The following is a 122,831-nucleotide window of genomic DNA, read 5'->3' as shown; positions in this document are numbered from 1 at the left end:
GAAAATCTGTCATTTCATTTTACTCTCCCTCATGTTGTTGGGGTTAATTTGAATATTCATACAAATATTTTTTTTTGTGACCTTGTCTGTTTAGCACCTAATGATGCCAAAAATAAAACACCATAAAAGATCATATGGTCATGTAAACTACATTTGTGGTGCATGATAGTCCTGTGATTCCATGAAGAAACTTTAACATCCATGGAAACGTCCATTGCAATTGGAAAAGTGTCTTTAGATTTTTAAAATGCTCTACTTGAATAAGCATGCACAGATTTTTGCCATGGATGAGTCAACGCTGGTTCCCGATAGTAAGAGCCAGCCTGCAAATAGGGATGGGTCCATCAGAGGTGACACATATTGCAGAAAATCACGCAGTATATGATGGACATAAAAACAGTTCCAATTTTAAAGGTTGTGTAGTGTATTTCTGCCTTAAAGGAATAGTCCACCGAAAAATGAAGATTTACTGAGAATTTACTCAGCCTCAGGCAATCCAAGATGTAGATGTGATTTGTTAATTCATCTGAACAGATTTGGATAAATTTAGCATTATGTCATTTGCTCAATGGATCCTCAGCAGTGAATGGGTGCCATCAAATGAGAGTCTAAATAGCTGATCACAACATCACAAGTAATCCACAGGACTCCAGTTCTTCAGTTAGCATCTTGTGAAGTGAAAAGCTGCATGTTTTTAAGAGACAAATCCACGATTAAGGTGTTTTATCTTTAAACTGTTGCTTCTGGCCAAAATTCAAGTCCAAAATCCATAATAATGCTTCCGCCAGTGAAAATGACCATCCCCTGTTGTCATCGCACATCAAAGTGCACAACCATATTTGTTTAGAACCGTTTAGGACTTTTTTAGATTGTAAATGGTGCTTGATATGTGCATATTTCTCTTCTGATTCAGACGGAGTGACCTTTCACTGAAGAAAGTAATATAATGGATTATAGACTTGTTTGAAGTTAAAAACATCTTAATGGATTTGTTTCTTATAAACATACAGCTTTTTGCTTCACAAGACATTAACTGATGGACTGGAGTTGTGTGGATTACTTGTAGATTATTATGATGTTTTTATCAGCTGTTTGAACTCATTCTGACGGCACCCATTCACTGCAAAGGATCCATTGAGCAAATGACGTAATTTATCTAAATCTGTTCCGATGAGGAAACAAACTCATTTTACATCTTGGATGGCCTGAGGGGGAGTAGATTTTCACCAAATTTTTACTTTTGGGTGAACTATTCCTTTAAGAAAAAAAAAATGGTTCTCTGGGGAATCCAAATGGTTCTTCTAAGAGAGTGACATGAAGATTCTGTCTATGCCTTTTTTCAAGGTATTTTGTTTTTGTTTTTTTTGTTGTTGTGGAAAACACCCACATATGTTTGGAATAACATGAGATAACATTTATTTTTGAGCGACCTTTTACTTCAGTCTAATGAGGTTTGATGTTTTTAAGCTTAATGACTAGTAAGGGGAAGATTCAGTGTGAAATGACCTGTGAAATAAGATGTCGCTGTTTTCAGGAAACACGAACGATCGTATCATCACTGACTTTTAGGGTGCTGACAGCTAAATTCATTGCTGATTAGATGAAAGACAAGAGGGTTGAAGCCCCCTAAATAGGCTCGTTAATTGCCTATGTGATGTATTATCAAACAAAGGCTCTTGTGCAAATTCAGGTGTCCTTATTAGAGCAGAAATTCCCAGATTAGAAGTAATCACCAAAGGCGCACATATAAGGCTGTGCCAGCCATCATGATGTTTGATCTGTTTTAATCAAATTCAAATCCAAATGGCTGGAATTAGGAATTCAGATTCTGCAATAATTAGAGCGTACTTTGAAAGACGAGGACAGGCCCGTGATTGTGCAGCACCAATATTGTCTATTCCCTATTAAGACTAGCTGATGGACAGAATAAAAACGTCTGACATCAGGGGCTGAGGAAGGATTCGAAAAGCAGAGAGGGGACACATCAAAGCACGGATCTTTGAAAAGTAATGATTATCTCCCAAAAAGCACTGAAAATGAACATTCTCAGTTTCCAAAAGTGAGGGGGACATGTCTCCTCTAGTTATAATGATCACCAGGCTCCTGCCAAAGCCTGCAATCTGGAGGAAACAGGAAACACTCTGCAGCATTCAGAAGATTTCCCTCCTTAGATGTAGAAGGGGAGCTGCATGAGTGATTTGCATATCTTTTTTTTTCCATTTTTGCTTCTCATTTGGTATGAATAGGAGAGATCTGACTTTTTTTAAACGGGATTGTGAAATTCAGCCAAACAGCTGGTCCTGGGGAGACGCTGGTGATACTCAGCATGAACCTTCTAGGAAGGAAGACAACTTTTGAAATTATATTCTGCGTGACCCAGCAGGATTTTCACGTGCTGGTTTGAGTTTTCCCTGCACCGTGTCCTGATCAAATTCACTCCGGCTCTCCCTTCATGCTGCTGTCTGCTCTCTTTGGATCCTGCATATTAAAGGAAAAAAAATGGATTAATAACCTATAGGGATTGTGACGATAAGGATTTAATGAAAGAAACACAAATCTTTCAAAATCTAATTTAAAACATGGATGCTTAGAAATGCAGTCGCAATCTTTATTTTGATTGGTTTCATATGTTTTTGAAAAATCTGAGTAAATGCCATTTTCAAGAAGTTTTGCTGTAATGACTGTGAAATTACAAGTGGTGCACCAACTAATAGCTAAGCAAAAAATAACATTTTACAAAGTTAAAAGTATTTGTATATCATAAACTAACTTTGCCAAAAGATCTGTTAGGAGGGTCTATTTCTTGTCACAGAACAACAAAGTGGATCTATCTATCTATCTATCTATCTATCTATCCATCCATCCATCCATCCATCCATCCATCCATCCATCCATCCATCCATCCATCCATCCATCCATCTATCTGTGCTTCACACAAAATATCAAAATGATTTTTCATTAAGAAATACATGGAAGAGATGTATTGTCTGAATTGCAGTTTTCAATATGTTTTTAAATAAATTATTAGATTCACACAAAAATGTCATGTCATTTCATTAATTCTTAATTCTTGCTTTTCAAATATTAACTTTATTCATGAAATAAAGGAATAAATAAAAACTAAAAGATTTAATAAAGTTTCTCACCTCTAAAATGCTAAACATTTCTTTTAACCCTCAAAATCTTATTCATTTCAGTTATATTTAATGCAAGCTGAGGATATATTCTTCAGGGTTTAAAGATGCAATAAACTGGTAAATGATGAATGGATGGACAGAAAATATTTTGCTAAACACACTGTAAAGTACTAAACTTATGGCCAGTGCATGAACCAGAGTTAGTATAAAGGCTAATGGACAAGACAAATGTATGACGCTGCATATGCGTCTCAAATAAGTGTTTGAGAACTTGTGTGTACCTTTCATAAATACATTCATGAAGCCTTAGATGGAAGCATGGAATTTGTGTGTGCCTTACATAAATATATAATTACATGTCAAAGTGTGTGTGTTCATCATGTATGTGCACGGGAAGCAGAGGGTTCATCATAAATATGTGAATATACATCTAAAATGAGTGTGCATGGCATGATGAATTGTGTACACAGTGGGTGTCAAAATGAATAAATATCACTTAACTGTTCATGACCTCTTCGTCTCTATTTGTAAGTATGTGTGTGTTTGTTAATGAGATGTTAGATCAGACTTCAAGGAGTCAAAAAAGAATCTCACAAGATGTTTTATTGTAGCCCGTTAAGTAAATGTGTGTGAACATTTGGCAGCTAGCATGAGACCGAAAATGACATGAGCTGGCGCTCATTACAGAGAGAGAACAGACCAAAAAAATATTGATCAAATTAAATCAGCCATTATTCCCATTAAATTCTGTTAGCTTGTTGGAGACATGGCTCGGTGCGTAGTAAATGGCTTCTAATGCGCGGATGATGTATCGCTGAATCTAACTTAAGTCACGCCTTGACCCTCCCTGCAATCAAATTTATCAAATTTACAGCAAAAATGTATTAAACTATGCATTTTTGCAGTTGTTCTGGCTTGTATCATAATAGCATAGCTCGGAGTCTAGTTGCTGTCACAACAGAGGCAAATGTTCATTTAATTTCTATACACTAACTAGTGGCACAGATGCTGTTTTCTCAGAGTGCTAGGAATCCCAGCATGCACTGGGGCATGAATAAATAATACAGTTGCATTGTTTGACCGTTTGCCAGTTTTATTTGCATAGTTGCTGTGTTCTCTGTTGATGTCAGGCTGAGTTTGTTCCTCAATTAAAATGATCAGCTGATCGTTTTCCTTTTCGTGTTTCATCTATAAGTCTGTGTGTGGCATTTCAAGGTTTTCATGAGAGTTGTTTTGTTTCACGAATGCTCATGTGTCATGTCAATCATTTAAAACAGCAAGTGCTTTCCTCTCCGTGTGCATTCATTCATAGGGGCATTTTATGTTAAGTGAATGTTTAATGAAAATAGCCAGATTACATGTAGATTAGGTAAAAAATAATCTACATTTTACGAATAGAAAATAAATCATTTTATGAATAGAAAGTGAAAATAATCAGGTAGATTATTATATATATATATATATATATATATATATATATATATATATATATATATATATAAATAATGAAAATGATTTCATTTAATATTTGTTTTATTTCAGTTATCATTTCTTTTTCATGGTTTTATTTCTAGTTAACTATTATAACCCTGGTTCTCACACAGGTGCCTCAGCAACAGAAAATAGAAATAATAATAAAAATATATATTGCATTTTATTTCAAGTAACAAGAGTGTTAGAGTGTTTTTATGGTTTTTATTTTTTGTGAAGTTTTTTGTTTTTTTTTATAAGCTTTTGACATGTTTAATGTTTCCTTTTAGCTTTAATATATTTTATGTCATGGCCATGGCGACATAACTAATTTAAGTTTTTCATCTAAAATCTATATACTATTTCAGCTGTACTGCAAATACCGAAAACAATTTTTAGTTGTAGTTAACAATAACAACACTGGACTCTGGACACAACACATTTCGACAAATGCATGATATCTGCTACAGAATTTTAAACCAACAACATAATAATCATTAACAACAATCATTACATCAGAAATCCACTTGGCTCAATAATCAGGGTGCCACGTGCTGCAGTCTGAACGAGCATCACACTTCTGCCTATCATAGATCAGTTCAACTGACTCAACGCTCGAAAGTCGACTTCTACAGTGGTGCGTTGTTTGGGATTGGCAGCATTCATTCTTCTGGTTAGCGACAGAAGAAGCCTGCTGGTCTCTACACCCTCTTCCAACTGCCGTCAAGTTGCATACTACTCCCACGCTTTCTCGGGCTCTTTGTTTTTTCCATCCAAATGTCTCCAAAACCCCAAAGTAATCCCAAACCCCTTAATATATGTTTAATGAGTTAGCAAGACTGAACAACCTCTAACTATAGTACAGTAATTGCCCACTGCCAATTAAAGAAGGACAGGCTCCCCTCGGGTCTGATTCCTCACTAGGTTTCCGCTCGTTGCACTTCTCTATGGGAATCATTCCTCCCACAGGTCGCTTAAAGGTACCCTGCGGCATTCTCTGAGGGTTTCAGACCCAGCATTCTGTGAAGTTGCTCTCTGACAAGATCCATTTGAAGATGCATCGCAGTAGGAAGAAATTTAATAATGCATGCAGTTGAATTGTTGGAAACCATCAGTGTAAGCTGCTGTATAGGACTAGACATCCGGCTGAGAAGGTGAAAGATCTATGATGGAGATGGAAAGCTGCTCATCTCGCATAACAGCGCTAACTAAAGGCGGCGTCCAACCGGCTGTCTCGAAACAACTCCATTTATGCTAGGGGATGTCAGACATCCAAAATGTTTTCGCTGAAATCTCGCCCTGTTCTGTCGGAGGTAACTAAACGACTGCCTCTGACATTTCTGTCCATTTCCAAAATGTGAACGGGAGCACGGCATGAGCATAAACAACTGTAATTTATGGAGTGACTTTATGCTGTGAATGTGTGTGATTATGTGTTTGTCCCTTCGGGGCTGTTAAATGTTTGTGCGCAGCTTCAGTGAGAAGACGATTTACATTTAATAAACAGACTGCTCTGGCTCGACTTTTAAAAATTTTTATTAGTCATTTAAAGTAGGAAAAATCCCAGAAAATCACTCTGTGAATAACAAATGGTGGTTGTGATTTATGACTTTGTGTTTATTGAAGAAATGGCTTAAATGAGATCACAGCATGACACAGTAACATTGACTCAGCATAGCAACCGTGGCTCAACCAATGATGTGAATTTGAAATCTGTTTTCTGACCAATGGCAGTGTTGGGGAATAACAGTTAAAACCCAAGGATCCGGTATGATGAACAAAGACCAGGAGTCAGAGATTCTATTAATTAAAGAAAAATTTACTGAAGAAATAGTTTCATCAGCAGAAGTCAGCTTTAACACTCACGATGGAGTTCGTAGGCCGCTCTGCTTTACAATTCAAAAACACCAGCAATTATACCCTAACAGAGGATGCTAATTGTGTCAATGCATAAATCATCAAAATTCTGATTGGTTCTAAAACCTAGATAAACTTAGACAATTTCCACATATGGACGCAAGCTTGAAGCATATCTTCTGATGACTATTTTAGTGACAAATCAGAGGTCCGACGCAATACGTCTCTCCAAAGACATATATCTGATACGCTGGACATCGGCTGCACTGTCTGAGCTTGTCCCTGTACAGACAGATACTAACACACATACGCAGAGAAACACTTATCTTACTTCAAGGTTGCCTCAGCCCTAAACCTTATTGGGCATGGTTACACACACAATGAGAGCAGCTTCTTAGAGAGTAGAAAGGCAGACTAAAGCCATATTCAACTTATTCTCTAACATGCGTAAATGTACCTGATTAATAATTATTCAAGAAATATTATAATTTATATTATTATGAAGGCCATTGTAGATCTGCCATCCACTCCTTCAGCAGACAGGGGGAGTTTTCAGGAAACCTTTTGGAAAACAATCATTATGTTTGCTGTTCTTCTTTGTGATGTGAACTGAGATCCATACTGTTGTTATGCTAAATAAATAGTCATCTTATTAAATTCTTTATATAATCATAACATGATTTGTATATAAACCTATACTACGAGTTGGGGTCAGTAAGATGTTAGTCTCAGCCACAGACGTCACGCCCACGGACCACAGGCACACTTAGCTGGAAACACTTCAGGAGTTTTGAAGTCATTGAATTGGTTAAATTATACATGATTTGACGTGTGTGTCACGTTCGTTAACGGTCCGCCTGGAAACAAAGATGCCATGATGCCAAACCCCCTCACGGAAGAAGAAAGCTGTCATGTTTACAACTGTGATGACGAGCGCTTATCAGGATCAACTAAATGCTGGATTTTTAAACATATGTGAAAAATGTAAAGTTTGCAGCGTAGAATCTTTAAAACACGTTCAAGAATTTTACACACCAGTCTGTTATTGTGGTGACATTTCCACGCCCATTAACATGACACGGCGCAAAATTAAACGTGATTGGTTGCTTTACCTGTCAGTCATATGGCTTCTTGGGCGGGCCTTGGCCATTAAAAGCGGCCAAAGTTCCCAGACCTTCTGCCATCAGTCTGAAGGTCTGGCTACGCGATTTTTGAAAGAAGTCTGTTATGCTCACCAAGGCTGCATTTATTTGATTAAAAATATAGTAAAAACACTAATATTGTGAAATAGTATGGAAATTTAGCATAATTTTGCAATTTAAATGTTGTTTTCTCCTTTAATATATTACAAAAAAAATATTCTAGCTGCCATTACTCCAGTCTTCAGTGTTCTTACTAAAAAAAAAAAAAAAAAAACAAAATCAGGTTATTTCCCAGTGGTGATGTCAAAACGTAAGCATCCTTGTATTCCACTCAAAGTACTCTACTTATTATTTGGGTTGTGATGTGAAATAAAGCATTAAAAACCCCAGAGTATTCCAAAATGTCAGCGGGAAACTTGTGCTAATATTCTGCTCTCATGTTTGCAGTTCCTATGACTGTACAACTGCTGCGTAAGCTGTACAAGATGAGAACACATGTTTATAATTTCTTTGGTCAAGAAAGAGTCGAAGTAGGATATATTTCCTCCTCTCCTACAACGAAACACTTGCTCTTGCTGGATCTGCTTAAATATGTAATAAGGATGTTTTCCTGTTACATATCACACATGCGTACTTCAGTAAACCAAAAAATGCAAGCTAAGGTGTTTACATGTGGTGTGAATAATGGGCATCAGGGTCATAAACAACTTAAGCATTACCTGAATGATGTAGCTAGATTTTTGCCTATTACATCGATTTTGCCCGGTATGCAAACACCTTAACCTATGTTCTTTCTGCATATTGAAGAGCGCGGGTCTATGGCTATGATAAGTGTCCTTATTGAGGATTTAAGTGTTTTACTGTGGTGAAACCAGATGTGCTGCTTAATATTTTTTTGTGGAAACCAAGATTCATTTTGTTCAGGATTCTTTTATTCATAGTGTGCAGTGCAATTACAAACATCATTTATAAATGGAAATCAATCAAAGTTGTTCAAAGTTATACAGCTCTAGCAAAAAAGATTTTTCTCAGTCTTGAAGAACGAGAGTAAATTGTCCTGTATCTCCTACCAGAGGGAAGGAGATCAAAGAGGTACTGTGCAGGGTGAGTGGGATCTCTATTTTTATCTATAATTTTAGAGGTTCTGCTCCAACATCGGAACAAATTAATGTATACCAATGATATTTTTGCAATTTTGATAACTTGTTGCAGAGCACTCTGTTCCGCTCTTGTACAACTGTACCAGGATATGATGCAATATGTCAGTACACTCTCTTCTGCTCATCGATAAAACGTCACAAGAACTTTCTAAATAAATACATAAATAAAATCTTACTGACCCCAAAGTTTTATAGGGATATGTATTGACTACATTTTATGAGTTTGCAAAACTTAGCCTTGCCAACATTGCCCGTTATACATGTTAATTATTAAGTTACTTTAATTATAAAGTGGTAAGCCACTTTAGCATTTAATCCTTAAAATTGACTAGTATCTATTTTCATGCTACTAGAGCTTTTTTAGTGGGTTTTTTTTTTTGCTACTAGTATCTCTTCCATTAGGTACTACTATTTCTTTTATGTAGTAGTAACTATTTAAAGATACCAGTACTTACTCATTAGACCAGTGGCCTAAACTCTGTTCCTGGAGGGCCACAGCTCTGCACAGTTTAGCTCCAACCCTAATCAAACACACCTGATACAGCTAATCAAGGTCTTCAGGATTACTAGAAACTTCCAAGTAGGTGTGAGTTGGAGCTAAACTCTGCAGAGCTATGGCCCTCCACGAATTGAGTTTGAGACCAAGAACTAGTACCTACAGAATAAAATCTAGTATCTTTTAAAAAGGAACTATTACCTAAAGAATAAACTAGTAGCTAAAAACAAATAGTATGAAAATAGATATTAGTATGTTTTAAGTATTAAATGTTAAATGGCTTGCCATAAATTACTGCACTATAGTACCAAATGCAGTTCTTAGAAGACAAAACCTCCATGAAACTGCTTCGGAAAGCAATTTCTTGAAATTACAGACCTGTGCCTGTTCAAATACACATAAACACACACACTCACTGTAAGGTCAACACCTGCCAAACCAGCAAAAAAAAATGTGCTGCAAAACTACCGGAGTTTGGCAGCTTAAGTTACTAGCGTGTGTGTTCTCATTTTGGGTCTGTCGTCAGGTTGCCCTACTTAAGTATGTGTGTGTGTGTATGCGTGTTTATGGGCTAACATTACAGGCCGACTGGAAACTTTGGTCCATCTGTTACTAAAATGTGTTCTCTCCACAATTAGGTCTAATGGAGACTCCCTGGTAGAGAAGTTCTAAGTGCCGACCTCATCCCCAGCCTATTAAAGTCTGCTATAACACACACACACACACCAACAGAGGTAATTAACTGTGACCAGTGCTTCGCACTCTTCAAATTACTGATAGACCTTTATTCCATCCTGTGCCTGAGGAATGGATCCACTCACAGTAGGTAAGTCTACTAAGCGAACTAAAAGTAAAAATTATTCGAGGGTTAGATATCCACCCCCCTGGAGAGCAATTAGTGAGACTTAAAGGGTATTTTAAGAAGAAATCACAGGGTGGGTATTTGAGAAGGATATAATCTGGATCCAAAGTGAATTACTTGACTGGATATTCCCAATTTACAGTGACATTTGAGTTAGAAAGTTAAAAAGTTACTTTTTCGCTTCCCACACAAAGGAGCCTTAGTGCTTTAGCAGGGATGCGTGTTCAACTTTGGCCTGTTTTTCATGGGAATATCATCCAATCTGTATTGTGTTGATTGTATGATTTTAATGGGTTTAATTACGGTGGCCGAGAGAGCTCAACGTGCTGCAACTTCAGAAAACACATGCAAATAGAAAAAGCACCAGCAAATAAAAAAAAACATCTTCATCAATTTGACAGCAGGTGCTGCAAATGTTCACAACACAACCAAATAAAGAATTTGATTTGCAGTGCGTTTCTTTATTTGGTAGTGTTGTGAGCATTTGCAGCGCGTGTGATGTCAAATTGACGAAGTAATTTTCTTAATTTGCAGGTGTTTTTTTTCTATTTGCAGCCATTGAGCTCTCTTGACTTTTTTTTTTTTTTTTATTTTCTTTAAAAATTTGAGAATTTATTTTTATTTATTATATTTTTTTAAAGAACAAAATGTGGTGTGGTGCCTTCGCTGACCTTCAAACTTGTATTTGACCCCAAAACATTTTGAATGTAACAGTGATGGCACAAAACCTGTTTTAAAAGAGAAATTTATTATTAATTGTTTTATGATCTTAAAAAACCTTTTTAAAATAGTATTAATATTTGATTTATAATAAAGCACACCAAAACTGATACCAGTATTTACTCACATACAAAATGTTTCTATTTTAAATAAACAGTTGTAAAACACTTCTTTCAATCTTAATAACCCTAAACGTTTGAAAAGTAGTGTATATTCAAATTAAGGATAAGGATATTGGAATTGTAAGAATTTCAGACTTTGAAAGGGTTGAAATAATGCAGTAACAATAAATAACTATGGGCAGTTTTCTGTAATCACTTTTTTAGGATTGAAAGGATAATTCATCAAAAAACTAAATTGTCATCATTTATATTTAAACCTTTATGACTGACTTTCTTCTGTGGAACAAAAAAATGCTATTTTGAGGTTTGGCACAACATGAAGGTGAGTAAAAATGACAGTTTTAATATAAGGTTGGACTGTCTCCTGTAATGACTGAAAAATCTAATAACTAAAATCTCCATATCTGAATTTCAGGTGGTGTATGATGACGCCCCAGTGTCTATGTTTCAGTTCTGGCCCTGGTATTTCAGGCTCAAGTTGCAAAAATATGATTTCTTGCAAATTCAGCAGTAACCTTTTCAAATGAAACTGAACTTCAGGCACAAATGGTACAGTTTCCTGAGAACGACCCATTTTGCAGTCTTGTGACTGATAGGTACGATGCGTGAAGCTGTCAGGATGTCATGTATCGTTTTCTACAAAACCTGGAGGCTTGGAAACAATCAAACAAACGTTGTCAGCCATCAAACAGCAGCTTTTGTCCCAATGACCCAATATTTTTTTAATTGAGATGTTCTTTGTGTGTGTTGTTTCTGAAGTTTGCTCCATGGGGAGTCAGGATGTCAGGATGACATCATCGCTGCAGCCCACACTCTGACAAGTCAACACTCAAGAGATACATATTAAATGTTAAGATATCACATTAAAAAATAAATATATAACACTCGTCATGAATTAAATATGTAGGGGGCCACCTGCGTAATGTTCCAGACTTTCCATTGTCTTGTCATCCCCATCCACATTCTTCTCTCTCTCTCTCTCTCACACACACACACACACACATTTGTGAGGGGAAACTAAGTCTTTCCCTCTACTGACAGCAACATGATATGTTGCTTCTTTATCCACAAAAGGCAAAAAAGAGAAGCTTGAACAAGCAAGTGTATAAATTCTTTCAATTTGAACAACTCTACAAATAATAATAGCTCATTAATTTCCTTCCTTATCCAATACACTCTAAAACTAATGTGCTTGTGTAATTATTATTTTTTTTTTTGGTAAAACCATTTTAACACTTAAAGGAATAGTAAATGCAAAAATAAAAAATGTACTCACCCTCAGGCCATCCAAGATGTAGGAGAAAATTTAGCATTAAAGCACTTGCTCACCATTGGATCCTCTGCAGTGAATGGGTGCCGTCAAAATGAGAGTCTAAACAGCTGATATAAACGTCACAATAATCTATAAGTAATCCACATGACTCCAGTCCATAAATTAACATTGTGTGAAGTGAAAAACATTTTTGACATTTTTAATTTCAAACCGAGTCCTCTATCCATAATAATTGCTTTCTCTAATGAAAAAAGTGTGTCTTGTCTGAGAGAAATATGCACAGATCAAATAGTCCAAACAGTTCTAAACAAATGTCATTTTGATTTGATGTAAGAGGACCATGGGATTAGGACTTCAAACTTGACCTTTCAACATGAGCAAATGTTATTATAGATTATTTTGCATTTTGGTCAGAAGCGATGGTTTACCTTAGTACCATTACAACAGACTGAAAAACACACAAAATACCACTTCATTTCAACATTTACTCTCTTTATACAGTCTATATGAAAGCATGCTGGGAAAATCAGATGTCCCTTTTGTGCACGATTGTTAACTGTGTCCAGCTTACTCAGTTTCTTAAGATGTTGTTAAACAATATTGATATGGAATGAGTAATGATTGTAGTTCTTGTAATATTTCTCAATTCTCAAATCTTTTGATTGAAATTTAATTGTCAATTTAGTATACTTTTTTTTTTTTTTATATATATATGTAAGTTTTAAACAAAATTGTATCCATTTATTTTGGTATATCCAACACAATCATTAATTTATGTCATAGTCAGATATTTTATTATGATAGTTATTTATTTTTGTGATATTTACAAAGCCACTGAATTATTTTTTAAAGTGTATGGACTTCATGGCCAAAACTCTGTGAACAGCAGAACATCTCACAGCTTCTATTCTTCTGGGAAGACTTTCCACAAGATGTTGGAACATGGCTGCAAGGATTTGCTCCCATTCAGACATGAGAATCAGTGAGGTCAGATACTGATGTTGGGTGATGGGGTCTGGGACACAGCCAAATTTATCCCAAAAGAATTCAGTTGTGGACTTTGTGCGAGCTCTTCCACACCAGACTCTGTAAAACGCTTTGTGCACCATCATGTTGGAATATAAAAAGGGCCCCATTCCATTGAAAAGGAGATTCCTTGGCTGCACACTTGATTTTATGCATCTATTAATAACATGTGCAGCTGAAATATCTAAACCTGTTAATTAAACCACGGTGTTCACATACTTTTGGCCATGCAGCGTGTTCATTAGATACACTTCAGGCTTACCGTTCGAATATGCATCCATTTGTGTCAATTCCATTCCACAGAGTATTAGTATTTTATTGTATCGAAATGAAATTTCATCTCGTTCTGCTTGACAGCATGTCTAATGGCGCTATATTTAATCCAAACATTTTGACTTCTGGCTCCAACTGGGAGCTCACCTAAAATAACTAATTTGCATGAGCATTTGCATAAACAGTTCCCATTTGGTGTTTTTGAACGCATAATTAGTCATAACTTTGCTTCATATGTGCAGTCTCTTTCCCAAGTGACTTAATGAATGACTGTATTCTCATAGACTGACACTCTCTGGGCACATAAGAATATTCATAAGCCTACACACACTCACACTCTCTCTCTCATACACACAGAGAAGCACGCATTCACACATTATTGGGTTCACAAGCAATATATTGGGTTTAATATTGTTTACTTGATTAGTTTTAAAAAGCTTCCAAAGTTAATGTGAAATAACTTGCACTGCACATGAAGCCTGCATGCATAACGCATTATGATGGGATTCTTAATGCGCTATAATTTACTCATTATACCTTACATTGATTTGTATGTTAAATACATTATAATAATCTTTGGAATCATTGAGATATGTTATGATAAATGCCTATAGATGGTTATACACCTTAAATGTATTAAATGTTTAACAAACAACTTTATTGCAATTATTCACCTTCAAACCATTAAAAGCTGTATTATAAGGTCTTAAGACATTAAGATATATTACAATGTGTACACATAATGAAAATATTTTAAACTAATACAAAAAGCCTATATAACTGACATGCTTTTTAATATAGTCATGGCTGAAGGGAACATGTTATGCACTGATAAATACAGTAGCTAAGTGAACAGATGTTTTGCATTATAGTATTTGTATTTTTTTAGCACAACTGGAATATATCGACCAATCCATATCCAGCATATATATGTTTCAAAGTGCATTGTTCATTTTAAGAATATGGCTGATACAGATGAACCTATAATAGCTGTTATGTTATTTCTATACTAGAATTATGTTACTTTAAATAAATAAAAAATATAAAAATAAAATCATACACTACAAATTAATTAATCAAATAACAATATTATAATGTATTGTATGATATCCATTTTCCATGGTACATTATAATGTTGTGATTCCTAAATTCCTTTGTAGTATATAAAACTGCTTATTTTAGTGTTATATTTTTATTTCGACAAAATAGTATAGAATTTTAATATAAATATTGATTACTCGTTTTAAGATTTGCTTAAAAGTTATATAATTTTTATTTAATAAAATGTATTTACTTATTATTTGGTATGTATAATTAGAGGATTAGCACTTTTTAAAGTGTTCAATTAAATGTAACTATAGGGGAAATGCACATTAAAATATCCAATTTCTCTAATATCAGCTGATAACTAAAATGGTATTGATGAAATGGGCATACCTAATTAATAATAAATCAATTATATTATTATTATTATTTCAAATAAATTTGTGTAAAATGTAGATCGGGAATTAATTTTATCCATCAGGCATTTGATATATTGTGCATCCCTAAAATAATATTTTTTATTTTACATAGGAATTGTGCAAAACAAATGTTACGAAGATTCTCTGGAAATTTGATTACAGATTAAAAAGGCAATATAACAATTTGGAATAACATACACAAAGCGCTCACAATAAGCCCCAAAACGCAGGGTCCATTTTAATTTAATGTCCCCTTCAAACGTGCATAGGCTCCAATATCCTGTACTTTGATTCTCCACATAATGTGTGACATGTGGCGTTTTGGTCACACCACATATGGAGGCCTGGAAGGAAAGTCTCACACATCTATCTGAAACGCACACACACATACACACGCAGAAGATCATAAAAGGTTGCGACTCTGAGAGTGGAATTTGAAAGAAGAAACCCTTACATGGTGGACCACGTGTGCAACGCTCCCCTGCTCACCGAACGTCATCCTCTTCCTCCTTCTCTCTCTCTCTTCCTCCCTCCCTCTCTTGCCTCCAACTATCTTCCTCTGTATTTTTAGTATTGGAGAGTAGGCGTCGCGCCCTTATGAATTTTCATGGGTTCTTCTATGTGTAGGCAAAGCGCGCTCTTCTGGCAAAAGCTCAGAAATACTCGCTCACAAACGCATGCACACAAACATACTCTCATTCTTTCGAAACTGCAACCTAGAAGAAAACTCATCAGCATCATCTTCGTTCCTCGCGTTTGGCACAAACACACACGTATCCACCCACACGAGCGAGATACAGTGCACACCTAACACTACATGAACATTCAATGTCTCACAGTAGATTAAGCCAATGAGAAATGACTTACATCTAAAAATGGATAGATCTGGGTCTCTCGCTTTCCTCGCGAGCCCCCACACAGACCTTCCGAGGAAAAAATCCCTCGACTTTTCCACGAGCTCTATGTTAGTGACGTATACAATGTTAATCGGGTTTTACAGCAGGCGCTCTTCTGAGATTTATTTGGAGTCGCTGACCTCTCCGTTTAAGCTCACACGTATGTGCTCAGTTGTGCGGCGAAACGCACACGCGTCGCGTGATTACACGCAGACTGAACTTCTGCAGTACTTACTGACAGCAATCCAGTGCATGAAAGTCATGTGTGAGTGTAAATGCTAATGAGAGAGCATATTATAGCCCTGCTTTTGCTGGAGGGAACGGCGCATATGTCCACATTAGGGCCTTAATTATGCTAATTCTTAAAATTTGATTCATTTAAATGGCGTTCTTTTATTTTTTTGACATGTGCTTGTATGTGTGTGAGTCATTATCTCCAGCTCCTCTCTCTTTCTCTGATAGGCATCAATGTAAACATGTCAGAGCCTGTGTGCCGTTTTACTGCAGGCTGTATAGTTGTGCATATGGATCATGTCACGATGAATTAGATTAGGACGATTTGACTGCAGATTAAAGCCTGTGTATTTGAGGTTGTTTGTTTGAAGCAGAATAAATGATGGAAACTCATTTGATAGACTCTCATCTGCCCTTCGCACTGACTCCTCTCAGCCTCACCACAATACATCTGGACCTTTTAGTGCCCAGTGATGAGTAAAAGTAATGCTTTCATCTGTGTGCATCACTAAACACACTATGACACATGCATACACACAGAGAGACAGACTCCAGATTTCCGGAGTGGGAATGTATGGAGGCGTTTGGTCCTTGATATGCATTAAAACATAACAGATATTATAAATATAACTGTCAAAAGTAATTAATAAATAAAGAATAAAGCAGAAAGAGAGAGAAAGAATGAAAACATGGAAATTACAGAACAGCAAGAGAGCAACAGAAAGAATAAAATAAAGTAAAAAAAAGGTTTATTTTAAAAATAACTTTAGAAAAGGGATTTTAAGTATCCAGAAAAATTGCTATGTTCTTATCGTAAACTAAATTTATTTATAAATGTTGGATAAATCTAATGTTAGATTAAATATAAAAAAAATATTAGATGAAAAACTTTAGCTTAAACAAGCCTTGGCAGCTACCTGAAATGAGTTTAAAATGAAAAACTAAAATGAATTATTTAAATGTATTAATTAAAATGAATAAGTTTAAGCTAACAGAAATAATTAAAATAAAAACGAATGAAAAAATTACAAAAAACTAAGCTAAAATGAAAACTGAAGGAAAAAATAAAAGCTAATTTGAAATATCAATAAATAATATAGATACTACATAACACTGCATTGCTTTGAATAATAGAAAAAAAAGATCCAGCTGTCACTATCACATACTAAAATAACTAATAGTACGAATAGAATTGCTAAAGTGAATTAAATGAAACAAATGAGATCAAATAAATGTTTTTTTCTTAAATGAAATGAAATGAATATAAGTCATGCTCAGGCATATTAATGGACATGCACTTTTTGCCCATTTCATTAGCACTGTAACATGCTTTGTATCATAATATGGGCTGGAACCATATAATGCTGTGGTATGGCCTAAAGTGTGTTAAATGTCAACCCAAGTCTTTATAAAATCATCTAAATTATAGCATTGAAAATCAAACAGTTCTGTAGTGCACTTACATTCTCCCATTGAGGTTCTCTCATGAAGTGCATTCACTGCCATTAAAGTGCTCTCAAGAAATAGTAGATCACATTTGGTGGAAATCTGTAAAGCATGCAAAGCGGTCTTTTAAGCCTCCATGAAAAAACAGCGATGGAGAAATAAAACTTATCGCTATATAGAAATTATTGCTATCCTTTATTTAAGACCACAGGGTCTCAGTGGATACAGAAATCCATCAAAAAACATGCATGCACATTATGAAATACCACTATGGAGAAAAATATTAAGAAACATCTGAAAATTTATTATATGTCTTTATATGATACATTTCAGCAAGTAAATCCTTGTTAAACCAAGTATAATTGCCTTTTTCTGAATTTTACTAGACATTGAGAAAAATATTTTATAATTGGATTTTATTACATTATGCATTATATTAAATATTGATTTAAAACAAATTTAAAGATTTTTAAAATCAGTTCAGTTCTGTATGATATTGCAGAATAAATCATTGTGGTTTAAAAAAAAATCCCAGAAAATTTAAAGCTAAAGTGTGTAATTTCTGCGCCACTTAATGATTATTATAAAAATTATTGTTGTCAAATAGGTTTTCCGAACACTCCTACCATCTATTGGTTGGACAAACAGTCTTTGGTTGGGCTAGTGTTGTGGTGTTGGGCTGGTTGTAATGCCCAAACAAACAGAGCAAAGATTTGACAGCAGTTTTAACGTCTAATGAAATTACACACTTCACCTTTAACCAGGACAATTGGACTGTTTAGTGATATTAATCCGAATTAATAATCAGATACATTGCCTACTAAAACACACCTACCATAGTAGTCACACACATACATCTGTGACAACAGTGAACATAAACAGCATTTGTCTATTCCCAGTGTACACACACACAAGTCTATTCACAGTACATCAGCCTACTTGTACTATATAGTCCTTGCACAAATACTCTGTTACTGTGTGTGCTAAGGCAAGGACTGATATTTATATACAGTAGCTACCAGCCACAAGTTTGGACTAATTAAACATTTTTAATGTTTTTGTAATAAGTCTCTCATGCCCACCAAGGCTGCATTTATTAGAATACATTTGAATGATTTCTGAAAGATCATGTGACACTGAGGACTGAAGAAGAAATGACTGCTGAAAATTCAGCTTTGCCCTCTTAGGGCTAAAGTACATTTTAAAGTAGAAAGCGTTCTTTAAAATTTTAATATTTCACAATATTACTGTGTTTAATTAAATAAATGCAGCTTTGATGTTCTTACAAATCATTATAAAACCTAATTTGTGTGGGTGTATACAGATAAATGATATCTGTGGACTATTCACTCTCTCAAAAGTGATGATAAAGTAAATATTAAAGCAGTTCATCCAAAAATGACAATTTGGACATCATTGTTCCAAACTTGTATGATTTTCTTTCTTCTGTTGCACACACACACACACACACACACCAAACAGTTGCTGGTAGCCATTGACTTCTATAATTTATAGAGGAGGAGGAGGAAATAAAAACTATGGATTTCAACTGTTTAGTTACTAACATTCTTCTAAATTTCATCTTTTGTGTTCAACACAAGAAAGAAATAGATACAGGTTTGGAACAACATGAAGATGAGTTAATGATTACAAAATTTCCATTTTTGAGTGAACTATCCTTTAAGGACATGAATACTAGTTGTGCTGAAATCAGAGCATTTCTTCCTTCTCTGAGCCAATTGCAGTGCTACGAGATGCCACATTTGTCAGTCTTTTGGCAACTATAAATTACAGGAAAAAAGAATAAAATCCAATGCAAAGTTGTTTTGAAAGATCTGCCAGAAGCCCATCATGTAGCTGTTATCAAGACGATTATGTTTCATTTAAAAGGAATGGGCTATTTCATATGTTTCTCTGTAGCAACATGACCAGGCTTATGACAGAGACAAACACTGTTGATACAGAAAAAATACTGCAGGTTATCTGCATTAAATGACTTACTGATACTACCTATACATTAGCCTTCGTAATATACAGAATCATTGTCAGAGGTTCCCTACATTTGTGCTATGGACATTCATTATATACCTCAGATTATTTGACTCTCTGGAGAGCTGAAAATAATTTTTCAAAATGGTCAGGCCTTTAATCGACTATTAACCATTTTACAATAGTGAAACATTGTGGTGTAGCTGTTTGCATGGATATGCACCACACAAGATTTCATGTGTTTGGTAGAGGATTGTTCAGTTGTTAAGTGGTAATGTAATCAGCAATTTTCCACTGATTATAAGTTAGCCGATTAACTTAACAAAAAGCAGCTGTTTTCTACAATTAGGTCAGAGATAAACAAATAAGCTTTACACAACAGGAGTAATTTCATATGTAGCTTAATTTTATAAAGCAAAACTTTGGCCAAAATGTGTGAAAAACTACCTGATTAAAGTTTCACTACCAGAGGACTGCAAACCTGTCACTTTGATTTTTGATTTACTCGCATAGTGTTTCATTCTTTTAGATGAAATCTAACTGTTACTGGTCATATTAAAATAACCTAAATAGTCCAAGTGATACTAAATTCCAAGGGAAACTTTGAAAAATAGAAGCAGTTACATCTCACCATTTCCTTTTGAATTTCCTAAACATTATCTTCTGCAGAACATAAATGGCTTGCTGTCTGCTAAACAACCTGATGGAAAAAATAAACAGCTTTTAATTTTACTTTTCCATGGAAATGAATACATTACAAAACAATACAAAATAATAATTACATTTGGCTATCGTGTCTGTTTTCAGCCTATAAGTGTCTAATTTCACATTTTTAACACGTGAACTCGTCAATTTTATGACAAATTCAGATCCTAAATGGGTACCAATTGTAGGAATACAGCACAATGTTAGCGAGAAATGAGCCTCAACCTTAGCAAAATTTAACATTATTACACCATTTTGAATTCAAGCATGGGATCAAGCAAGTGTAAATTGGTCTAAATTTGCATAATGGAAGGGATGTAAATGATGTAAAACAGATCAATGTGCAAATAAATTTATTCAAAATCTACCTGTAAATACAAATGCATACCGGTTGTGTAAACCACTACAATCTAATCACAACCCATCTACTCTGGACATTAAAATATCCTACCGTGTCTTGGGTCTGGTTGTTGTTTACATTCAAGTGAGATGTTGATGCACACAGCAATGGCCTTTTCCATGGAGGCTCATATGAAATACGAAATATGAATATGCTAGTATTTCATAGACATTAATGAGATTAAAAACAAACAGCTAATTTGAATAATTCTTGAGTGTAAACACAAAAACGCCTGTCCGGATACAGAATGGAAATGGTTAGAGGCAGACGTGTAGCATCTGACAGACTGACCTTATGAAAAATGCTTCTCTTTTCTAAAGCCACAATATATTCTTTATTATTTTCAAACCATGTTCGTGTGGTGAGTCTGAAACCCAGTATGTGCCCTGAAAGGTTAATCTCACTTCGTGTTTACTGAAAACACAGCAAAGAAAAGTGATCCAGTTACCGTTTGGTCATACGACAGTTTTATGTTTGTATTCAAATGAGAATCAAAATCACATCTGAGATGAATCCATATTTTCACATTCACTGTAAACATATACTCCCATTCACATCAAAATCAAAAAGAACAATTCTAAAAGTTTGACCATAGAGAAGATTAACATGCTGTTATCTTTTTCTTTTAAATATATATACGCAATTAAATCACATTAATAAATGAATTCCACATGTATAACAATTCATAAAATGAAAGGAACTAATAATAAAACATATTAAAACTAGGAAATTTCATACATAATATTAATTATAATATTGCAACCTGATATTGTGCATATCGCTGGAATGACTATTATAATTCAAAACAACCAAAAATATTTGTGAAGTACGAGTGTGTGGTTGGATTCTACAGGAAGTGATGTGTTTGTGTGTTCGAGGCAAACAGGATCTCGGTGGTTCTGTATTGACATCATTAGTTGGTGTGGGCTTTTACATTTTCTACGCCTTCTCTGAGTCCCTTACGACCACAAAAAAAGATGGTATACCTCTTTTTCTGTCACTTCCCTGCATTTCTTTTCCTGCAGTCTTCCTCTATAACACAATAAATACACTTGGCACACCTTTTTCTGATATTTGGCAGTGTAGAAAACTGTAAGAATTGACTATCACTTTTTTCAATATTCTAGACAACTATAGAAATATGCTCAAGATGATAAAATTTAGATGAATGAACATTGACACTTACTACACTGTTGTGCTGTGAGCAGAGGAGTGTCTTCCTGCGTTTGCGCTCTGCATGCAGGCAAGGTATGGACGGATTCAAGGGTGGGGAGGGTCAAAGACTTTTCCACTTGGGTGTCCTCAGAGACACGAACAAGTCACAGGCCTTGTGTGCATCGAGTTTTCCTTCTCTGATATGTTATAATGTATTTGATTTCAGAGATTACACCCGAGACTAATCATACAGGTAGTGCATTTTGTCACAGTTCAGGCTGGAATGGAAATCTAATCTTTGAACTCTGAGCAGGCTTTGTGGACCGTGCTTCAGCGCAGCTTTTACATCGAAATGCATTCGTACATCCATTTATAAGCCGTTCAAACAGTGTAACAGATGTTCTGCCACCTTTCCAAAAACTCAATCAGGTTTGGATCTGCTAAGCGATTAGCTAAGCGTTATTATTAATTTCAGAGCATGTGATTGTGTGCAAGTGCACGCCTCTCATTTATGCTATTACACTGTATGTGGTACTCGGTTTTTTGGTCAAGATTGATTCTAGTTCATACCTAATGCTGTCCTTTCAGTAGTTTGAGATCATTTGTGCCTCTTGCATGTGCATGTGTATTTTTGTGTGTGTAAAAGTGCTGAATGTGGGTATTCACTCAGGTTTTTATTTACTCAATTTTTTGGTTGCACATGTTGCGTGAAAAAGGAAACTCTTTGGAGCTGCCCCTGTACTTCCAAGCAGCTTTTGCTGCTCTTCCTTCGCTCGAAGGCGAGAGAGCATCCTGCCCACCATTTCTGATGTTTTCTGGAAGACACAGAGCTGCCGCTCGACTAAAGGGGAGGACCTGATGTAAAGTTGAACTCTGACTTCTGTTCAGACAGATAAGTCCAGGAAGGGAAACAAAATATATTCCAGACTTGCTTGCCTTATAGTCAAAAAGCTTTACAATCCCGCCAAGAGTTCCACGGTTAAGCCATATCCTGGTGGAAATATCCATGCATGTCTTTTCATAGTCTTCCAGACCACATTGCTCTCTCTCCATCAGACATCAGACTCGATGCTCGGCATCCTCTTGTAGACACGCCGAGCTCCCCCAGCGCTCAATGCCCTGGGAGCGGTGTATGTGCCGACAGGGGGAGGGGCTACATAAGGCATGACATGCTCGGAGTAATAGAGGTCAGGGGTCGGCATCCCCACGCCGAGCACATTGCTATCGGCCTGGCCTAATGTGAGTGGCACGAGCTGCTTATAAATGTCTGTTGAGCTGCGGCCGTGAGCTAGACGCTGGTCATCGCGGAGCGTCTGGAGAAACGGGTTTTCCGTTGGGCGTGCCGGATACATCGACTTGCTGCGACGACCGATCCCGAGTCCACTGACGCCCACCCCTGCGAGCGTGTGGTTTAGGTGGACGGACTGATTTTTCGGGGGCTTGTCTGGGATCAGAGTCGCCGAGGGAACGTTGGCATATGGCGTGTTGTCCTGCAGACTGACCCGCCGTGAGGAACTCTTCTGGGGCAGGTTCTCATACGAGTGCTGGCGGATGATTACGCCCTCGTTCTGGTAGTGACTAATAAGGCCGTCGCCCTCTTGGTCACTCTGGGGAAGATAGGCTGTGAAGGAAGCATCAGGCTGAGGGAGAAAAGGAGAGAAGGCCCTGTCAACACTTCCGCCGCCAGTGCCCCGTCCATCTGGATGGAGGAACTGATCCTCGCTGATGTTGTACAGGTTTGCGGAGTGCAGACAGACATCGCAGCGATACTGGGGGGACCGTACAGTGTAAAGCCCAGAGTAACTGGACACTTTTGACAGGCAGCTACGGCAGTGTGTCTGTCGTGGATCCTGAGTAGAACCAGGCCCGCCGGTGATGGTCCCTGCACCGCCAGGCTTTCCGTACGTGTTGTATTTCTTATCCTTCGCGACGGCGGTTTTCATCACATCTGGTTCGTGGGCCTGGGAGAGCAGACTGCTGTTGAGCTGCAAGATTGGCTGCTGCTCGGAGGAAGAGGATGGCCGGTGCTTGCTATCACGGTGATTGCTGAAGATATCTGGGTAGTGCAGGCCATGCTCGTGATCAATGGAGTCAATGGTATAAATCTGACTCCCCTGGCTGCTCTGAGAGTAGATCTGAGCGCTGTGGTTACTTTGCTGGCTGGGCTGGCTTCGCAGAGTTGAAAGCTCCATGTCGCTCAGATCCCGCGGTAGACGGTTCCGTTTCCGAAGTGTTTCTTTTAACTTGTGCTGCTTTTGCAAGTCCACCCGACCGGAGCAATCTGACATATCCGAGCGGGTGGGTACGTCTTCAGGCAGGTAGCGCTGGCCCTTCATAGGTAAGGTCTCGGTGGGCTGTGGGGAAGATGGTGGGGAATTACCCCCAGGTCCTTGGTTCTGCCGCAGAGTCTCCACAGACTTCTTCCACAGAGCACGTGGCTTGGAGGCTGGAGGTCGAGCAGTCTCACCTCCGCCTCCTGAGCCACCGTTTCCAGCAACACCTGGCTGAGCATCAGTCAAGCTCAGGGCACGTTGCCCTGGCAACAGAGTATTGTTAAGTGGCTCTTTGTGACGGTTGCTGAGAATGGTGCTGGTATTGCTGGGAGCGTTTTTCTGGGCGAGGTTGTTGCCTTTTGCACTGTCCATTATCTCCAGCAACCCTGTGGTAGGACGGAGAATTTTACTCATGGGCTGTTTGGGCGAGGTAACTCCGAGGGTCGTGATCTCTTTAGCTGATTTCAGAAGGTGTAACATGTTGGCCTGAGGACTAAAGCCCAACTCTGGGGCTTTCTTCATCTCAATATGGACACCGTGAATACAACTCCAAATCCCCTATAAGTGAAACAGAGACGCAAAGGTTAACGAAAGAAGTCCATAAGTGGAGGCTAACACCAAAAAGTATATATCAGCCCAATATTTCTCAATATAGTCCCGGTGTATTTTTTCTGGGGTCTGAAACTCTATAAGCCGATGAATTAAAGTAATATATCAAGCTGTGACAAACAACAGCACCCTGTAACTTTATTCTAGAGACGGTGGCTTGTGCTATTATATTCTGTTATATAAGCTCTTTCTTATTTCGCAGCAAAAAATGTGTTTGTCAGCACATAAGCAGCAATCCCTACACTGATGAAGCTTTAAGACGACTGTGGTAAACAGCCACCATGACAAGTTAATATGTCAAGATTGAGCAGATAATGGTTGCCTTCAGCAACGGAACCTCTCTAGTTAATTTACCATAGTCTTTCTGTGACATACCCTGCTGATAGTGAAGAGAATTCCTGGCCGACCAGAACAGAGACCAGTGAAACAGTAACGTAGCCTCCAGTAGAAGAGGTGCTCCCAGACAAAAGTAATTAGCGACAGAGCCATGGCAGCCGCGAGCATATAGAACACACCAGCCATATTATCCACATCCAGCTGACTGCTCATCACTTCATTCTTCTCATTATGACAGATACCAGTCAGCCACTGGGCCTCCATCTCCTCCATCTCACCTAATACACAACACAACATCACACAGTTAATGCTTATGAACAGACTCACAGAAAAAAACAGGCTCACATTCTGGCTCTGTTCCAAACACTAGCGAGCTGTTTACCTGGGCTGCATTTTTAAGCATTTCAGGCAAGCTCCTGATGCAAAGGCTGTTAAACAGGCAGCAAAATAATGTTGCCTTGTGAAATAAAATTAAAACAGAATTAAAAATATATATATTTTTAGTGACAACCAAAAATTATTTATTTTATTATTTTTATTCAACCAAAATAGCAGAGCAGTTTAATCTAAAATAACTACACGGAGAAAATAAAGGCAGCGGCTATTTGCACTAAGTGTAAATAGCAATTAGATTCTATTTACACTAAGAGCAAATAGCATATTTTCTTAGCGAGAGATACTTTTTACCCTAAGTGCAAATAGTGATGGATTCTATTTACACTGTTAAAATAGCAAGATTATCTGCTATTTATACTACTTATTGCAAATAGTGGCAATTATCTGCACCTCAGTATTGTAGTACATTATAAAACAGTACGCAATAATAACGTATTGAGTGTAAATTATAGTTTTAATTCAAATTAGGCTATTAAATGGATGCCACCTTATTGGGACAATAAAGCCCTCCCTACACCTACCCTAACCCTACCCGATACTTTATTTTCAACTTTTTGATTATTTCCTTCATTTTTATTGAAAATAAATGCCTTTCTGATGCGATATGAGATTTGAAAAGGGAGAAAAAAAAAAGTTTGGCAAAAGGTATTGAACAAGCGTCTTTTTGCAGTGTTGACCATCCCAATCAGACATGGTGGGCGGAATTAGTGTAAATAGCCTTAATAGGCGAACAACAGCAACAACATTTATACTTTGAATTTTTTTTTGATTAACTGTGAAATGTAGAAACACTGAAATCATCTTTTCTTGTAAAAAATAATCTTTATTTGCAACTTTATTTTATTTATTTTCATTTTCCCATAATTTCACTCTCTGGAATACCTCATTGTGATTGGTTGCTTGCAGCATTCTACAGTCATTTGTTTTTTTAAATAATGACAGCCAAATTGCATATATGTCCTCTGTCCCTGGCTTTCAGTCTCCTAAACTTTCTTCTGCCATTCAAACGTTTAGTCTCTTATGTTTACCATGGTTGCATTTACTTTACCAAAAATACAGGAAAAAATTTAGTATTGTAAAATATAATTACAATTTAAAATAACGGTTTCCTATTTGAATGTATTTTAAAATTAGAATCAGTATTTCATGTTCAAGGTCAACTCTATTCTAATAAACTGAATGCACTTCATGATATTTATGCTGCACATCTGGGTGCGCATTTTATCTCCTATGTAGTGTGTTTCAAATCAATCATTTATGAAGTTACATTTCATTTAGGATGCTGCATACTGAGCAAGAAATCTCACTATGGTTAGAAACAGAGCTAGTGTTTAATATAGAGGTCATGAAATAAGTAAAAAAAAAAAAATAGGAAAGAAATGCAGGAAAACACTTACCATCTCCAATGATCCCAAGGATAGCAAGGTCAACCAGCCGTTTCCAGTAAGATCCTTTCTGCAGGGCAATGCCATATCCTGTTGTGGCAAAGATGTAGCCACTGCCAATAGTTACTAGCTTACAGCCATCATCACGCCCCGCCATATAGTTGAGCACAGCAGCGTCATATATGAAAGCATCCAGTTTACTGTACAAACCAAAAAAGCAGTCTTAGTGGCTTATATATAGAGAAATATCAACATTATGTATACCAGAAGTATTCTCGTTGACCATGCACTGCAAATAATGTGCATATCCCAGCCGTACCCCGTCTTGAGGCTGACCAGTGCATCCTGAACTCCAGTCTGATGGTATTTCACCATGTACTGGTGCATGTCTGGGTAGTTTTTCCTGATGTTTCGTTCTGTGCTCCCATTAGGCACGGTCCCGAAGCGAAACGGTGGTGAATAGGAATAGGGACTCTGAAACTAGAAAAGATAGAAAAAAAAAATACATCAATTACATGAAGAACAGTGAGGGCAGCTTTAAGAGATACATGAAGAAAATCGATACAAGCTCAAATACAGAAACAAATCCGGGGAGATAAACCTAGTAACTGGTGTAGTTCAGATACTCCATCTTGTAAATTTATAATGACATACGGATGCTTTCTCAAAACCTAGTGAGCTGCCAACTAGACAGCACACTGTAAAATATGTTTTGTCAGGTAGCCTGAGAAATGTGCTTCATGTGGTAACATCTAAATTAACTGGTTTTATTCAAGTAAAATTTGTCAGAAATTATTTATTACGACTTGAATGAACCAAATACATTAGATTACACTAGAAAAAAAAAAGGTAGAAATAGCTTCATATAGCACCAACTGCATATTTTTTTTTACTTTTTACAGTGTGTGTCATCCATAGATAAGGTATTCTCACAATGGATTTGTGCTGAGCTCAGCAACAAATAACCGCTAAGATGGCTGTCAGAGCTGGAGTAAGATGATGTCTATAAATGTAAGTACATATTTGCATTAAGAACTTCAGTGTCAACAAGACAACTGCTGTCAGGGGTGTATGCATATATTTTATCAGGGGGCACCAGTGCCCTATGCAAGATAAGACATGATTACAGTAAAAAAAAAAAAAAAACATTAACTACTTCAAGGTTCTCTACATAGATTACCATTCAAAAGTTTCTGAGGTCAGTAATATATATATATATATATATATATATATACGCACACACACACACACACACACAATACATCTTTATTGTCAACCATGGTTGAAATTAGTCTTTGACCAATGTATATGTACAGTTTAAGACATGAATACTTATATTCAGCAAAAAACTTTTAAACATTGAAGATGTAATGACGGTGTAATGCTGCTAAAATTTAGATTTGCCATCACAGAAATGTATCACATTTTAAAATATATTATAATAGAAAACAACAATATTTCACATTATTACTGTTTTTGATCAAATAAATTCAGCCTTGGTAAGCATAAGAGTCTTCTTTCAAAATCATAAAATCTTAAATCACCTAAAATTTTAAATGGTACATTAATTATCAGACAGTGTAATCTTGTCACATATTTGTTCCATCCTAACATACAGTTACAGGTACAGGTATACATACAGGTTCGTGAGGCAGGAGACAGCTCACTATATTTCATGATACACAAAAAATTACCTTTCTGTCACTAAGGCCAGTTACTTGGTCCACAAACTCCTCTTGGATCATAAAGGCAGCCAAGTTGGCAGTGTAGCTGGCCAGGAAGATCACAGCGAAAAAGGCCCATATGGACACAATAAATTTACTGGTAGTACCCCTGGGGTTCTGTACTGGGACAGAGTTGTTGAACACCAGACCCCACAGCAGCCAGACAGCCTTACCAATAGTGAAGGAGGGTCCATGAGGGTCTATAGAAAAGCAAGACAAGAAAAAGCAAAAGTTAGTGAGTAAGAGTTAGGAGTAAGTGGGAAGTCATAAGAGCTTTGTGGATCTACAGGTTACTCAAGGTGCTTATTGTTTAAATTTTTAATGCTGGGATTTTAAAATTTCAACTACGTATTCTAGCTGTTTCAAAGCAGATGCTGGTTGACTGTTTGGTTGAGGTTCTGTATCATACCTTTGCCCTGTGCCAGGTTTCTATTGAAACCAAGTGGACTGATGAATTCAAAGAGGAAAACAGCGATTGCTGTGACGATGAGTAACATGACGAACATCATAACCCACACTGAAGCACTGAAGGGTTCTGAGGGAGGGCAGAATAGAGAAAATGCATGGGAGAAGACAGAGATAAAAAAAAAAAAACACTGGTTCCAGAGGGATTTCAAAGATATTATTTCATCTATTACCTAGAAACGCAGAGGGTGACACCGTTCCATTGCTACGTGACACCATCACACTGATGCCTGTCTCAACAAATGGGACAGAGAAGTCTATGGCCTCTGACCGCTCTTCATTTATGGTCAATGAGCCCACAGCCATTATAGCCTTTTTATAGACTACCTATACACCAGGGAAGAAAAAGATACCTCAAGAAACAGAAAATACACTGATTGAAACAGAAATACAAAGAAGAAGATAGATAATGTATATATAATGCAAGACAAGTATGGATGTATAGATGGACTGGTAGACAGACAGACAGACAGACAGACAGGGAGGCAGAGGCTGAACAATAGACAGATATATAGATAGAACAGACAGACACACAGAACGAAAGACTGATAGACTAACAGACAAACAGAAAGCCAGACAGAATAATAGATAAACAGCCATACAGACAAACAGAACAACAGATTGATAGAATGATAAAAAGAATGACAGAAAGGCAGATAGATACTAGAATGACAGAACAATAGAAAGACAAGAGAATGACTAATAGACAGACAGAAAAGATTGACAGAACAACTGATATACAGACATGACAAATTGTAAGTTGATGGGTAGATAGTAGGGATGGGAAGATTCCCCGATTCGCTCGGTGCATCGGCAAAAAAAGTTAACGATGCGATACATCGGTTTAAAAAGTATGCATCGGATACAAGTTGGCATTTGTATTGTGATGCATCGTTTCTATCATATTTGCATTGGTAAAAAACGATTTATTTATATATAATTACTAGTGGATGCGCTACACTTTTATTGTTTAGAAAGTGACCAATAATCTGTGATCAATATTTTATATGTAGATTAATTTCTCCTCTCTAAACTGTGTCTCAAGTGTGTTCTCTCATCACCACCGTGTGTGAATATGACGAATCACAACAACACTATGGAGACCTGAGGAAAAGCAGGGATTAAAGTCCAAACCTGACTTGAAATAACCTAACAAATCAATCAAGGCTAAAGCGGTTATAAAAAAACAATGTAAGTTCACACAATCTAACTAATTTGTGCACGCTTATTCATAAGCAGCCCTTAATATCGATCATGGATCAGATCGATCCACCATGGCAAACAGCGAATATATTTGTGCTGTTTAATGCATTTGAGACATTTTGTTTTCCTCAGTGCATAACTGACATGTCACGAGTATATTTTTCATCTGTAAATGTTTGAAAGTCATGCAAATATTAAATATGTCCATTTTGCTGTCAGGAGTGGGCGAGGCACGCGAGTGGACCACTGCTGCCCGCATACGGGCTAATCAGACGGAGCGCAATAATTCTGACTCAAATATGCATTTTATGATAGCAGTAAATGCAAAGGAACTATTGTACTGGGTAAATAAGATGTAAGCTAATACAATCCTAATTACTAAGCTCAGATTTACATTTACATTTTACATTTATTCATTTAGCTGACGCTTTTATCCAAAGCGACTTACAATTGCTATATATGTCAGAGGTCGCACGCCTCTGGAGCAACTAGGGGTTAAGTGTCTTGCTCAGGGACACATTGGTGTCTCACAGTGGATTCGAACCCGGGTCTCTCACACCAAAGGCATGTGTCTTATCCACTGCGCCATCACCACCCCCAGATGAGTTAATGTGTGTTTCTTATAGCAGTTAAAATGTAGTTTTAATTTTGATTTTAACTTTTAGTTTAGTGATTGTTAATGCTTTAAAGAGCAATGTTAGATTGTAACTTTAGACCAGGTTAGCTTTGCAGCATAAGTAGCCACAGTGACTGAGGTTAATCTTTGTTAAATTTGCTTTATGGAACCAAATTATTTCACAGTGAGTCAGGCTGAAATAATATGGCCTATTTGGTAAACTTGTTTTATGAAACAGGCCTCGAGGAAGGTAGAAGGCAGAAGGTAGAAGACACATAAGTTAATTTATGATTTGCTGTCTGTCTGAACCAAAGAAATTAAAGTGATCATATTTTCTCCATTGCATCGTATTGCATTGAATCGCATCGTTGAATCGAATCGAAATCGAATCGCACTGCATCGTAACAGGGGTGAATCGTAGCGCATCGCTAGCTGCTTCATATGTGTCTTCAGTGTATTGTATCGTTGGCTATGCATCAGTTGTGGAGATGCACATCCCTAGTAGATAGACAGACAAAGCGATAGATAGATGATAGATAGATAGATAGATAGATAGATAGATAGATAGATAGATAGATAGATAGATAGATAGATAGATAGATAGATAGATAGATAGATAGATAGATAGATAGATAGATAGATAGATAGATAGATAAATACAACAATAGACAGACTGATAGATAAAACAAATCGATAGACAGAACTACGGTGGCCTAGAAAGCTCAACACCTGCAAATTGAGAAAACAACTTTGTCAATTTTACTACACATGCGCTGCAAATGCTCACAACACAATCAAATAAAGAAAAGCATTGCAAATACTCACAACACAACCAAACAAAGAAATTTGGGGCAAATACAATTATTTATTTGGTTGTGTTGTGAGCATTTGCAGTGCGTTTCTTTATTTGTTTGTGTTGTGAGCATTTGCAGTCATTGCAGTATAAACAATCATTTATATTCTATAATATTTTTCCTATATTTTTCCTAATTACAATTTTATTGTTTTATATGTACCAACACATTTTTCCATTTATATCACAGAATAAGGCTTAAAGAACCGTAACAACTGATATGTCATTTAGCACTACATTTCTATAATCTATTTATTACCTGGAGATGACTTGGAAAAACACATAAACAATATATACTGCATCAATAGCGAAACTGCATCATATTTCTGTGTTTTGTTGGCAATCAGCGCTCAAGTTCTCGTGACTCTTTAGCTCCGCCCATGGCACGCCTCCAGGAGCTCTGCTGCTTTTGGAGAGAATCGTAAAGCTGTATCTTTCTTTGGTTACACTTTATTTGGTAACACTTTATTTTAAGGTATCCATAATACAGAGTAGTTACCTAGTTAAGTACTCAGTAGTAGTCGTTGTACTTACATTAAATAAAATGTAATTACCATGTAACCAAATTATGGAACAGCCTGTACTTACAATTTGTAATTATGTACATGTAATAGGCAGCTACTGTTAGACATATGTATCAGACAGATTCTGTTACACAGATACTTGTATAACCAAAAGATTAAATACATGTAATACCTTTCTAATTACATTAAAATGAAAGAATATTACACAGGCATAAGCTACTTAAAATAAAGTGTATCAAGATTGTAATTAAGTGTACTAGTAGCTGTGTAACAGACTCTGTCTGTTACATATGTGTAACAGTAGCTGCCTATTACATCTACATAATTACAAACTGTAATTACAGGCCGTTCCATAATTTAGTTACATGGTAAGTACATTTTATTTCATGTAAGTACAACAGCTACTACTAAGTACTTAATTAGATAATTACTCTGTATTAGGACACCTTAATATAAAGTGTTACCCTTTCTTTTATAAATATGATAAAACTAGAGTGTTTGGAGATATGAAGGACGCAATACTACTCTATAGGTACTCAAGATTAACATGAGATTTTGAAAAACTGTGTGTATTATGTCCCCTTTAAGTTTAGCTACAGCGTTAGCTTGATGCTTTTGTCTATATTAGGGATTTCCTGGCATGTCATAAGTCACCGTTACTTCTTTGAGTTTGTTTTGGACATTCAGTTCAAGAGTGCCCTCCAGCTTCGAGTATGAATGAAACATACACTGCATGAGTGTTTCACATCACCTTAATTTTAAATCTAGATTTATTCACACTACGCCTTGAAAACTGTTATGTGAACATATTTTCCCCAAAAAAGTGTGGGGGACGAAAGCCTGATAGATTAATATAGACACACAGACAGAAAAACAGACTGAACAATAGACTGACAGCCAGACAGCCAGGGAGAACTGACATCTATGTGACTGCAATTAAAACTGATGATTCACTCATTAGGTTATTGAAAGTGACTAACCTCTCCCACCATGCCGTTCCAGATATTATTGATCTTCTTGCCATGTTTGCCATTTGTGACCAGGTAAAGATCATAGGTGAACTTTACATTTCTGGCAATCTTCTTCAGGATGTCTATACAAAAGCCCTTGCAGCACTGCTTGATATAGGAGCCATCCGTGGTATTACTGCAGCATATACAGGCACAGCAATATAGAAAACAGCTGATACTGAGAAAGACTGAAGATAACTCAGTCTAATATGTTCTAAATTTAACACACACAAAAGTTCATAACCACATTAGAGAATGCACAATTATTTCTGTATAACACAGGAAAAGACAGCTTTCATGCTAAAGGTTAAGATAGGGTGTATAAAGCCTACAGAACCTGCTAGTTTGTTCAAAACGGGTATAAGCGGCTATAGTTTTAAAAAAAAGTTAAATAAACAAAACAAAACTCACTCTTTAATGTGTTTCCTGCAAGGTACAGAGTTGCGCATGCATGTGCCAGTAAGAATGTCCACATCATCCACTATAACAAAGGGTCTTTCCTCTAGAGTCACAATGCTCAAGTGGTTCTCATCAGCGTCCACGTCCCCAAATGAGTTATAACGTGGCCAAACTGGAAACTTCAACTTCAGCGTTTGGTTTTCCCATCGTCCCATCTGTAGACATACACAAACAAACATTGGCTCACAAATAAACAAGGTTTGAAGGTTCTTCTGAAGTGGCCTCTATTATTATTTTAAGTTTGGGGACAAAAATGTGATTTTCCGCTCTTCAAAGCAAAGCTAAGAAATGTTATTAGCGAAACAGTGTATATTTTATCCAGCACACAAATAAGTCTCATTCAAAGACTGGGACCCAGGTCTATATTTCCTTCAGTCTTCCTTATTCCCTTATTCTCGTTCGCCCTCTTTTAGAATGTTTATAAACGTCTAGATTTTAGGGGTGTATGTATATATATATATATATATATATATATATATAATATATATTATATACTGTATTAAATATATATTTTATATTCATTTTAATATTTTATTTAATAATAAGATTTCAAAACTTTTGAAATTTTTGCAGGAAATTCTCAATTGGTGGTTTGTAGCCTAGAAATTGTTTGCAGACCTGTTTTGATGAGGTTTTACTGGCAACAAGGGGAAAAAAAGCAAAATGCAAATTATATAACACTAACCTAATCTACAAATGTGCCACCATGACACGACAGAAAAATAAATGTGTTCATCTAGTTTTAAAACGGAGGAGAAAAGGCTTCCCATATCTTTTGTTGTTTACGTTAAAGGCTGTCCAATCAAACTTTATGCTATTCTGGTGCAAATGCATCTGTCACTTATAATAATATGACTAATTCCAATATTATATTTGGCCTGGTATTTGTTCCATGTGTTAGGCTGATAAATCACACTTGCGCTGCTGTTTATGCCTTAGCAAAATTCTCAGTTTTCCCATTCAGCCTATGTCATGTTAATCATTTCGCACCTTGCTTGGTCTGTGTAATTCATGCTAATATTAATCAAATGTTAATGTTACTTTTGTACAATGAACAATTTTACCCACAACTCCATGTCCAAGATAATATTGGGGTCCTAATACAAAACCAGTTAGGAATCACAGATTTAAAGATAGTCCTGTGGGGTAAAAACTAATTTTAAGAAGTACAAAAGTGCCTTACAACTGCATGTGTAATAATTACAAAAGAAAAAGCTGTTTAAAGTAGTTTCAGATAGCACGGCACACTGCAAGATACTGCTGTTGCTGCTTGAAATGCCATGTCGACTACTGCCATGTCAAATTTACCCCATGTATATGCACAGCACTCTATGCAATAGTTATGCATTCCGTCAGGTGTGTGTGCTTTTCTGTTGCTGCTTGAAATGTCAAGTTTACCCCATGTATGTGCACCGCACTCTTCGTGCAGTGGTTATGTGTTCCGTCAAGTGCGTGTGCTTGTCTATAAGCTCCGATAACACGATCAGCTCTCACTCTGTTCTAGCCCCGCTGCAGTGAGAAATGATTAGTGTCACACTTTTCACACAATCACTGCAGGGTTTTAATGTGAGTGTGTGTGTCTTCACACACACTGCAGGGCACTGTCAAAACACACAGCATCCAACATACCTCACAGAAAAAACGACTCATTAAAAGAACGCATGAGTGAGCAAACGATTACGAAAACGAGTGTGAAGCTCTGAGATAGAATAGGAGAACATGTAAAGCTAATTATAGAAAGGGAGCAAAGACAGAGAATAGATTACTGTACAAAAAAACAAGCAAATGATTATTGCTAATAGCCAAAATAGAGAGAGAAATGAAAAAGGGCATTAACCAGCACAATCGAATTGGATGGAGACACGTGCACTCTTCTCCAATTTAAAGCTCGCAATAAATCCGTTGTGAAACCGATGCCTTAATAAGGGCTATTTTGACTCTTTATGACTAAGTAAACAATAGTTTAAGTCATGCGCATTAAAAAAAACCCAGGCTGGGAAAAGGGAAGTACAAATTAAATGTTCTTCTTCTCTAATAGCAAAGTCCAGTGCAGTCACGCAGTCACAGAAAGGCTCTGAGCTAGTGAACAGAATATTGATTGCTTATGGTTCCAGAATCCCTTACAGGCAGAGCTAATAGAAGAAAATGAAGATTCGGGAAGGATATAAAGATAAAAGGCTCTTACCTTCTCCCATTCCCTTTGTGTGTCAAGAACAATGACTACCAGCTTGGGATTGACTTGGTAGCCATCGTCCATGAACGAATGATCTCTACCCCCTAGATTGACTCCCATCATATATCTGCAACAAACACACAGACACAAAGATATCAGCAAAGTTACAACATGCTTTAAGGTTTACTTATTTGTCTGTCTGTCTGTCTGTCTGTCTGTCTATCTATCCATCTATCATATTGTGTTCGGACCAAAGTTTTCATTGACTAAATGTTCTTTCAAACTGTTTGGGGGTTGAATGCAAGTCATTTAATGAGATATAAGTGAAAAGCTCCAAGGTAAACAATATAAATAACGTCTGATTGAATGCCATTAGTAGTCTTATCTATTTTCGCAAGACATTAAATTGCCTTTGTAATCTTAAATGGGGTAAACAAATCAGTCCATCCTAGTTCTGTGTTTTTGTAGCCAAAACCCAAATTCAATGAGCCAGCAAACACAAATGCAAAGTCTTGCAAATGCATTTAGACACTCAACTAATTCATTTTAAATGGACAAATTATGCATAGTTTTTTTTCATCTTTCAATGCATTAAAACTTTAAATTATTTTGATGTTGAATGTTAGAAGTATTCTGAACAACAGCAAAAACAGTTTAAAGAATTGTATCCCCACAATTTAATATTTGGTAGATCCACCATTTGCTGCAAAGACAAACACTTCTTAGGGTGTGTATGTAAGAGCTTCACACACTCTTCACACACACAAATTCCCCTTTTTATGTTATTAAATCTGATGCTTTTTTGTTATCAATGACTGGCTTTTTTGTTTGTTTGTTTCAGAAACAGGCTCTCTTGTTTTTTTTCAGCGTATTCTTCATCTTTTCTGTAGCCATACACCAATTTACACCAAATTGTTATTCACTTATAAATCTTCTCCTCTGCATGGACAGTTTTCATGGTGGTTACTGTTAGGAGCTTGACAGACTCCATCCCCTTTCAAAGTCTTAATACTTAAAAAAAAAAAAAAAAAATCTTTGGTGTTCGTTGTAAGAAAGAAGGTAATAGTTTTCTCACAACATAAAGGTGAGTAAATAATGCCAGAATTTTCAATGTTTGGGTGAACTTTTCCTTTAAATATTTTTTTTCTTGAAATGTTCCCAGATGCAATGGGCAACGTTATCTAAAAACGCCTTACTCTAGTTAGGGATGTGCATCAGCAATCGAGTAATCGATTACTCGGCCGTGACAGCGATGATCGATCATGAAAACGGAAAAAAATGATTGGTTATAGCAGCACTTTGTGCGGCACCCTGAGCTCTGACTGTTTAGCTTGCAACAGCATGGGGTTCAAAGTATAGACGTGAGAAGAGAGAGAAGCCTGGCTTCGAAGTCAAGTAGTGATGTCTGGGTTAGCTACATACATTTCTGATTAATCTAATAGGATTGCGTTGGGATGTTAACATGTATTTACATGCAGCTGAATGCACTGCGTATTACCAGTATTTAGTTTCATGCTCAAATGCAATGCCTGATATTGAGAGTTATTTGAAACAGTCTTATTGCTTTTAGATGTTTCTTTTTAAAAAATACCGATCCTATAATAATGCAACAGTGATGTTTTTACTTCCTATGGCTTCGAAAGCATGCAGGCAAATTTAGGAATCACTTAATAATGTAGATGAAAATATACATCTACATGTGTGTGCCCCCCGCACACGCCCCCGATTACTCGATAAATCGTTGTTTTAAACCTATCGATGATCGAATTAAGAAATTGCCAAAAATATCCATCCCAAATTGTAGTTACATCTGACAAAGTGGTTTCTTTTGCTACATCAGCCTCTCATAATGCTTGACTGCTCATTCAATCTTTTACTTTCTTCTCAACTGTTGAACTCTGTAACTCTTTCAAAGTGATCTCTGGCCTCTCTTACAAATCTGCTTGTTTGTGCGGAGACTTTTGAGGGATGACCTTTTCTCGATGGCGTCTGGGGGGTTTGTGGTAGTTTCCACTTCCTCATAATTGAACCAACACCGCTGGGACATCCGAAGATTTGGACATTGTTTTGTAACCTTTTCCTAAAGCATTTGTCTAACATTATCACTGACATATTTAGAATGCTCTTTAGTCTTCATTTTCACAGCTGTCCTTTAGATTAACAACCTGAATAATTATCCTGTAACCGTGACATTTTTGTTTATCTAGGAAAGGTTATAATGACTCACAGGTATAATCCAGTTGTACCTGTTCAGATCCTCCACCAGCATATTTTGTTTTATTTGTTTTTTGAAAGTTGTCAACCGATTAAAAATGTTGTAAAGTTTGTGCTGTTTAAGTAATCAAATGAACTGAATTAATTGTATACTTGCTGAGAAAAGCCCCCAAATGAAACCAGGGTTTTTGTTGCAAACTAACAAAAAAATACTACAATAGTATCTAAATAACACTAAGTCATTTTTTAAATAATTCACTACTAAATCACCATTCAATAATACTAAATTTGCTCTAAACTCACAAACATTGAACGTAAACAATGATTTGTAATGAAGTAAAAAGTTGGTTTGGTTAAAGAATTCCTTCTCTCAAAAAGAAAAGGTCTGTTATTTACTCACCGTCATGTTGTTCCAAACCCATATAATGTTCTTTCTTCCGTGGAAAACAAAAGAAATATTAAAACCTCGACATCTGCCTTAAATCTCCTGGAAAAACAATCAGCATATTTTCAATTAAATGTTGATCCAGTTCACAAAAACAGTCTGACTCAACAGTTCACAGGAGGGGAAGATTACTATTATACACAACGCTATCATATGGCTTCAGAAGACTCGGAATAGAGTACACAAGTTGTATTGACTTCTACTATCATACTTCTACAGTGCTTTTACGTCCTTTGAAGCTTGAAAGCTTCAGTGTCCATTCACTGTAATGGCACGGAAATGAGCGACCAGTCCCGTTATTCAAAATGTCTCCATCTAAATCACATGGAAGATGGCGACACGAGTTTGGCTCGACATGAGGGGTGAGTAAATAAAGCCAGAATTTACATTTTTGGGTGAACTAATCCTTAAAGGGCCTGAATACTTTTGCCAGGCTGTGTTCAATCACACAGACTCCTCTGAATAACAGAAGCTCAATACTGTATCTCTGCCTTCTCCGTGAAATGCACAATGAAGATTAGCTCAGCTGTGCACTACTCAGATGGCACAAACACACACAAACTCTCTTCGGAATTTAATTAAGAAACAGGAACATAACTAGGAAATGGGGTTTAGCTTCAGGCAGAAATTAAAAGAACAGGGTCAGAGCTACACCTGCTACTCAAACACAGCTTCTGTTGAGTGTGTTTGTTTGTAAGTGTGTCTTATTCATATATTAGAGACTTCCACAGTGTAAAAATGAAAGTTTTTGTCATAGCTGTCACAGAGTTTTCTCTTAAACAAACACATTATTCTGTGCATCTAATCTCACAGATTGAGAAATAGAGAGACAGGGGAGAGTATAATATACTAGACACTGCGCAGGGTGACCTTTATTTTCCATAGTCTTCTGGAAATTATCGAAAGCTTACAACTAATTATGTCAGTTAGAGTTTGCGGTTTATAAAATGTCTATTCAAATGGCTTTCTGTACACAGAGCCTCTTTATGCATGATCTCAATTAACAGTGAAATGTTAGTCGGAGATTAGATGTAGTTAAATGCATATTAGGTGATGATAATTCCACATGGTGCCATGAATGCTATTAATCGTTCTCTGGTAAGGTCTTTGTTAGTGCAGGTCTTACAGCGCTGTCACGATAGTGAAATTCTGGCTCATTGTGACAAATTATTGCAATAGACCATTTTGTTCAGATGAAGTATAAGTCATTTCATATTTACATAGAAATTGGAATCCTTGAAAAATAAGTAAGGCTTTGTACTACAAATATTGCACCTAATAATAAAAAAAAAATTATATACAAATAAAATAAAATGGAAAAAGTAAAATGGAAATAAAAAATACAATAAAAAAAATAAACATAAAATTGCCAACCTGCAAATTATAGTAATATTTATTTTTATTATGCAATAGTAATAAATCCTGTCCTAATTTCATTCACAAATAATTTTAAGGCAGGCCAATTAACCCCATGAGTCTTTATTTCACATGAAGGAAGACCTTTACATTTCTGTATATATTTCATGATTGTGTAATAATCATGACAGGCCAATCACAAACTAGGAATATAAACCACCTATATGGTACTATGTATACCCTAGCAACCACATGTGTTAAAACTCTTTCAGAACACCCCAGCATGTCCAGTCTATAAATAAATGCAGTTGAACATCAGTAGACACAAGATGGAACAGCATTTACATAAGAGTTAAGAAATGTCATAAATTATTAAAATACAATTTGTTTTATTAAAAGTTAAACTAAGAATTTGTCAGATCATAAACACAAAAAAATGCAGAATTATTAACTGAATATCAGAGACCTTTAAATGGCATTTCGCTAAGATAGACTATGTAAGTAAACACAGGTTTGTCAGTAATAATACCCGGGCTGACATATCCAATGCAACCAATAAGAACTGGCCAAGCAGTTATGTTGTTTTGTGCACTGAAAGACAATAAATAGGAGGTCAACAACGAGGGAAAGCTACAACATAATGCTTCAGAATCGATTTTCAGAGATCCTGCCTTGCCTACAAGCAAGGCAAGTAAACAAGGCCAGAATCAAAGGACAGTAAGCGCAGAGGAAAATGTCTGATGAAAACAGATTCATGTTCCCATAATACAGGGCTCGCACCGCTAAGGTGTTTAATGTTTAAAAAGTATATCAAGTGTTGAAAATACCCCCAGATGAAGTCGACTTTAAATCTGTACAGTGAGAAATACAGTACATGTGACTCCATTAAACTGAGAGAGGGGGAAAAAACTAAACTAAACAGCAGTGCTCCAGACGAGCAGATGATAATCGATGCCATTAACAGTTAATGTGTCAGACTGTGAATAATTTGGAGTAAAGGAGTTGCCACAACTCTAACAAAACAAAAGGCAGACACTTTTGCCTTAGGCTGTGAAATCACTCAAGTGCTTAAAACATGAGACTTGTCAGCCTCGTGGCAGCGTCTTCTGTGTAAAGGTGATAATGTTGCAGGAGGTGCTTATGAAAGGAGCTGCTGTGTTTGCGCTTGAGCAGATACAGCAGGTCTGTGTTGGGCTCACAACAACAGTCAGACAAACACAAAGACAGGTACAACTTACAGAACTCTCCAGCTAACTAAAGTTAACCTTAACAACTAGGGATGCAGAAAATAACAGGGGCTGCCGTTTTGATTAATGATGTTCAAAACTATATAAAAATACACATATGAGCCCGTATCTGATTGATCTAAAGAACAACAAATGGCAACAACAAAAAGAGTTGTGTTGCAACGACTTCTGTCCGTATACTTATATGGACTTTGCAAGCCTTGTGAAATATAAAAAAAAAAAAGTAAACTAAATTGCTATAGTTAAATCTAATTCATCACATTCAAAAATGCATAACTCTGACAAAAACGGGGATCTTCAGATCATGTAATGATAATGGGAAGAGGTCGACCAATATTAAATTCGGAAAATATGGCCAATAACAACAATTTTATGAACAAAAAATTTGCACTTAATGTTACATAATTCCACAGTTTATTAGAAAATTAACAATATATATAAAATAACTTGTTTTAAAAATAACTAAAATTATTATTTAGCTTCATCACTACTGACATAATAATTTTGTACATGTAGTATAAAAATGCATTAATAAATTATTTTTTTCCTTCCAATGTTGACATTTTGGTATCATGACAACCCTAGTCCACAGTAGAGATGCTTCATGTTTGATTCACTAGAGAGAATTATTCTTTGTTTTGTTTTTTTTGTAATTGATTCAGTGAAAGATTCAATAATTCACATACCAAAAACTGCCACTTGCTTCATTGCTAGATGAATCCGTGTTTTGAAACAAATTGCTTGAATGAATGATTCAATGATTCATTTGTAAAGACAGTCACTTGTTTCATTCCAGAATGAATCAATGTTTTTGGGAAAAATAAATAAATAGACAGTCTGTCTGGAAAGTGCAAACATAGATAAGCGTGTGAGTGATACAAAGTAAAAAGTTGAAACGCTGCTTTACCAATCAAACTGAAACAAACATATAATATATGATCAGATATTCAGAACAACACCACTTACTTGCTTATGTTATATTGATTAAATATACTGTAATTCCAGACTAATCTGTATTGACCAAAGCATCTATATCAGCATATTTATTATAACAATATATGACAGTCTGTAATATAGGGACTAATTGCTGGAGTTATTATTCGAGGACAGCTGTATGTATACATATGCATGTGTGCGGGAGGGGAGTAACAGACTTAATTAAGACAAGACATACAGTACATTTATCAGAAACAGGGTTTAGCCTCTGGGCAGACAGAAGGACAAAAGCCAGAACTACACCTGCTACTCAGATGCAGTATTTTTGGTTTGTGTCTATATGTGTATGTATGACAGCCGTAAGATACTCTCCAACTTTCACTGACATCTTACCAAACATCACACCAACGTTTCTGATTACAACAACATAATCCTCTTTTATGATCATTCTGTGTTACATAAATTCCACTGCTCACACTGTACTATATTTGTGTACTTTGCTATTACAAGAATCACAACACATTTATCCATCTTTCTTGGAGGCATTTCGAAGGTTAATTCTAGCTCTGTGGATGGTGGCGTCATACAAAATGTTCCCACATTGAAGAGTCTGCAGTGTCCCAGATACAGACAGCCTTAGCAACGAGGGAGAGATCAAAAGGAACACCTACTCGGAGCAGACGGATACCAACGCTGCAAACAGCTACTGATGGTAACCCATGGCAACTCCTGATAACTGTGCATTCTGAAAAAACAGCCACAGCAAGTGCCTTCGCAATCTAAACTAACAGTAGATTTTGCTTCCGACTACTGTGTGCGATACGGACGTCTTCCTGGCCGATGTAGACATCACAAGCTTGCCCTCGCAGCTCAGAACGGAACTGAAAACCAATCCAATCATTGAGATATAAAAGGAATTGGGCAGGAGGAATTAAATGGGATCCAAAATAGCAATCTTTGTGCTTCTTTAAATATCCAGCATCTCTCAAATGGAGCAAGAAATGTGTTGCCTGAAAAAACTACTTGTTTGCCACTGCTTAGTAAGCGAAAAAAAAAAATGTAGAGACCTAAAAGCCAAGGAAAATAATTTAAGCAACAGTAGATTAAGGGTATCTGCAGAGTTTAAAAAAAATAAATTCAAGACATTTGCACAAATAAAATCAATACAGTTTGTCCAAATAGAACAAATCAACACAATTTCAATAAAATAAATCAATTTAATTATTTTACTTACTTAATATTTACTTAATTAAACATTCAGAAAAGTCACTGCAAGTTTAAAATACTCAAAACATATTCAGTATATACTGATGCACTGAAATTTATGTATCAATATATCAATACACACACTGCATGAATTAGAGGTCAAACAATATGGAAGTTTTCTGATAAAGATAATAATGAAAGGTAATAAACAGATTGTGCTGACACTAGTAAAATCTATATCCACCAAATGTGTTAAATAATGTATTTTCTTTCCTTTTAATTACAAACAAGCCTGAAATAAACTAGGACTCTTGTTTTAAAATGTTTATTTACTACTGCCAGCCGCTCATTCAAAAAGATGAGAAAAATAAAATATGCACTCTCATATTGTCACAATTTATTAAAAGCAGATCATAAGCAATCAGTTGGCATGACTTTTGTTATACCATTTAAGATTCATTTCAGACATTTTAGGGACCCACAGGATGTATTAAAGGGGCCTGTTATGCTCTTTTACAAAGTCTTGATTTTTTTTTGGTGGTGTACTAGAACATGCTCTCATGCTTGGTGAAAATCAAATAATTTTTCACATAATTTACATTATTACAATACCTCTCCCCCCAGCCTGGCACAATCGGCTCGATTAGTTCCGGGTTTGATGAAGGCCCGCCTTCCAAAAAACAAAATGTGTTGTGACTGGTTAGCTGTCCCAGTTCGTTGTGATTGGCGAACAGTTTAGACCTGGGCTGTCCAAACTCGGTCTGGTTTAGACGGTATTTCAGTACTGCCCCGCCCCTTGCCAAAGCAGGATGGCGTCAACATTGCTATATCAATTCAGAACCTGAGAATATTGAACAAGAGGATTGCACAGAACCTTTGCACGCACGGATATTACAAGACCTGTTAAAGTGGTAACGTTATTTTAGTTTTTTTTGGCTAAATCACATTTTAGATAGGATGTCAACAACAGCTTAAAATAACTACATTTACTATGTACAGATAAGTGAAACGGTAATATGTATTATGTTTATTGTTCTTTAATTCTAACATTATAACATGAATTGCAGTGAAACTGTTATACTGTTATTTATACCATAGTCCCACAGATTTACACTATTTGTGGCGGCATATATATATGCAAATTCATTCTCTGCCAGGAACGCTGGTCACAAAGCAGCGCTCCGTTCACAAACGCTGCTTTATCAGACATTACATGCAAGATGAAATGAAAATGACATCCATAATTTTCTGAACACATTCAGTTTCGTTCAGAAATACAGTGATATAAAAACACCCACACCAGGTTTCGATTTTGAAACATGCAGTGCTCAACCAAGCGTTCTCTCCACCCGCCAACCATTCGAATTTCCATAGACGGGATTTATTTGAATGATATTCTAATTGGCCGCTTTGTGATATCTCAAACACCAGAAAGCAACTTTGTAGTCCAAACGAGCCGTTGTTGGTCGTTCTTGAAAAGGGATTTTTTAAAAACGAAATATCTCCCTTTGGAGTGGACTTTGAGATTTGTAACTTTGTAGTTCCTCTTCAGGAACTCGAGCTGCGTCAGGAGACGCTTTGGGGAACGCCTACAGCGTAACCGGCTCTGAATACCAATGAAATCTGTCCAATGGATGGGAGGGACGTCACGGGCGAGGTGACGTAATGACCAGCTGGTATGAAAGCATGTGCGGTGAAACCGGCGTCAGCTTTCTGTCATTCAGCAAGCGCTCTGTGTTTCTGTCAGTCTTATTTACTGTTGTCTGTCTTTAGCTATGGCTAAGAAGAGCCAGTTTAAGGCTTGGAATATGGGAGAAGCGCAATACGAGCGGTGTGTTCCTCCCTGCAGATGTTTTTTTGTGTATGCGGGGGATACACACAGCTTGTGTGTGTTGGCGTTCCCCGCGGCACTGCCCACTTCCGCTGAGGCAGAGCGGAGGCGGCCCTCGTGGGGTTCGCGCCGGGATCTGATGGAGGGATCGGAGACGAGCGAGTCTCTATCTCCATCCTCACCTGTCAGATCCCATGACCGCTCCTCGAGTTCGGAAGCCTGCCTCGTGGTTACTTCTCCTCGGGCAGCGGCGTCGGCGTTTCTCGTGTCTTCCTCCGAGGAGGTTGACATGGGAAGCGTCGAGCATGTTGCACCCACTCTGTCACCCCAATATGAGGAGCTTGTGGAGTGGCTTGTCGAACCGCAGAGAGGGTTTTCTGTGTTTTCTGCGGTTTCAGACTCGCCTCCACATCCGAGCCTGCCTTTTTTTCCCCGACCTCCACACTGAGGTGTCGAGGTCGTAGGGAAAACAATTCGGCCCGCCTCTTCGTCCCCTCTTTTGATTACTACGGTAATGTGATGGAGACGAGTGAGCGCGGTCACAGAGCGATGCCGCGTGTGGAAAAGACGCTTGCGAGCTATCTGTCCCCTGACGCTGCGTCGTCTCTGAAGGCAAGGGGTATGCGGTAGCAGGTCGGGTTGGCTTTTTCTGCACGCCATGGTGGTATTGCGGGCATGCCAGGCTGACCTGCTCAAGGAGCTGCTGGGCGAGAGCAGCCCCTGCCGCGTGCTGGCTCCTCGTATAGGCAAGCTCGCCCCCGCTGGAGCTGGTCGGCGTGGTAAGAAGGGTACGCGGTCAAGGACCTCCCAGCCAAGCAGGCGAAGAGGTCTTCGGCCAAGAATCCCTGATGTGAGTGGGATCAGGGCTTATGAGGGTAGCCCCACTGGGGTAGAGCACGATTCACCGCAGCGTACGGTGCTCGTCTTCCCCCAGTGCCCTCAGGAGATCGTTCTGCCAACCCTGCCACCTACGGTGCTTCAGGGTGCAGCGGTCTCCAGCGAGCGCACGTCTCAGTCTCTTCCGCCCGGTACCGTAGCGGAGCTGAGATGCTCGCCACCCCTTCGGGGGTTTCTAGAGCAGCTGGTTCGGTCGTTCCCTGCCGGTTCGCCGCTTCAGGGCACCGAACTAGCCGCTCTGACTATACCAGAGGCCAGTCTCGAGGGACTGGTTCCCTTAGTAGACTATTTCGCAGCGTGGAAGCTACTGCCAAATGTGTCTAGATGGGTCCTGCGCACTGTAGAGAGAGGCTACAGAATCCAGTTCGATTCTCGTCCGCCTCAATTCAACGGGGTGAATTCCACATTAGTGGGCCCCGAGCAGGCTCTGGTAATGGAACAGGAGGTACATACTCTCTTAAGGAAGGAGGCCATCGAGGTGGTTCCTCCTCGCGAGAGAGTCCGGGTTCTACAGCCGGTACTTCATAGTTCCAAAGAAGGATGGAGGGTTGCGTCCCATTTTAGATCTGCAGCATCTCTGAACCGCTCAGTCAGCAGACTGAAGTTCAAGATGCTCACGCTCACAGGTCGCGTCTCAAATCAGGTCCGAGGACTGGTTTGTCGCGATCGATTTAAAAGACGCATACTCTCACGTCTCCATCCTTCCCTCTCACAGGAAGTTCCTGAGGTTTGCTTTTGGGGTTGCAGCTTACCAGTACTGGGTACTTCCCTTCGGGCCAGTCACTCACTGTCAAGCAGTTTCAGAGACTGCTGGGTCTGATGGTGGCTGCGTCCAATGTTTTACCTATTGGCCTGCTGTACATGAGACCCCTACAGTGGTGGCGCAAGACCAAGGGGTTCTCCCCGAGGGGGCTACGAGGCTGAGCTGGGCTGTCGAGGCAGGGGCTGTTATCCGGGGAATGGATGCTTCACACCGAGGTAGTGAAGCCGATCTGGAGAGTGTTTGGACAGGCTCAGGTGGACCTCTTCGCCACTCAGACAGCGCAATGTCCCCTTTGGTACTCTCTACGTTATCTAGCTCCGAGGGGCTGAATGCCATGGTACAGACGTGGCCGAGGCTTCGTCTGTACACCTTTCCCCGATTGCTCTGCCCCCCGGAGTTCTGGAGAGAGTGCGCCGGGACGGACTCCGGTTGCTATTAGTAGCCCCATTCAGGCCGGGCCGAGTATGGTTCTCAGACCTGATTTCCCTCCTCAACGGCTTTCCATGGGAGATTCCAGTCAGGAGGGATCTCCTCTCACAGGCAGGAGGCACCCTTGTGCCCCCCCGCCCGGAGTTGTGGAAGCTGTGGGTGTGGCCCCTGAGGGGGCACAGCTCATAGCTTCCGGTCTCTCAACCGAGGTTGTTGAGACCATTCTCCAATCCAGAGCTCCCTCTACGAGGAGACGTACGCCCTGAAGTGGAGACTCTTCAATTCATGGTGCGGAGATCGCCAGCTCGACCCAGTTAACTGCCCAGTTGGTACAGTGCCGGAGTTCCTGCAGCGGAGTTTGGCGTTCCCCAAAGCGTCTCCTGACGCAGCGTCTCGTTCCTTCGAGGAACTGGGGTTACATATGTAACCTAAGACGATCTTTTTATGCCCAAACATACACACTACTGCACACTGACTAAAATTCAAAAAGTGAAAAAGCATAATAGGACCCCTATAAGTAAATATTGAATCATTTTATACTTTTATGTAATATAAATTACACAGTTTTACAATATCTGCTGTAGATTAGAGCAGTGGTTCTCAACATTTTTGAACATAAGACCCCCCATATTCCCCAAAGTAGGCTGAAATATTTCCAAAATTTCTGTTGTAATTATGACAAAGCTGCTTGTTTTTATGAACAGAAACTGATATATTGCAGTAATGAACCATGACTGATTTTGTGATTCCAGAAGTTGCAAGAACTCTGTTTTTCAATAAAAAACAAATATATTTTAGTTATTTATATAATGTTTTTTAACAATTTATTTTAGATAATTTAGATTAAAAATAGATTATTTTAATATATTAGCATTTTTTCCATTTGAATAATTCTCATGCTTTTATTGACCTTTATGTTTTGCTGGCTCTTAAGTTCAGCACACACTACAAGGACTTGCTTGTCACACTTTTATGCTCTAAGCCCCAAATCGTCATGGATACTACATATACTACATGCATAGTGTGCACACTAGTGACATATTCGCAAACTTGCTTGAAATCTAGCTGAACTGTCAAAAAAATATGTGCATTTGTACGTCTCTGAGCGGCAATGTCAAACCGCCAATGAGATTTCCAGGGGAAAAAGCGCAAAAGGAGGGTGAGGCAGTGGGAAGCCAGAAACAACATAAAAAAACATCAAAGTGGCAGCTAGCTACTGCCCACGTCTGCTCATCCACTGTCTCGTCCACATTGTTTGGCTCCTTTTCCCCCATTCTTTGCAAATCGCAAGACCTTCGTCCACATTGTTTGCTGACATCTTGTCAAGACTTACTATGGGTTAGCATGTGCATGAATTTGTGCCTTGCGAAGGGTGCTGAGTTTGTGTCTCGTAGTTTGTGTGGAGGTCTGTAATGCCTGGAGAAAGCTGTCTGTTAGCATTCATTTCAATGCCAGTTGCTCGGTCTTCTTGGAAGTATGCAATTTGAATGCTGCCATCTTCGCTCGCAGCCACACAGTTTTGGACACAATTGTTTACAAGTCAATCAGGGGCTAACTGGACCATGCTAACCAGCCAAACCTTGACCCCTTGGTGTGTTGCCTGTCCTGATTTGTCTTGAAAAACAACCAAGATGATGGCTTTAGCCTCTCTTTTGGCCTCAAAAGCTCTAAAAAGCATCCAGATAACAGTCTGACTGGTGCATAAGTTGAAAAATTGTTCTCTGGAAGTTTGTCTTTATAACTCAAATTTATCTCAACATGACGGCTACAATGAAAGGGTCACTTACATACAATAAAACAGCTTTTTTTAGTCCACTCATATAGTGAAGATCATTTTGACACATTTGTCAAAAGTACTACTCATTTCTTTAAGAACTATTTTCATTTCTAAGTGCACCTATTGCAGAGTAGATTAATGTACTCTGGAAACCCATGTTAGCCACTTAGCTGAATTGAGTTACAAGAAAGAGTACTGCTAGCCAGTGAGTTTGAGGCTTGTAAAAGGAACTGCTTGCCCAAAGAAGTAGGTGGCCAAGCTGTAGTACAGAAAGGCGAGCCAAAAGACACAGCATGAAGCATCTACATAAGTATGTTGAGATTACAGAATTTGAAAAAGATTGTGCTTTATCAAGTTAACGTTGAAGTAATCTCTATTTTTCAAAGTATAACTACCATTGCACAGTACATATGAAAGTATTTATCTCGGGTTAGTCCTGCATTTGTGTATGTTTGTCCATTTCATTATGCAAACAGATTTTCATGCATGCAACCATAAGCAATCTGTGCTTACCTGCGCAGAGCACTTGGCGGCACCTCTGGCTTCTCTGATTGGCCAGAGCAGCTAGCCGTTCCATCAGGTATCCGACCCTCCTCTCTGAACATGGTAGCGGCTGCAGAACTGATAATTCCCACAGCGTCCTGCACACGTGTCTCCAGAGGATAATCCCATTCGTCGTACGCCACAGATATCATCCCCGTCGGAAAGGCTTCCGGAGTTTGTTCGAGATTTCCTGTCGTCAGACTAGGAACAATCCACACAAAGCCAGCCCCGGTGAGCCCTAGTGAACGGGCTTCCTCCATAACTAACGCTGCTTCGTCTTTGGAGCAGTAGAGGAGGATGACGGGCGACTGGATGCGTTTAAGCTGCACATGGGCTCGGTCCTCGGGTTCCCCGACGCCGTCCAGCGTCACTACGCTCTGAAGGTCCCAACGAATGAAGCTGTGGTCCACCGTGACACGGACGGTGGCTATGAACTCCTGGAAACCTGGGAACTTGGTGGTGACCACAGAGAAGATGTGCCAGTCGTACTCCTCCATTATAGCAAGCATCAACAGCGCCTCCTGTTGGAGGGAGGCCCCAAACTGGAAAAACGAAGAACTGGCATCCTATAAAAAGAGAGATAGAGAGAGAGAGAGCAAGAGGGAGGGACAGCCAGAAAGAACAGGTGGTGGAAGAGAAAAGGAGTAAGGGAAACATGAGTAGGAGTGAAGACAGAAAAGGAAAATTAGATAAAGAAATGCTGGGAAATACAAACAGTGCGTTGTCACATCCGACTCTGATAGTTGGTTAATTGTACTTCCACCTGCATTCTTGCCAATGGACAGTCTTCAGTTCTGATAAATCAACTAAACTATCTTAGCTGAACTGGCACAATAAAACCTCAACATTTTAAACCATTTCCTTAGCTTGACATGGTACCTTTCTGCTAGTGTTAGCTTCCATTTTAAATGTACAACAGTATCTGAGGAAATAAATAGCAAGGTGATTCTCAGACAGAGCTTTACGGTCCGTGAAGAAAAACCATGAGTTGTACACAATTAAGGTGACTCTGAGAGGATTTCATGCAGCCAACTCAAGTCCAAAGAGACGTTTTAAAAAGTAATGTTACTTCTAAAGTTTCACTGATGCTGTTGCAGCACATTATTTTCCTTTGTATTTCAAACGTAAATGTAGTTGCAGACACAGCAATGTTTCCATCTTTGCTATTATGTACAATGCATCCAAATCCAAAATCACATCTGCAGTCTATCTTGTTGTATACAATTGGTCATTATGCATTCAAGCTCATTTGGCTGGGGCTAGAAGTATGCCTTTATCCAAACAATTTAAGATGTGTTTTAAAATGTCCTTTGAAAGTATACGGAATAAAAAGTGTATTAAAGGAATATAAACATCATTGTTCTCTCCATGCAATATTATTGTTCCCTGTGTCCAATTGTTACTCATAAATGTATGTTTTTTTTGTGACGCATGCCCCTGTTTCTCTAATGTTGTTGAATGTGCTATGTAGTCTTATTTATATTGCAATTTTTGTATTTCTTTAATAAAAAAAATTTTTTTTTGAACTGCTGTTCACACATGACCTCAGTAGCCTCAAAAAGCATCTGGACACTTACTGTAAGCCATATTTAACATATATGAATAACATTTCAAAAAAGCACACTCACACTTTGAAGCAAAATCCTAAAAACCTTAATAATAAAACAATATATGGGGTCAGTAAGATGTTTTGTTGTTGAAAGTAATCCATTCTGCAAGGATGATCAAACTAATCAAATGTGACAGTAAAAACATTTATAATAGTACAAAACAGCTCTATTGCAAATAAATGCAATTGTTTTACTATTCAAAAACGAATTCCACAGAAATATTAAGTAGCACAACCGTTTTCAACATTGATAACAGTTTGCAATTAAAGGAATAAATTGCATTTTAAAATATATTAAAATAGAAAACAGTTGTTTAAATTATAATATTTCATAACATTACAGTTTTTACTGTATATTTCATCAAGAAATCCAGCCTTGGTGAACATAAGAGATGGTAGTGTACTTTGATATTTTGTGTCTAATGCAATGATATTCATAGATTTTTAAGTGTGTTACTTTAGGTACTCTTGCTTTAAACCATAAAATAACTGCTTTTATCCAGCCGTAGAACATGAAATCATTTTGTTTCGTCACCCCTGAGAAATGTTTGAAAACGGTGGAAAGGCTGTTTCTCACTGCCACTGATAAAGCAGAAATTTCTTTACCCTACTACTGAAGCCTTCAGCTTTGCGAACGTGGAAGTGTGAAAAAGGTCTATAGAGGGAACAGGAAAGAGCAAAAGAGAGAAGGGCAGGCATCAGGAGCAGACAGTGAGCCATTGAATACAGGAGAAGGGAGAAATTGCTGCACACTGTCACACTGGAGTCACTGACTGAGTTAAGAATAATGACTGCATCCTTGTGCGGTGACAGCTTGATATCTCAGAATACACAAACACATAAACGATCGACAATGGAGCTTATGAATATCACGGTTCACGCGCTGTGCAAACACACAGACGCTGATCTGTCCACCACAGTGCTGTGACAGATTTAAAATACTGAGCTTAAGCAAACTGCGATGCACAAATAAACAGGTAAGGAGGAGGTATTCGCCAAGGATTAGCACCATACTTTGAGCAGAATAAAATAAAGAGGCCAAAGGCAATTGAATTTACATGAGGTAAATGTATGCTCCTCTAACTGTACTTCACTGTAACCGAACCTACAAAGAAAATTGAATCTTCAACTCGTAAGTGAGACACAAAGCAATACATCTCCACTGATCCAAAACGGAGCGAGCACCAAACTTCACATAAACCAGTTATTTCACGTTCTAAAAATATATCACAAACAATTCAGGAGACATTAAAACTGTGTCCCAGATACACTGAGGAGTTAATAAATCAATGCAAATGTAGTGGCTGCACTTAATGTTTTGGATGGTCCCTTTTGCACTGTGAATGCAGCACTTCAGCGTTTAAGAGGCTCTAGGATGAAACTGGATTAGAGATATGCACACAGCTCGGGCGCGCTCACACATACACACGAAGGCCCACACAAATCTCAGGTGTAAATGGATATAAGCCAAGGTGCATGTACTGTACGTATATAGCCATGTACATGTGCACACACATACAGTGCATCTAATAAAAAATACCCGCTCTTAGACCAGGTTTCGAAGATTAATCACACACATAATAATTTTTTTGGTACTTGAGGTGCTCAGAGGTTTTCCAGTTTGGTAGGAGGTTGATAAGCATGTGAAGAGGGTTAGGATTTAGCTGCAGAGCTGGAGGTTTGCAGGTAGATGCACACACAAACAAACACACAAAAGATGTGTGTGCCGGGAAATTGCTTTAATCAGAGAGGGTATGAGGGTCGGAGCGCAGAAATATCCTTCCGTTAAAGCACTTCTTCAATCTTGTCACCCATTTGTCACACATCCTGACCTTGGAGCTGCCATTTTCTTGATATTGCTGCATATGAATGTTGCTTAATGAAAAAAGTGTTTTGATTGCCAGTATGAAGATGTGCAGTATAATCATTGCAATGCTGTCTAATTTGTTTTGTTTTACTTTTTTTCCCCCAGCTTTGGAATGTCATGCAAATTTAAAAATAGAAGGAAAACTCACATCAATAATTTAACATCTGCATGGATCTTTTGAAGTGATCTCAAATGATATGGACAGACTCCAGAGATTATCCTTATTATCCACACATGCTTAGTGATGCTTACCATCCACACATACTGATTAGCCCTAAAAAAAAAAAAAAAAGTTAAAATGCTCATTCATATTTGTATTTCCAAAATACAGTTTATCAAAGATTATTTGATTTGTTTATGATGGTTGTTAGCATTATGATTCAGATACAACGCTTGGGAGTTTGCTGTCCTACGGTCATATTTTTTTTTTTAAATACAGACGCTTAAACACATTAGAGAGTAGAGTAATGAGCTACTCTGGCACTACAGACATTTGGAATAAATCTTTCTGAATGTATTCTATATGTCCCAAAGCAATCCCATTTTTTTGGTGGAAAATGCCTGCTGCTCTCACTTCATCAAAGTGGGTGAAGTAAAGAAAAAGCTCCCTGTTTTGCTATTACTCAGCAGAGACTGGCCAGGGTTTGAACAACAGTGTGACTGACACTTCGGGGAAAAAACAAAAACAGCTAGATTAAAAAAAAAGGACCTCAGGACAGGAAAAGAGACTAGCATTCACCCCTTGTACTTCTGGACGAGGAGAACATTGGAGGTTATAAGCAGTCTTGCAATTTCAGGGTTGACTTGCTTCTCAATATTTTAGTAAACCTGTATCAGTAGCATGTTGGTAATCAGCCAATATTAGAAATGTTTCAGATTATTAGTATTGGTTGTTATTGGATATTTAACTGTACATGTTGATTATTTTTACATTTAAAATGAGTGTTTTATGATGACAAAGGCCAAGCAAATTTTTGAAAGAAATGATAATTTATTAAGCCTGTGAATGAAATGCAAATCTCAATTTTCATTCTTTACGTTATAATGTTGTGATGCTCAAATGAACTTGTAGTGAATGATTGATTTTATTTATTTTTCAGAAAAACAAGTATGGAACGTAAATATGATGTATCAGCATTACAATATTTATAGACATATCAATAGTTGCCAGAATTTTAATGTTAATATATATAAATATCTTCCTCCATTTTGGGGCACTTGCACTACCATTCTACAAAAGTTTGGATTTAGTATTGTATTGTTGTTGTTGGTTTTTTTTTTTTTTTTTTTTTTTTTTTATAAATTAATACTTCTGATTAATTAAATGCATATTTGCTGAATAACGGTCAATTAAAGACATTTAATAATGACATTTAAACATGTTACAAAAGATTTCTACTTTAAATAAATGTTGTCCTTTATGTTTCTATTCACAAAAGAATCCTTGAAAAAATAGGGCATGTTTCCACTTGTTTCTGGCTGCTGAAAATTCAGTTTTGCCATTACATCATATTCTAAAATATTTTACAATAGAACATAGCTATTACAGCTGTAGTCAGGAATGACCTACTCATTTCAGCTGGCATGACTTTGGAGAGGATAAAAGTTCAAGTTCAAGTTTATTTGTATAGGGCTTTTTACGATACAAATCGTTGCAAAGCAGCTCTACAGGAAATTAAGTTTCCACAATATATTTATATATTGTAGAACCTTAATATATTTAATTTATGGCAAAATTTGGTAATTCTGTATGTTGTCTGAGCATCTTCTGAGGTCCTCTGAGGGGTTATCTTTTCTCAGATGTTCGGTCATCTCAGATAATTTAAGGGTTGGATCCAGACTGAAGCTTCTGTAATTCCTAGTTACCATGGGATGTTAATCCCGTGACAGAAACAGAGAAACAAATAGAGACATAATTAGCATAGCTGCTGTTCCATCTAAGCAAAAATTATTTGTTCAACCCAAGCTAAAGAATAATAATAATGTACATTTGATCAGATATAACTGCAGTACAAGATTATAAGATGCATTATGTGAATGCTTGGCTAAAGAGATGTGTCTTTAATCTAGATTTAAACAGAGAGAGTGTGTCTGAACCCCGAACGTTATCAGGAAGGCTATTCCAGAGTTTGGGAGCCAAAGTCATGACAGTCATGTTTATTAATTTAGACAGTACTTAGCCAATTATCTCTAAGTTAGAGCCAACAACAGAACTTGCCTTTTTTTGGTTGAGCATGTTCAACCCTTTAGCATCCCCTGCTCTGATGATCACTGAAGAGCACAGTCATGAAGGATAGGAGCGATTTGGACAGTACTTCCTCCTTGGCATGAAAGTGATACCTCAGGCATTCTGCTAGATGACCTGTCTCTGCCATCGCCACTGGGTGTTGTTCCACCATTGACCTCTTAGATCAGATCAAGAAAGGACACTCAGAAAGGATCACCTTTTGTATGCTGACAGCCAACACCATCCATCCAGTTCCTGTGAGCCCCAGGCTTCAACTTACCTCCATAAAGATATATTAGAGCCAAGGGATCCATCAGTCAGAAACTGACCCTTGCAAAGTCCAGGTACACAGAGGTACATGAAGCTTTTGCAATCAAGTGTACTGTTCTGTTGATAACATCTGTGATAGTAATAGAAAACCAGACCTGAACATGATTTCTTGTACATGGTGCCGACTGACAACCCTTGACCTTGCCACTTGTGCTACAGCCACCGACCTGGAAGCTTGCCAACAAATATTTCCTCTTCACCTCTACCACTTCAAGAAACCCACTGAGAACAATAGTGCCATGATTTTGAATCATGTACACTTACCCAAGTATCCGAATTAGTTGCATTGCCATTTTGTCTGTTCAGATGGGGCGGGGCTTATGACGAGTTCACACTGAACGATTTTAGCCCCGTTTTACACTTGCCAACAGGTTTCACAAAATCGCAGACAAATGCCCAAAATCGGAGGAAAATCGGTGCTTGTTCACGTGAGTGACAATCACGCAGTGTGAATTACCAAAGGCGCGATCTGAGATTTAAAATCGATTGCTTTGTGAAATGAGTTCTGACTGAAAAACAGTGGCAATGATCTACAGCCAATGATAGAGCAAGATACAGGGAAGTGGGAAGTTTGGGGAGGAGTTACAGACCACAATATCAGCATGATCTTGTGTTATTTCCATATCACTTCTCGCGTGCGTTGGGTGTGAAAACATCGGTGATCTGACGACTTGAATCGTGCAGTGTGAACTCGGCATTACATACACACAACCAGTCAACAGTTTGGACACACCTTCTTTAGAGGTTTTTCTTTCTAAATTTTTTATTATTTTTAACATCGTAAATTAATACTGAAGATATCCAACATGAATGAAATTATGTAGTAAACAAAAAAAGTGTTAAACAACCCAGAATATGTTTTATATTTTAGTCCAGGCATCCTCAAATCTGGCCCACTCCTGCAGAGTTTAGCGCTAACCCTAATCAAACACACCTGAGCATGCTAATCAGAGTCTTCAAGATCATTAGAAAATCACAGGTAGGTGAGTTTGAACAGGGTTGGAGCAAAACTCTGCAGCAGATTCGACCTCCAGGGAAAGATTTGAGGAATTCTATTTTAGACTGTCCAAAGTAGCTGCATTTAGCTTTAACGGCATATTCGTGGCATTCTCTCAACAGATTCACGAGGTAGTCACCTGGAATAGTTTCCAATTCATGGCATGCCTTTTCAAGAGTTATTCTGTGACATTTCTTGCCTTCTGAAAGGGATAGTTTACCCAAAAAATTATTTCATTAATTACCCTCATGTCATTCCAAACCAGTAAGACCTTTCAGAATCAGAATGAGCTTTATTGCCAGGTATGTTTACACATACGAGGAATTTGTTTTCATGACAGAAGCTACCGCAGTGCAACAGAATGACAGTGACAGAACAAAAAACAGATAATAAAAATAATAATTAAAAAAGAAAAGGGGAAAAGGGAAAGGGAAGTGGTGAGTGGCCAAGTATGGTGACCCATACTCGGAATTTGTGCTCTGCATTTAACACATCCAAGTGTACACAGAGCAGTGACCATCGCTGCAGCACCCAGGGAGCAGTTGGGGTGCCTTGCTCAAGGGTCTCACCTCAGTCGTGGTATTTAAGGTAGAGAGAGTATTGGTTATTCACTCCCCCACCTACAATGCCTGCCGGACCTGAGACTCGAACCCACAACCTTCGGGTTACAAGTACAACTCTCTATCCATTAGGCCACGACTGCCTAAAGGCCACAACTGCAAAGAAAAGAACAAGTAAATAAGGAATAACAATATACAAATTGACAATTGTATGTACAGGTATATAACAGTAGACAGTTTTGTATGTACAGGTATATTGTGTGCAATTGAAATGTAGTCTAAGTATGTGTTTTAGATAAATAAGTGTATAAATAGTGTGTCTACCATAATTATTGTCAAGTGTTCATGAGATGGATTGCCTGAGGGAAGAAACTGTTTCTGTGTGTGGTCGTTCTGGCTCTCAGAGCTCTGTAGCGTCGACCAGAGTCGACTAGTAACAGTTCAAAGAGGGAGCGTGCTGGATGCGAGGGTCCAGAGTGATTTTACCAGCCCTTTTGCTCACTCTGGATGAGTACAGTTCTTGGAGAGTGGGGAGGGTTGTACCAATGATTCGCTCAGCAGTCCGGACTACCCTCCGTAGTCTTCTGAGGTCAGATTTGGTAGCTGAGCTGAACCAGACAGTTATTGAAGTGCAGAGAATGGATTCAATGATGGCAGAGTAGAACTGTTTCAGCAGCTCCTGTGGCAGGTTGAACTTCCTCAGCTGGCGAAGTGGGGGGAGAGCAGGGGGGTTTCTCCTGAAGTCCACGATCATCTCCACTGTTTTGAGCGTGTTGAGCTCCAGGTTGTTAAGACTGCACCAGACAGCCAACTCCTTAACCTCCTGTCTGTAAGCAGACTCGTCACCACCCTGGATGAGGCCGATCAGTGTGGTGTTGTCTGCAAACTTCAGGAGCTTGACAGAGGGATCTTTAGATGTGCAGTCATTGGTGTAGAGCAGGGTTCCTCAATAGGCGGCCCGTGAGAGAAAAATCTTTGGGCCGCGCTAATGTCAAATAATGTGGCATGAAAATTCAAACGCAGCATCAGAAAGCAACATTAACTTACATTGTGTCTACACCGGATGCGAGCGGCGTGGCGCAACGCAACAGAATACAATAGAACTTATTATTATAATCAGTGATGCTGTCTACACTGGATGCGCGCAGTGCGACAGATCCCCAACTGCTGACTCGTTCTATTTATGACGTACTGACACAAAGTTCAAATGATATGCAATGCTTTGTCGCGTCCAGTGTAGATACGATGTAACAGCAAAAACATGGCGAGTGTGAAGAAAAGAAAAGTGGACACAGAAAATAGATGATTCAAATGTGAATGGACTGAACAGTTTTGAGTGAGCGAATGACTGGTATCTTCTTTGTTATGGAATACACGTGCTGGTTCATATTGAGTTCACAGTTTTAATGTACAAGTTTGCTTTAATTTATTTTCAAGATCTGAGGTAAAATATCTATTGTTGCTTTCACTATGGCTATAAAGATCACTCAAAATTCAAACTCACATTAGACACTTTTAACACTGAATAAAGCACATAATCATTACCTGAGATAATCACTGTCATATTTTGCATGTTGTTCCTGCTGCGACATTGCAGAAAATTTCTAAAATAGAATTCCGTGTCGCTTATTGTCGCGTGTTGCGGATGGTTAGGACAAAAACTACATGCAAAAGATACTTTTAGTCGCGTCAGGTTGGGACACACGGTGTTACAGTTTGATCCCCCCACAAAAATCTAAGTATAAAAATATTAATACTGACAGATCTAATAATTGAATCTGCAATTAGGGAAAGAGAAGAGATCCAGTCTGGAGATGAAGCAGGAACAGTTGATTTGCATGGCAGACAGATTTCAACAGGCAAAATTCTTCTGTATCTAAATGCAGAAATGCTCATAATTGTTTGAATAAAATGGACTACTGGGGGAAAAATGAATATTTATGACCATCTTGTGACTATTTTAACAAAAGCAACAATAATATAATAATTGTAATAATATATATATATATATATATATATATATATATATATATATATAGTCAGGTCAGTGGCCCTTGGCTTGGTATTGTTGGCAGAATTCGGCCCTCGGTGAAAACTAATCGAGGAACCCTGGTATAGAGGGAGAGAACGCAGCCCCGAGGAGCTCGAGTGCTGATGGTGCGGGTGTTGAATGTGTATTTTCCCAGCCTCACTAGCTGCTGCCTGTCTGTCAGGAAGCTTTCATTCATCTTCCAAACACAGATTATGATATTTTTGATTAAATCCAAGAGCTTTCTGACCCTGCATATACAGCAACACAACTACGACGTTCAAGGCCCAGAAAGGTAGAAAGGACATCAATAAAATTGTCCATGTGACTTAACAAGCATGGCTACCACAGCATTTTGTAGTGACATGCCATCCCATTTGGTTTGCACTTAGTGGGGCCATCATTTGTTTTCCAACAGGACAATGATCCCAAATGCACCTCTAGGTTATGTGAGAGCTATATGTCCAAGAAGGAGAGTGATGGAGTGCTGCATCAGATGACCTGGCCTCCACAATCACCCGAAGGGAAAGCAGCCAAGTACTCAACATCTCTGGGAACTCCTTCAGCATCATGAGAAAAACATGAGATAATGCCAAGAGTCTGCAAAGCTGTCATCAACGCAAAAGGTGGCTTCTTTGAAGAATAGAAAATATATAAAACATATTCTGGGTTAACACATTTTTATTGATTAAGTAAATCCATATTTGTTCTGTCATAATTTCAATGTATTCAACATTAGTATACAATATTGAAAACAATAAATAAAGAAAAATAAAGAAAAAAACATTGAATAAGGTGTATCCAAACTTTTGTCTGGTAATGCAGGCTATATAATTATGTTACACTATGATCAAGGAAAAAAATTAAAATGCCCATCTACGCTGAAATCATGTGTACACTCACTTTGGCAGTACAGAGGAAAAACAAGTCCTATACAGCACATGCAATTTGGTGATCTTGTTTAAAAGTCTTGCTGCATTCGATACAAAAAAATATCACAATGTATCTAATAGTTAGATTACACTACACAAAAACAAAAGATTTCAAAAGAATTTTTCAATGTGCATTGTATCATGACCCAACTACACTATAATAATATTGTGTCTTGGGATTCTTTCTGATTCTAGCCTCTAAGACTCGCTGAAGGCAGCGATGGAAAATTTTAGTATCATAAAATTACTCTTGCACTTATGAGAGGCTATAACAAATGATGAAACCTCAGGAGTAGGAGATAATGAGCCAGTTATGATAGCAAAACAGAGATAAATTAGATGACGGCAGACCTGGACAGACTGACAGAAAGGAAAAATGTGCAGCAAGCAAGATCCTGACAGTACCCAAACCACACAATTTCATCTGTGAATAATGTCCCAAGGATCAATGGTATATGGGTACTACTAGTTCTCTCCAATTTGTCATTGTTGGTGATTAAACTGTTGGCTCTTATCCACTCGAATGCCTTAAAAATCATTGGATGGGACTCTATTTGGCAGCTTGACTATAACTCTGCTATGAGCGTTCAGGCACAAACAAAATCTTTTTTTTAAAGCAATTGTTTAATCTGAATCCAACTGTGTGTTTTTGATATCAGAATGACAGCAAACAAGGAGGTATCAAAGGTGGCAACAGTACAAGCCTGGCAGAGCATCACAAAGGAACATATCCAATGTCTCTACAGTATGAGCTGTTAGCTTCAGGTAATGAATAACTGCTAAACTATAGTAAGACTACTACTTTCCCCAGGGTTGTGCAAAATTCAACTTTGAAGAATTAGCTCCCTTTCAATTGAAAAAAAATTTAATTGGTTTTGTCACAGGAATTTACTGAATCGTAATTCAAAGAAATTAAACACAGGTAATGCATTCTGTTCTGTCTGTCTCTTTTTGTCTATCCAGCTATCCACCCATCCATATATTGTTTTATCCATCCATGCATCAGGGTTTCCCATTCATTGTTTTATTTGTGGCGGTCCGCCACAATATCCACATTGACCGCCACAAATATCCACCGCCCCCTGCCATCAGCTCCTGCGTCTCTCACACACACACACACGAGCGTGACTTTTAGCACTATATTTAGCAGCTTTCAGACCCTTTTAATGAATTTTTTCCCATTTTTCTACATACTGACAAACTTAGTGACTTTTTAAAAATAAACCTTAGCTATCGCTCAGTTAGAAGATGTCGACAGTACTGCCCCGTGAGCGCGAAGTCTGACTCTCCCGGCACAATATTTCACCTCTCTCTGCGTCTGTTCTGTGCAAAGAGTGGCAGAGAAGCAGTGCATTCATATAGCCGTACCACAGCCGACTCGTCAATAAATGGGTATAAAACAGCATTTCCAAGCACCTGTAGTTTACTGTTTGGACTTTTAAATTAACTTAATTCATCTGTTAATATGCTCAGTTTGTTACTCAGACGCAGGCAGGCAGATCTGAAGTTCCTAAACTTGTCTGAACGCAAGCTTGACGCAATGACGTCATACATATGTAAATTAAGATGTGACGTCACCTGCCGCCAAAGTCTGACAAAATTCTGTGGGAAACACTGATGCATCCATCTATCTTTCCATCGATTGTTCCATCCATCTGTTGTTCCATTCGTCCTTCTATTGTTCCATCCATTTATCCATCTATTGCTTAATCCATTTATCCATATATTGTTCCATCCATCTATCTATTGTTCTTTCCATCCATCCATCCAACCTCTTTTTGGGCACACTATAGGCATATATCCAAAAGGCATCTAAATGTCTTCATAACTGAAAGAAACACAGGTAAATCCTACATTCTGGGAAATGCAGTGTCCAAGCGCCCTATCTGTCTGTCATTTTGTCTATCCAGCAATCCATCAATCCATAGATCAATCCATTCATCCATCCTTCTATTGTTCCATCCAACAATCCTCTTCTTCAGAATCAGAATCAGAATTAGCTTTATTGCCAGGTATGTTTGCACATACGAGGAATTTGCTTTAGTGACAGTAGCTCCACAGTGCGACAGAATGACAGCGACAGGAGAGGACACAGATAATAATAATAATAATGAAAAAATACAAAAAAATAAATAAATAATAATAATAATAATAATAATAATGGACAAATATACAAAATGGACAATATGCAAAATAGCTGAAACACAATATACAAAATAGACAAATCGGTATGTAATGGTATGTTAGGTGCAAATTTGAAATGTAATAAGTATGTGTGTTAAATAAAAAATAAAAATAAAAAGTATGATAGTGTTGTTTATTTCATGTTTATTGTTAAGAGTTAAAATGTTCATGAGATGGATTGCCAGAGGGAATCTGGTCTCTGGTCGTTCTGGTGCTCAGAGCTCTGTAGCGTCGACCAGAGTCGACTAGTAACAGTTCAAAGAGGGAGTGTGCTGGATGCGAGGGTCCAGAGTGATTTTACCAGCCCTTTTGCTCACTCTGGATGAGTACAGTTCTTGGAGACTGGGGAGGGTTGTACCAATGATTCGCTCAGCAGTCCGGACTACCCTCCGTAGTCTTCTGAGGTCAGATTTGGTAGCTGAGCTGAACCAGACAGCTATTGAAGTGCAGAGGACGGATTCAATGATGGCAGAGTAGAACTGATTCAGCAGCTCCTGTGGAAAGTTGAACTTCCTCAGCTGGCGAAGGAAGTACAGCCTCTGCTGGGCCTTTTTAACAATAGACTCAATGTGAATGTCCCACTTCAGGTCCTGAGAGATGGGGCTGCCCAGGAATCTGAATGACTCCACTGCAGTCACGGTGCTGTTCAAGATGGTGAGTGGGGGGAGTGCAGGGGGGTTTCTCCTGAAGTCCACGATCATCTCCACAGTTTTGAGCGTGTTGCGCTCCAGGTTGTTAAGACTGCACCAGACAGCCAGCTCCTTAACCTCCTGTCTGTAAGCAGACTCGTCACCGTCCTGGATGAGGCCGATCAGTGTGGTGTCGTCTGCAAACTTCAGGAGCTTGACAGAGGGGTCTTTAGATGTGCAGTCATTGGTGTACAGAGAGAAGAGCAGTGGGGAGAGAACACAGCCCTGAGGAGCTCCAGTGCTGATCGTACGGGTGTTGGATGTGAATTTTCCCAGTCTCACTAGTTGCTGCCTGTCTGTCAGGAAGCTGGTGATCCACTGACAGACAGAGGTGGGGATGGAGAGCTGAGTTAGTTTGGGCAGGAGGAGTGTTTGGAATGATAGTGTTAAAGGCCGAGCTGAAGTCCACAAACAGGATCCTCACATAAGTCCCTGGTCTGTCCAGGTGTTGCAGTATGTAATGCAGTCCCATGTTGACTGCATCATCCACAGACCTGTTTGCTCAGTAGGCAAACTGCAGGGGGTCCAGTAAGGGTCCAGTGATGTTCTTCAGATAAGCCAAAACCAGTTTTTCAAATGACTTCATGACCACAGATGTTAGAGCCACAGGTCTGTAGTCGTTTAGTCCTGTAATCTTGTGTTTCTTTGGGACGGGGATGATGGTGGAGCGTTTGAAGCATGAAGGGATTCACACAGCTCCAGTGATCTTTTGAAGATCTGTGTGAAGATCTGTGTGAAGATGGGGGCCAGCTGGTCAGTACAGGATTTCAGACAGGCTGGTGTCACACCGTCTGGGCCTGGTGTCTTCCTTCTCTTGTTATTTTTGAAGACCTGACGCACGTCATCTTCTCTTATCTGCAGTGCAGGTGTGGGGGAGAGGGGGGTTGCAGGAGGTGTGAATTGTGTTTTTTCAAACCTGCAGTAGAACTCATTCAGATCGTCTGCCAGTTGTTGATTCTCCACAGTGCTGGGGGAAGGTGTCTTGTAATTGGTGATGTCTTTCAGACCTTTCACACTGAAGCCGTGTCACTGGAAGAGAATTGGATCCTTAGCTTATTGGAATAATTCCTCTTTGCCACTCTGATCTCCTTTTCCAGTGTGTATTTGGCCTGTTTATACAAGACTCTGTCCCCATTCCTGTAAGCATCTTCTTTGGCCTGACGGAGCTGTCTGAGTTTTGCAGTGAACCATGGTTTGTCGTTGTTATAAGTTAGATGAGTCTTGGTAGGAATGCGCATATCCTCACAGAAACTGATATAAGATTACAGTCTTTGTGAGATCGTTCAGATCGTTTGCAGCAGCTTCAAAAACATTCCAATCAGTAAGGTCGAGACAGGCTTGTAAAACCCGCTCTGTCTCATTAGTCCATCTCTTTACAGTCCTTAATACAGGTTTAGCTGACTTCAGTTTCTTGACTTCAGTTTCTTGAGCCAACTATAGGCCTATCTCCAAAAGGCATCGAAATGTCTTTACTCATGCCATAAGAGCATTATACCAGTTAACGTTCCTTTAACTATAGGTGTCACAAGCTTCTTTTATTCCTCCTTTTTAATTTATTAATCTGTACTTGTCAGAGTGTTCTCTGAAAGTTGTCTTAATAAAGAGCTTCGCTGTCTCTCCTGTCACTTTTGAGAGAACTTTATTTCCCTGTCCTCAAATCAATTCTCTTTTTTCATTTAGGTATCAGAATGCCCTTTCATTTCTAACATCTTTCCATCCGAACATGCCACCAAGGTCTTGCATCCCTTCCACCGCTCTTCCAAAACATCCTTTCATCAGAACACTGTACTTGTTTATTCTAACCATCCACCAAACCATACTCTCAGCCATCAAAACGTAACGTTTCTCACTTCACACACCTCCACCCTGACATCTCTCCATTCCTAAAGCCCTTTATCACAACAACCACTCATCCATCATATACTACTATGATGGACGCACACACACACACACAGACGAGAGATATAGGCAGGGTTTATATTTGGCCACATGTGTCACTTATCATTTATGTGTTCTCTCGTTCGGAAAAAGTAGAATATGTTATATAATTTAGTATTCAGTATGCATACAGAAATACATGTATGTGTGTGCGCCTGTACATTAGTATTCGGTGCTGAGTCTCTCTTTTTGAGCGGAAACACATTATTGTTTCTGCTTGCAATGAAAAATGAAACAATGCCTTTTTAATGTCTCTATTATTCTCCCCGTAGGCCATTCAAACCCCCAAATACTCAAAATCCCAGAATTCATTAGAACTTAATTATTGTGGAAAACGCAAAGTCCAATAAACTCGTAAGAGCAGAAGCATCATGCAACTTAAGGAAGACTGAGTTCATACCGTATGGTGCAATTCAACCAAAGTAAGCATTTCTTCCAATCCCTTGCCTTATTAGATCAGGACTAATGAGAGCTCAAAAAAAAAAAAAAAAATCATATTCAAATCTCATATTAACCACTATGACAGGGTCCCCACAGAATGTTCATGTTTTTGCACATTTTATGATCTGATTGTGATGGAAAAATCTGCGGAATGGATTTAAAGTTAAAAATGAAACCGCATTCACAACCCATTTTACTTCAGTAATGTGACATATTTGTATAATAAAATACATATTTCAGTAATAAAATATTACAGGATAAACAAAAAGTTGGACATCACTCAGTTTCATCCATCGGAATTGAATGGACTGAGAAAATTGGGTGTTACAAACCAAAATGTGACAAATTCACGAGGAAAGCAAGTTAATACATTTGGCTGAAATATTTAAAAGAATGTTTTATTTGGAATAACACACCAAGGATGCACAATAAGATAAGGAACACATATTAAGGATGTAAACAGGGTCAGTTTTTTGTTTTTATGTTGACTTAAAGCGCACATGATCTAGTCTACCTCCTTAGACTCAACACACTAACCATTGGTAGAGTGCCTATATTGTGTTGCTGCTGACTTGCATGACGTTAAGCTGCTCTAAATTAGGTTTCATTGCCCATAATTGCTTGTCACTTTTAAAAGTGAACAATTTATTTTCATTTTACTGCTACAAATCATTATTGGTGTGAACAGACCTTTATTGATAGCTGAAGGTATTACCAAATTGCCCAAAACATTTAATGAAAAAACATGCAAGCAGCAGATGCATGTGCAGAGCTTCTTATGTGGAAATTGTGGAAATTATTTGGAAATCTGTCCAGCTTTCTGCTAGTTTTATGCAAGCCCACCTATTACCACTGCTGTTATGCCCTTAACCCTCGTCCATGCCAGGAACACCATTTATGGCTGGCTGCACCCGTGTTGTTACTCTTTCTCCTGTTTCTGTCAGTAGAGCATTGGCATGCCAAGCAGCCTTTCCAGTATTCCCAGGTAGGCCAACTACATTAAATTCATGCAGCAGACCCAGAACGTCATACAAAATAAAGCAAAAAGGCAACTCTGGATAACAAAAACTAAACCTCATGGGCACAGAAATCTTCCTGGTTAACTCCAGGCATAAAATAACACAAAATAAATGGAAAAAATCTCAGTGACAAAAAATAAATTAAACTAAAAGTTTTGTTTAGGGTTGCTTGACAAATGATCTAAAATAAAATGATAAAAAATGTCAAATATGAAGTCATTTTTGTAAACATTCAGTTTTTTTCATGGTCAAAGGATATTCTGACCTGTGTGTCTGTGTAATTGAACCTCGATATAGAGTATATAGGGGTTTGTGAATAGCAACAGAGCAACACAGGGAGTTAAAAAATCAATGAAGTGTGCACAAAACTCTTCGTAATGATGGAATAAAAAAGAAAAACAGCCTCGCATCAAATCTACATTGCAAAGAAGTGATGCGACATAACATAAATCGCTTCAATTAACATCCACAATGATTTCTATATTGCAAGCACAGGTTTGTTGATTATAATGGGAGCAATTTAGTTTTGTTGCACCTTCCAGTATAGATAAACTCTACTGATTTATCGTGCTTTTTAAAAGTACCTCTTAATCTCACATTCAAATGTTTTGCTTAATTTAAAGGTAAATAACTGAATATTCAGCTGATTCCCTTAGGAGTAGGGGGATTGTTTGATTGATATTACTTGGAATGCGTAATAAAAACGTGATTTCTGAATTTAAAAAAAAATTCACCCAAATTTGCAAATGAACTCTTCATGTGCTCTGGATGCATGTATAATAAAATACACAAAACCCATTGATTGCAAATTATATAATCACATAATTCAACATAATTAGAGGACAGAATTAAGGTGAGAATGACACCCAATGCTACAGGAGTGGCCATTCTAAGCAGTTTCATGAATTGGACTCTCTTTATTGATTTAATTATATCTTTAATCGGATGGGATGCCAGCTAAAACCACCAACCTTACACAGAAAGTTGTGAAAAAGGTCCAAATTCATAATGAAGGTGAATGAGGTAGTGTAAAACTTTACTTTTCAGCTTTAGTTACACTATACGCTTACGATAAAGGTCAAAATAAATTAGGAGAAGCACTGTGAAAAAATTATTATACCGCAATCACATATATTTCTATCCCAACAGGATTAGATTTCTCAGAGGACCAGAGTTAGCTGAAAAACACTAGATAATTTGCCAAGGTTATGTGAGAAAAACACAAATGCGCTTGCTTCGGATGGAATTAAAACCATGTCTATGAAAAACAGTCCTAACAGGGCTTAAGATGAGCCTATGAAATGAAAAATACACTGAAGCAAACTAAAATCTAATTAATTGGGCAAACCTGAAAATAGTACTGTAGTACAAAACTATAATAACCTTAACACACAGGCATGACGATAAGCACATTTCCTGTTTTTGTATGCAGAAAGTATATAAAAATCAAGTCACATTAGTTAGATCAAAGTTCCATGTTTATTTAACCTTACTCAGAGTAATGTTCTGTCAACATTCTGTCTAGAGACGCACATGACAACAAACTCCTATCCAGTTCAGACAAATACAGACACGTTTACAAGAAAAGACTTCACTCCGATCTAATCAAAATCATTCACACCCCCACACACATTTAGTTGTGAGACACTTACCAAACCCTTCATCACATCGTAATCACACACAAACTAAACACATGACAGGGCAATTAATTAATTAGACCGCCAAACAATGATTAAAATCGTGCTATGTTAAAAGAGGTGAAATCAACGTCTTCCTTTCTGTCTTCCTAAAAAAGCATCTGCCAAATTAAGTGTGTCTGCGCACGGTAATGACATGTTACTAGCGTCTGAAATCTAAAACACATTCACTGAATCTTTTTAAGTGCTGTTGGTGAGATTGCTGAGGGCAAAATAGTTTGTGCCAACAGCTTGCTTCAGCAATGTAAGCAAAATGTATATTAAGCTTGATTAAAAAAGCCCATTAGGAACCACTTCCACAAAACATCCAAGTCCAATATCTGAGGCACTTATAAGGGAGCATTTCTTTTTCAAGGAACACTTCCTGTAATTTAGCTATCTGACGTCTATGCAAATGATTATTGAACTGTTACGAATAATTTGCATATTCCAACGCCAAGCTATTAAGCCACGAGGCAAAAGACATCAAGCTACAGTAAGGTAAATAAACTACAGTGCAGCAAGAGTTCACTATCTGTATTTGCGCCAAAAAAATCCAAGTAGTTTTCCAAATGCAAACTATTAGGGATGTGCTGACATTAAAATTATAGCCAACAAGTTAAGCTGAAAATTATATTCATTCTACAGTCAAAAAATGATAAACGGACAATATTAAAATTATAATATTTTGTAAAAAAAAAATAATAATAAAAAAATAATAATAATACTAAAAATGTAATTTTAAATGCCTCATATGAATTTAGGAATCACAACATTATGATTTAAGGCCATTGCACACTGAGTCCGAATTTTTCGTCTGAAATTTTCACACGTTGAAAAATAAATACGACCTCACGTTTTGTCAATCACGTTTGCACACTGCCTCCGAAATTTTCGTCTGTCAAAAAAAAATTCGGATCGGGTTCGATTTTTTGCGTTTTTCGCATCCGTATAAAGCATTTTGAGATGCTTTGAGAAGGTGTTTTGACCATTCAGAGCCACCGTACAAGCGAAAGCCAAAATCCAAAATAGTGTCAGACAAATTAATACACTTCGTCTTGCAGCACAGCGCACTTTATGACAAACAAATTGCGGAATACAGAATATAAAGAACTGCTGTAGCCTATTTTTTATGCCTGGCGCGCACCTTTCCGATGCCGCAGTTCGGTGTGTGTGTGTGTGTGTGTGTCCATACCTCAGACAGTCTCTGTTCAGGATAAATTGGTTCACGGAAATTGGTGTTCTTCTTTTTTATTATGTGGATTCAGTATCTCTAGCAAAGTATCAAACTGAGGCACTGACATCCTGAAATAAACTTTGAATCTCTCGGGATAATCCCGCAGCTCTTTGATAAGGAGGTGGAACTCTTCTTCCTCTCTGCGCAATCTAAGGATTGGATGGACCCAATATTTTCTTTTTCTTTTTTTAAAAAGAAAGAGGACAACAAAATCATCCTCACTACTTAAAGACATTTTGTATAGTTTTGCGAATTTTTTCGCAACGGATTAATTAAAACGCATCGGACTCAGTGTGCAAGGTCTCTGTGCGTGACGAATTTTTAAGATTGCGAATGCGAAAAAACGCATGCGAAAATTTCGGACTCAGTGTGCAGAGACCTTTAGAGCAGTGGTTTTCAACCTGTGGGCAGCAACGGTATAGCGGGGGGGGGGGGGGGGGGGGGGGTTTACCAGTTATTAACAGAAATAATAATATTGTTAATATATGTAAAAATGTCTAATCATAATTAAACATCACAATTTGGTATTTAATTAACTAATGAGAAATAAATAATAAACCGTTACTATGCGTTCACTATTCAAGCTCGCTGATTGGTTTAATAACAATCCGCCAATTTATCCAACATATTTTTGCTGGACACATCATATGCTACAACAGATTTAAACATGGATAATTGATTGTCAATGGCATCGCTGAAAAGCACAGATACTGACGTTTCTTTATCTAAGTAAGCTGGATTCTGAAAAGACAATAATGTGACTAGCGCTAGGTTTCACATGTGTGGGAGCAGATGCTTGTCTTGTCAAATTAAGTTTTAAAACCGAACAAACTATGACGGCACTCTGAGACAAAACATAGCGAATATGCGTACAATCCTAAGTTTTTTTTAGAACAAACTTAAAGAGTACCTAAGCAGGGGAAAAAACGCTTGAAACTGCATTCTCTGGCAACGACAACAGTAACACCGGGTACTGTGTAGTACACCTAACTACACGCGATGCCGCAACACACGATAAAAGGTATCTTTTCCATGTTAATCTGAGTTTTTGTCCTAACCAGATGTGATGGCGACATGCAAAGTTCTCATTATAGAAACAGTTTTTATTTTGGCGACGTTGCAGCTGGAGCAACAACATACAAACTACAACAGTGATAATCTCAGGTAGTGATTATGTGCTTTATTCAATGTTAAAAGTGTCTAATGCAAGTTTGAATATCATTTTGCGTGACATTTATAACCAAACCTCAATTGGTGAAAATTTGCTTTTACCTGCCCGACACTACATTTTTTTGTAGGGGGCTGTAGAAACAAATGCGTTTGTTTGGTTGTGTGAGCCGTGAGTTAAAAAAAAACAAAAAGGTTGGAAATCACTGATTTAGAGTACGAAAATATTTATATTATATTATATTTATATATATTTATTTTGAAACTTCATCTAAAACTCACTTAAATCTAAATGTAAAAATAGGGGAAATAAGTGTACACAATTAAATATTTAATAACAATACCAATACATTTAAACAAATCTTTGTAACTGGGCTACTTAATAGTAAATAAATAAATAGACATAAAATATTAATTTGAGCTGATTATTTGAGAAGAATGAGACCATATTATTGAAAGGAGAGAGATGAAAGGAGCACAATGTAGGAAACTGGTTGTCTGGGATAACAGTCAGATATACAGTTAGACCTCAGTATGCCACACTTGACCAATCAGAATAGACTATTCCAAACAGCCATGTACTAACTTCCTAACACCACAAACCTTACAGAAACATCTCATTTAAACATCAGAGCAACAGCAACGTGAATAGAACAGGGATAAAAAATTCATGAATGTGAACACTTACAATAATTACCACAGCTGGCTAAAAAGAAATTTAAAGGCACAATAGTTTCTTGCTTTGACATTATGTGTGATCTGTAGATTTAACAAATAACAAGAAACTATTTTGAAACACTTAATCGATAACATATGTGGAATTCTACTGATTACAAAAGAAAAGAATTTTAGATTCCATACGGTTGCATTGAAATTTTCATGGAATGTGTAACTATCAATACATTCTTTTATGTTCCACTGAAGTAAGAATACAGGTTTGTTACCAAATGAAACTGAGTGCAATTTAAAAATTTAAGTTAAATGTAGCCTATTACATACATTTAATGGGGCAGGCGATGTGCCTTCTGTTCTACGGAAATCGCTAGACTTTTTCCGCCAAATCGGCCAGAGCTGATTCCGAGCAGGATTACATTTCCCAGTATCTGCTAAAGCTGTACTCCCTGAAGTTTTAAATGAAAGCCATTATCACAAGCCTCTATGTTTACTTTGTTAAAAAATCTGTCAGTGTCATATTGAAAGAAGTGAAGGAAATTAAGACTGACTCTGCTGTAACAAGTTAATCTTGCTAGAATATTGTCAAGTTGTCATCTCTTGAGCTACAGCCAGCAAGCATCATCCAAGCAATACAAGAAGATTCACTCAACAGCGCATTGGGATAATTGATGATAGAGATTATTACAAGTAATGCTTCAGACTAAGTGGGATAAAAGGGCGGTAACAAAGATTGAGCAAGGGTGCAGATGATTACAGCAATGGAGAAGCAGCTGGCTCAGTTCAAGCCTGGATAAACACATTGGAGAAGCAGGTGCATGAAATAGATCACAGTGATAGTTTGGAAAAATAAAAAGGAGACAATGAGGATGGCGCCAAGGCTGAAAAACATTCCGTCATAGTCTAGTTCCCAAGATTGGATTGAGAAATTTTCATGACTGAGAATCAGATTGTGGATGGGACTCTACATTAAAATACCTGTGCTACTATTTAGCAGTGCCACTAATTAAATCTACAGTGCAAAATATACAATGTGACCAGTGTACTTCAACTTTAAATGACTTTTAACTGGTTGTTTTCAGTGAATCAAATACACTTATGAATCATCTAGAGTGGTAACAGAATCTGATTCACCTACTGAACTGCAAATTATGTCTGAATTTTGAATCTGAAATCTGATTTATACTGCCTGTCTCAACAAAATGCAAAGAAATTAGTTTTACTCCAGTCAAATAAATTTTTTAATATGACTGAAATAACCTGACTATTAGGTAAGGTAATTTTTTAGGGTTAGATCAGGTAGAAGTAAATTAAAGCAACAACTGCACATTTACACTTTTTATAGTTTAGAATAAAACCTCTGAAAACACAACCAATAAAATAAAGACCAAAAAAGCTTGTGGCCTTCCTGGGTCCAAGAGGTTCTGGAGCATATGGTGAGAACTGAAAAATTTAAAGATAATGCGAGTAATCAGAAGCAGACGCGAGCCCTAGTGGACACAGTTTATAAATGAATCCAACCGCTCACATTAAAAAATACATTTACACTGCATTTAAAGGGACAGATACCCAAATAATGACAAATCTGACTATTCAGCCTCAAGATTTTCTTCTCTCCCAAACAAGGCTTCTACCAGGTTGTGTTAATTCTGTAGTTAAATTTAAATAAATAAATTGAAAGAAAAACAGATGGGTGAATTAATAAACCAAAACTAAATAAAAATAGAAAACATCATTAAATTATCAAAATCAATTACACGGTTGATCTATTTATGAGGTGCTAAATAATTTTCTTACATAAAATCTCTCAATCAAAACACGTTTCATTTATCATATGGCTATATATAGTGTACAGTCATATGGACTAGTGTAATTCTTCCAGAGTTTGACAGCAGCAGTCACCACCATGTGTGGAAAACACAAGTATGGATGTTCTGCTAAATCTAAATCTCTTTTGTGTTCCTCTGAGAAATAAAATCATACATGCTGAGCAACATTAGGGGGAGTGGATGACAGTAGATTTTTGGATTGGATATTCTCACACTTTATTTCAACTGTATGTAAGCATATATCCACATGTGAACCAAAAGCAGCGCACACTGAAGCCAGCTAATTTGGCATAGTTGAAACTCCTGCATAATTCTGCAGATTAAGCATCTCCCTCTTGTAATCGTCCTGCCAAATCAGTTAAAAACTCACTATACAGGGCCACAGCAAACAATTCTGGGCCTTACATGGTGGAGAGTGAAAATGTTTGCTTGGCAGTCCAACCAATATTTAATTTTTTTTTAATATTTATTAATATTTCATACTAGTAGTTTTAGAATACACTGAATAAAATGCCTGTGAAACATTTTCTTTCAGAAATTGTTGTAAATTACACAAATAATTACAAAGAAACTGTAACTAACACTGAATTAAATATCAAATTGACGGGGGAAGTCGTGGCCTAATGGTTAGAGAGTCGGACTCGTAATCGAAAGGTTGCAGGTTCGAGTCCCCGGCCGGCAGGAATTGTAGGTGGGGGGAGTGAATGTCCAGCGCTCTCTCCACCCTCAATACCACGACTGAGGTGCCCTTGAGCAAGGCACCGAACCCCCAATTGCTCCCCGGGCGCTGCAGCATGGCTGCCCACTGCTCCGGGTGTGTGTTCACGGTGTGTGTGTGTGTGTGTGTGCGTGCATTTGTTCACTACTCACTGCTGTGTGTGTGCACTTGGATGGGTTAAACGCAGAGCACCAATTTCGAGTATGGGTCACCATACTTGACAATACGTCACGACTTTACTTTACTTTAAATTCTGAATGTAGAAAGACTGAAATAATAGTTTCCAATCATCTTTATTAACAACTTAATTTTTTTTTTTTTACAAAATAGATTTTGATTACGCATTGTGCTTTTCTTTTATGGGGAGAAGCAAACGTTAGCAGAGATAACTACAGCACAGTCTCAAAGAAGGGAGTCTGCACTAAGCCTCTTTTTCTCTCTGTCTCTTTCTCTCCTTTTTATTTGACCTCACTGGCGGCACTGTCTCTCTCTCTTTCTCTGGCTCCTGTCATTACTTTGTGCCTTGCTTTCACCAAGGAGTCGTCTAGAGTCCTGCAGGCCAAAATCTATGAAAGGCGCTCAGCTTATGCAGCCTATTTCATTCCTTCTACAGGGCAAAACCGTATGATTTTTTTTCAGCTGCCCTAACATTTCTACTAGGACCACCATAAAAACACGGCATATTTAGCATGTATTATTATATTTTACAAACAATATTTTTAGACTTATAAAATGTGAAGTTTTATTTACAAAAAAATATAGCAAGGCTTAAAACAAATGTGCATGATCTTCAGACGTGGGATGTAGTGACACAGCAGCGACAGTTGTGACAGTTGTGTCAACTGGCCTAAAACACTCTCACACTGCCTCCGGGCCAGCGGACCATCATTATTGTTGAGCTCTGCTCTGTGAATCTCTCTTCCTCTTACACAGAAACACACGGTCAGAGCCATAATTCAGAAATACTGGGTTTTCCGATTGACAGAAAATGCAGTGTCATCACTAACCTACTGGACATTTTTGTAGTGTGTATTTTTCCCTGAAGTCCACTAATAATGTTAATCAAGGTTTCTTGAATCAAAAAGTCTAAAACAATATAAATTATTCTAATATGCTGATTAGGTGCTTAAAAACATTTATTATTAATAATATTAATGTTGAAAACAGGACACTTTGATGGACAGAAACTTCAAATAAAAAGCATTTATTTGAAATAGAAAACTTTGGTAACATTATAAATGTCTTTATTCTTACTTTTGATAAATTTTATGTATTCTTGCTGAATAAAACTATTAATTTGTATTAAAAAAATCTTTAAACCGTAGTGTTTTTTAATGACTCTGAACTACTGGCAAGGTTTTAGAAAGGTTAATAAAAGTAGTTGATGAACTTTGCACTGTTATTAAACTGAACTGAATCAACACTGAACTGACAGCTGAATAATGACACTATTTTCTTGTTTTAACTGCTTTACTGCAGAATTTGGATTTGTCTCATATTTGACGTTTGCATTACTGATTCCATTATTTAGCTCTTTAATACTGTGAAGCTAGTTTTTAAAGGTGATTAAACTAGACTAGGCTAAAACAATACCTAAATAACAATTTGGTTAGTGGTCAATATTTTTCGCCCCACTTGCACACTCTTCATGACTTTTTTTTTTTTTAACATTGCTGCACTTTTGACAATAGAAAATGGACTTAAATTTGGTCTAAATGTGCACTAGGGATGCCACAATTCTCAATATAATATTGAACCGTTCGGTACGACATCCACGGTTTTACGTTTAAATAATTTATGTGCGTTTTATTTCTCTCCGAATTGACTGTTTGTGTGTGCCTGTAAGTCTACGAGCTGAGATGAGGAAACTCCTTCCCGCGAGTAAATATTCAATCATTACGCTCTAAAGTTAGGGGGCGCTTAACCATCACTCCACACTTTAACATGGCGAGCGGCGGTGAAGTGAGGCAACAGTACGAGGAAGCGCCGGCGTCTTTCAAATCTGCGGTGTGGAGACATTTCGGTTTTGCCGTTGAGTATAATGCCGAGGAAGAAAAAACGGTGAACAAAAAAATGACTGTGTGCAAGCATTGTTTTACACGTATAGCCTACTCAAACGGAAATACTTCCAACATGACTGCACATCTGCGGCGCCATCACCCAGCAATATCACTGTCTGAAGGCAGGATAGCAGAGAAGGTAATAAAGTCCTCCAAAAAACAACAATCCCTCGCTGAATCCTTCCAGCAAACATACCCAACTGGTTCCGAGAGACACATAAAAATAACAAAGGCAGTGGGGGTGTTCATTGCTAAAGATTTGCTTTGAAGGATACTGTACTGGAGGACTGTTAAGTTTAATTAAGATGGTTTATTTATGTTTACTGAAGTACAAATGTTTATTTGAAATGGTCAATTTATGTTTATTAACTTCACATGTGTTTATTTTCAAAATGTATGTGTTCCCCAGTTTGTACATGGGCTACCAGCAGCTCTAAGATTTCAGTGTTAATTTTTTTTTATTATACAATACACTAGGAACTAGTGTACTTTTCTTGGCTTTTAAGTAAAATAAAGGAGTATTGCAATAAATCGTTTTTATTTTTTTTCTCCTTAACCTCTTACTGCCTAAGCATAGAATAACAAAAAAAAAAACACTTATGTGTCAAGCCATCAGAACCGAACCTAACCGAACCGAAAACCGTGTTAAAAAACCGAGGTATGTATTGAACCGTAGGCTAACTGTATTGTTGCATCCCTAATGTGCACTGACAATAATTTGACCAAAAACAGGTTTAAGTAAACAGGGTTAATTCTGAATTCATGTTCACTAAGTGTGCTGATACAGATAATAATCTGATCCCCATTCAAATTTACAGCGAGTTTACACAATATACATCCCATACTTTTACAGTGGACGAATGGCATGTACACTCCCCGGCCACTTTATTAGGTACACCTGTTCTATTGCTTGGTAACACAAATCGCTAATCAGCCAATCACATGGCAGCAACTCAATGCATTTAGGCATCTAGATGTGGTGAAGATGACTTGAAGTACAAACCGAGCATCAGAATGGGGAAGAAAGGGGATTTAAGTTACTTTGAGCGTGGAATGGTTGTTGGTGCCAGACGGGCTGGTCGGAGTTTTTCAAAAACTGCTGATCTACTGGGATTTTCACGCACAGCCATCTCTAGGGTTTACAGAGAATGGTCCGAAAAAGAAAATATCCAGTGAGCAGCAGTTGTGTGGACAAAAATGCCTTGTTGATGTCAGAGGTCAGAGGAGAATGGCAGACTGGTTAGAGATGATAGAAAGGCAACAGTAACTCAAATAACCACTCGTTACAACCAAGGTATGCAGAATACCATCTCTGAACGCACAACACGTCTACACTGTAGTCATAAAGGGATGGACATGGTCAGCAACAATACTCAGGTAGGCTGTGGCTTGTAGGCTCAGGGGCCCAAAGTGTGCCAAGAAAATATCCCCCACATCATTACACCACCACCACCAGCCTGAACCGTTGAGACAAGGCAGGAAGGATCCATGCTTTCATGTTCTTTACGCCATATTCTGACCCTACCATCTGAATGTCACAGCAGGAAGCGAGACTCATCAGACCAGGCAACGTTTTTCCAATCTTCTATTGTCCAATTGGGGTGAGCCTGTGTGAATTGTAGCCTCCATTTGCTGTTCTTCGCTGACAGGAGCAGCACCCGGTGTAGTCTTCTGCTGCTGTAGCCCATCTGCTTCAGGGTTCGATGTGTTGTGCGTTTAGATGGTATTCTGCATACCTTTGTTGTAACGAGTGGTTATGATTTACTGTTGCCTTTCTATCATCTCTAACCAGTCTACCCATTCTCCTCTGACATCAAGGCATTTTCGTCCACACAACTGCCGCTCACTGGATATTTTCTCTTTTTCGGACCATTCTCTGTAAACCCTAGAGATGGTTGTGTGTGAAAATCCCAGTAGATCAGCAGTTTTTGAAAAACTCAGACCAGCCGTCTGGCACCAACAACCATTCCACGTTCAAAGTCACTTAAATCCCCTTTCTTCCCCATTCTGATGCTCGGTTTGAACTTCAGCAAGTCGTCTTCACCACATCTAGATGCCTAAATGCATTGAGTTGCTGCCATGTGATTGGCTGATTAGCAATTTGTTTTTACCAAGCAATTAAACAGGTGTACCTAATAAAGTGGCCAGTGAGTGTACATCCTAATAATTACATCTCATAATATTTTCATCCTCCCTTTAATGCAAGTCCATCAGGGGAGTGGAACTCAGTAATGATCAATCAGTCTGTGAAAGACGCATATATAATCTGCGGGTTTCTCCGTTCTTGTGAAGTACAAAATCTATGGTTTGTGTGTGTGAACATGAGAGCGTTATTCTTAGAGCATCAAGACTCCGCTGATGGAGAGAAATAGCTGCTGCAGGGTATTCATGAATAAAACACCAAAGTTACTCAAGAGCATATATAGTCACACACACATGCACACATACTAATTTAATGGGAGCTACATGACCTGGTTTACACACTTCTCACACACACGCACCCACACGGAGGGTACAAAACTAACAAGAAAAACCTACTATGAGCTGAAAACAGCTTAGTCAGTACATACAAGTGGCATTTTTTGTCGTAGCAATTTTGCACGTCGAATTCAATCATGAAATATGCTCTTGAATGGCTTCTCTGGCCATTCACTTTGAATTTACTCTAGCTCTCTAGTAGTGCAACATCATGATGTCTGGATGTCAGTCCACACTAAGTGACCTCAAACTCACTAAATAATTCACTGGGCTCTGGGATGCGTTGGAATGTTTTTGCAACTTGACAAATGTTGCCACTGCAGCTTCAAAGACAAACTAACACACTTCATAACGAAGTGGACCGAAACATCAGAGGCCAAGATTTGCAGTCACTCATTTCCTTTGACCAACACAATCATAACAACTGGAAGGATCCAACGAAATGGGTCTCTGCACTGCAAATAATTTGGTTTATTCAGATTATCCAGAGCCCTTCAAGGTGCTCCAGAAATCCCTCCCCCTGGGTAAACTCCAAACGGATTAGACATTAAAACCATTATTTTCCTGCCGTAACATCATACGGCATTGGAAAATTTAATCGGTGTCAAGTATAAAATTACAGACTGTCAAACACCATTCATTTAAAACATTCTTCTAGCATTCTAAATGCACATATGGAGCAAATAAAACTAAAAGCTTCTCTAATAGGTCACATGTTTATTTGGTGCGCAGTTACCCTGTTTAGTTATTGCATTATGAATTATGACTTTCATTTTATGCATTCTGACCCCTGCAAACGCCTACACTAGAGCTATACGTGAGATTTAGAAGCAGGACTGATGAATAATGAACAATCCGCTTCCGACAACTCTAGTTTCCCGACTGGACCAAATGTACCAGCAAATGGGGATAAACTTCTCTCATTAAAGTACAAGTTCAGTCTTCTGTGCCATATCTCAAATCCTGAAATCAAATTTCTGCACCATTTAGTGCATACCCTAAAGTTTTAACTTTTAGCTCCTTCCACTCAAGTCCAAATTAGATTTGAAATATCATATATGCACTACAAATCAGCCTCAAAAGGAATAATTACCTCTGTCAGCACTTCTTATTCACTTAATATTATGACTCACACTTATGGACTAATCTACAGAGTTCGTTTGTTAGCAAAATTAAGCAGATAATATCATCTTTAAATTGCCTGCACAAATTGGTATTCTGAAAATAAAAAGGCCCCATGCTGAAAGCCCCTCGCATGCTAGATTTGTAGCGGAAAATAACAGACACGTAGGGTAACCCGTCAGTTTCGGGCTTTGCTTTCATCCCGCGGTACTAATGGCTCTAAAGCTTTCATCTTCCACCTTGTGACATATTGAGATTGGTGCGCAATCCACGCAAAGGTTGTGCCAAAAGACCTTAGCTCAGAGCTGACCAGCCAATAGCAGCACAAGATGAAAGCAAAGGCAGGAACCTGACTAATTTCTTGGGAATTATGATTTCTTTTGACCAACTTGAAAAGTACCCCATTGTGCAGAGGATTTTTAAGTTTATCATTATCTTTATTCCTGGGAGATTATATGTTCAAAAACTTTTTTTTATCAGCGCTCTCTTCATCTGGATAATTTGAATAAAGTTTGAAAAACAATTTTTAGTGCACTGGAGAACACATTTACAATCTCAGAAATGTCTGTGAAAATAGGGCACAATGTACTGTTAATATGAAGAAATTTTATGAATTGTTTTCATACTTGTTTTTGAATTACATATTCCATTGTGGAAATGTCTGTGATCTTAACAGATAATGTAGAAATTATCAGTAACTTTGTTTTTCTACTGAATAAGGATTAATTTTTCTTACCGTGTACAACAGTAAACATTTTATAACAATATTGAGTTAACTTTACCTAATGCATTGCCTAATATAAACCTTTTAAACTTATATATATTTTAACTTTAGCATTAGGTATTATGAACTGACCATAAAATACATGTTTGTGTTGCATATGTTGCAAACTATTTTGATTCATTTAACTGAATTGAAAATGTAAAAAAAAAAAAGCTGTATGGTTTTGTAGGGGTGTCGAAATTAATCGTTTCTACGATGCATCGCGATGCAGACGAGGCCAATTCGGTATCGGTTCAGTAATAGACCATAACCGATTATAAGGTACTGATGCTTTTCTGACATCATTTGTCATATACGTTCTTTGTCGCGTTAACATACAATGGCAGAGGGAGGCGGGACGTGAGTGTGAGTAATTAAAAATGCTCCAACTATTTTAAAAGCCGACATCTGGGCACATTTATGAACAACCTGGTAAGCACAAGCTGGAGAAGACACACGCTGTGTTTAAATCATGTCCCGCACAAATAAAATATGCAGGGGGTAATACCACTAATTAATAAAACTATTTATTATTTAAATGTTTTACAAGAAAGCACACTGCACTATATAAGTACTTAAGTACACTCCTTACACTTTTAGTATTTACTTTTGTGTATTTGTTCTAAATGCTCCTGTTGTCTTCTGTGAGTTTTGTTTGATGTTTGATACATTCAAGAAGCGTGTTTTCTTTGAACAGGTAAAATTAAAAGTTCAGTTCATAGATTTGACTGCTTGTATTTATTGACAAAACTGTATACACGTGAAGTAAAATTGAAAATTGAGGATGCAGTGCATCATCAATGCATCGTGATATTGAATTGAACTGAATCAATGACATGATAATTGTAATTGAACCGAACCGTGAGACCAGTGTGGGTTCACACCCCTATGGTTTTGATGTTTATGCTAAATGGAAATTAAAATTAACCTAATAAATTCTACAAAAGCATTGTTAATTGTTAGTTCATAGCACACTATTTTGATTCACCTTTGTTGGATTTACATTGCAATTTCATTAAAATGTATTTTTTGACATTTCGCATAAACTGGAAATTAGATTATTTTATATTAGTTTTTTCTACTTAAAACCAATATGAAGTGCAGACAGTGTCTTTCACTTCACCTTTAAAATGTCCCTTGTTATCAAAATCTCAATTGATTTTTTGTTAACCTCGTAGCTTCAATAGCAATGATATTGAATCACTGTAAAATTATATTGATATATTAGAAAACAGTTTGCACAGTATAATAAACACATTTATCCATCAAATATATTCGGACCACTAGAACAATGTCAGACTGACAGGGCTGGGTGTGTGACCTGAGCTAGTGTGTGATCAATATTTCATTGGATTTTTGCAGTGACAGTAAGCATATCGCTCTGGTACATGCTGCTGCCTTTCAATGCATTTGAACGGCATTGATAAGCACAGTGTGAGACCAGCCATTAGAACAAAGCCCTGCTGCTGCTAAAACACACACCCCATTCTCTTTCTCTCAATCTGTTTCTCCTCTTTTCTTTTTCTTTTCTCCCTGTCATACAAACACACACACAAACCCATACCATTACCGCACTGCTGGTTGCTGTATTATGCCTAAACACACCCAGCAGTGATCCAAAGACTTATGCAAACACTGTTAGCATGTTAGAAAAATCATTCATGTTCATTTGCTATGGAATATTAATTTGTGCACAAGAATAATTTGGTGAATAACGATTTTCGTGAGCCCTCTGCATATGTAATATCCTTTTTTAATTCATGCTACTCTGCAGTAAAAAGAGGTCAGCTATTGTTATCATCGAATGCTTGATGCAGAGACATCGCTGCTGACTGCACAACTGACAAACGTCAATCAAAAATGGTTTTGTTACTCTTCAGTGATTGGATGGTTTGGAATCTGAATCTGAATGAATGTGAGCAGCCAAATCACATAATGGCCTACAGCAGTGATTCCCAAGCAGGGGGCACTTAAGCAGGATCCAGGGGGTCCTTGGAAAGATTTCAATTTTACTTTGTTAAATCTATGAAACAGAAAAGACTAAAATAACTACTCATGATTTATTCAGTTCCTTAGGAAAAGAAACGAAAAAAGTGTGTAATGAGTGTAAGAGTCTCTTTTTCACTAATAGGGCTGTGGGGGGAACAAAAGACAAAAAAGGTCAAGAAAAAACAGTCTACACTATGTGAAACTTTTAGAATAGAATAGAATGTACTGTAAAAATTATTGTCATTTTTACAGCAAGAGACTTAGAATGCTACAGTAAAAAGCTGTAAATTAGTTAACTAAGTTATAATTAAAATATAAGGTGAAATTTTTTTACATGGATTTAACACCATATTATATGTAATTTTACTGTAAAATTGCTGCACTGAAGAAAAAAAACAGTAGGATTTATTAAAAAAAAATGGATACAATTTTTACAAATTTCAAGTAAATTTCACATGACATTTTGAAGTAGAAAGACTGACAGCATTTTCTTGTAAAACAAACTTCAGTAATCTTTGCTTTATTCACAGCTTCAAAGAATGATTTTATTAGCAGCGTGTCAAATGTTTTTTATTTTTCATTGTAAAAACTATGAACAACTGTTTAATGAATATGGTGAAAAGCATTAAAAGGACATTCCCAGAAATCGCTGTAAGACATACAAATCTTTTTAGTTATCAGTAATGTACATTAGGGTGTTTTGTGTTACATTATCTTTTATTTGATTAATGTTTATTGCATTATTTCAGTGTTGTGTATTACCCTGATAATGTTTTGTCTTTTTATAACCCTGCTCTTCATCTATACACTATACATATTGGCTATGTTTTAAAGCACACTGGAACACTCATGTGAATTTCTGTTTTATCCCCTGCATTATTACGGTGGTTTTTAGTCCATTTCACGGTAAAGAGTGTAAGTAGTTTGGCACATTAACATTACATTACTTAATGAAATACACATCTAAAAGTTGTAAAATGTACAGGAACCAATATGCCATCCAACACTGGAAACACTGTCACAGTATTTTTAGCGTGAATTTCTGGCAACCGGAGCTGCAAGTTTTCTACCCTGAATTTAACAGGAAATTTAACGATATTAGAAAACAACATAGCATAGCGTTCTGTAACATAGGAGAAGAGGAAAATAAATCGCAACCAAATCTCTGCAATCTAGTGATGAATCAGAAAGGATTCCTGACAGAAAAATGAAATTGCTTTGACAATTTACTCAATAAAAAAAAAAAATGTGAGTGATGTACATGCAGATTTACGTGGCACAGGTTTCATTGTCTCTGAGGATTGCCTAAAACATCCCTCAAAAGACGATTATGTAATGTAAAGGGTGTACGGTGCACTGTGCTATAAAGGGATAAATGATACATCTGAAAAAGTTTGCATGATGCCATGCGTGTCTCTCAACCGTGTCTCTCCCATGTGCGTGCGTTTAACAGCTTTGAAACAGAGAAGCTCCCTGTGGTTTCTTATCCTTTTCTGATATAATAACTCTAATAAAGCAGGATCATGCGAGCGGCAGTGTACATCCTTTGCGTTGTAACGATTTTGATCTCTCGTTCCCACTGCTCTGAGAGCCCTTCAAGAGTAAGTGTGTGATTGCGAACACACACGTGCTAGGATGTGGGTGCACATGTTGCATCTAATCCCATTTCCAGGGAAAATTCCTCCACAATCTTCACAGCAACAGCTGGGGTTACGGTGACAACACCCTATTACTGCTCCGGTAGCCTTGGCAACACCGTGGTGACACCACGCATTTGCCAGAGGTAAGAGAGGTGGTTAGTGCTGCGGACACGGAGCATTTAAATTCATCGCCCTCATCTCGCATCTGCCCTCTCTCAGCGCATTACTTCTATATAAATTAGATTGAATTCATTTTAGTGTTGAAAAATGATCAACTGTAGACGTGGCCTTTGAGAGTCAATGGGAACGCGGGGCAATGATATAAAGATGATGATGCTGCCTGTGTTTGGCGATCCTCTAATATTTATCATCTGGCCCTCGATCTATACGTCTTCATCTGCGTTTCTCCCTCACTAGAGCGGAGGAGAGTTGAACAGTCAAGCTTTATTCTGTCAGGCTGTAATTAGTTTCTCAGATTCGATGACACTTCTTTTGTTTATTCATCCTTTGCGGTGTCTTTTTCCTCATTGAAGCGTGGCTTGGAGGAGTAACATCCTTTATATCAGATGAGAAATAAAACCGTGTTTCATATTCTCAGAACGCTCCCTCACTTCTCTCTGAATTCTCCCCGCTCCCTCTCGCCATTCTTCTCAAAGACTTTAACTTTTGTGTTTCCTTTCTTTTTTTACCCCCCATCCCACTCTCCCTGTTGTCTTGTTCTGTAATTCCCTTCATCTCTCCTTCCGTCCATATGTTTGTTGTGCTTTTCCTCTAAACTCTCGTTCAGATCTTTCTCTCTCTCTCATGGCCTCTCTTTGCCGATCCTAATATCTGTTTGTTGTTTTTGGAACTTCCTGTAACCGAAGCCAATCTCCAGCAGATATAGGGCACTCAAGAAAATAAAGTCAGCAATTTAAGTTGTCACTCTGAACTCTGGGGAGACGGTCAACTCGCTAATGCTATATGCTGCACTGCAATCAGACAGTCGCTAATGCATCTGACATTTGTTCTGTCTGACCCTGCATGTATAATACCAGTAATAATGACAATGTGAAATGCAAAGGGAATAAAATGTACCTGATTTGTGACTAAAACAACTGCAAAAAACTTTTTTATTACTGTACTACTACTACTACTACTACTACTAAACAGAAAAGACATGGCAGATAACAATAATAACAACATTAATAATAATAATAAAATTCTTTTGCAGCGCAGGAAACTTTATGGAGTTTTAAAAGAGCCCCCCCCCCCCCCCCCCCCAAAAAAAAACAATTGAGATATTAACTAAATCTCATTTGTAATTTGTCTTTCCTACCGGTTGTTTTTCTGCACCATTTAACACAATTTAGTCACATTCTCTTCACATCCTCATGAACGTAATGAGTTTTAAGCTTTCTCTTGGTAAAACTGAGAGTTTAGAAACGCCCATCACTGCTAATGCTAAAATCAAAGTCAAGCTTATTTTTTCCATACACTTTGTTCAATACGTTCCCCACTCTTTTACTAAACAGAAAAGACATGGCAGATGTGATGTCTTGTAACACCTACTGTAACATCCATTTTCAAGAGCTGAACATCCTGTCTAAACCAGTCATAACATGACAGGTCTCCACCAATAAGTAATATCTCTCCTCACTTAAAATGAAACTGCTGCATGACATAACACAAATCACAGCCAATCAGAAAATATTCCATGTTTAATATAAACTTATGTGGACAGTGATTTTGAATCAGTAAGATTTTACTGTGGGCTCCCCTACCCAAAATAGAAACTAGCTTACCCCTTCGCTTGACACGGCTAGTCAGGAGAGGTATAATACATAAATATAGTATAAAATCACATGCAGTATAAATGTATATTCCTGTGGGTTCCTGCAGTTAAAATGTGTCTAAAAAACAAAAACTAAAAGTGCATAGGGTTCTTATAACTGCCTGCACTAAAAAGCATTTAACAGCAATAAAATTTTGGGTGGGTGTCAAGATCCCACGCATGAGGAGACAAGCGATTGAGCAAGCCGGTGGTCAACCATTACAAATCCTTAAATGGCTGCTGTCTCTAGCCTAAAAATCTGTAACAAGTTTTGTAAATGCACCAGGGATCGGTCACTAATGAACTGTGTAATACTGTTGAGTTACTCATCCATAAAGGGAACTACACTTTACTCACAGTTATTCGGTCTGAATATGGGTCTTTTTCCGTATTGCCTGGAGGAGTTGTTTAATTAGTTTAATGAAGATTTATTATTTCTGGGGCACAGCTGGCTACTAAAAACATCTGACAGAACCATTTAACATTCAAAAGTTCACCTTGGATTTAGCAAATAACTCCTTTCTAAGAATCATTCTTGGTCTAAATGATTCATTTACAAAAAGATCTGATCTGGTTCTCACAGGTTTGGAATGACATGAATACAGGATTACATACATTTTGACTGGTTACACAGATGTTTGGACCTTGAGACGAGACACAAACTTACATTTGAACCAAGGAGTTGCAATGCAATGTTATTTGTCTTTGCAAATTGTCTTTGTGTGGGGGCTCAAAATGTTTAAAAGGCTTTCTTTTTATATATATCTGTATCTGTTTGGTAGAGGACAAACCAATCATGTCAAACCAACTGTGTGATTGTAGGACTGAAGACTGCAGGACTAAGTCTTTTCATGAGTCACGCACTCTTAGATACAACAAATAAACTGGATACTGATTCATAATATTATACATATTTACCTATTTATAATTATGCATTACATTCATGTTGCTAACTGTACTATTCAAACTACGGACATTCACATTCAGAAATTAATCAAAATACATATGCACACACAAAAAAGCACCATTACTAGTATTCTTCATACGTTGGGTTAAGGTTTTTTTGAGCATTAAAATCCATTGTGTAATGCGTTGGTGCTACAGCCACAAATGAAACCACAAATCATGTTGCTTGCTGAGGAGAGGTGTGCTATTACACTTCTAAATGATCAGATTTATGAATTTCGCCTAGAGCATGTTAAAACTGGTGTAAAAGTACCACAAACTTTCATTGAGGGAAAGAACCTGAGCCATTATACTAGAACATCAGAGACTTTGGGGCAGGCTTTTTAGATTAACAAACACCAGAAGACCATAGCAACTGCATAGCAACACACTAAAAACAACTCAGAACACATTAGCAACCACACAGCCATGTCCTGGCAATCATCCCAAACACCCTAGCAGACATTAAGATCTGGAATATCTAAGCCACAGAATGTTAATTTTCACATATCATTTTGAAGAGATAGTTCACCCAAAATCATAATTCTGTCATCATTTACTCACCCTCATATTTTTCTTTTTTCTGTGGAACACAAAGAAAATATTTTGAAGAATATTAGTAACCAAACAGTTTTGACTTGAAAAAAAAAGTCACACAGGTTTGCATATTAGAACTATCCCTTTAATTTTCTCCCAGACATTTTCACATTCAACAAATGCATTCTACCCTTAATGTCACTAGTGATTTTTTGAAAGACCCTGAGATAATGCAAATAACTCTTAATTAGTCTGCCTTTGTTCTGCCTAATGTTCATCAGTGCCATATTAATCTTGAGGGTAGCTGGGATTAAATCCTTTGGGGAAGTTAAAATAAGATAAGATATGCACATTACCTTGTACATTTTAACCTAGAATATTGATGTTGATTATAAAAACTCTGTGGACATGCTATGAATCAACTACCCATAAGTTTCTTGGCAAAGCTTCTTTAATAGCTGAGCTTTAAAGAAAATACAGTGTTTACCTTCAACAGAGTAAACTCAGCAGGAATGCTGGCAAAATGGCAGCTCTAACACTAATAAATGAAATATTTTCTTGTTCTGAAATGGAACAGAGCTACTGTATCTCCCTCTCTCCCGACCCTGATTTTCTGTTAGTGTGCGAGTGTGTTTATACTGCTCACTTCCCACGCGCAGTGAGCCTATGACTTGCATAAGAGAACCTCACCTCTTTAACTCTCTCCTTCTCTCTCTCTCACTCACACACAGACACACAAAAACACAAATCAACTCGTACTAACCAGACATTTCTTTAAAATCAATAAAATAAGAAATTTTTTAAAAGGTTGGAAGCTGGAGAGCTAAATATCACACAGCAATGTCAAAACCAAACCACCAGCACAGGATGGTAAGCAAACCATAATAAGCAATAAGCTTTAAATTCACGGTTCAGTTCACTAATAGCACACACTGTGAACACAAAGCACTTCAGGTCATTTCACAATTACAAATATTTTTGGCCTTTACAAGTTACATATTGACACAAGATGGACAATTTATCTACTTTTATAGAAATGACAGGTGAGAGGTATATATAAAAAGTATCTAAAAAATGGCACATCACTATATAGAAATTACGTCAAAGTTTGGCGTCAATAAAAAATGATATTTTGCACTTGAACTTCTATTTAGAATAGATTTACTAAATATTACAAAAGATTGCCATTTCAAATAAATGCTCTTCTTTTCATTTTCTATTCATCGAATAATCCAGAAGAAAATATGAGAAATGTTTCTTGAGCAGTAAATCAGCATATTAGAATGATTTCTGAAGGATCATGTGACACTGAAGACTGTAATAATGATGCTGAAAATTCAGCTTTGCCATCACAGGAATAAATTAATATTAATATAATCGATAATTATTAACATAAATTAATAATTTATATTAAATTAATATACTGCATTTTGATTAGTACATCAGACTGCATAAGCACTTTCTAATATTGAATGTATTATTATTATTATTATTATTATAACTATTATTATTCAGAAAATGTTAATTTTATTCATTAAAAATACAGTAGTCAACATTTGAAGTGGATCAAAACCTTTCATCAAAGTTGTCCTAAAATCTAAAACCAAAATGCGTTCTTGTCTTTGACAACTTTGATGAACTTTTCTGATCCACTTAAAATGTTGACTAGTTTATGTATATTTGTAAGTAGCAAGAAAAATATTGTGGGAATATTGTGTTTCTCTCGCTGCCTCTCTCTTTTCCCCTTGTTCTCCTGAAGATATTAGAGTCTCTTAACTAAATTGGTTTAGTTACATAAGACTGTCATTTTAATTTTATTTAGCTTGATTCAAAAATATGATAAACACACCTAAAATGGAACACAAGTGTGGAATCACCTTAAGAGGTGTGACTCTTAGGGTGCTTTCACACTTGGTTCGATTGCCTAGTCCGAACCCAAATTCGATTGCTCCCCCCCCCCCCGGACTGTGTTCATATTCTTTTATTTGGCTCCGAACTGCAGTTCGTTTGCGTCATCAAGCCAGCAGCTGTTTACCCCGTTGCTTACTAACGACGGCGCAGGAGAAGGCAGCAAAATGCATAGTTGCTCTCTTTATTTTTATATATTTATGTTTTTGAACCATTGGTTTTGTTTCCAAAGCTTCAGTATAACGCCACTTACATCTGTCTTACGAATGTACTGCAAATGCTCTAAAGCACGCTGAAGGCAAACAGAAATGAGATATACAGCACTCTGCTCGCAGCGCGTCAGTCACGCTTGTCAGGAAAGTGAGTGAAACACACACACTAACACACGTTTTTATCAAATAATACATCATTGATAGCGGTTCACGTCCGTCATTTGGTACGATTGCGTTCACATCAGCAGCGAACCGTACTGGAGTTCACACGAACTGAACCCCAGACCACCCTTTTTAAGAAGACTCCTGTACGGCTCGCAGGTGCGCACCTGAGTTCAGAAGACAGTGTTCACATCATCCAAACGAACACAACTCTGACGTCAATTGAACCAGGGTGCACACCAAAAGTGCTAGTGTGAAAGCACCCTTAGACTGTCCTGTAAATAATAATGGCTAACCGGAGAGGATCAGATACTCTCAGCTCTGGACGCTCTCAATCCCCTTAAGTTCTGGCAGCAGTCTTATGTAAACCTGTAACCACAGTGACAGTACACAGAAGTAAACATTAAGACCTTTTATGCCATCTATAAGAATATTTTGTATTATAAATAGTTTTAAGCTATTTTTGATTAAATCTGAGAGCACTCTGACGCTCCATAGACAGCAAGGATATTCCCACGATCAACTCACAGAAACATAGCAAGGACATCAGTAAAATAGTCCATGTCAAGTCAAGTTAAGTCACCTTTATTTATATAGGGCTTTTAACAATACAAATTGTGTCAAAGCAACTGCACAATATCAAAATAGGAAAATAGTGTGTCAATAATGTAAAATTACAAGATTAAACACCCAATTTTCAGTTAAAGGCATTTCATTATTGAATTCAGTGCTGGCATCGTCCAGCTCAGTTCAGTTCAGTTTAAATAGCATCTGTGCAATCAGGTCAACAATATCGCTGGAAAAGAAGTGTCCCCAACTAAGCAAGCCAGAGGCGGTTCATGTGACATCAGCGGTTCAAGCGTAATTTTACAAAGCTACGAGAATACTAGACTCTACTGTTTACTGAACATAAACAACATTGATTACGTTCAGCGAATGCGCACGCATGCTGAACGTAAACAATGCTCATTACGTTGATTATGTTCTGGGGTACACTCCAAAATGGCAGAAGACGGTTACTCAAGGAGAAGAATTGCTGAATAAATGTTGTTATTATTGTTTTCTTTGCGCACAAAAAGTATTCTCGTAGCTTCGTAAAATTACGGTTGAGCCCCTGATGTCACATGGACTATTTTATCGATGTCCTTGCTATGTTTCTGTGCATTGATCGTGGTAATATCATTGCTGTCTATGGAGGGTCAGAGAGCTTTCAAATTCCATCAAAAATATCTTAATTTTCATTCCGAAGATGAATGAAGGTCTTATGGGTTTGGAATGACATGAGGGTGAGTAATTAATGACAATTTTCCTTTTTTGGTTGAATTAACCCATGACATTGATAAAAAGAACATTATTTTGTGTATTTGGTGTAATGCAATGTGTTTATTCGGTTTAAGGTTCAAAAGACACATTTTCCACTTACTGTACATTATTGTTGCTCCTCTAAGCTCCACGTTTCTGAAACGCACCGATTTTTACAAAACTCATCGTTCTGAGAAGCGAGGCATGCTCTGATTGGCCAGCTACTCAGTGCTTTGTGACTGGACGAATAACTCAAGCGTGAGGCGGAATGTTACGCCCCCTTACCGTATTGTGATGGCATGTCCCAGCGCGATGCCATGTCCCAGCGCGATTTTGCCAAACAATAAAACCCATTATAAACGAGGAATTTGTTGCATCCAGTGGGGACATAATTACTGATTATAATGACTTATACTGTCTTTTTACGCTGTGCGATGCAATGTGACCCGTAAAAAGACCATATAAGTCATTATAATCATGTCTGCAATAAGCACTACTCTACACTGCTCAAACCTTGCGTTTGAATCATCTGTGGCAAATTCTTTAAATAAGAAAACGTATTTACAGGCTGAGAGTCAGAAACGTCAGACTGTCCTTGCAAAGTTGGAATTTCCCCACTTAATAGAAACAGCCTTTGTGCAAGCCAGCATTGTAGGCTACTCTTCCAGGTTCAGGAAATAGTCCTCCGTGAAATGCGCTGCACACACTCTAATATTTGGGTTGAACTGCTCTGGAACAGTGTTGTAAATACAACTTAACCACTGATTTCTAGTTGTGTCGTCTTTTGGAAGCCCAAACAAAGTACTTTCGCTTTCACAACGAAGCACAGCATCTCCAGGACATAGCGCCAGTGGCAGCAACAATCCTACAGCGAGAATAATAGTTCCACCTTTTTTATTGCGTATACATTTGGGCAGTGTTTTGCAAATCTACCCACACCGTGACGTAGATGTGGGGGCGTGTTTAAATGAGCTGTTTTAGGGGGGTGTGGCAGAATCTTAACTTTTATAAAGAATATCTCTTTGGTTTTGAGGCTTTAGTCTTTGCAACTTCAGGGATCTTATCTATGCACAAACAGCTTATAACACCCCAAAGAGAAAGGAAAACTTGAAATCGCATCATATGACATTCCCACCACATAACGGTTTTCTCTCACTCTTAGACACAATACCCCATTCTCTGCCATTTTTCATAACTGGAGAGATGCTGACAGGCCTAACATCAGTGATTGACAGCAAAGAATAACCCACAATGTTCGTGCTAATGTCATACGCATGTCAATGACTAGCTCACTGCAATTCATGCAGCAACAACTGAACTTTTTCGTAAAATGTTGTTGCGAGTCCTGAAATTTAAAGGTAGTCACTTTCATTACACAGTAGATTTTTCTCTTCGTAAATGAATTGTGCATGAACATAATCTGAACAGGACTGACAACCATATTCTGCTGCTGTGTGAATATAAACACACTACACTCTCACTGTTCAATAACAAATAAGTCATCTGTATACATGCTGGATACCTTCTGTAAATCATATGTTTTCTTTGCCCTTCTCTAAGGACTCTAGTACATAACGCAGCTGGACTGAGAAAGTCATCTGACTTCTTCGTAAATTCAAAAGAACATTGGTAAAATGTCCACTTGTCAATAAAAAAAAAGATTTCTGCCTGAGGCATTGTGGGAAGACTCCATTTTCTCTCGCTTCCTCTCTTTCTTTCTCTTGTACTCCTGAAGGAATTTAGAAGACACTCCAATGGGCAAAAAAAACATGCGCCAGGCATGCTGACCGTTTTTCCCATCGTTAAACTAGCAAAAGTGGATTCTGCCACACCCTGAGTGTACCTGCAACTTGCGCTTTAGACAATGTGGTTAGATCGTTAAAATAGGGCCCTAAGGCTAAAATTTAAAATAGCTGACAAAATTAACACTACTGGGGACCCCCCTGCTCTGCAGATAAGTATGTCTGTCTTATCTGATCTCTCTCCTAACAAGATGATGATCTGAATCAGGTGTGTGACATGCAAAATGTGCAGATCTGGGACTACCTCATAAGCATACATAAATTATTATTCAATTAAATAGCGATTAAAAAAATTATATTGACTTCTAAAGCAAATTTTTGTCATGTCTAGTCTTTTTATTATCTTCATTTGGGGGCTTTTCTCAGCAAATACTGATATACATGATACATTTGATTAGTTAATTGCCACGTCAGGTCATTAATTGAATTATAATCTTTAATCTGTTAACAACATATGATGCACTAAAATCATCTATAACATTTACTACCTGTGGAGCAACAATGTGCAATTAACATGTCTAAACATACTGCTGTCAAGGTATTTACATGCATAAATACATATTTGATGTGCTGATACTGATTGCATAATCATCCATTAAAACAGCTCAACTCAGCTGTTGACAGTAGCACAACGCAGCACACTGTCAGTTAATTAATAGTGAAAGATTCCTGTTGGACATGAACTGAGCTAACACTTGAAAAGATGACGAGGCAAAGGACGATAATGACGCGTCATATAAACGTAATGTGCACGAAAAGTTCTATTTCTGTAAATCTCTGGCAGACTCATAGATGCATGCACACACAGACTGAGAAAGGGGATGAGGCACAAGGTCAGCCAAACTGCAGCATGCCCGGAGCAGACAGGGCTCAAGTGCTTTGCTCAAGGGCACAACGGAGGAAGGTTGTACGGTGCAGGGTCTTTCACATACACTTCAAAATGAAGGTTGTTCATTGACTCTTAGATTAAGTGAGGAACCCCCATTTTTCAGTGTGTTGGGGGTTCTTGAGGTGAGGTGGTTCTTTATTATTGATTTTGAGCCAATGAAAACATTTATTGCTCAAAGGTTCCTCTTTCAGAGCTCGAGAGACTTAATGGAATACTCAGATGTTCTTCACTCAATCAGATGTTTCTCCAAAGGCATTACTTAGGGAATACAAAGGGACTAATACAAGTCAGTTTTTGACATTCAGTAAATTAGAGCTAAATTTGGTAACTGCAGTTTTTGATGAGAAATGTTTGAATTTGCACTTCAGTCTTATACGCTAAGATCTAGTGGTCGACTATGGCTGAAATAAAGATGATGTAATTTCAGCAGTTGTTATACTTGTGGTTTTGCTATCTTTAAATTAAATAGTGTGATTATCACATACATTTACATAATAGTTAATAAATTATATTATTTAAATAATAATTTGAACTTGGTTTAAAAATATATCTGTAAAATAAAGACATTTATTTAGATGGCAATTTGTCAGTTTTTCACAAGTAAATAAATTGTTAAAAATACAAATAAAAAGGAAGTAAACACTGTAACCAACAGTGTACTCAAATTTGTGAATTATTGTGAATCAGAATCAACGCTGAAATGAAGGCTGCATCCGAACTGGAAAATGCTGCCTTAGGAAGACACATTGCGAGGAAGGAAGGCATCGAGCCACGTCGAATCCAATGTTAGCCTTATTTCCTGCCTCCCGAGATACCTTCATTTGGTCGATAATTAAAGGCAGAATAGATGTATCCTTCGCTGCCTTGATACCCACAATCATGTGTGGTTGAGCAAAATAAAGATGGTGTCTGAAGTTATTTCTAGCGAGAAATCAGTATCAACAAAGCTCATTCTATTTTGTTCTATATCATAGAACTGTTAAGTATGTCCGATATCAGTTTCATGACCTTCATGAACAAAGGCTGCCTGCGAAGTCATTGGCTGAAAAGCAGCAAGGCAGCATGTCAGCAGCCAAGGTTTTCTGAGCAGACGACTTCAATTGAACAATGAAAATTAACCATTTCTCTTGGAGCTTTGCCGCAGCAGAAATGATTCCATTTGCACTAGTGTTATCAAAAGACCCGGTACTTCGGTACCAAGTCGCTACTAAAAAAAATTTAAAGCGTCACCGTACCAGGTTTTTTTTAAGTTCCGTGATGCAGAAAACGCGGACGGAATCTCGGAATCAAGTTAAAAGTAAAAGTAGGTCATTACACTAGTATCTGTAAATATTAAGCCGCAAAAGTCGATTCAAATATGAATCCTGCACGTTCTGTGAGTCTGCCGTCTCAATGAGGACATAAATACATAAACAACATCTCCAGAACTGCCCTGAGAGTCACTTCACGAGCATTTTACCGTTTCATTTGAGTAAAACCAGCGTCATATCATGTAGCTACACACAGAAATGTAAAGGTAACGTTATTCATGGCAACCTGTCAAAATAAAAGTTAATCTTGAAGACATTGTGCCAGAAATATATTACTAGCCTATTATTTAGTGTGACTGCATGTTTTGAGTTTGAGCTCCATCAAGTTAATTCTTTATCGTCTATTTTCTATCTTAAAAACAATTTTATACACTATAATTTTCGTTTCTATAACGTGTGAATATATCCCCTATAGCATTCTAAAACAAAACCAATCAGAGCGCCTTGTTATCACTAGTTTTATTTTGATTTCTCGAGTCTGCTATTAGCTTACAGCCCGTTAGCGTCGGCAGCGTGACTGCCGCTAATCTCGCTTAGACTGCTAATACTCTATTCACACACATTACCATTGTTTCACTGTTACTTGCTTAAATGGTGGATTTGTGTCTACCTTTGAGTGCAGGTGAGGACACATTCTAGCTGCATTCGGTGCAGCTGGAGCTAGAGGCCATGGAGAAGCAGGCCCAGCTGAGAGAGCGGAGAGCCGCACTGGAAACATCCCGGGCTGACGCTCACAAGTCCGGGGTAAGTATACAGCACGCTGCTAACACTCCCACCACCTCTACTCCGTGTGTTTCTCTGCACAGACCCTGTGCACCCAGGACGCAATCTTCCCAGATGTCCTTCACAATACGCGAGCCAGGCCCTGGGCGACGACCTCTCCGCCTCCAGTCTTTGAGATCTCCACCCGGAACCGCGAGTCAGAACGCGACGCTGTGATCGTCGGAAACTCCATCGCCCGGAATGTCCGTGCTACGTTAGCTGAAGGTAAAGTGCACACTCACTGTTTCCCCAGGGCTCGTGTTCTCGATGTTTCTGCGCAGATACCCACGACCCTGAAGGGCGACGAGAGCATCGGTGCTGTCGTGCTGCACGCGGGGGTTAACGACACCAAGCTGCGGCAGATGGAGACACTGAAGAGGGACTTCAGGAGCCTGATCGAGACGGTACGCAGCACATCGCCCGTGACGACAATCATCGTGTCAGGACCACTTCCCACGTACCGATGAGGACACGAAAGGTTCAGTAGACTTTTTGCTTTAAACGAATGGTTATTGTCATGGTGTAAAGAACAGAAACTGCTCTTTGTTAATAATTGGAATCTTTTCTGGGAGCGTCCTAGGCTTTTCCGTGCTGATGGCCTGCACCCCAGCAGAGTCGGAGTGGAACTCCTGTCGGACAACATCTCCAGGACGCTACACTCCATCTGACTAGTAAGCCAATTCTCAAATAACTACTATGATGACTTTTGTTCTACCCACTTTAAAGATAGAAGTACTTGCGTTGTCCAATCTATACAGACTGTGTCTGTTCCCCGAATAGCAAGGTCAAAATATGAATTTAATGCAGGATCTAGAAAAAATCTGATCTCCACTGGACGTTCCTTTAGAGAGAAATGCATTCACAGATTACATTGCCTAATCAGAAGAGTACTTTAATTTCATTTTGAATTGGTTCGTTTAAAAGTAGACTTTGCTTAGATATATTTTATCCAATTTTAAGTTGTTTCTTTTTTTTTATTATTATTTTAAGTTGTTTCATTATCAGGAAAAAAATGCAAGTGATCGCGTGGGCACCTCCCTGTCATGCATGTGCATTCTTTTCCGCACAAACACTTGAATAGGAATAATAGTCTAGAGCATAGTTATATTAGGTTAACGCTAGAGTTTGGAATCCACATTAAAATAAATTTTCACCAGTCTACATCCGAGACAGATACAGTTCTAACCTGCAAATTGAAAGCTACATTTGACGTTTTAAAATGATCTAACAGGTCGATGTCGCTCCAATTCGTTGATCATTTGTTGCTGTTGATCAAGATAACGCCGATGTCAAAGTCATAAACTTGTTTTAATGACTCTCATAAATTTGTTTTAATGACTCGCTTATGCATATAAAGATTTGTATAAAGATACAAAAAGGTTGTTAAATATGCTGAATATATTGTTCAAATATTTATAAAATGTGAAACTGTAGCTAATCTTATTCTCAGTCTAGCATTTTGCATCTGCATAACATAGTGATTTATTTTTAACATGCAATGATACAAAAAACCAAACAAGATTTGTAATGAAGAAAAAAATATTTAGACAAATAAGAATGATGTAGCCCACACATCTCTTGAGCGTCTCTGCATAAATGCAACGCAGATAGCGACACACGTTTGTTTGAAACACATAAAAGGTTTAAATAATAATAATAATAATAACAATGAACATTATATGACATTTAAAATAGTTTTTGCGATTTTTCCTTCAGTCCGCGTGTGCATTTCTGACCCAAACAGCCAATGCAGTCTAAATCTCCGCGATGTTCTCGTTAAATATGCAATTTCTGAAATGTTACAATGAATTAATTTCTAAAATGTTATGATATGGAAAGCCTGAAACAGATCACAGCAGTATAGCCATACACAGGCTATCAGTCATGAGCAACATGGTAAACATGCGTGCCAGTATGCATATGATTTAATATGATTTAATATGAACATATTATTATGGTTTTTAAGAGCAAATAATGGAGATGAGCTGTTGATCATAATTAGCATGGCCATAAGTTGGCTTTGTACAGAAAGTTTCAAGTTAATTGCATTAATAATTACTATATGAAATAAACAATCTTTAAAACATTACGGACGTGACACAGCGCTGAAGCGTCCTGACGCCATAAATCTAGACCTTATAAATCCAAAAATCATTGCTGTTTAGACGGAGTATATTTAATTTTCAGACAGGCCTCCATCTTTCTACAAAATACTTACTGTTGACAAATTTAAAAATGGGCAGTCTTTGATATCTCATTTGAAAACATGAAATACAGTCGAATGAAAATGTATTTTTACTATAGGTCCACCCCTCATATGTGGTGGACAAACATAGCGATTTCCTTCAAATTTCTATTAAAGCACGTTAATGCAGTAAAATACAGACCTAAATGCACAACTTAAACAGGGTTTTTTTCTTTTGGTTAAAAACTTAATTTTTCATGGTAAGGTTGACATTTGCATGGAATTGCTGACATGTACTGACATACAGTTTGGTAACAGAAAAGTGAGAAATGCAATCCTGCCTGAACAGACAGAGCATGGAAGTGAATCATAAGGGGTGATCAGTCCCACACACAGCTACCGTGGCCCAGTGCTTTGAACAGTTACACATATCTGCATCTAATCCTACGCCAGGCAGTCTTTGATCATGCAATGACTGCTAGACCATTATGACCAAACATGGACATTCTCTATGAAACAGAATATGAAATAAATAAAGGCACAGCCTCTAGATTAGTATTTATGTAATGTCAATGTGAAATATCAAACATTAAAAAGCATATTTAGCTATGCCCTGGTGCATGCTGACATATTGAGCTGTGAAATCTATCGTTCTATCTATCGTTTTTTGAAAGAGGTCTCTTATTCTCACCAAAGCTGCATTTGTTTAAAAAATACAGTAAAAAGTCAAATCGTGAAATCTGATAAATGAATATAATTTTTATCTTTTAATATATTTTAAAATGTAATTTATTCCTGATAGTAAAGCTGAACTTTTAGCATCATTACTCCAGTCTTTATTATCCTTCAGAAATCATTCTAATAAAACGCTGATTTGCTGCTCAGAAAATATTATCTTCTCATTTGTTAACATTCTTTATTATTAATGTCAAACACGTATTTTTTTGGAAACTGATTCATTATGTAACATTTTGTAACATTATGAATGCCTTCTGACACTGTTGATTAATTTAATGCATCCTTGATGAATAAAGTATAATTTTTTCCCCAAAAATAAATAAACAAATAAAAAACATTGATCCCAAACTTCTGAATGGTAGTTTATATAGTAAAGACTTATTGTTTTGAAAGGCAACTCAAGCTGCCTGATGCATATAAAAAAAGATCAGATTCAACATATTAACATAATCTCTCGAACTCACATTGCCTGTCTTTATAATTCAGTCTCTCACCCTCACATACAAAGAAAAGCCTCTGGCCCAAGACAAATCCGAAAAACAGTAGGAATTATGAGGTTAACATTTCACTCTAAATGAATTAACCTGTATGTCTACTTCACTATACAATATTCATAAAGTTAGAAACAAAACGCAGAAGGCTGTGGAACAGGGAATCTAAACTTAGCCCTTAAAAGCTGCTTTCAAAGGTTTTTCCGAGTTGTTCTGCCCGTTCTTCTCTCAAATAGACTGTCATTTCCAGTGAAGGCAGCACTAAGAGGGAAAATGACCTCATTCGGTCCTGAATGCAGCCACCAATCTCCATGTTAGCCGATTGTCCTTTACAACCCGCAGGAAAGAAGTGACGAGAGGAATAGGAAGAAAGAAAATAAGTGAGGACGAGAGAGACATGTTGGTGGTCTGCCAGGGAGAGGGATTCTTTGTGTAGACCCTCTCTTCTGATAAACCCTGAAGGAAGAATGATAGAGAAAGAAAATAAAAGAATGGGAAAGAGAGAGGGATGGGGAGAAGGAAGGTTCACATATAGAGGGATTGCCGAGATTAAAAGAAGAGGGGACAGACTGAAACTTGACAAAGGTCTGAAAGCTTTATCTTCTAAAAAAGACCTGTAAAGCTCCATCTGATCCTATAGTTCAAAGCGCCACATACAGTATGGGAGCTTCCCTGTAACCTGACTTGAAGTGGCACTGACTTGACTAGAGATTTGTTATCCAGTCTCCTAATGTATGGAATGCCAATCCTGCCATAATTAGAAATAAAGAAAGAAAGAAATGTAAAAAAAAAAAAAAAAAAAAAAAAAAAAATTATTATTTATCATTTTATTTCCTTGTTTATAAATGTTTTCATTTTTTTTCCACATTTATTTTTTTACGTTTTTTTATTTATACATTTATTTCCACTTATTTATTTTCACATTTATGTATATATTTACGTATTTATTTATTTCCACATTTATTTATTTCTACATTTCTTTCTCAGTAGGGTAATGAGGAGGGTGTGTTTTACTTCAGGAATAGCAATCGAGCCGGAGTAGTCGAGGGGTAAGCTTTGAGCCACAGTGACTCCTTGTGGTGCCCAAACGAAGTACAAGAAATGTAGCCTACATGAGCGCCTGTTGATAGTATGGGATTAATGACTTAGATGGGCAATATGGCCAAAATCTTATATCACGGTTATTATTTCAGTTTCACGTGGAGGGTTGTTTCGGCTGGGAAGCATGCAATATGTGATCTCGTGCATTTGCTGAAGCTTGCGAAAGCGTGCAATCGCTTTCTTATGCATGCTGTTTTTTTTAGGTTTCACTTTCAACACATATATTGCATGTTTCCAAGATTCGGAATAGGAGGAGGCATCAGTTACTGTTGAAGATTTGTCGCCTTGCGCCACTTCCCATGTGGACAGTCACCGCATCAACTGATTATAATGGGTTCTCTTGGTGTAGAGTAGACACGGCTTTAGATACGGATTAATCACACGTCTTAAGCTGGAAATAGCCAGAATTGGGTCAAACAAAAGGTGTCCATGGGAAAGAAGCTAGTGAAACACACATGCCATGCATTGAACATACAAGCATCATGCTCATCCAAACAGCGCCTGTCATGTGCCCTCAGATTTTTGAGCTAACTGCATTGTTTTAAATGTAACCAAAAACCAAAAACAACATTGACAACATCAGAAACAAACCCGAAAGTCAGAAACAAAACAAATAAATAAATAAATACATAAATGTGAAAATAAATAAATGTATAAATAATAATAATAAATAATAAATGTGGGGAAAAAATGAAAAACAAATACACATAAGGAAATAAAATTATAAATTTAATTTTGCTTTTTTACATTTCTTTGTACATTTCTTTCTTTATTTATTTCTAATTATGTCGGTAATGGCATTCCATACTAATGACAGTAACCGAATGTAAATTAATTTCTAATTTCATATCTTTGTAAGCCAAATCCATCTATAACAGCATCTAAGAACTGCAGTGAGTCACTGTGGCACAGCCCAAAATAAGTAGGTGGCCGTCAAGGCGCTACTGTTAGGAGAGAGAAGGATTTATCATACAGTATTGAGCGATGGCAGATCATTTGTCCACTGTGTACCATTCCGGAGTCTTGTAAAGCATCTTAAATTACATTCCAGCTTAGGTCTGCCATTGTAACTTTATTTCAGTGTCTGCTTGAAGCGCAGTGATACATCACACAAAATAACGAAGGACAAGTTTATTTTGGCTTATACAGGACTTTCACTTAAGCTGTAGTGATCCCTCCTTGGGGGCATTTGGGAATGTAGGAACACAGGTAAAGTGTAATCAAGAGCTGGCACAGTATTTCAAAATGACAGAATGTTGTTCTAAGCTAAATAAAGACTGACGTCTTAAATTACACAAAAACATCCAAACTATTTTCAAGCTATATATATTTTAGTAATAGATACACTATCATTCAAAAGTATACTTGATACTTTTTTCAAGAAGAATGCGTTAAACTGATCAAAACTGAAAGAAAAAGACTTGCAAAAATGCATTTAAATATTGCCTTTGATGCAGTTTGTAGCTGTGTAGATGTGAATGCAATCGATCTGCAAGGTGTAAAGCCGAAAGTGCATGATAAATAAAGTTATTTTCTCCCAAAAGAAAGAATCAACTCTGAACAGTGTAATCGAGTCATTGTGAATCCCAATCCCGTGACATCTATGCAGGGTAACACAGTTGCGAACAAGTCATTTTACTGAAGACTGCTTCTCTAATCTCAGGGAGTTGATCGCGGTATTCACAAACCGCTTGCTCTTGAAAGATGGCTCTGTACCCAGTTTATTTGGACTAGCTGGCTCCACTATTTCTCAACCTGTAAGTATGACAAATAATAGATGTTTATATTTTCTATCTGTAAGGCTAATTGCTAAAGCTATCATTGCCTCTGCCTGTTTTCACTGCTGCTGCCTTCACGTGCTGCCTGAATGATCGTGAATAGGAATGTGGTAGTTAAAAGTTGCATATGAAAGCAATGTGAGTCGATCGCTTAAAATTGTCGAGCTCATTATCAGAAGTGGGACTTATAAAGTTTGTGATAGCATGAGACCAGCTGTGTTGTTATTTTTATCTGTGCTCCCTGTCTGTGTAATTCATAAACACGAATTATACACAGTATAATCAGATGACTGACTTTGAAACAGAGTACATTTTCTGTAAAGATAACAGGCTTGTACTAATCGTGGAATGTTTATTTGCAAAGGATAGCACTGCTAATGCCGGAGCTTGAGCTCTTGAAGCTCTTGAAGCTCTGTCCTCTTCTCCGGGAGCAACAGCTCATTTGAATTAAAGCAACATACTCAAATACAGAGCATTTTGGCTCATACCATAAAAGTGGAAATTTTAACAAGCTATAAAAATTTATCTGTGGGGGAATTTTGAGCTAAAACTACACATATACGCTCTGGGGACATCAGAGACTTATTTTATCTCTTGTAAAAAGGGGCATAACAGGTCCCCTTTAAAAATGGCATAATAGGGGCACTTACCGGCCCCAAACCTTTGAAATGTAGTATACATCATGATTTGAAAAATATTAACTGAAAAATTACTTAATAGGACCAGCATAATGTTTGTGCTAAAACTATAAATATGCTTTTTTTTTTACTTTTTTTTTTTTATTATTACATATTTTATTTCAAATATAAATTTGTTATGCTACAACATAAAACTAAGTAACATTAACCGATCCATTGAAGGGAGTTTTATTGTGGCTGACAAACTAATGTCACGGTGACATCAGCAAAGTGTCTTATAAGCTTGTTAGAGATGAGTTGGCTTTTACCCTTCGAGTGGGTTTTCTGTGCGATACTGTGTTTTTTACAGGCACTTATTTGGCACTGCTGATGACATCATATGATCACCTCAGTGCAACCTCAGTCTATTGTTAAATGAATAACAAGAAAATTTGAGCGTGTGTGGGAGATGGATAAGCGAAAAAGAAAAGGAGCATGTGTGTCTGTACACGTCCACCTGTAAGTGTGTTACATATTTAATTTATGTCAGCCCCTCTATTTTGTTCTTTTCTCCCATAATGCACCTCTCTAATACAGATGGGATAAAAGCAGCTTCAATGGGGCATAAAACAGCTTTAGTGTTTAACTCTTCAGGCCTGGCTCTCTTTACCTCCAGTTTTCTTTCTCTCTCTGCCCCCTCATATAGACCCTAAACGCATATGCCCAGACCTCATTCCAGAAACTGAACATGCAAACCACATAAAGCAGCTCATTGAATATTCAGTCCTGCCCCCTCAGTGTGTGTTAGTGCTCCCTACCCTTTCTTTCCCATATCAGAGGTGGAAACATGGATAAAAAGATGTGTTCCGGCGCCTTCATTTTTAATAACATAAGAAAGGGAATCTGGGCTTACAGTGAAGCGAAGCATCCTCCAGGACCCTCACATGCACACTCTCAAAAAACACTCACGCTCCCCCCAGAGTACACCGCAAAAAGACATGCAGTTGAACTTCATCAAAGCAGGCCAAGAGACACAGCAGTACAAAAGAGAAAGGATGTATAAGACTATAGAGATAAAGGCCATTCTGAAACATTCTAAAGTACGGTGCCCGGGAGGGGTCATCGTCGTTTCACTTAGTCTTTTTGTGGCCACGACATATTAAGTTGTGGGAACGTCATATTAACTCGAGATCGTTTTGTCACGGTAACGACATCCTTATGTTGTGGCCTCGAGATGTTATGTTGAGGGAACGACATCCATTTCTCGTGGCCACGAGTTTAATGCATAAACAAACCTCCGTGACAATAGCAACCCGGTATTATCAGAGATGGATAAAACATTTTTATTGACATTAAACATTTCATTTAATATTTGTATATTATTATTATTATTATTATTAAGTTATATTAAATTGTTAGGGCTATATTTTTATATTTATTTCATATATAATATTTTATTATTTTCCCTTTCAATTCGTGTATCGCTTTACCTAATTAACGTTCTGTATAATTATGCTATTTGCTACCATATATTTTGCAAATACTGCAAAAGCCTGACAATTATGCCAATACATTATGATTGTAGGCTATTTATGCCAGTGAATGATGATAAATGAGTGTGTTGTGTTCAGGGCTTGAAAACGAAAAAAAAAGTCAATCGGTTCACTCCGAGCAGAATCGATATTTTAACGTTTCCGTTCCTGCGTTCCTCTCTATTATTACTGCTGTTAATACCGTTATTTTTAAAATTGGCTTTGCCTATAATAATAATAATAATAATAATAATAATAATAATAAAGTACAGTGTTTTCTTTACACAAAAAGAAAAAGAAAGAAAAAAAAAATACAGAAAGAGATCTTAACACGCTGCGCTTAGTCACAGCCAATACAACATCATCTTTTCTAGATTTTTTCATTTCTAAATGTAGTCTACTAAACAAAAGAGAAAAATCTATTAATGCTTTAAAGACATTAAAGTATTTTTTTAAGAGATTTAAAAACGTTTGCTGCAAATTGTTAAAAGAAAACGCTACTTGTATAAAATTGCATTTTGAGGAAAAAAACAAAAACAAAGGCTAAGCCGTGTCGCATTTTATTAGGTTATTATTCAGAAATGATGTAGGCTAAAATGCCGGAAAAATAAAAAATGTTTACAAATATTATAAACACAGTTATTAATTTCTCTCCACAACAAATCCTCTAAACTTAAGGCTGCTATAAAAGGCTATAAAAACGTCAATCCAAAAACAAATTAAAGGTGAAACTGATGCCTACCTCTCTCACTCGGCACGAATCCAAATGTTTTCATATTCTTGACGTATACTAAAATATTATTTATTGGCTTTTACTTTCATCGACGTAAAACATCATGCTTCACATCGGCAATAACAGCACAGTGAGGCGTGGTCACGCTGAACGCAACAGATTGGACAACGGAGCACTGTAACTTTTTACACGTTCCTCTTTGCTGAGTATTGTTCTGCGTAAAACACTCTCCTAGTGTTAGCTGCCTTACCCAGCCTTCTGTGTTTTCTAAGTCTAAGTTTAGTTTGTTTTGTTTATGGTCTCGTTTCCTGTTTCCCGCCCATGTATCGTGGATTTACCCTTGTCTCACCGTTTCGGACTCTGTGTATACCTCGTTTGGATTATTCCTCAGGTTATCGGACTACCCCTCTTCTCAAGCCCTCTGGATATTGTTCACCGATCGAGGACCCACGCATGCCCTTGGATTACTCTTGTGTCTTCCCCGTGCCATACCCGTTTGCTTGTGTTTTGACCCTGCCTGTTATTTTTCTATGTTTATTAGTAAAAGCTTGCAAATGGATCCGAACGTCTCAGGTCTCGTTCACCCTGTTACAGTAACATTTAGCCTATTCATGATAAACTTGCTGTGTACATCGCGTGCAATTGCCTACAGTCCGGTAGCCTATGGTCAATATAATAATTTAATTATGTAATAATTTCTATAATAATTCAAATAATTTCTTAATTCAAAATAAAGTATTAGTGAATCCCCGATAATCCAGGGTTGCTATTGTCACGTAGGTTTGTTTACACATTAAACTCGTGGCCACGAGAAATGGATGTCGTTCCCTCAACGTAACATCTCGAGGCCATGACATAAGGATGTCGTTACCGCAACAAAACAATCTCTTGGCCACGACATAATATCACGTTAATATGTCGTGGCCACGACAAAACTAAGTGAACCGAAGACAACCCCTTCCGGGCACTGTACTAAAGCAATAGTTCACACAAAACTTAAAATTATGGCATTATTAAGTCACTTCAAACTTAAGTTGTAGTTTTTTCCATGGATCACAAAGGGCACATTTTGGAAAATCTTTAAACGGTTCTGTCTAACTCCTATTTGTTTAAATCTCTTCTTTTGTGTTTCATGGGGAAAAAAGATGACTAATATAATTAGGGGTGCCCCTGAATAGTGGACGATTCGATACTTCATTACTAGGAGCCTGTTTCGACTCCCAATCTCACAGTCGAATATTCACGGGGTGTTATGATCATGCAATTTTGGCTATGTGGGGGTGCTCAAATGTCTGATTTCACATAGAACTACCAGTTTTCTCCCAATAAGTTAATATACACCCTATTATGACAATGCTGTAAATAAGAATCTTAAAAGAAAGAAGCTTTAAATAAATATTTTAACATGCGTGAATAAATCCAACCACCCCTATAGATTTAAGTTTCACTTTCCATAATCCTTGACCAACAGAAGCATCTTGGCGGCAGGGATTTAAATGATATTTAGCAAGACTCAAACTGACACAGGCAGAGTGAAAGACTGGATTATTTTGATCAAGTAGGGTCCAAGTGATTTCAAAACATTTTGGCCGGTTTATATATATTGTGTATATATTCTTTATCTCGTATAAGATGCATTTGGTTGGGCTTCATTTTAGTAAAGTTACTACTGTGATTATCTCTTCAGCGCGCAGTAAGAGCAGGACAAACAACAATAATATTAAATGACTATGAATGCGACAGGCATAGACATAGCATTATAATGAGAACACTATTATAATAAAACGCTGTGAATTTTTAGAGTTTAGTTGCCGCGTTTCTGCACGTTGTTGCGTGAAAAACGCATTCACAAAAAGAGTTCATTTAGAGCCGCTCAGATACGTTCATGCATTCAGGGCATTTTGTGCAGATAGCCTGTAAGTCATAATATTAACGTTATATTGTATAAATAACAAAGCGTATTCTATATGAGCTAAATTAGTTAAATCCCATTGATTAAAAAGAAATGCTATCATATGCTATATTCCACTGGTCATCTTCAGCGCACGCAGCTTAAAACAGAAATGCAGAACATTATTAACTATGTACGTTATAACGAGAGCACTATTGTAAAAAATGTTGTGAATTCTTAGGGTTTCGCTGACGTTTAATGTTAACTATCTTTTTATTAACTATATTTTTATCATTATTTACCCCGTTTGTATCTGTGAGGTGTCGTTACACATTTTCCCTGTGTGTTAACGTCAGTAAGTATGGCTGTCGAATGTCTGACTTGACACTTGGCAATGTATTTTGCCCCCCGCCCCCAAACATATGATTCGACTATCAGTCGACTATCGGCAAGATTCGAAAATTATGATTCGACTATGAAAATCCTTAGTCGGGGACACCCCTAAATATAATAGGTGCTTCACTTAGAGACGGATAATCGATAATTAAGACGGGTCTACCTACAAATGTACGTAAATGTACATGCAGTATACAGCCACAGTTTTTAACAAAATCCACTTGTGCAATACTGCAATACTGAAAGTATAGTAAAATTATACACTTTATTTAATTTTCATACAATTTGTGGTGATTTAAAAAAAAAAACTTGGCAAGATGTTGTGTAGAAAATAAGTCCTGTGCTGATAGCATCACGTATGCAAAAGTTACAATTCAGGATGCCAAATGTTCTATAGTGCTAAATCAACTAAATGTGTCTAACACTAAATTCCTTAAATTTAACACCGTTAACACATTTACCTAATTTGACACTGAAGCAGTTTTATTGTTTAGTCTAATCAGAAAAACTGAGACCAGAAACATCACAAGCCAACCTTGATGTAACGGTCAGAGGTTATTTATATTAATAATTAATAAAGCGCTGCGAAAAGCCTTCATTTGTGTGCAAATACATTTGGCTTGATAATTTGCTATTTTATGTAAGGAAATTTTACTATTAAATGCAAAAAACTTCATACATGCCTTTTTTTAGCAAAGACAAATTAAAAACATCAAAAGTGACAGTAAAAACTTTTATAATTTTACAAAACATTTCTTTTACAAATCAATGCTGAAATGCTGTTCTTTTGAACGTTCTATGCATAAAGGAATATTGAAAAGCTTCTACAAAAACACAGGAGAAAAATACTACACATTCTCAACTGTGATAGTAAATCTTTTGTGAGCACAAAATCTTACACTGAAGACTGAAAAATTCAGCTTTGCCATCACAAGAATAAATTATATACAATAACTTACATGTATTAAAACATTTCCATGCTTGTATTAAAACAGTTACTGTGTGAATAGTATTTTCACAATATTACTGTTTTTCAAATGTACTGTATTTTAATCAAATAAATGCTGCCTTGGCGAGTGAAAGACACTTTTCCTACAGACACATTAAAAAAAATCTCACTCCTTATTAAATGTGAAAGGATCTGACAGTAATTGTTATATTTTCTGCCTTTCTATTTCTGTTTATTTCAGACTTGGAAATGCATTGTGCTTGACATGTAATTGCACAGCCAATACAGCCAAGGCTGTATCAGCCTCGGTATCAAAAGGAACTCTGGGAGATGATTTAAAGAAGGGATGAGAAGTGTTATGGGAGACAGCAAGCAGGGGGCCTCTTAATGTTTGAGTTTCATTCACATCAGCCCCAGCATTTGACTCCCTAAGCAGCACTTCCCTCCTGAAGAGTCTCTTCAATTATTACCCTCCAAGCTCTACAGCAGCACCGGGGCCTAATGTGTCAAATATGAAGTTGGAGGATGTCGCTCGAAGGAAATTAGATAATGAAAAATCTGAACCTTATGAATTCTAAGCAACTTTCAATATATACACTTGCCATCACAAATAACTTGTCATACATACAATGAGAGAATAAGCAGATAGTAAAACAAAAAACTAAAACAGGGCTTAAAAAGAATCTACTAATCACATAAAAACTAAATGCAAATTACATAAGAATTAAAACATCAAAATCAGTCTGGTTTAAGCGAGAAATGTTTCTAACCACGAGCTTTGACAAAGTAGCACAATCCACTTACTTTGTGGTTGTATTTCATCACTGTTAAAAGGGATTGTGCGTTCATCTACAATTATCAAATCACTATTTGGAAGGGTAGTTTGAAGTGAACTCAGCCAGATGATGCAATGGGATGACATGGTCATCTACAAGAAGTTTCTACAGTTTATGTGGATGAACAATGTCTAGCAATAGCCCAATAGTCAAATGTATCCATTTGATAAGGAATTAAGAATTTAAAAAACCACCGATGTTTAATGTAAAAATAGACCACATCAATCAATCCATTTGTAATCAGAAACTTTCTCGTCTTCGATGCTAAACTCTTTGAGGCAGCTCTGTCACTACCCCGGCCACAGGTTTCTGTCACTCCCACACAACTGCAACCAATTTTGCTATAAATACAGCTCATTGCCAACTTTGCAGAAACAAATAGACAGACAGAGGGACAGTGACAGGAAGACTGGCAACCCGTCAGGTTATATCTGATGCAGATGGCATTACTGATAAAGAAAATCTGTCAGGTGTCTGAATTGTCTCGTTTAATGCCACACAGCTAGACAATCTAAAACATGGCATTGAATATTTGAAATCAAGCTTTCTGTTTAGGTCTTGGTGGAAAACATCTGATTGATGCCAGATATGATTAAATATTCTACGGTGGGTTGCTGTAAATGCAAAGTCGAGGACAAATAAAGCACATAGAGCCATCAAGGGAGAAATGCATGCTTACCTTTTCGGCCATTGTCATGGCAGACCCGCCATGGATTCCCAGTATGGGCATGGAAGTCTGAGAGGAAACAAAGTCCAGCATCTGTGCCACGGCTTCCTGGTCCGTGCCGTCTCCATAGACAAGCCCATGCAGTCTCTGTCGGGACATGAGCTCACACAGGTGTGCAAGCATGCTTCCTGGGTCCGTCTGGTTCACCTGGACGCTGAGAACAGTCACATCCAGAGGCGCACCTATCCCACGAGCTGGACGCAGGGCTGATTCAGATACAGTGGGGGTTTGGCCCAGTATCACAGCTACACTCAGGGACGGAGGCTTCTCTGCAGCCTGCGACCAACCCAGCAAAGCCCATAAGACCATCAAGCAGACTACAGCTCCCATCATTCCTGGCTTCAGCCCCTGTTAAGATGAGAAGTTTTAAAAAGATGCAAAACATGCAGAGTCTCACCAATCAGGCTCACCAGATCTCAACAAAACCAAAATCAGATAACGCACATCCATAAATTACATTCGGCCTGTTACTTTGCATGGAATGATTCAGTGGAGAGTGACAGGGAAACGAATCTGGAAGACAAGCTTTAAAGGTTAAGATGATCTGGTGCGCAGTTCAACTACTCAATCATTTCAAGTCAATACTTTTCAATTAGCTTAAACAGTTGAATGGAACAGTGGTTCACTTATTAGCAATTAACTCTGATGTACTGTCTTACAATATGTTATCGTGGTTGCATTTAAATGGCCCGTCTAATTGATAGGACTCTTCAATAGTTTATTATGATTCTAGGCGGAATTTGATGCCTGAATGATTCCAGATGGCTAGTGTAGCTGTCTCTTAAATTATAGTAATAATTGATGAAACCATGCACTAACTGGAGTGCATTATTACTTCATGAGTGAAGAACAGCTTACACATGGTTAAATTTAAGTGCGCTGAAGTCAGCGGTTCAAAGATGGTTCAGTCTCAAGAAATTAAATGTAAAAGTCAACTTTGCAATTAAGGAAACTGTATTTATGGCTTAAAGGTATAGTTCACTCAAACTCAATTGGCACCTATCCCTATTCATTTTCACTGTAAGGAAAACAGCAATGTGAACATATCTCATATGTTACAAAGAAGACAAACCACACAGATTTGGAACGACTAAACAGTGAGTGAATGACTGACAATATTCCTTTAAGTTAAGATTTTTTTCCTGTTCATTTGGCTCCTTTTATCAAGGTAGATATACTTTGCTTTCAAACATACTTTGATAGCAAGACTGATCGAATTCACTCTGAACTTTTCAATCTCAGAAATGTCACTGGATACACCTGCTTCATCCCTGGAGTTTAGTCATCAGTCATATTTGCACCTCCATTTCATTCACCGACTGCCTTGGGCCATAGCCAATGAGATGGTCCTCACTGCAGAACACAAGATCCAGGGAGCGAGGTTGGATCCAGATCCAACTCCTCCCAACTTACATATACCTAAACTACCCGTCTCCACCCCCTAGATGTGGATCCAACCACGCCCCCTGGATCTTTGTTCTGCAGTGAGGGGCTACTGTAGCCAATAAATCACAGATGAAAAAGTACTCAGTTGATGTTGAGAATTGTAACAAAAATATATAAACTAGTACAGTCAAATATCCTGTTTCTTATTTAATTCTGGTTGAAAATGTCATTATTAACACAGAAGCAGGGCATATATACAGTAGCATCATGAACATCTCAAAAAATTTGAATATCGTGAAAAACTGCATTTTTTTGTAACTTATTTCAAAAAGTGAAACTTTCATATATATTTTAGATTCATTACATGTAAAGTAAGACATTTTAAAAGTTTGTTGTATTAATTTTGATGATTAGAGCTTACAGCTTATGAAAGTCAAAATCCAGTATCTCAATATATTAGAATATTTATATTTGAGTTTCATTAAACGACCATCTCTACAGTATAAATTCAGGGTCTCTCTTATTCTTTGAAACCACAATAATGGGGAAGACTGCTGACTTTGCAATGGTCCAGAAATTGAAGAGGAAGAAAAAAAAAAGGAAGAAATTGGGTAGGAAAAGGTGCACAAGCAACAGGGATGTCTGCAAGCTTGAGAATACTGTCAAGCAAAGCTGATTCAAACACTTGGGAGAGTTTCACAAGGAGTGGATTGAAGCTGGAGTCAGTGCATCGAGAGTCACCACGCTCAGATGTCTTCAGGAAAAGGGCTACCAAGCCACTTCTGAAACAGACAGAACGTCAGAACCATCTTACCTAAGGAGAAAAAGAACTGGACTGTTGCTCAGTGGTCCAAAGTCCTCTTTTCAGATAAATTAAAATTTTGCTTTTCATTTGGAAATCAATGTCTAGAGTCTGGAGGAAGACTGGAGAAGCACAGAACCCAAGCTGCTTGAAGTCCAGTGTGAAGTGTCCACAGTCAGAGATGATTTGGGGAGCCGTGACATCTGCTGGTGTTTGTCCATTGTGTTTTATCAAGTCCAGAGTCAATGCAGCCATCTACCAGGAGCGCTTTATGCTTCCATCTGCTGACAAGCTTTTTGCAGATGCTGATTTCCTTTTCCAGCAGGACTTTAGCACCTGCCCACAGTGCCAAAACCACTTCCAAGTGGTTTGCTGACCATGATATTACTGTGCTTGATTGGCCAGCCAACATGCCTGACCTGAATCCCATAGAGAATCTATGGTATATTTTCAAGAGAAAGATGAGAAACAGTCGATCCAACAATAAAGACGAGCTGAAGGCTCAATAGTGCCTCAGCAGAGCCACAGGCTGATCGCTTCCATGCCACACCTCACTGATGCTAGAGTTTGTGCTAAACGAGCCCCGACCAAGTATTGAGTGCATAAATGAACATACTTTAAAGAACTTGAACTGTTCTGCTTTGCAAATCCTTTTTTTTATTGATCTTAGGAAATATTATCATATTTTGAGATACTGGATTTTGACTTTCATGAGCTTTAAGCTCTAATCATCAAAATTAAAACAAAAAACTTCTGAAATGTCTTACTTTACATGTAATGAATCTAAAATATATATGAAAGCTTCACTTTTTGAAATAAGTTACAAAAAAAAATACAGTTTTTCACGATATTCTAATTTTTTTAGATGTACCTGTATGTGCCAGGGCATGTAATTTAAAATCAATGTTCATCATGACACAAAAATCAATAAAGTGAAATAAACCCTACATTCTCCACAGCTTGAATTTTGGGAGTTTGTTTGGGGTGCTCAGCAATGAATGATGAGATAAGAATGTGCTGCCATCAGCTATTACGAATACTGCCATTTTTTATCACCAGTCCTCAACAAAGGACAAAGCTTAGTGCAGAAACTCATGAATGCACAGCTTAACAGAAAAAGTCCTACATTGGAATATTAGATGGAATATATTGCAAATACTTACTGTACATGTGGGTAGTAGAAAAATAATAGGGACATGAACATTTTCAACATCAGCACATTAAGAATTTTATCTGCATTTCATTTAAAAAAGTCCTGCAATGTGACAATTTTTTTAAAGTATAAATACTCCATATAGTCTCTTAATTAAGGATGCAATATATATATATATATAAATATATATATATATATATATATATATATATATATATATATATATATATATATATATACACACACACGCTAGTATGCTGATTTTTATTAGCAATTTTATAAATCACAACATTGATATAGCAATGCATGAGCAGAAGTGGATTATTGTTGCTGCCTGATGCATTATATAATTCCTCCTACAATGTCATTTTTGAATAAATGAAGCAAAGACTTGTTTAACACTTGAAAACTAATAATTTATTGATGCGTTTTCAATTGCTGGCAAACACTCATAGCAGATAGTAAAAGGGTTTTGCTTCTGACAGCTTAAACATTCAGCTGTATTGTGAAGCATACTAATTAGTGCCAATCATATAATTGCCTAATTGCTTTCTTGATGATTTGTGAGGGTCCAAAGTGGTACATGCCTCAATGACCACATTATAGATTCCAGAGACAGGCAGTTGTGCTCTATTATCCCTGTAACTTTCTCATTTAGTATACTTGCTAACGTCCATAATTGGCATACTCACAGAGCTAGCCCAGCAAAGCAACTATGCCCTTAAGTCTACCCCGGACTAGCACATAGCGTTTGTAAATGCAGTGCATCACTCTGCATCTCGTTCTGCATGTGCATCAGTCAGATTTGTTGGACGTTTTAAAAGTAAACGGTGTGTAATGTTTTCAGTCACATAAGACATCACCTTCACCCTAAGCTTGCAGGATACAACTGAAGAGCAGCCAAGGATCAAAATAAAGACAGTTTGTTTCGCTTACATACAAAAACAGACCCATGGATTTTTACGCATCAAAATTTAAGCAACGCTGCCAAAAACATCTTGCCAATAGGAGTGTTTGTACGAGTGAGGTTTGAGTATATGCCTGGAATTACCAACCACAGTTTTGATGGTCTATCACAGCCCATATTTCATAATTCAAAACCACAGCAGAAAGTGCCGAGTGCAGATCGGCTCCTCTGTTAGCAGAATATCACCGCTGAGATCACTTCTCTTCGCAGGCGAATGGGGAGGTTGTGGGTGGATTTCTGAGTTTGACTGTGTGGAAAGGTGGAGGGGTCAATAGTTACGAGTACTCTCAAAATAAGCACCTGCACTAGGTCCTCCTCCCCCATCCATCTCTTTTTCTGACCAGCACGTACGCTCATATATTCTTCTGTTTAAGGTCCAAAATATATTCAACCTAAGTATTTGAATGCAGACGGTTTACTAAATGTGTAGAAAACTGTGGTATTACCATAACTACTGTTGTGGTGAAGCAACAGTTTCAAAAAATGCTATGCAAGTTTAAAGTCAGTACATATTATAGCAAATTTCATTTTAATTGCCAGAAATTTTGAAGGTAACTCCATTGCCCCCTTGAATCCTGAGGTTTGGTACCACCACACGAGCACATTAAGTACGTTCAACAGGGCAGTGCATTAGCCAAGGGCTCACGTCTGCGTTCACGTATTTGATTAAATTATGTGTCTGGCCTAAGGCATCACAAGAGTTGGCCCAATATAGCAAATATAAGAATGCATTGCTGTATTTATCTGGGCGTTCAGTTAAGGCCATTTTATCAAGGCGTGTATAAGTGTCTCTATACATGAATGTGTGGGTAGGGAGGAGGCGCTTTTGAAATATTTCAGCTTCTAAAATTATATCCTCCATTGCAGGAAAGACTATTTCAAGCCTGGTCCTGTAAGCAAGAGGAAAACATCAAAAATGTGCTTGGACAACGTGACTGCACCCAAATCTGCAAGTCCCTCATTCCCCGTTTAGACCGAACCCGCGAACCAACGGCGCCCCCTGTCGGATCTCCTGCCAGCCGCTTCACACCTATTACTAAAACATTCAATATTTAAAACGTATCTTACCTTGCGTGTCACGAGGTGTCAGTGAAGAAGACTCGCCGTGGTTGAAATGTGCCATCTGTGAAACTGACCGATGTCTTGTGAATGTTATCCACGAAGATTTCCTCACAGAGAAGGCGCGTTTCTCGGCGCATTTTTTTTCCAGACCTTCGGCGAACCACCTTGACAGGAGCTTAAGTGTTCAATGTTCTGGAAGAAAAAAAGTCAACCAAAATCCTTACACCAGGTCAACAGAGATGACAGAACTCATTATTTAGTGTAGTTCTATAACTTCTCGCTCGTGTTCAGTAGTCTACGAGAGAAAAGCCACACCAAAAGGCTTCGCGAGTGGGCAAACTGGTCTGCGTGGAAGCGTAACGGGTCCCCCGCACAGAACCAAGTCACCTCAGAGGCTGACTACAACACACACACAACCGTGTTTCAAACAACACCTATCAGTGCGCTTCGAGAGCGCAGTCAGTGGTGAAAAGGTGTGTGAGAGACCCGGCGTGTTTAAATAAATGCCGGAGAGGTATTCCCCTCACGCGCGCGCGGGGTCTGTCTCGATGTAGGGCGCTCGCTCGCGCAGCAGGTGTTGCGCATCAAGGCGGTAGAAATAATTTCTCCCGTCACTAAAATAAGCCGACGATTTCGTCAACGGGAAGCTCCAACGACTCTCAGTTGGCTACGAGAGAGCGAGCACACATTCGGTAAGGAAAATAATACGCTCTTTCATGTTTTATTGAAAATAAAAGAGAACAACTCACCCAATATCCCCGTTATACATTTCCAATACACCAGTCAAGAAATCAACCCGCGTCCTCAGTAGTCTTCATCGTGTAACCTTGATCTTTCTTTATAAACAAATCCTTCAAGTTCAGCGCTCTTAACGGCGTAATTCCACCAGTGTCCTTGTGTTTACCGTGTCCATTCCTTACAGAGATGAACCACAAAAAGGCAAAAGAAAAAAACGTTCAGTGATTTAGTCGACATACAACGACCACATGCGTTCTTCACCTTAATATTTCTGTTATTTTTTTCTGAGACTCCGCAGTGGAGCTTGTGGAACAGGTCCGTGTGCCGCCGCCGATGGGGAGTCCGTCAATATCGCATCCTTTTGGAGAAAACGACAGTAACGCGTCGTTTTCAGTCGTTAAAACGTGAATAAGGTGTATTTTGGATAGAGATTCCTCTGCGACACCATCGAGACATCATGGTAAACTGTCGAGCGCGTGTACGCTCCTTAGCATCTCAGCGCGGAATTGAGACTGTACTTGCCAATGCTTCCCACGCGCTCCGCGCAAAATTCAACTCAATTCTCTTACCTTGCCACCTATAATTAAACACAAACATTCATTACATATACGGATTTGCTGTCTGTCAATGCCAACAGGCTAGTCTTATCGCTTAACTATTTGAGGGAAATCATTTGGTTATGAGGCGCGTTCATATTTCCATCCAACTTTACAGACCATTGCTCTCAGACGCACACTCCATGAATCGAGTAGATGGCTCGCTCTCTCTCTCTCTCTCTCCATCACACACATGAATACAGTCAAATGATAATGAGCACCATAAACAGTCCCTGCGCACGATGGGCGCGTCAAAACTGTGGAAAATTCTCAATCACACGACGCCTCAGAAAACAAGTCATTTTCCCGCTCGATGTTGCAAAACCATGTCCCATCCACGTGTTAAAAAGAGCAAAACAGTTCAACGAACCGACTCCTGTCTGTCTCAATGAATACGGTGATTTAGGGCTTGCTCCGTTTGCGCCAAAATTGGTGGTTCGTTATGAGCGAGACGCTCCCAGCTGTGTAATTTCCCAGTAGGAAATCCAACAGTTGATCCTCAACTCATGCAATTAAATCAAATGATTTTATGCTCTAAGATCATTCACCCAGTCAAAGGAAAAACTGCTTGACAAGTCTATTTAAAGTCTTTTAAACTTAATATTATGACCGCGTGTTTAAGTAGATGTACAGAAGGCATGTGTCCCCTCAGATTTTTGAGCCAAGTGGATTTTAATGCAAATATCTGTATCTTTAAAAAATGAAGCCATACCATTACTGTGGGTTTTAAAAATAATTTACCTTCTGGTCATGTCTACAAAATCTGCTCCACAGAAAGTTCAGCAGATTACCACATAATTCATAAAATGCAACACCATCTCATTCCTTTACCTGACAATAAGAGTACAATATTCTCATCAGCTGTTTTATTACAGTTTACTATATTGAAATTCATTTTGAAGATTCCCCTAAAAAAAATAACACAGAAAATACTTAATAAAAAACTCCACAGATTCCACCCAGTCCTAGTCATGTCTTATCTCGCCTAGGGTAATGAGTGAGTCAGAATTGCCACTGGTGCCCCCTGAAAAAAACAACAACTATATTTAAAATAATGATGCATTTCTACTCCAAAAGAGATGGTCAAACCTTATTTCAATCATTAACATCAGTTTTTTTGAAAGCATTTGTAGCAATACTGCTATTCACAACACAGACCAGCCAGCTCACTATTTTATGGTTACCAGGAAACTACATTTCAATATGATGTAACACTACAAAACCATTTAACATGTATATCATTTAACCATTTAGCATAAACACACAGGCATGCATCCACAAGGAACGTTCTTTGTCTTGCAGTTTGTCCTCACAAGCATTGTAATTACTCATTCTTTATAGGTCAACCTTTATATACTAATATATTCATATTTAGAAATTACCCACTTTGACAACCGACTTTCCACACATTGATTTTGAAGAAATAAAACTGAATACAAGCATGCAAACCACTATAAAGTGGATCTGACGTATCTAAACTCATATACATCATAATGTACTGCTGCTTTTTGTTACCCCCAGCATTTTTTGTCTCCCTCAGTCGGCCAATCATGTTTCAGAATAGGCTGGAAAAGGACATTTTACGGTCCAGTGAACAAATTTCAAGATGATAAACTTTACCATTTGTAACAGCAGGTCCATTGTGATTATCCATCTACGTATCTAAGTTTGGAAACCTATGCCCATTATCTGCTTGCTTGAGCAAATAATGCAAATCCATAGCTCAAAGGGAACTCTGATTTGCTTTGGCAGGAAAGATTTTCCTTTTCTTTTTAAAATCATACATCATCTCATATACAGAACACATCAACAAATGTTTCAGAACATTTACAGTAGCAGAATCTAAAGCTTCCAGACTTCCAGTGGCTCAAACAGTAGAGAATGGAGCTAACAATGCCAAGGTGTAGCGTTCTGATATATCTTGAATGGAAAGTGCATGAATGAATGAATGAATGATGCATTTATATAGCGCTTTAATGTGTATTGCTGTACACCCAAAGCGCTTTACAATTATGTGGGGGGGTCTCTCCTCGACCACCACCAGTGTGCAGCATCCATTTGGATGATGCGACGGCATCCACAGAACAGCGGCGCCAGTGCGCTCACCACACACCAGCTACAGGTGGAGAGGAGAGAGAGTCATAGAGTCAATCAAGTGTATGGGGATTATTAGGAGGCCATGATTGACAAGGGCCAGTAGAGGGAATTTGGCCAGGACACCGGGGTTACACCCGTAATCTAAGGTAAATTGCTTTAGATAAAAAATTATCCAACAAATGCATGTTTTCTGGAATGTATTTCTGCTAGCTAACAATTCTATTAATTAATTCATTGTCTAATTAGAAAACACAGGTTTGTGTTTATGTGTGGGCATGGAAGCAGCATTGAAGCCCCAGAGTATCTGTAACAATCATTAACAAATCTTTTATACTGTGTGTGAATCATTCAAAGACTTGTATTATTGCTTGTATTAAATCAGCCCTAATGTGGAGTTAAACTGGGTCAAATTAGGAGTTGTTTACTTATTAAATGAAAGCCCAGAACTGACTTGAAAGGAGTCACAGGTAATTATCCAGAAAGCTCATATTGAAACAATTTTAAAACTGAGATAATACATTTTAGACACTTTTCTTTTAAGGAGAAAGCTATACACAAATGATATGCTTTGGCAACTGACGCAAACTCATACTGAAGATCCCATTTTCTTGGACTGTTTGGATTTACAATAAACATTTCATTTCCCACATCTCACATCCACTAACAAACATCAATAAATTGTAATTCCGGCGCAGACTAAATAAACCAAGTGCAAAATACAGTAAGGCAACAGCATCACAACTTCATATATAAACGAAGAAAGAATTAAGAAATAAAGGAGTAAAGAAGAAATGGACGAGAGGTTTGCATGAGTCTCTCATGAACACAAAAAAGTGGGAAAATTCTGTCTCCATGGTAACCCAATTTTCAGTGCCACCACTTTTGTTACCAAACAGACCATGCTACATTACATAAAACACACACTCACACCCCCCTTTCACACACAGACAAATGTGTGCACACACTCACAAACATAAATTCACTCAATAGAACAGCAGTGTATTTCACGTTAACAATAGTTTTTGCATGACAGTTTTAGCTTTGACGCACCATAATATCTCTAGCCATCTTTTGCAATTACTTTTTTTTTTTATGAAGTAGTCCGAGAGCAAACTTTTAACACCCTCTCTATCCCAGAAAGTGATTCAAAACGAAACACAAAGACAGTGTTTACTATAATGTTAATTATGCAGTTGTGAAAAATGTTTAAACTAATTGCATTTGCAATTAGTTTAAATGAAATCTAAACTTAGTCCCTAATGCATCTTTGTTTATACACAACATACAAAAACAAATGCACTCACAAGCCCTGATGTGCATGCATGGCCTCACATATAACATGCATGCTTTCACACATACTGTGAAAATCACATTCTGCACATAAGCTCAAGAGAGAGTGGTGGGGGTGTTTATAATGTCTTTAAAATGATCTGTAGCCTTTAGTTTGAATTAAAATGTGAACCTATCTTCATCTAATTTATAATAATAGATAGATAATGCAGAAAACAGCATGATGTTTCCTCGAATGCAGTGATTCATTCACTAGAGAAAGCTTAATGTCTCATTTTATTTGTGATGTCATTTTGCAGGATGTCCAGTTTTGTAGTAAATAGTTCAATTTATTACACTGATTCCTATTTTATACGCTCAACACAGAATGATACAGTACATAGTGTGAAATGATGTTGAATAATGGATGCAGTGTTATCACAATACAATGTGGAGGCTGCCAAGTAATCTTACAAGCAACAATGCATACTAAATTAGAGGTCATCTCAGGTCAACACTGTTACTTATTCAATAACAAAAGCCATCACAAACACATACAGTACATCAAATATTAAAGACATAAACTACAGAGGTTTTCAGAGCTTTGTGTATTCAATATCCAGCATATGGTCATTAAATGAATTTGAATTCTCATTTTGTATTCAAAATAGCGAACTTTGCAGTTTTAGCTATATTGCAGATAAGTGGAGGGGGAAAATGTCTAAAGTCAAACTGAAAGCATATGTATAGCTGAACCAGATGTCCTTTTTTTTCTCCGGGTCATTAACATATTTGAGACCCTTGTCACGTTTCTGATTGGTCCGAAATTTGGCCCATATATAAAACAATTACTTTGTTAGGCCTACTCTTCTGGCAAAAAAAAAGTGGCATCTGGTCAACATACTTATAGGATAATTTCCTTTTTGATTATGGTAATTTCAGTCAGATGATCTAATTAATGAGATGAATGGGAAGAGAATTTGAAGGCTCTTCTGAATACTAATGAGCAAGGTGTACAATATTGCAAGAACTCATAAACAGCCAGCTGGACAATGATATGCTCTTGTTTCCACCACAGAAATCACACCATGTGATTAAGAAAGTAGTACAATATCACTGCTACCCAAAAAGACAGTTTTAAGACAATACAGTTTTAACCTGTGATTCAGTATCTCACTATTTTTGTGGTTTATTTGAAAGGACAGCTGTGTCCAGTCCTGATTAGCGCCAGTTGTAATTAAACATACCTTAACCAGCTAATCAACTAAGCTTTTCAGACTTACTAGAAAGTAAGTGTGTGATGCAGAATGGAGAAAAATTTTACTCTACAAACTCAAATTATGGTGTTTATTGTATGTCAATGATTATTTCAGTTTACTGTTCCCACCTTGTTACATATCAGAGACAAAGTGAGAATTCTCTTGCAGAGAGTAAAATAAGCAGAATGGTAAAAGGCTAATGCAGTAATCATAGTAATAAGGCAGGCACACTCCGTAGTAAAATCCAAATATGGCATAAAACAAGTACTACAAACAAGAATGCAATTGAAGGGACTCAACTGCTTGTTTAAACTATCAAGACTTATGATGACTGTAGATCCAGGCTACTTAAACACACTAGCAAACAGTAAACAAAGCACAGGTGCATTCAATTAAATCATAGCAATGCCATAGGGTGAGGCATCTGGTGGCTGGGGGACTGAACTGCAGGAACTGACTATAGACACCTGGATGCGTTAGCAAATTGTGTAAACTCAACAAAACTGTACATAGTTTTGAGATTGGATTAGTATATCAGATTTGAACTGTTTGAGGTAATTGCCCATTCCTGTGTTTAGTCAAGAGACTTATATTGATACTGGAAACCAACAATTCAGCTGTTGATTAGCATCGAGATAGCAATGCGATGGCGTAATGTACACTGAAATAATATGATGACATATAAAAATTATATTAATTTTTTTTTTCAGGAAGGATGCATTAAATTGATTGACAGCAAAGAATTTGTTGTAACAAAAAATATTTTCATCCAAATAAATGTTGTTCTTTTCAGCGTTCTATTCATGAAAGAATCCTGAAGAAAATGTTAATATTAAACATTATAATGTTTTCAGTATTGATAATGAAATGTTTCTTGAGCACTCAATCAGCATATTCGAATGATGCTGTAAATTCAGCATTGCCATCACAGGAATAAATTTTAATAAATACGTTTTTAAAAATAAATAAATAAATAGAAATATATCAAATAGAAATAAAAAAAATATCAGTAATAGTATTGTTACAGTAAATATGACTAGCAAAAGATACTTCAAAAACATGAAAAAATCTTACTGACCCCAAACTTTTGAACAGTGGTGTATGATTAATATTAACATTTCATTTATATGACTAATATTAATTATTTTTTGTAAATAAGTCAAATGAGTTCTATGAATTTAAATATACTTTTATTAAATTATGAAGTATCCACAATTTATTCACAAATTAATTAATTAATTTAAATTAAAAATTAAATGTCATTTTTATTCATTTTTATGCATTTGAGGGATTATAATTATGTGGTAATTTCACGTTGATAAAAAATTATAAATTTCATCTGTGTTAGGTACAAGCTATTTAGAACTTCTAAATCTTTCTTTCTTTCTTTCTTTCTTTCTTTCTTTCTTTCTTTCTTTCTTTCTTTCTTTTTTCTCTCCTATCCCACCTTGCGCAATTCAGCATTAAAGGTGTGTTTAAATTTTTCAATGTTAAAATACTTTCTTCTATCCCAGTTTAATGTGCAGAGACAGCTATAAATAAGCCATTCATTGTTGATTTCCCAATTGTAAACACTGTGGCTCTGTGGTGCTTTCAGCGTTGCTCTATTAGTTCGAGTCTATACCTGGCAGACAGGAGGGACTGTTTGGAAACTGGTTTGAAAACAATTATTATTTTTTCCAATTCTGATTTTGAAAAATTTACCTTATGACTGGTTTTGTGGTCCAGGGTCACATATAGTATTATAGTTTGGCAGCGGCTATTTGCACTAAGTGTAAATAGCGATAGATGCTATTTACACTCAGTGCAAATAGCAATGGATTCTATTTACACCAAGTGCAAATAGCATATTTTTTTAGCGATAGATGCTATTTACACTAAGTGCAAATAGCAATGGATGCTATTTAGACTAAGTTCAAATAGCTATAGATTCTATTTACACTATATTAAAATAGTACGATTTTCTGCTATTTACTTATTGCAAATAGTGGCAATTATCGGCCCCTCAGTATTGTAGTACATTATAAAACAGTACGTGAAAAATAAATAAATAAATGCCTTCCTGATGTGATATGAGACAACAAGGCGGACTATTTGCCAACAAGGCGGACTATTTGCACTTAGTGTAAATAGACACTCCGTTATAGTTTAGGCTACTTTATGTTCTTTCATGGAGTGATACTAAATTTACAGTAATTTGTATTCATTTTAATATAG

General features: G+C 37.6%; 1 protein-coding gene across 1 annotated transcript; it reads right to left on the bottom strand.

The window, feature by feature from the left end:
* Positions 1-22,878: 22,878 nt before the first annotated feature.
* LOC306873806 (glutamate receptor ionotropic, NMDA 2A-like) lies at positions 22,879-109,618 on the bottom strand (the record flags this gene model as incomplete). Its single annotated transcript, XM_079423294.1, has 12 exons — positions 22,879-24,657; positions 25,084-25,322; positions 26,838-27,025; positions 27,145-27,305; positions 28,520-28,749; positions 28,959-29,084; positions 29,188-29,341; positions 33,191-33,356; positions 33,632-33,834; positions 35,865-35,979; positions 49,467-50,062; positions 109,238-109,618. 12 exons carry the CDS (start codon positions 109,616-109,618, stop codon positions 22,879-22,881), a joined length of 4,338 nt encoding a protein of 1,445 aa, XP_079279420.1.
* Positions 109,619-122,831: the final 13,213 nt, after the last annotated feature.

Source organism: Barbus barbus, assembly GCF_936440315.1.
Source record: "Barbus barbus genome assembly, chromosome: 8".
NCBI lineage: Eukaryota > Metazoa > Chordata > Actinopteri > Cypriniformes > Cyprinidae > Barbus > Barbus barbus.
The sequence above is the reverse complement of the archived record's forward strand: the minus strand, read 5'-3'. Positions and strand labels throughout refer to the sequence as shown.